The sequence below is a fragment of the Cydia pomonella genome, chromosome 25 (genome assembly GCF_033807575.1).
Source record: "Cydia pomonella isolate Wapato2018A chromosome 25, ilCydPomo1, whole genome shotgun sequence".
Lineage (NCBI taxonomy): Eukaryota > Metazoa > Arthropoda > Insecta > Lepidoptera > Tortricidae > Cydia > Cydia pomonella.
The window spans coordinates 2,151,395-2,273,290 of record NC_084727.1 but is presented as its reverse complement, the minus strand read 5'-3'; the positions used below and the strand labels follow the sequence as shown (position 1 = coordinate 2,273,290).

The 121,896-nt window shown below is 37.6% G+C and overlaps 6 protein-coding genes across 12 annotated transcripts; 4 read left to right on the top strand and 2 right to left on the bottom strand.

Annotated features, from left to right (window-relative positions):
- The first annotated feature begins 11,724 nt into the window (after positions 1–11,724).
- On the top strand, positions 11,725–32,652 carry LOC133531488 (zinc finger and SCAN domain-containing protein 2-like). Of its 3 annotated transcripts, none has more exons than XM_061869735.1 (5): positions 11,725–11,766; positions 12,438–12,548; positions 13,741–13,932; positions 20,256–21,971; positions 31,271–32,652. In XM_061869735.1, the coding sequence occupies exons 2-5, from the start codon at positions 12,467–12,469 to the stop codon at positions 32,269–32,271; spliced, it is 2,991 nt and encodes a 996-aa protein (XP_061725719.1). In that variant the 5' UTR covers positions 11,725–11,766; positions 12,438–12,466; the 3' UTR covers positions 32,272–32,652. The 3 variants fall into 3 exon arrangements, with proteins under 3 accessions (XP_061725719.1, XP_061725720.1, XP_061725722.1); XM_061869736.1 differs by lacking the exon at positions 11,725–11,766 and adding an exon at positions 12,106–12,328; XM_061869738.1 differs by lacking the exon at positions 11,725–11,766 and having other exon boundaries at positions 12,339–12,548; positions 31,274–32,652.
- Positions 32,653–33,291: 639 nt separating this feature from the next.
- LOC133531493 (endothelial zinc finger protein induced by tumor necrosis factor alpha-like) lies at positions 33,292–66,589 on the top strand. Of its 3 annotated transcripts, none has more exons than XM_061869747.1 (4): positions 33,295–34,792; positions 36,401–36,529; positions 38,978–39,283; positions 40,146–41,800. In XM_061869747.1, the coding sequence occupies exons 1-4, from the start codon at positions 34,696–34,698 to the stop codon at positions 41,498–41,500; spliced, it is 1,887 nt and encodes a 628-aa protein (XP_061725731.1). In that variant the 5' UTR covers positions 33,295–34,695; the 3' UTR covers positions 41,501–41,800. The 3 variants fall into 3 exon arrangements, with proteins under 3 accessions (XP_061725732.1, XP_061725731.1, XP_061725730.1); XM_061869746.1 differs by having other exon boundaries at positions 36,362–36,529; XM_061869748.1 differs by lacking the exons at positions 38,978–39,283; positions 40,146–41,800 and adding an exon at positions 66,451–66,589 and having other exon boundaries at positions 33,292–34,792; positions 36,362–36,529.
- On the top strand, positions 44,030–54,808 carry LOC133531491 (zinc finger protein 271-like). Of its 2 annotated transcripts, XM_061869744.1 has the most exons (3): positions 44,030–44,291; positions 50,151–50,294; positions 52,405–54,808. In XM_061869744.1, the coding sequence occupies exons 1-3, from the start codon at positions 44,213–44,215 to the stop codon at positions 54,246–54,248; spliced, it is 2,067 nt and encodes a 688-aa protein (XP_061725728.1). In that variant the 5' UTR covers positions 44,030–44,212; the 3' UTR covers positions 54,249–54,808. The 2 variants fall into 2 exon arrangements, with proteins under 2 accessions (XP_061725728.1, XP_061725729.1); XM_061869745.1 differs by lacking the exon at positions 50,151–50,294.
- Positions 61,389–72,313, bottom strand: LOC133531489 (zinc finger protein 271-like). 2 transcript variants are annotated; one of them, XM_061869739.1, is made up of 5 exons: positions 72,166–72,313; positions 71,699–72,063; positions 68,382–68,639; positions 67,177–67,866; positions 61,389–65,329 (listed from the first exon to the last, which is right to left on the bottom strand). In XM_061869739.1, exons 2-5 carry the CDS (start codon positions 71,778–71,780, stop codon positions 63,465–63,467), a joined length of 2,895 nt encoding a protein of 964 aa, XP_061725723.1. In that variant the 5' UTR covers positions 71,781–72,063; positions 72,166–72,313; the 3' UTR covers positions 61,389–63,464. The 2 variants fall into 2 exon arrangements, with proteins under 2 accessions (XP_061725723.1, XP_061725724.1); XM_061869740.1 differs by having other exon boundaries at positions 71,699–71,925.
- On the top strand, positions 72,314–88,320 carry LOC133531494 (zinc finger protein 888-like). The gene is made up of 5 exons (XM_061869749.1): positions 72,314–73,236; positions 76,146–76,278; positions 78,955–78,993; positions 80,341–80,460; positions 82,487–88,320. The coding sequence occupies exons 1-5, from the start codon at positions 73,117–73,119 to the stop codon at positions 83,326–83,328; spliced, it is 1,254 nt and encodes a 417-aa protein (XP_061725733.1). The 5' UTR covers positions 72,314–73,116; the 3' UTR covers positions 83,329–88,320.
- A 13,639-nt stretch (positions 88,321–101,959) lies between these two features.
- On the bottom strand, positions 101,960–110,130 carry LOC133531721 (zinc finger protein 160-like). The gene is made up of 5 exons (XM_061870100.1): positions 109,671–110,130; positions 109,414–109,519; positions 108,328–108,462; positions 103,877–104,026; positions 101,960–103,260 (listed from the first exon to the last, which is right to left on the bottom strand). The coding sequence occupies exons 1-5, from the start codon at positions 109,677–109,679 to the stop codon at positions 102,554–102,556; spliced, it is 1,107 nt and encodes a 368-aa protein (XP_061726084.1). The 5' UTR covers positions 109,680–110,130; the 3' UTR covers positions 101,960–102,553.
- Positions 110,131–121,896: the final 11,766 nt, after the last annotated feature.

Here is a 121,896-nt window from a genome sequence, read left to right as displayed (position 1 = left end):
CACCGACAGGAACACAACACTATGAGTAGGATCTAGTGTTATTTGGCTGCGGTTTTCTGTAAGGTGGAGACTGTGAAACTGTGAAAAGTCCAAACTTTTAAGCTTACGAAAAAACAAGATACGGCCGTTTATGTCGCAAAAAACACATATATCGACACTCAATAAAATCAAAATGTATAGGGTACTTCCCGTTGACCAAGAACTATGGCCAAGTAATATCGACTTACACTTCAACTTCAGAGAAAAAACTTAAAAGTAAAAATTTATATTAAAAAAAATAAGTTACATTTTAACGGAACCCTCGGTGGGAGAGTCCTACTCGCACTTGTCCAGTTTTTTTGCCTTGTCTCCACAACCCTAAGGTTGTCTGGAAGATATTGCACTTTAGCGATAATAAGAATAAGAATAAGAATAAGATTTTTTTTATTGCCACATATTACAAGTTCACTATAAAACAAAAAAGTAAAAATAAAACATTACATAATAAAGAAGGAGAAAAAGAATTTTAATAATTTATACATACGAATAACGCAAAAATATTGGGCAAAGGGTTCCAGTCTCAGCGTGTGCTGGGCCGAGATGCCCGGCGCTGGTTTTCAGACCGGTCCCAGACTAGGACGGTCGGTCGGAGGATAACATAATTACCAATTACAATTATATAGGTTAACATTCGTGCTCGTAGTTAGGTACACAATTAAAAACATAATAATAACAAATTAAATTACAAAAGAAACAAATCATAACGGCTTAGTTAATTATAGCGACAGTAAGATATTATTAAGGATAGTAGTAACAGTAAGTATATTGCAACAATGAGTACTTTACTTAACATTCATAAAAAATACATGACATTATTCAAAATGTGTGTGTGTGTGTGTGTGTGTGTTTGTGTGTATGCGCGTGTGTGTATATATATATATACATATATATATATATATGTGTAATACCGCCTATTGTCTACCATAGAAGACGGCGGTTTGGCCTAGTGGGTAGTGACCCTGCCTACGAAGCTGATAGTCCCGGGTTCAAATCCTGGTAAGGGCATTTAGTCGTGTGATGAGCATGGATATTTGTTCCTGAGCCATGGGTGTTTTCTATGTATTTAAGTATATTATATATATCGTTGTCTAAGTACCCTCAACACAAGCCTTATTGAGCTTACTGTGGGACTTCAATTTGTGTAATAAATAATATCCTATAACATTTATTTTTTATTTTATTTATTTTATTTTATAGTTTAAGTTACGTGCTTAATTTGTATGTCAAGTTTTTTTGGAATATCTCAAATTTTACATATCAGGCCTCCGGCGATATCAACTCCCCCCCCCCCCCCCCCCCCAGTTTACTGGCTGACCTCTGTATGTACCATGTCCGTCTCTTTTTTTACAATTATGACCTGGATGAGAGTCCTTTAAGCCAAGTCTTGCTTTTATTTAAGACATTTGAATAATAATATGGTCGAAAATGTTACTAGAGTTGTGCCGCTCTCAAGAATGTTCTCGGTTTACAATAAGAAATATTCTCAAGCGAGAAAATTCCCCATACAAAGCAGAGAACGTTCTCGAGAACGGCACAATTCTCGGTTACTGACAGAATTAGACAGCAACACAGCAATTTTCTGTTTCAGATCACCGGCTAACGTCAATATTTAAATTCTGGCGAATGAAGTGCACGAGAACGAATCGAAGATCTTATGTTGTCTAATTATGTCATTTTTAAATTGTATATTAATCAGTACCCCTAGTGTAAATTTAGTCGATAACGAAACGTGACGTACGCGTTTGCGTTAAATCTCATTTTGTATGGGTTTTTGAACAGCGCGCCAAGCGGGACGTTTTGGAAAGTCAAAAATCTCATACAAAATGACACTTAACGCAAACGCGTAGGTCACGTTTCTCTGTCGAAAATATATACACTAGGGGTACAGTACCCCTAGTGTAAATAAATTCGATTTCCAAACGTGACGTACGCGTTTGCGTTTAGTCTCATTTTGTATTGGATTTCGAAAGAGCGCGCCAAGCGGGACGTTTTGGAACCTCAAAATCCTATACAAAATGAGACTTAACGCAAACGCGTTCGTCACGTTATGATGTCGATCAAAGTTACACTACGTTAGATCTATTACTACTTACTTATTGGCTACTGAAGTTTTCCCGGGTGTATCTTAATACGTAGTACATTACGATACATAACAGTTTTGAATGATTCATAACGATATTCATAATGATATATAACCGTGATTACCTTTTATATTGTTTTCATAATATCGGGAGCTTTTAAAAAAAAGGTAATCACGGTTTATATCCCGGTCGCTTTAAGTGTACATTACGATATATGTGCCGAAAATAGGAAATTCGAAATGAGTGGCGATAAATTAAATAAAACTAACTAAATTAAATAATACTATTATGTAATGAAAACTAGTTAAACCTAAAAATAAAATCAAGTATAGAAAATAACAAAGGAAAAATAAAAATTACCTACAAAATAATAATAAACCCAATTACATAGAGAACACCCCGTCCAAAAGTCAAAAAAGTCAAAAAGTCAAAAGCATTTATTTGTCCAACATAGGTAAGTATACAATTGTACAGGTCCCATATACATCATCATCTTATCACTATGTTGTGCGGTAAGGCGTACAATTTTTCATTCATGGACAAAAATTCACTTAAGTATACTATAATATGCTTTGTCAACTAAAAATTTAAATAATTTACTTTTAAAACTAATCATGTCATCTGTATTTTTTAACTCGGAATTTTATTAACAATTTTTGGAGCCATACCAAATATACTTTTCCTAAATAACGCTGTTTTGGAAGGCAACGAATTTATTTTGTTTCTCAGACGTATACTCTTAAACTGTTGGAATAACTGTGAATTGCCTTTAACAAAAAGTACAATTTCATAAATATATAAACACGGTAAAATAAGTATTCGTAATTTTTTAAAGTATGGTTTACATGAGTCAAGTTGCTGTATATGCGACATGGAGCGACATGGTGGAGGCGGATCTGCGCGAGCTTCGAGTCGACAATTGGCGAGAGGTCGCACAGGACCGAGAAAAGTGGCGCTGTCTTGTGTCGGAGGCCAAGTCTCATTTTGGGTCGCTGAGCCAACGGAGTAAGTAAGTAAGTAAGTAGTAAGTTGCTGTATTCCACATAATGATCTAATACATCTTTTTTGTGCTTTAAATACCAGCTCTCTGTCAACTGAATTGGCCCAGAATATAATGCCATACCTTAGCGTCGATGTTACATAGGCTTGATATGCTGTTAAAACAACCGATTCATTAACAATCTTTCTTAAATTATATAAAACGTATGAAAATTGATGCAGTTTCTTACATATAGTGTCTATTTGATTTCTCCATGTCAACTTATGATCTACACTTATTCCTAAAAATTTTGTCACTTCTGCTTCCTCAATTTTTTGTCCTTTATATAAAATATTTAAATTGCATCCTTCAGTTCGTCTTTGTTTAAATGTCATGATTTTAGTTTTCTCTAGATTAATTTTCAAATTATTACTACATAACCAATTTATTACTATCAAACATATCAGTTGCTAGCACAAATAAAAGGGAGTATATATTTTATCCTATTTGAACAAAGATTTTCTTTTTTTTTAAGGTTTTTATTTTATTTACCAGTGTGTGTGAAAGTGTGAACTTTGCAACAAAGATTTCTTTAGTGCGGACAATTTAAATAAACATAAAATTTCTCACACAAAAACAAAGGCTTACTCATGCGATATATGCAAAAAGTCGTTCAGTTATATAGACTCTTTAAAAACACATAAACGTATTCACGATGGGGTTAAACCTTTTTGTTGTGTTACATGTGGAACGCGATTCACGCAACTATGTCACTTAAATGTCCATAAAAGAACCCATACTGGTATAAAACCGTTCTCCTGCGAAATATGTAAGAAACAGTTTACTACAAAACCTACTTTAAAGGAACATATGCGAGGCCACACTAAAGAGAAACCATACTCTTGCGACATTTGTAAGAAAACGTTCAGCTACAAGACTAGTTTCAAACATCATAAAATAACACATATGGAAGTCAAACCATACCGCTGCGAAATATGTCACGCACAGTTTTCACAGTTGTTTAACCTAAAGAAACATTTGCTGAACCACCACTGCCCTTTTCCACTGCCGCCGCCCCCGAAACCATACGCTTGCGACATATGCACTGTGATGTGCTGCATGAGCAGGAGTCACATATCCTCCTGGGCTGGGGAGGTTCACCGAGCTAGTCTCAGATTTGGGAGAAAGGGGACTTATAGGTAGTGAATACGAGTATAAACTCTCAGAATACGCTGTTATAGACGGGGCTTTATGCCGTTTATTGTAAACATTTAGCTTATTACTTATAACTAAATATGCCCGCCGGCCGGGACTATTCGATAACGGCTTGAGACGCGGATTATCTAGGTCACACGGCACGGGCCTAACAAAGGGCTAGGTTGACGGGTAGAGTGTATGGGAAGGTCAGGAAGTCACTGGCGGGCGGTGGCCGCTCCAAGCTGGTGACGTATGAGCAGGGATTGTGTTGGCCGGCGGTGTCCGCTCCGGGCCTACACACGGAAAGGTTAGGGAGTCACTGGCGGGCGGTGGCCGCTCCAGGCTGGGGGATTATGTCGGCCGGCGGTGTCCGCTCCGGGCCTACATACGGAAAGGTTAGGGAGGCACTGGCGGGCGGTTACCGCTCCAGGCTGGTGACGACGGGTAGGGATTATGTCGGCCGGCGGTGTCCGCTCCGGGCCTACATACGGAAAGGTTAAGGAGTCATTGGCGGGCGGTGACTGCTCCAAGCTGGTGACAGGTTACCATTGGCGGGCGGTGGCCGCTCCAGCCGGTGGGGGGAGGATAGCCTGGCCTAGGCGCACGAACTCACCCCGGCCGCGACTAAAGGAGAGGAATGTTGCCGAGAATCGGCGGGACGGAATCACTTGCCACTCTTTCTCTATATACTAATACTACTCTTTGAATGTGATGTTACATTACATTATCTGTTCTAAATGTATGGAAGATCAAGAAAATTGGTATTTTGACCCGGAAATATTGCGTTTATGTATATAGTTGTATGACAATTTATTTTTTAATAAAATTTAAGGAATCGAACGGTACCATTTTTTTAAGTAATTTTTTTTTTTTCAGAATCAGAAATTATTTATTTGCATCGATACAGTATGGGGATTTTACAATACAGTTTTACAGTTCATGTATCTAGCTTGCATGCAAGTGTGCAAATTTATAATCAGTAAAATTATATAAACAAAAAATTAAATTAATATAAAATGTCAAATCGAAATAATTGAATAAGTTAACATAATATAGGCATATGACAAGTAATACAATTATATTATGTTATCTTACTGTTGGGTTGGTTTTTGAGACTGGAGCTTTGTATTTTTCTATAATCTCAGTATGTCTTTTCAAATTTCAGTTATTTATAATCGCTGGCTCATTTTCTATTCATTTAGCTAAATTTTGTTATAATATTCAACATGTGTCAAGTACCCAATAGGGTTGTTTCCAATTTTTTGAAACGCTTGTATTACGTTCTATATTAACTAAAAGTTGCCCTAAAATTCAACTTTTATACTAAAAACGGCTTTAAATATGTTAAATTAACAAAATATATTTTGACAGATGCTTTCGCGCCCAAAACGCTCTTTGAAAATTGTGTGACGTCACAGTTTACGGTTTGACACATAACTACATACACACTTAGAAGATACGAACTGTCAACTGACATTTGTCATTTGTTGTTTATCGCCTAACTGTCAACAGTGTCAATCCGAGAGTTGTGACGTCATCACAATCTTCAATGACGTTTCGAGTTTGGTCACGTGACGTGTGCGAAAACATATTTTAAATTCAATATTTACAAAAATATGGTCATTACAGGTCCCCTAAAAGTAGTTTAACATGTTCTTATAATCCAAAAGAATTTATTGGGATACAATTCTGCCCTAAGATTTGTAGATGGAAACAACCCTATTATGAACACGTCACTGAGAATCAAAACTAAAACATCTTACACGCGACGCACGCATCAAAGTCCTCGCATGGGAAGAGGTGGGGCACGGCCACGAAAACCAATGTGTCAGTATAACCGGTCATTATTTCATGAAAATAGGATTATAGGTTATAGTAGGCTACCCCTACCCATAGTGTTGTTCCTGCCGGTGAGTAAGGTTGCCAGAGCTCAACGAGGGTGCGGAGTTAGGGTTTGCAACGCGCATGTAACTCCTCCGGAGTTGCAGGTGTCCAAAGGCTACGGAGACTGCATACCATCAGGCGGGCCGTATGATTGTTTGCCACGTCGTATAAAAAATTAATAAGCGAAGTCATCTTATCCGACTAAACAACCGTCACAACTGTCACAAATAATTTTATATGAAAACCAAATGCACAGTACACGTACATCATAGCGGTTAGTCAATATCAGCAGTCATATTTATTTATTTTTATTTTTTTATACTACGTCGGTGGCAAACAAGCATACGGCCCGCCTGATGGTAAGCAGTCTCCATAGCCTATGTACGCCTGCTACTCCAGAGGAGTTACATGCGCGTTGCCGACCCTAAACCCGCCCCCCCTCGTTGAGCTCTGGCAACTTTACTTACCGGCAGGAACACAACACTATGAGTAGGGTCTAGTGTTATGTGGCTGCGGTTTTCTGTAAGGTGGAGGTACTTCCCTAGTTGGGCTCTGCTCTAGATCTGGAATGACATCCACTGGCTGTGCCCTACCACACAAAGCGAGATGAAATTCACAATGCCCATACCTCTCTTTTGGACGTAGTTTAAGGACGTACGTAAAGGGTTTCAAAACGTAAACGTAAACGTAACCATAATAAACGGATTCTACTGTAGTTTGGCCCAGAACTGTCTCATTTCAAACATAAATAGACAGAATCGTACTGTATTTGTCTTACGATAGCACTAGCACCCGAAAGAAAGGGATGAGTATAATTTTCCTAGTTCTTACTGATTGACAAGTTTGCCAGACTACAGTACCCCTAGTGTAAATAAATTCGATTTTGAAGCGTGACGTACGCGTTTGCGTTTAGTCTCATTTTGTATTGGATTTAGAAAGAGCGCGCCAAGCGGGACGTTTTGGAAACTCAAAATCCTATACCGGTGACGACCGGTCTGGCCTCGTGGGTAGTGACCCTGCCTATGAAGCCGATGGTCCCGGGTTCAAATCCTGGTAAGGGCATTTATTCGTGTGATGAGCATGGATATTTGTTCCTGAGTCATGGGTGTTTTCTATGTATTTAAGTATTTATAAATATTTATATATTATATATATCGTTGTCTAAGTACCCTCAACACAAGCCTTATTGAGCTTACTGTGGGACTTAGTCAATTTGTGTAATAATGTCCTATAATATTTATTTATTTATTTATACAAAATGAGACTTAACGCAAACGCGTTCGTCACGTTATGATGTCGATAAAATTTACACTAGGGGTACTGTACCCCTAGGATTTTGAGTTTCCAAGACGTCCCGCTTGGCGCGCTCTTTCTAAATCCAATACAAAATGAGACTAAACGCAAACGCGTACGTCACGTTTCGAAATCGAATTTATTTACACTAGGGGTACAGGTATGTTACCGTATTGTACAGTATTGCTCCTCAAAAGTTCACTGTGGTGTGAATGCAACTTCACGTAAAGCAAAATGCAGAAAAAAAAATTATAAGAGCGGTATGCAACTAGGGCTGCCATCTCGAATTTCGCCAAACCCGGACAAAGATTTAAAAAAACTCGGACATTTGGCGTAAATCGCATTTTTTTCTCGATAATATTTTTTAAAAACTAGACCTTTAATTTTACATGTAGTTTTAATGTGCTTCCTTACATGAAAAGTGTCCCCCCGGACGGCCTCCAAACTAGGACAAATCCGGGAAAACCCGGACGGATGGCAGCCCTATATGCAACGCTAAAACGGATGACAGCTGTATGCCTTTATTTAGAGATCCTTTGCCATGTTTGTACATTAGGGTTGTAGGTATGTGTTTTTATCAAGTCCCATCCAGAATATTTCCTTAAACGGAGTGAAGTATTACAAAGACAGACGAGACCATATAAAATGTGCCTTTTGTACAAACCTCTTAGTGACAAAGATATGCACAAAAGAAATATAGTATTTTTAATATGAGTAAAATAATATATATTAAATTAATTAGATTAATGTAAATATTTGTACGCCTGCTTGCATGCTGAATACAAGGATTCTTTTTTATTATTTTAAGACCAAATTGTACTATATTCCTACAAATAAAGAATTATGAATTATAAAAGAGGTTGTATAATACACGTGCGAAAAGTAATTCGCAACGAGTGGCGATAAATTAAAACACGACCGAATGAGTTATTTTTTAATTTCCAACTTTTCGCACTTATATCTTAATGTACTATTATGTCTTTTTATTTCAGTTTAAATTATGGTTGAAAATCGTGTTCAAATCAATATATTGTATATCATACAGTTCCTACTTTTTTCATTTCTTTCATTTGTATTTTGTCGAGAGAACAAGAAAGAAGAAGAGAGAAGAGAAGAGACTGGCAGAGAATAAAAAAGTGTGGTGACCGAGAAGAGCATACAGAGAATAAACATTTAGGAATTGATGAAGATGACTTTAAATTGGGAAGATATAGTTGTGCCACTTGTGCCTTTTACGCGTTTTTTTTTTTCAAACTTAACTTTATTTTTTGTTATTATGTGTTAAATTGCTGACGCGGGATTGGAAATGCTTCTGCATACAAAAGTAGTCCTCTTTTTCTCCCTGGGGTTAGATATTAAAGAAAATAGGCAGTTTTTTTGTTTACTAAATTATTATTTTTCTATTCGTCAGCTGTAATGGTTGAATTAAGATTTCGTATACCAAACTATAGTTACGTACTTTTCATATATGGGCTCAACTCAGCTATAATATTCATTTCGATACGCTGTAGTCAACTATAAAAAAAATTGACTAATCATGTGCCGCCGCGCTCCCATAGAAAAGACTAAACAGTTGGTCGCGCGTTTATGTCTTTTGTACTACATTTTTGACTACTGAGATACTTACCAATTTTCATTCATTATTTAGGTTTAATAGTAAAAAAAAGTATTATTTTAGATGACTCGTAGATGTATAATAGTGATATAATCAAGCTTTTCAATCACGTACCTTGCCTACTTAGGCAACTCGGCATGCTTCGTTACCTAAACACGGTACTCGACTGGAAGAGCTCTTTATTATATCACGATTAAATAAAAATCTTTACACGACTCGAAAAATTTTAATAATAAATATTATTATTATTTATTTATCTTAAGTTAGGCATTTTATAATATGAAAATAAAATACAAAAACGATATTTGTTCTTAATGTACTTAATAAATATAAAAGTCTACCTGTCTTTCATTTTCCAACGAGAGAAGCAAACAAGTGGTGAAATTACATTAGTTTTATGAGTTTTTCAAATCTTTATTGATGGTTTTTAGGGTTCCGTACACAAAGGGTAAAATGGGACCCTATTACTAAAACTCCGCTGTTCGTCCGTCCGTCGGTCACTAGGCTATATCTCATGAACTGAAAGACAGTTGAAATTTTCACATATGATGTATTTCTGCTGCCGCTTTAACAACAAATACAAATAAAAACAAAATAAAATAAATATTTAAGGGGGCTCCCATACAACAAATGTGTTTTTTTTGCCGTTTTCATAGTGGCTCTCCAATAAAACTACAACAGTCCTCACCACTTCTAAGTTCTATGATGTCCTTGACCATATAACTTTAATAGCTATCAATAGAATTGAATATTATAACTGACATATAGGGCTGCGCATGCGGTAAGGGGTTAAATAGATAAAAATATAAGTAACATATAGACTACCTAGCTTGCATATTATAGGAGCTTCGTCTGCCAACAAACCACTCTGTGGTTTGGCAGAAGTATATTGTAAATATTTATAAGGCATGAAACGTGAATAAACGTTTATTTATTTATTTTTTATTTATATAATAAAATAAAGAAGCCCAGCCTGGATGTTAGTCAGACCAAGTCAAGTTGGCAGAGATTTTGATAGGCCAGACGGTGCAAGTGTTAAGTAAACGTCATAATTTTATAGAAGTTTGACGTTTAAAATAACACTGAGCCTGTGCTATTAAAATCGCTCCCAACTTTGGCTGGTCTGACTCTATTGTTGCTCTATTGCCTCTGCCGAGTTCAGAGCACTTGACAGAGGAGTGACATCTCTTATGGTAGAACTGTTGCAAAAGTGTCCAGCTGTCAGCTATAAATAATAGTTCCAAATCTCTCCAGAGTAGCGCTAGAGCAGCTAAGAACCTAGGCGCTATTGACGGAGTGAAGTGCGCTGTCTATGATTTGATTTTTTTGTTCAAGTATTCTAGGTATTGTAGCGCCACCTATTTATGGTTTTTTGATGACACTTTGGTACATGGAGATTTATTTCCTTTCCGTACTTGACACTAAGCAAGTGTCAAGTACGGCACTATGAATTAGAAGATCCGACACGATCTTAATATAACGCTATATAACGTTCAGTGTGCTGTCTCGCTTGTACAGTGGCCTTGCGTCCGTGTGACCGAAGACAAAGGCCTAAGATACACTTGTAAGGGCTCCTCTACACGATGGCCCAGCGTAGGCCAGTCCAAGGGACGCAGCTATGCGGTGAAATGAGATAGCAATATCACTTGCTCCCTCTAACGCATAAATGCGTCCCTAGGACTGGCCTACGCTGGGCCATCATGTAGAGGAGCCATAAGGTTTACTTACGTAAGTAGGAACAAAGCTATTAGTTAGGATGAGATAATGATATCCACTTCTCATTCTGTAATAAAGCTGTGTCTGTGTCCCTACTTACGTAAGTAAAACTTTGCAAGTGTATCTTAGGCCTAAGATTCTTTATTAGCATTAGTGTAGACGATATTGCACAGTTTTGTTCATTAGTGCAATTTAAACTATTGTAAATTATTCTGTTCGTGAAGAGATTTCGTCTACATTATATTATATTTTATTATATTTATTTATTTTCAAACACATTTCCGGCTCACAGCAGAGGCCAAACGCCAGGACATGCAAAAAAACATGTCAAAACATATATACAAAATCATATTATTTACAAATAAACAAGTAAATAGAAAAAAAAAACAATTCATAATAATTCAAGATAAAAATTACAACATTTTATAACATTACCATTTTTTATTTGGCATATCTCCCAACCGCCTCAGTTTAGGGACGTCTGATAGAGACATTTAAATATTTCTACATTAAGAAAATGTAATCAAAGGTCAAGTCTGTATCTTTAGGTATTTAAAAAAAGGTAAACAAAATCTACCCTCAAATGGCTCCTTAAGGCAGTTGAGGGTAGATGAAATCATTACATGATCAAATAATGTAGGTTTAAAGTCAGGTCGTTCAGTGACAGCTCCAGGCGGTTTTATATTTGGTTGGTTAACCAATAAATATTAAAACTACCCGAAAATTTACAAATTGTTTATTTACCTTTTTTTAAACACCTAAAGATACAGCGGAGTGTTAAGTAAACATAATAATTTCATAGAAGTTTAACGATTAAAATAACATTTGCTCAGCCTGTGCTATTGGATTGACTTGCTCTATATCGTTTATCCGTTAGGGCATTTAGTTACATAGTCTGTGGGAGGACAATCTGTCAGTGTCAAAATATAATGAATTGTTGGGAGCTTGAGGGTTTTCGCTTGGTGAGTTCATTAATAATTTAGAAAATTCCGTACCTACATTCATTTCATCTGCAAAACTATGTGCTTAGCGCGCTTCTGGGAACGCGTATAAAGCACATGTAAATACACTGATCCAAGCAACCCTCAATTTTTGCGACTCGTAACGTATGTGTTTTATCAAATGGCTGATTTTGTTTGTAAAAGGTGATAAATGAATTGAAAACAACAATAGAAATTAGCTTTTTAATTTTTGACATAATTTTCAAGGGTCTGTATACTTATACCTAGATGAAATTAACATTACGCCATTATACACACAACACAACAAACTAGTAATGTTACTTTTAACTATCACAAATTATATTATATTATATTATATAATAAGTAACAAAAAAGTTAAAAAAAAATCAGTTGTGCCATGAAAAACTGTCAAAAAGCCGCCATAATAAAGTTGCCCAATTATGACTTAAAAAGTTTCACTTGTCTGTGGCAACCTCACACCTGTCATGTCATTCCGTAGTATGGCGTGGCGTGGTTAAATTTATCCTTCATCCGTCACGTTCATATCTCTACTTATGTGAAGGTTATATTAACACTAATTAAATTTAATATTGCTATTTATTATAAAGTTTAATCGTGCATCAGTATTGTTTTGTTAGAGTGGACTTAAATTGTATTTTTTCTCGATATAGTGCCTTAGAAACGCGGGGCGGCCTTAGTCATGATGATGTCGCGAAGTGGTCGGATCAGCATGCTGCTGGAGGCAGCTCGGGTGATGGAGGAGGCGGAACGATTACTCCATGGTATGTTTTTCAAGATTAATTTTATCACAAGGTGGTACAAAAGTATGTACTGTCTTACATCACTGCGATTTTTTTCGTCGTGCATTTTGGTGCGTAGTAGAGTCGAAAAAATACATGACCTTTTTAAATTTGCTGTGATAGTGAGCTGGATGATGCCTAGATATGATTTAAGGTCAAGTTTATGATCCAATTGTATTAATGTTTGCATTATTTGGTCAAATGGGTGTGTCTCGCAATGTGACGATTGTTATTATTTCTGACAGTTTCTAGACGCTTCCATCACTAAAAATATATCTTTAGTATAAATTTATATGGTTATTGTTAATTTGGTAACAATAAATAAGCTTTAAGTGGTGTAAAAAAGTAAAAGGCCCAATTCGTTGTCAAAGCTTTTTGCACTATGTACATAAAAAAAGTCAGCATGCATTTTTATGAGATTTTAGCTCAGGTTTCCTAGGATAGCTAGGATAGCCTAGGAAGGCTGCTCTATATGACGGTAACAATTTGCAAGGAAACCAGATATTAAGTAGACAACACTTGCCATTACCAAATTTAGCTTCCGAGATTTGACCCACACTACAAAAATAATATGCACTGGCGACCTGTCCTGGCTTTGCACGGGATACACAAAACCTTCCTTCCTCAAACTGAAAACTGCATATTTTCATGCGTTCAGTAGTTTTTAGGGTTCTGTACCCAAAGGTTCAAACCCTAAAACCCTATTACTGAAACTTCACTGTCTGTCTGTCCGTCCGTCCGTCTATCACTAGGCTGCATCTCATGAACTGTGATAGCTAGACAGTTGAAATTTTCACAGATGATTTATTTTCGTTGCTGCTACAACAACAAATACTAAAAACAGAATAAAATAAATATTTAAGGGGGGCTCCCATACAACAAACATATTTTTTGCCAATTTTATAAATAATGGTACGGAACCGTTCGTGCGCGAGTCCGACTCGCACTTGCCCGGATTTGAGTATCGCAAACATATATACAAACAGACAGACGCAGCAGGGGACTTTGTTTTGTAAGGTGTTGTGATACATACATACTAACAGGGAATGTTAAAATAACGCTTTGATTTTGGTGCAAAATCAAAGCGAGATTGGGTAGTAATTGGAGTTAAACAAACTGTATTTTAACCATTTGGGATAACAAAATGGATTTTGATATATTATCCTTTTTACAGTTCATGTTAAAGAAGAGGCAGTTGAGATAGAAGATGACACATCAAAAGAGGGGGAGCCGTGGGACGACACAGCAGCCTTGACCGAGGTGGTGACAGCACAGTATGACCCAAATGGTGATGATGAGGTCAAGGATGACCTCGAGAGGGGCCCAGTGCGGCTAGTGCGGCCTGTTGTAGCATATGCTATTAGTGGTGGGTTCTTTTATATTTAGTTTACTTCATTTTCAGGGCAATTTCTCCACGATAAACGGAGGTAGCACAACTCTAACTGCCCCAGGTCTTCCACAAAGCCCAATAGGCGGGTCTACCCAGAGCGAGCATACGTGCGAGGCATTGTCCTCGTGCACAAAACTGCCAGTGTAGACGTACCTTGGCCAAGGTGGCGCGCGTATTTTCCTCACTCGAGCGCGATCTTGGCTGAGCCGCTCAGTGTTGGTTTTTCGGCATGCACAAAGGACCCTCAGACGTTTGGGTAGACACTTCATTCGGTTCTTGTCTGTTTTAATTATTTTATTTTTTGTCTTTTAATTATTTATATAAGAAGTCAAGCCTTGGCGACCCTCTACATCTCTAAGGATAATTTAATATCTTTTTTTATAATTTATCTCTGACACTTAGAGACTTATACATCTCTAAAGAATTTTAGTATTTTATGGTTTTATTTTTTTTATCATAGTTTTTTTTGTGTAATTTGACATTTAGAGACAGTATACATATCTAATAAAGTATTTATTATTTTATCGATTCCATATTTGTACTTTTTTTTTTATTGTTTGTAAAAATGGACATGTAAAAGTGCCCCTGTGGCCTATTTGCTAAATAAATGTTTGATATTTGATATTTGCCGCCCGCCAGTGTAGACGTGTTTGTTTATGGTACACATGCGTATTTTGTTAAAGATAAAGATAGTTTATTATTCAAGTAGGCATAGCATTAGGCGTAGCATTAACATGCATTAAATAAGAAAAACAAAATACAATTTAGATAACTATAGAAATCATACAATTACATACAGTAGCTACTTTTCCTTATAGAAAATTTATAAAAAAATATATACTGGGTGTCCCAAGACTATGGGACATCAAGGGAAAGTACCTTAAATATCGTAGATAGGATATTTTGCTGAAAGAAAACTTTATTTTATTTTTAAAAGTAAGTAATATTACATTGAAAGAATTCCTAAAAAAAAATGTAGGTTTCTTACCTGAGCTGTGTCACCTGTACAATGATTTTACATATACACATAGTACAATGATTTTAATTGCTACTTGTTTTTACAGTTTCTGGTTTGGACCATGCATGTTTGTCTGTCAAGTAGTCCTCGACTCTGTAATAAGTCTTCAACATCAATGACTTCTTTAAGTAATTCCTCTTCTTTCTTCTTTTCATCCTGTTACCCCCTGCTGGGGTGTAGGGCTCGAACCTTTTTCTTCCACTGACTCCGGTCCTGGGCAGCTTAGGTAACCTCCTCCCACCCCATCCCCAATACACCCAATTCTTGCTTCATGGAATGCCGCCAAGTAAATTTAGGGCGACCATGTTTCCGTTTTCCGGGCATCTTCCAGATCAGGGCCACTTTTGTATAGGTGGGTGTCAGGCTTCCTGAGAATATGCCGAATCTAATGCCATTTGCGCGTTATGTGTGATAATGTTATTCCAAATAATGGTACATTAACCAAGTGCAGTATTGAAGGGACCATAAAACTTTGAAAGGGTGCAGTTTTATATTGGTTGAGAAAAAAACATACGTATGGGGGGTGATTTGTCGATAAAATTCATCGTACAGTTACGTCTGAAAATATCGATTCGAACAATGTCCCAAAGATATGTAAACACGACCTTATTGCCCATATATTAAGGTTTATACATATTTTTGTCACTTAATCGTTCGTATCTATATTTTCAGACGTGACCGTACTATACGTGGTTAACGGCTCCACTATACGTGGACAAACACATTGTATACAAATATACGCAGTGAAGCTAAAATTGGATACTGCTTGCTCTTGCGCCGTAGGGTGGACAATCCACTTGTTCTGGGTAGGCTTAGTTTATATGTACCGATAACATCACAACCGCATCACAGACGTAAGGAGAGACGCGCGCAAAGCTATAGGGACCGTGCGCGTTGGAGGATCTGCCATCTTGTGGCCTGAATCGGAACCATAAACATGCACATGTACACGTCACGTGTTTTCTTGTGCATAGTAGGTTCTGCCATCTAGTGGGCTACATCGGAACAAAAAACATCACATTTACGCCTTGCGCCAAAAATCTGACGGCTCCTGTGCTGCCTCCTACAGTTCATGCACGCTCCCTATTTGCCATTACAGTGTTTCCGAACGAGATTATTTAGTTATAAGTGTTTTCGAACGAGTCCGTTCGTCTTGTTTTTGGTCTATGGTTCCCGTCGTCTGTTGTCAGCCATTAGCCGAATAAAACTGATCGCATATAAATTGACTTATTATTTATATAATAACACAGAGTAAACCTCGAACCCACCAATCCTGCAATGCAACTATCGCCAGAGCCATTACGCTGTTAAATGAGTTTCTGTAACGGATCTGGGATGTTGACGAATTTGCCGACAACATGACACTTAAACGCAAAAATTGTTTACTTTGCAAACCATCTAGTCAGCACATTAATAATTATAACGACATTTATTTTAATTGTAATTTAATGTTATTTACCTGTAACAGACGTAATTAAATTTAATTGTAATAGAATATTTACTTTTTTTTTTTTGGCTGTGAGGCCTGGACACTAACTCAAAAAGAGGAAAGTCAGCTCCTGATAGCGGAAATAAAAGTGCTCAGGAAGATCCTGGGACCTGTCCGAAGTGACGACGGCTCCTGGAGGATCCGGATAAATGCCGAGATCGAGGAGTTGGTGGCTGAGCCCAATATCATAGGCGTAACTAAATCCCACAGACTTCGCTGGCTCGGTCACCTACTCAGAATGGGGGAGGATCGCGTAGTCAAGGAAGCGTACTTGAGGCGACCAACCGGCCGTCGACCGATCGGGCGCCCCAGGTACCGCTGGTGTGATGTCGTGGAGGCGGACCTGCGTCGGCTGAATGTCAATTCATGGCAGGAAACCGCGCTGGATCGGGACAGGTGGCGTTCTCTCGTTTCGGAGGCCAAGATTCTTTTTGAATCACTGAGCCAAAGCAGTCGCAGCAGGCGCTAGGCCGGAAAACGCAAATATGGAATCAATTAAATATTAGATACTTTATGAGAGGTGTATAAAGTCTCTAATTGACGAATTATACAAAAAAAATGATAAAAAATATAAACAAATACTAAAAAAAATTAGTCTCTAAGTGTCAGTATCCAAAATATCCTTAGAGATATAAAGGGTCTCCAAGGATTGAATTCTTATACAAATAATTAAAAGAGATGAAATTCACAAACAGACAAGAACCGAATGAAGTGTCTCACGTTAATGCCACTCAAAAGTAAAGTTACATACTTATAACATAACATGTACCCCGAGTAAGCTTAAACAGACCGGTCTCCACAAATAGCACCCGTTCACAAGTATGACGCGTATCTCAGCCATCGCCTCCCTCAACCTTCATTCGAGAAAGTTTTCAAGCCATATTTGAGAAATCGAGGGAACTTCATACAATCGTATAAACTGAAATAGAATCCATACATCAAAGATAAAGTGTACAAGTCCACCGGTGGTGGTTTCTTTGGTGTATGGTATTTGTTTCAGTTTATAATTTATATATAGTAATGTAATTACATAGAAAAACAAATCAAAAAATATTTCATAAAATAATTTGATTTTTTTCCCTAGTTGGATACTTATCGCATTTTTTTAGTTTTTATCAACTTGCATTTAAATAGTGCTATTTGGTATAATGGAACTGCTCATGAAGACAAGAACGGACAATCTGCGACAAGAAAAAGTCTTAAGGATAATTATCACACCCAGAAAGGGTCAATTCAGGTTTGACAATAGTGCAAAGGCAAAAAAGTTCAAAATCAAGCAGATATGTCTGCAAATTAAATAAATAATAATGCAGACGTATCTGCATCCAAGGATCGGAAACCGGTATTTTTTGTATGGGAACGAAAACGGTATTTTTTCGTTCTTTGTTAATTAATTCCGTTCTAATTGGGCAATCGAATAATACGGAGTCGTTAGCTAAAAACACAACCGAGTCCTACATATATTTGGAGTATAAAATAAACCGAAATATATGTTTATTTCAAAGTTTTTCCAAAAAACCGGTTCCGATCCCTGTCTGCATCATTTTCTACTTTCATTTGCCGTTGCACTATTGTCAAACCTACATTGCCCCCGTCTGTCCTCGGTATGTTATTAAAAAAAATTATGAGATGCACTATGGTTGTAAATAATTAATAGCATTTTAAAACTGTGCGAAATCGGTTTTTGTCTATTAATGATTATTTTTGTTTGAAAATGAAAAAAAAATGAAAAATATTTATTTCGTAACTTATAAGTAACTTTTTACATCTGTGCCGATGCCTCTTTTTAAGTAATGAATATACTTGTATTAAGAAGCACCGCTCTCCCGTAGTGGTAGCTTACAATTTTGGTGTGTACATTACATATACAGGCCATAAAAATAATATTCTATTAAGTTATATAAAATTTAAATTAAATTAGTTAGGTACTCACTAAGTTGTTACAATTTTGCTGGTTCTAAAAGGCATAGCTTACAGAGAGTTATTGCTTCTTATAATTAACCTATAAGTAGATACTCGTATAAATATGCAGTAACGCGTGTGAGTGAGCGACTGTGTATGTGTGTGTGTGTGTGTGTGTGTGTGTTTGTGTGTTTATGTGTGTGTGTGTGTTTGTGTGTGCACGTATGTTACACGTGTAAGTGTTTGAAACCCGCATGGATTAGGTAGTTAAGTATTTAGCAACAAGTTTTCTATCTCAAAATAGCTTTTTGTTTTCAACCATTTAACAACCTTAATTTTACAGTCGTGGGTAGTGGTAGAGTAAATGTCAATATTTTGGTTTATCGCATTGTACAGATTAGCAGATTGTGCTGACTGCTGTCTCCTTGCAAATACTGTTTTGAAAATAGGGGGGTTAATTATTTTGGTTTGTTTTTTACGCCGAGAATCTATTATTGGTTTGTAAGGGGTTTTCTTATGAGTTTTTATAATTAGTTTTAAGATATAGAGTTTTCTGACAGACAACAAATCGCAAGATAAGTATAGATCAGTGGTAGGAAATCGGTACGGTTTAAAGTACATGACTTTAAGCAATGACCTTTGTGCTCTCTCTAGTTCTAAGAATTTTGTTTTTGTGGCACCACCCCATACAGTAATACAGTATGTTATAACTGATTGAACCAGAGAAACGTATATTTTATTTAGCATGTCCTTAGTAGTTACATGCCCTAAATTTTTAAAAGTCCAGATAAGTTTTCTTATTCTCGTCATAATACATTCTGTGTGAGAGTACCAAGTTAAACGTTGATCCAGCATTATACCTAAATATTTTGTGCGCTCTACTTTATCTATGGCGGTACAGGAGCACTCAGTTTGAGTGCTATTTTGACAAGTGTGGATCCTTATTGTGAAGTCGATGCCTGGCTGTGTGCGGTTGTATTTTGTAAAACAGATATAGTTGGTCTTACTTGTTTATATTTTAAATAAAAAATTGTCAAGGCAAACGCAAGAGCTGTGACATTTTCGACGTCCACATTCTCGATGTTTGCCTGTCCGGATTGTAATAAAGCAGTTGCAAGCGTAAATGGCGTTCAAGATTTTGTACAGGCTTGCAGACGTTTGCCAAGCCTCGGCAAGCGTGTAAATATAGCATTAGACAGGCTCAATTGTTTTCAAAATTGTGCTTGTAAATAAATAGCCGGGTCCACACTGAGCGAGCATACGCGCGAGGCAATTTCCTCACGCACACGTCTACACTGGCCGTATTGTGCGTGAGGAAATTGCCTCGCGAGTGCTCGCTCTGTGTGGACCCGGCTAATAAATAAAAAAAATGTTGCTCGAAGCGCTAACATATCATATTTATGTGTATATTATTACGTTTAAGTTTATTTATAGTTTACTGTTATACTCTGTGTAATCTCGTTTAAAATAAATGAATATCCATGTATTCCTATAGTTCTACATAAATACGGCTATTTCTGCATCTTTAGCTTTCTGATAATAAAACTTTATGTAATTGTTATTGTACAATATATTCATATAAAATCAAACTAAATATCATTGAGTGCAAATGGGCTTGTACAAAATAATTTGTTCGTTATATTACTGAGGAAATACGTATAAAGATCTTTGTCATAAACTCCAATAATGCGTAATAAGATTTGCCCTACAAAAAGTCTTATACTATGATTATATTTAGTTAATTATTTAAACTTTATCACACAAAAGTACAACGTAATGTCCACAAGGTATAGTTAAAGTCATTAGGCATTAAGTTCACCAGTTTACATCTTAGAGCAAAGAAGAAAGTATTGTATATATGACAGTAACTAAATTCACGTTTTGTTTCAGCTGCTATAGAAGAAGCGCGAGCCGTGGCAGCCGGACAACAACCACTTGAACAACAACCGGCCCCCATACAACAACCAGCCCTCGTACAATCCCCTGAACAACAACCTCCCACACAACCCCCTGAACAACAACCTCCCACACAACCCACTGAACAACAACCTCCCACACAACCTCCCACACAACCCCCTGAACAACACCCTCCCACACAACCCACTGAACAACAACCTCCCACACAACCCACCGAACAACGACAAGGTCCAGAGCAAACCAGTGAAGCACAACATCTTGAGCTTAGACCCTGCGCCATCAGGCCTGAACCCATTGCTGTCCCCGAAGCTCCTTTCAAACACCAAGAACAACAGGAAACCAACCACGAGGAGACTCCAACCACTCATAAACAAACCTACTTAGAAAAGGAAGTAGATAGTGTCCCTGAAGCCAATGTGATTGAATACAATGTTGAAGTTAGCACAGAAAACCAAACAGAAGATGAAAAACTGTCGGATTGTGAAGAGAAACTCATCTATGAAGATGATATTCATATTCAGGAAGATTTTCAAGAAAAAATCCCAGAAGTAAACAGCGAAGAAAAAGAAAACCCATATATTTGTGATATATGTAAGGAAAAGTTTGAGTCGAAAATGGATTTGATAGAACATGTTATGATACATATACACATGGAAGAAGATAAACATGATGTTGACGACGTGCCAAGCGCGGAAGATAAGGATGAAATCAATGATAATAGGACAAGTATAGAAATTGAAGAAGAAAAGATAGATATTGTAGAAAATATGACAAACACAGAGACAGAAGATAAAGACAATGTTGTTGAAGTCTTGCCAAGCATCGAGCATGATGTCGCTGTAATCATGCGAAGCATGGAACAAGAAGAGGACAAGAATGATGTTGATATCATGCCAACAGAACAAGAAGACAAAGATGATGTTGAAATCATACAAAGTACGGAGCATAATGTTGAAATCCTGCCAAGCATACACCATGATGTTGCTGTAATTATGCAAAGCATGGAACAAGAGGAAGACAAAAATGATGTTGAAATTGTACCAAGCATGGAGCATGATGTTGAAATCGTACTAAGTACGGAGCATAATGTTGAAATCCTACCAAGCATAGACCATGATGTCGCTGTAATAATGCAAAGCATGGAACAAGAGAACAAGGATGATGTTGAAGTAATACCAAGTACGGAGCATGAAGTTGAAATCCTGCCAAATACGGAGCATAATATTGAAATCTTGCCAAGCATAGACCACGATGTCGCTGTAATTACGCAAAGCATCGAACAAGAGGACAAGCATGATGTCGAAATGGTGCCGATCATGGATCATGATGTTGAAATCGTGCCAAGCACACAACAGGATGACAAAGATGATGTTATTGAAATCATGCCAAGTATAGAACAGGAAGACAAAGATGATGTTGAAATCGTGCCAAGCACACAACAATATGACAAAGATGATGTTATTGAAAGTATAGAACAGGAAGACAAGATTGAAATCGTGCCAAATTTGGAAGAAGATAAGCATGATGTTGAAATCGTACCAACAGACCAGGGGCATAAAGGCAAATCAGTAAGAAACATGCTAAGTGTGGAGCCGGAGGACAAGTCAGAAATTATAGATCTCGTTGATGATGATGGAGAGGATATGCCAAGCATGGAGATTGAAGTGGATAGGGCTGGTGAGGAGAAAGGTGAGTTTTTATATTTGTTTTTCTTAAGTTACTATATTTATAGGACAGAATTCAGCTAATAATTGTTACTGATGTACTTGTTATAAGAGGATAAGAAGATGTCAAGTGTAGAGTAAACTTTACAGTAAAGTTGCGCGTGCTCATTCACTGAAAAGATCGCTCCAAACTCATCATTTGATATTTACCACTAGCTTTTCGGTGAAGGAAAACATCGTGAGGAAACCTGCATACATCTGCGAAGAAATACAAAGGTGTATGTGAAGTCCCCAATCCGCATTGGGCTAGCGTGGGGACTATAGCCCCAGCCCTCTCGTACATGAGAGGAGGCCTGTGCCCAGCAGTGGGACGTATATAGGCTGAGTTATAAGATTTATTTTTGTTGACTCGTAGGAAAAATATTGTATGCAACGTTGTATAAGTTGTGAAAACGTTGGCAGGTAAGATAGATGCACCACTGCTCATGCACTGGAATGGACTGCATGTGGAAGCCACAGATGCTGAGAAGTGGTGCATCTAGATTGCCTAGATATATTTATTTTTTTATATTTATTTTTTTGTACTTGTAGATATGTTATTATTATTTTATATGTCACTAACCTTAATTAATTTTAAGATTTGTTGTAAATACTAACAATTATGGATCTATTGTGGATTCGAAATAAATAAATAATTGAATTGAATAAGTAGGTCAAAAAATGCTCGTGGCGTATTCCTTTACAATGTTCGCCTACGCCTTCGGCTCCGGCTCACATTGTAACTCACGCCACTCGCCTTTTTTGACCCTTCTTATACAACTGTTGCATAAAATACTATAGTACACCGAGAGGATCATAATAATGTAACGGAATTGTTTGTGCGGACGTTTTGTAAAGTAGTACAATTCAAAATTTGTTACCTCGCTTACTCCCGTGCACTTGCATAGGAGTGACGACTATGTGCTGTCTCGCTCATATTAGCCGAGAGCCGTTCGGTCGTCTACGCACGCGCTCAGCGTTATTTGGGTCGGATCACTCGGATCGCTTTGCTGTCCGTGTCACTCCTCACTCCCGTTCCGTCTCGTGTGTAGTGTACTAAGAGCAGAATCATTAGGGAATAGTTCGGTGTAGTACAGTGGAGGGTATTGCGTCTTTTTTACTTAAGTACGGGTACTTTTGGACCCGGGTACGTCCTTAAACTACGTCCAAAAGAGAGGTATGGGCATTGTGAATGTCATCTCGCTTTGTGTGGTAGGGCACAGCCAGTGGATGTCATTCCAGATCTAGAGCAGAGCCCAACTGGAGAAGTACCTCCACCTCACAGAAAACCACAACCAAATAACACTAAACCCTACTCATAGTGTTGTGTTCCTGCCGGTGAGTAAGGTTGCCAGAGCTCAACGAGGGGGGCGGGTTTAGGGTCGGCAACGCGCATGTAACTCCTCTGGAGTTGCAGGTGTACATAGGTTACGGAGACTGCTTACCATCATGCGGGCAGTATACTTGTGTGCCACCGACGTAGTATAAAAAAATAAAATAAAGTACATGTACTACACACAGAGGCGGCGTTAGGCGTTGGCGACGTGGGCCACCGCCTACGGCCTCGCGGCCCGAGGGGCCTCGCGCCTCAAATAAGTACCTAGTACCTGGGCGACCGAGCTTTGCTCGGTTATGTTATAACTATTTATAGACCAATAGTGGGACCGGATTTTTGCCCTATAAGTTTCGATAATTCTAAAGAGTGAAAAGTGATGTTTATCTGGTATGGGACATATTTTTAAGCATATTTGTAATATATGAAGAAAATTTAGAACGAGCGTTAGATATAAATAAGGTATTTATGTATTTTTATTGATGAATTTTGAATATTGAATTAAAGTACAAAATTTAAGCATCGTCTTTTATAATATGTATGAGGCTTTATGCTATCAAATTTTTAGAAAAAAAATCAACGTGCTACTTTGTCAAACTCAAATTAGCTTATTATTTTGTCAATATTGAATTAAAGTTTGAAAAATCCACAATATCATATCTAAATTCTTAAGTTAATAGGCAAGGCAAAAAATTAGAAGAATAGGATATGTGCTTTACAATTAATATGCGTTTTTTGTCCTGTAAGATCTAATATTGAATTAAAGTCCGTAGAGATAAGTCTATTACTATAAAATAATATATGCAGCCATTTTATGGAAAGTAAGAAATATCTGTGTGTAGCTTGCATTGTAATAGTAAAATCAACTTAAAAAGGCGCGAAATTCATAACCACGCCGCGCTGGTCCGTCAACATGTCGGCTCGGCGCGCGGGAGCCTATCGTAGCCGACCTAGTGAGCGATAGATACCTCGCCCCGCCCGCGCCCCCCGCTCAGCTTCGCAAGCGCTGTTTGTCTTTTCTTTCAAATCATTCATTTGTTTGTTTATCGTGCACATAAATTAGATGCGGACATTACATGAATTTAATTATAGAATAAAAGTTATTATGACTTCAAAATGAGTGAAAAATGTTTGATATGTGTACTGTACTGACTTAGTAACAGAGAAAAAACGAGGAATTGAGCAGCTAATAACTGCGAGCAAATAATCTTTCTTGGTGATGGGAAAGTTAAATATTTCTATGGGAAGGAGGAACTACGTTTCCATAAAAAGTGTAGATTATACATTGAGTCGAAGGCTATACCGGCGTACAAAAGAGTAATGGAGGTGGCATCAGAGGGCTTACCGCGAACCACGTTCGACGTGTTGCCTCCCTGTCATACTTACGTACGAATTTACAAGTGCGACAGAGAGGTAACACGTCGAACGTGGTTCGCGATAGGCCCTCAAATGTACAGCCAAGTGGCGATGATGAAAATTACATTTTTAAAACTTTTGTCTTTTGTTACCATTGTGTTAGCCGCCTGTACTTACTTTCAACATATATTAGTAGTTTATGTTACTGCTACATAATAAAAGGCATTAAAATACACGAGTGTGGGCTTAGGAAACGAACGAAGTGAGTTTCTTAAAAAGACCACACGAGTGTTTTAATGCCTAATTATCTTATACCTTTAAACGAGCAATTCTTGTATATATATATTTCCGGGATCTCGGAAACGGCTCTAACGATTTTGCTGAAATTTGGTATATGGGGGTTTTTGGGGGTAAACAATCGATGTAGATTAGTCTTATGTTTGGGAAAACGCGTGTTTTCGAGTTTTCATGCGTTTTTCTTTCGACGCAGAATATGATCGCTAATTTCGTGTTGTTTTAGACAAGTTTAATTTAGTAAAAGAATGTAGTTAAGATTATCACCTATACACCACCATATTACAATAAATAGTTAGTTATAACCGAGCAAAGCTCGGTCGCCCAGGTACTTCGCACTTAGTTATTGCAGGTAGTTCGCAATCACATTTTTAGCACAGGCATTATAAGAGAGGTATGGGCATTGTAAATGTCATCTGGCTCTGTGTGGTAGGGCACAGCACAGCGGATGTCATTCCAGATCTAGAGCAGAACCCAACTGGGGAAGTACCTCCACCTTACAGAAAATCGCAGCCAAATAACACTATACCCTACTCATAGTGTTGTGTTCCTGCCGGTGAGTAAGGTTGCCAGAGCTCAACGAGGGGTGGGAGGGTGTTAGGGTCGGCAACGCGCATGTAACTCCTCTGGAGTTGCAGGCGTACATAGGCTACGGATACTGCTTACCATCAGGCAGGCCGTATGCTTGTTTGCCACCGACGTAGTATAAAAAAAAAATAAAAAAAACACAATTAAAATATTTCATACGACATGTGCTAATTATTTGTCTCAGTGTAAACAAAAATATATCATAATTATGATATCAATTTTCAAATTCAAAATGGCGGACATGTTTTACTTATTTTAAGAAATTATGAGTAGTTTAAGACTTTAAAAAGAAATTGTTTCTTGCTTCTGTTTGTATATGTATCATGTAGTATTTGATGTTTTCATTATTTTTGAAAGTCCTCAGGGTGCCGATTACGAAAATGACATCCATTATGGAACCCAAGATGGCGGACATTCATTTTTCTTAAAAATCGGTATGGGTGTCATCTCCGAGGTTCTTCGAGGTTCCGATTACGAAAATGACGTCCATTTTGCAATCCAAGATGGCGAACATTATTTTTTCTTAAAAATCGATATGGGTGTCATCTCCGAGGTTCCTCGGGGATCCGATTACGAAAATGACGTTCATTTTGAAATCCAAGATGGCCGAAATTATTTTTTCTTAAGTCGATATGGGTGTCATATCCGAGGTTCCTCGGGATTCCGATTACGAAAATGACGTCTATTTTGAAATCCAAGATGGCGGACATTAATTTTTCTTAAAAATCGATATGGGTGTCATCTCCGAGGTTCCTCGGGGTTCCGATTACGAAAATGACGTTCATTTTGAAATCCAAGATGGCGGACATTAATTTTTCTTAAAAATCGATATGGGTGTCATCTCCGAGGTTCCTCGGGGATCCGATTATGAAAATGACGTTCATTTTGAAATCCAAGATGGCGGAAATTATTTTTTCTTAAAAGTCGATATGGGTGTCATATCCGAGGTTCCTCGGGATTCCGATTACGAAAATGACGTCTATTTTGAAGTCCAAGATGGCGGACATTAATTTTTCTTAAAAATCGATATGGGTGTCATCTCCGAGGTTCCTCGGGGTTCCAATTACAAAAATGACGTCAATTTTGGCGGTTCTTGTTGGTGCAGATTTCAAAAATAGAGACCATTTTAGAATTAAAGGTGGTTGATATCACGGCTACACACATCGACACCCATTTTAAAAAGTAGCGTCCGCCATATTTATTTTCAAAATAGATGCCATTTTTGAAATCCACACCCCTAAAAACCCAGAAAACAACACCCATGACGACTTTTTCAAAAAAGTGACGTCCGCCATCTTTATTTCCAAAATGGACGTCATTTGTAAAATTAGTACACATACATCATACAACATGAAAACTAAAAACATTTCCATCCTCTTTTGGGCAGTTGTGTAAGTCTGTGATAACCCTAGGTAGGTACGGAGACCTTGAGCGGTTTCGGCATTTACGCAAACATCAAAGGCGTCGGCCCACTGTTACTTTTTACACTGTGCTTTTAGTGTGTAAACGAAAACGTCACATGATATATCAAAAGAAAGGTTATTTTATCTTATACGTTTAAACGAGCAATCCTTGTATATATATATATATATATATATATTTCTGTGATCTCGGAAACGGCTCTAACGATTTCGCTGAAATTTGGTATATAGGGGTTTTTGGGGGTATACAATCTATCTAGATTAGTCTTATGTTTGGGAAAACGCGTGTTTTCGAGTTTTCATGCGTTTTTCTTTCGACGCAGAATATGGTCACTAATTTCGTGTTGCCGGCCACTGTCCGTCTGGTCCAGCGGGTTAAGACGCGGACTGCTAAACGAGTGTTACGGGTTCGAATCTCGCCCGGTGACTAACTTTTGTTTTTTTTTTATATGTTCAAGTTTATATATAATTTTTTAATTTTTATTGTTTTACACAAGTTTAATTTAGTAAAAAAAATGACCTATGTAATAAGAGAAATCGACAATAGATGGCGTTACTCTGTGACAAGTGCTGTAAGGTTAAAATCGATTGTAAATAATAATAATTGTCAGTTCACATTTTACTTTTTAAGTTTATGTAGATTATCACCACCATATTACAATAAATAGTTATAACCGAGCAAAGCTCGGTCGCCCAGGTACTATATTACTAACTGTAGTAGGTTGCCTTTTTAACAAGTTCAGCATAATCTTCATGTAACGCGATAACGAATTCTACGTGAATGAAACCGCGGGCAATACCTATTATAGTAACAACAAAATAACAATTTTCTATTGCTATTAATTTAAAACACGCTTTAGGAATTTTTTTGATGGACCGTAGACGCAGTCAAGGGCACCCCGCTCCCCACTACCGTTGTTCGCTGCCTCCTGCCACAGCGCCCGGCGCGCGCAAACTTGCCGCGCGTTTGAAACGTAACGTATTTATATAAGCAAGGAATGCATACATATCAGTAATGAGTGTCGCCGTGATTTTATATTTCTAAATTTTTGTTTAGTAACTGAGATCATTGTTGATGATCGATTATTATTAACTCTACAAACTTTAATTCAATATTAGCTATACTGCTTAACCTGAAATCAATATCTAGACAAGCACATTGTCTACATGTCTAACTTTTTACTAGAATACTAAGTTGATCGATAATATCGTAATTTTGCAATATCAGCAACTCTAATTCTATATTTACAAAATAACTCGTGTTTTTACGTTTACCAGAAAGCAGCTGTTCCAGATTTCTAAAAACTGAAAATTGTACATAAATTGAAGTGTTATTCGATATGCTAAAGTTTTCTGTAACTTTAATTCTATATTTACTTAGTTATTAGCAAAAATTAAAATATTTAAATATAACCGAAAGCTCAACCTTAAAATTTCTAACTTTTTACCAAAGTATTATTTAACATACTCCCAATGACATATCAAAAAAGAAAAAACTTTAATATTATCGAAACCCATTTTTGTTCAACCGCTGGTCTATTATTGTAATATGGTGGTGGTATAGGTGATAATCTTAACTACATTTTTTTACTAAATTAAACTTGTCTAAAACAATAAAAATTAAAATAATTAACCCGCTGGACCAGACGGACAGTGGCCTGCAACACGAAATTAGCGACCATATTCGGCGTCGAAAGAAAAACGCATGAAAAGTCGAAAACACGCGTTTTCCCAAACATAAGACTAATCTAGATCGATTGTTTACCCCCAAAAACCCCCATATACCAAATTTCAGCGAAATCGTTAGAGCAGTTTCCGAGATCACAGAAATATATATATACAAGAATTGCTCGTTTAAAGGTATAAGATATCTCAGACACACTGTAAAAATGTTTATTTCTTGCGGGCCTCGCTAAAAGTACCTTGCCCACATAAAATTTTGGTCTTGCCCCGCCACTAACTACACAAGCCTACATTACAGGTAATTAGGGCTTGCAATCCGAATATAAATATTAGACATATTTATTTGACCCATTCTGGTATTTGGATACTAACAGGCTTGCTTGGAATTCGAATCCTCGCATATTTTTTGTTACTCGAAAAACTTATCTGTGTGCTGCATGGTGTTACGGTTCACTCAAAATAGGCGCAAGTCGTCGACGTCGAGTTGCCGAAAATCGTCCGTATACAATACAAGTTGGGATTCATTTTCCGAGAAAGCAGGGATTTTACAAACCCTAAGACTCTGCAACTTCTCTTTAACGCATTTGTTAGGTCCAACTTAGAATACGCTACTACAGTCTGGAAGCCTCATTTCAATGTTCACATTAACACAATTGAAAAAATTCAGAACAAATTTATCAGAACAATGAAATATAAATTTAAATCTTTTTACCCTGACAATTTCTCTCTTCAAACCCGTAGAGAAATTCGAGATCAGATATTTTTGTTCAAAATCATACATGGCCTTATTGATTCTCCCAATCTTTTGTCTAAAATTTCAATTCGATGTCCTGATCGGCGAACTCGCTCCACAAGCCTAACTTTGGTCGTACTACATATGTAAGAAATAAGTTCTTAGCTAGAGCGTGTAGAACAACATTTATCATTACAACAGTTTTGTTTCTGCAATAAAGTGTACAGCTAATAATAATATTGATTAGTTACTATATTTCAGCATACTTGCCAATTTGTTAATATTGTTTTCAACAGTTAAGAGTTATTTGAGTTTTGCATGTTTTGATATTAATGTTAATTTCTGAGCAACATAATTGTTATTACTCATTAGTGGAAACTGTTTGGCTTGTGGATGTGTAATCTGATTTAGAGGTACTATGTGTGTTGTTTTTGCCTGTTTGTTTCCCAAAGGTTTAAATAAATAAATAAATACAATGATGTTACGGTTTTCGTTTGGGTAGTCCCAAATATAGAGGAAATAAAACGGAATATTTGTTTATTCTATTTTTATAGTGCTGCTAATGCTTTTCTACAAGCAACGTTAGCAGGTAATGTAGATAGATAATGTTAGCAGGTAATGTAGATAGATATACAGAATACTTGGCACACTTCAGTAAAGGATACAGCAGAGAAAAACAATTGTTTAAATATTGTCAATTACATACCACCTGAAAATTAAATAGCATAAGAAAGTGATAAGTACCCGTCGAGAAATAAAAACGAATTCTGCAGAGTGAGTTAAACGTTCCGATCCGAAACCACCGACCGAAACTCCAGTAGTATCTTCATAACAGACAGGTAAAAATCACTGAAGATATAAGGATAAATATTTTTTTTTTTTAGAAAACAAACAGCCTTTTACATATATGTCTTAAATAATTGAACTAAAAATAGGCCTAAAGCTTCGTACGTTACTAGGAAAACTATTACATAGAAATATAAATTACGCAATTATAAATTACCGGTTTAGTTGTAGTAACAAAACAATGAAAAATATGACTCGAACCAATTTATCAATTATTCCGTATTTGTTTGTTCGAGTTTTGGCTTTGGTGACAAATTTTCTCGAACAAACATTGGTATGATAGGCGAGTACCAAGCGCGGCTCGCTACGTATTTGCCCTGACCGGTACAACTACTTATTTCGGTTTTCGGCATAGAATGAGCTAGATGAAAAGTTTTTTATTTATCTATTATATATATATATATATATATATATATATAAATGCGTATGGACTGACTGATTCATCAACGCAGAGACAAATCTACAAAAGATAGAAAGTTGAAATTTGCATTTACAAGCTCTTAGTGGCGGAGAGGAAAATCTGGCGGTAGATTCTGGGACCTATCAGAGATGAGAATGGAACTTAGAGGCGTAGAAAGAATAGGGAGCTGGAGGAGCTGGTTGCGATGCCCAATATAATTGGCGAAATCAAAGCCACACGACTCCGCTGGCTCGGTCACCTAGAGAGGATGGGAGAGGATCTGCCGTGAGAAGAGCGTATGTGGGGCACCCGGGTGGAAAACGTCCGTCTGGGCGTCCCAGATACCGCTGGAGCGACGAAGTCCTAAAAGACCTGTTCGCCCTCGGAATACCCAACTGGCGTGAAGTGGCGCAGGATAGGGCAGAGTGGCGCTCTCTTGTGTCAGAGGCCAAGATCCTGTTTGGGTCACTGAGCCAGTGAAGAGAGAGAGAGAGAGAGAGAAATATTTAAAAAAAAATTTTTAGGCCTGTTTTTTTTTTCATACAGCACAACCGAGCTTTCAACTCACAATTTTTGATCACCACACACAAGGAAATTTAATGGTTTTTATAACTACCATGTTTTGTTTCAGTAGAACCAAGTCTCTCGCTGCGAACCTTCGTGCCGCGTGACTGCTTCGTGAGACTCGAGCGCTGTGACATCTCACCCTACATCACAACACGCCGAAAACCCGCCAAAACCCCCAGCGCAGCTCCCGAATCCAACCAGAAAGATGCCGACAAACACCAACATAATGCAGTCACGAACACATACGACTGCGATACATGCGGCAGATCATATAGGCAGAAACGTCATCTGAAACGACATGTTAAAATGCATTTGCGAACACAGTTCAAAAAGCCAAAGAAACGAAAAGATTTCAGACAACCGCCGTTCCTTTGTTTAGTATGCAACAAAGAATTCACGCGATTATGGTCATTACAGATGCATGAAAGAATTCACACAGGGTTGAAGCCATACTCCTGTGAATACTGTGATAAACAATTCTCAGTTTTAGGAAACTATGAAATACATAAACGTGTCCATACCGGTGTAAGACCATACTCTTGTAAGTTATGTAAAAAAACTTTCACGCAAGTCGGCCATTTGAGGACGCATCAACGAGGCCACACTGGAGAAAAGCCTTATTCCTGCGAAATATGCAAGAAGAGTTTTACGCGCTCTACTCAATTGAAAACACATATGCGGATACATACCGGTGAGAAGCCGTTCTCATGTGAGACATGCCACAGACAATTCAAGGAAATGGGCACTTTAAAGATGCATATGAGAATACACACTGGGGAGAAGCCATACTCTTGTGAAGTATGTAAAAAAGGTTTCTCGCAATCAAGCGCTTTAAACGTGCATAAACGCATACACACCGGTGAGAGGCCTTACGGTTGCGAAACGTGTCAGAAGCGGTTCGCAGATTTGAGTACTTTAAAGGCACATAGGCGTATACACACAGGGGAAAAACCGCACTCCTGTAAGATGTGCAATAAGGCATTTACGCAATTGGCTAATTTGAGGATGCATGAATGGCGAAACTCGTGTACAAAAAAAGATGAAGTTATTAAGCCTTTACCATGAAAAACTGAATTGTGTTCTCATTGTTGTTATTAATGCAGTATCTTTTACAGTATTTATTGTATGAACAAACTTATCTATGTTAACTTGACCGACTTATCAAAAAATTCTTACTTTTGTTGCACAAGTATTTTATGTTTTATTCTTCTTTTTAAAAATGAATGTTGAATGTTTAAAAAATGTAGCATTGCACCTTTGCTTCCCATTGTATTTTACTATGTTTTTCACACTTGTCAAATAATTCTTTCTTTTGTTGTACTAGTCTTTTATATTATATTATTTTTAAAAATGAATTTTGAACATTTAAAAAATCTATGAAGTGTTTACACAACGTTTTTTACTGCCAATAAAAGTGAACATGATAAAAATACAATACATGTAACAGATATTGTTTTATTAGTAAAGAATCCTTATCTTTCGAACAAAGTCTACACTCATTTTAAATTCAGAAAAGTAAGTATGTATATGTAAATATATTACTTAACGCAACCCACCCATAACACAAGCCTTCTTGACTTAACGTGTGACTTAGTCAATTTGTGTAAGGATGTCCTTATAAAATTTATTTATTGAAGGGATTTTATTATTTAAGATCTTAAATTTATATGTAATACGTGATTCTTATTCATATATGAATATGAGAATAACAAATAACTCTTACACAATAGAATATTGACGAAAATTTGACATAAAATCTCTTTAGCTTGTCCACTAGAGGTAGCCTCGGGTCGCGGCCTGTTCCGAGGCGGCGCAAGTGAAGATTTCAACTTTTCATTTATTTCATTTTCAATACAAACTTACAGTGTACCCCAAATTGCTTATATGAGAACAATTCCGTCATCACAGTAAAATAATTAAGAAATGACAGAAAACATAGTCAAAAGAATGTAAAATAGTCTAAAAAATCCATAAAAGTCAATAATTAATAATGATAATATATTTATATATAAAAAAACACACACTAAAGACAGCCTCGGGTCGAGCGATTGCCTCGCTCCAAGGCCGCACAAGTGGAGACGCTGCCTCAACCGCGAGCCTAAGGTTGAGTGAGGAAGCGTCTCCACTTGCGCGGCCTTGGAGCGAGGCAGTCGCTCGACCCGAGGCTGTCTTTAGTGGATACTCGAATTTTAGTTGGTAATTGAAGCTTAGTCACTGAATAAATAATATCACTACCGTATAGAAATGACACTTCCAAGAAAACCGAAGTTTGACAGCGATCCAGGAACAAATTATGCTGTCCCTTTCTTATGTATGGCACTATCTTATCTGTGGTTGTGCACGTAAAGGTACGTCAAGTTGTGCCAACTCTGATAATTGCTCGGAGCAATGCTGAGCTGAACGGAGCCGGGAAGCGCCGAAAGGCGAAGTGTCGCCCCACTGGTTTAGTAAGGGATGTCAATTTAATTAATCAGAAATATCTTTTTGTATGTCACTTTATTGCACATACATACATGTAATGTTCAAGATACTTAATAATAACCCCCGTTTGGCCTATTCTGATAGAATGGTAACTACGAAACCCTATACTGAGCATGGCCCGATATGCTCTTAGCCGATTTTGGAAAACAGCTTTAAGTTGCATAAGTCATACCTACATCCTTCGAGCAAACCGGCTTCCGACACGTCGGAAGTATAGTACTTGTAACTCTTCGGGTATTCTTAACATTTGGTGCATTCCGTCTGGACGGGCTTACCCTGGCCGCAGACGCATGGAATTTTCCGTCCCGAATGACTAGCGTAAACGAGACAGCACTATGAATTTGTAGAGCGACGTCCCGTTCACACTTGTGATTCCATACAGACATTGAATGAAAATTCCGTACGTCTTCGTCTTCCTACATTCAGCATTTCACACACCTTAGTTAATTCAGTAACGGATGACAGTGACGCAGCTCTGCGATCTCATTATATGTATGATGCGTCCCTGCCGTCACTTACTGAAGTTAAGTAAAGGACCAAATACATCCACACTTCCCTATATCGGGCCCGAACTCAGTCCCGATTTCCGGCCTGATAATCGTTTTCCGTTGCATGGAATAACAGCACATCGTTAACAATCGGGTCATAGCGAATATGGATGTAACACGGATGTAATTGGCTCTAAATTGGTCCATTAAAGTTGTGTTACCTCCACATGCTCCGTGTGCAAATATTAATTCGGCCAGTGTGGTGTAAATAATGTACTCTGTGGTAGTGTATTCATGTCAAGTGCCAAGTTGACAATCTGTTGTTTTCTCTTGGTCCTGTGGTTACTGTGGTTACAAGAGTATTTTTACTCATTGTCTTAATAATTCATTATTTAAGACATTATGTAAACAAATTCTACACTGAAGAGTGTTGTCATTCTACTATTTCAGCGTCTGTGTAGTTAACAAACCGGTCCAAATTGTCGCAAATGTCCGTATAAGGGTAGCAGTTGCCGACAGCATGTCTGTAGAGTCGGTGCGTGTGAAGCAGGAGCCCTTGTGGGACGGCGTTGGCTCGTGCGCTCCGCGGGACGTAACTAGTCCAAGAAATGACCAGGGTGAGTTTGTCTACGATAAGTCTGCCAACTTGGCAGTGACACTACTGTACCGGCCAATATCATATCTCCATGTTTTTACGGGAGAACTTTTTTATATATTTGTAAGTGATTTCCATCTCACTACTTTAGGTAGTCTAGTCTTATCCAACCTCGACATTGGCAGAATCATCAACACCTTGATGGAGCCATAACACGAAAAATTTATTGATAGGTAGTCTAGTAGTACTTTGTACGATAAGAAAAATTGGTGTCGTGTAATGGTCTCTTCATGAGGTTTTTTTAAATATATAATCAACTTATTTTAACTTAAACATATACTATATAGTGGTTTAATGGTAGGCAAAGTTTTACAAACTATTATTTATTTATTTAAACATTATTGCATAAATGTATTAAAAAAATCGGCTAAGTGCGAGTCGGACTCGCACAGGAAGGGCTAGTCAAGTACTGACCCCGCCCGACGTTGCTTAACTTTGGTGATTGGATGAGATTCTCGAGATTGGAAAGAAATATTTATTTTATTCTGTTTTTAGTAGTTGTTGTTATAGCGGCAATAGAAATACATAATCTGTAGAAATTTCAACTAGCTAACTATCACAGTTCATGAGATACAGCCTGGTGACATACGGACAGATGGATAGACAGCGGAGTCTTAGTAATAGGGTCCCGTTTGATCCTTTGGGTATGGAACCCTAAAAAGAGTACAAATGGCGGACTTATTAGCCTTAAGGCATTCACTACCAGTCAAGCATTGGGCTAAACAGAAGATGTTAGGTTGGTGCAAGGATTGTAAAGATTTCATATGACAATTCACACAAGTGGAGACTACTGCTTACACGAGTATAAATTTGAAGTATACCTATATATGTATATACAAATTCAATATATACACAGTGCCCGTGAGCATTGCGAGAGATTTTAAAAGTATATTCCTGATCATACATCGAGACTAAAATGTCCTATAAACTTTTTAGGAGTTTGTGGAATTTCAAAGTTGAAGCCACTTACAAAAAAACTTTTTTTTATTGATCCTTAGTGCGAAACGCCTTTTGATGGCAATGATGCCACTATGGGAACTAGTCCAAATATCTATGGAAGGTAGAGCAAGGAACGAAAATAGGTGACGCTACAATACCTAGAATACTTGAGAAAAAAATCTAATCATAGACAGCACACTTCACTCCATCAATAACGCCTATTCAAATATCCTTATTGATAGATGTCAAAAAGTGACAAGTAAGTAACACTTTGCAAAAAATTGGTTGTACAAAAAAAAATCAAATGTCTACTTCACTACTTTTTCAAGCTACAGTTTTACAAATAGCGTTTACATTTTATGTACAAATACATCCAAAAATGAAAAAAAAGACAAAAAAATGTTTTGTTTTTGTTTAATTGACCTAAACTCATAATAATGCGTGGTTAAAATCTCTCGGGTTCCTCGTGGGCACCTTGTATAAATAAATAAACATACATATTTATAATAATTTTATTAAATAACTAGGTGTGAGATATTATGCACACATTTAGTTGCGAATGTTGTGTTTGTGTGTTATTCTTACTTAACAGTCAACATTAAGAAGGAAACAGAGTATATCGATGATGCAGAGTCTACGGAGCAGGCGCAAGTGAAGGAGGAGCCCTGGTGCCTCTTGTACGCCGACCATGTGGTTAAAGAAGAGCTTGTGCTGGGGCCGGAATGCATGCAGCGACAGCACATTGATACAGCGGTTCAGAGTAAGTTGCTTTTAGTGCTAGTAGTGGTCTAAAAAAAAAAGCGCAGGTGGCCTAGCGGTAAGAGCGTGCGATTTGCAATCCGGAGGTCGCGGGTTCAAACCCTGGCTCGTACCAATGAGGTCTTTGGAACATATGTACGAAATATCATGAGGAAACCGGACTAATCCCAATAAGGCTTAGTTTACCCTCTGGGTTGGAAGGTCAGATGGCGATCGCTTTCGTAAAAACTAGTGCCTACGCCAAATCTTGGGATTAGTTGTCAAGCGGACCCCAGGCTCCCATGAGCCGTGGCAAAATGCCGGGACAACGCGAGGAAGAAGAGTAGTCTAGTTTCCTAAAAATAACTAAGATAGTCTCAACCGCATTGAAAGCCTGACCAGTAATATATGATCACGCGCCATATTGCGGAATTTCATTGGAACTAAATTTTTCATACTAAACTGAACATGAGAATAACAGCGCCCTCTTGACAATTATCATATATTTCTGGTTGGGCTTTAAATCACTCTCAATTTAATAAATATAAATATTTTACATGACATTATTATTCTCTTTATTTATCTTTCATCTTTAGTTAGTTAGTGCTTCTGGGCATTTTCCGCAAATCGACAACCATTGTGCCTATTTTGCGTGAAACGAGGTAGCGCTACTCTAACCACCCCAGCTCCTCCACGAAGCCGAGTAAAGTTTTCAGGTTGCTAATTGCCTTTCCTAGTGTGCACGAAGTCCCTAGGTATTTATTCCTGTATACTTCTACCTGTTTGCAGTCTAGGAGAATATGTTTTATTGTTTCTTCTTCTTCCATGCACGCTCTGCACATGGGGCTGTCTGTTTTACCCATATTGTGTAGGTGTTTGTTAAGTGTGTTATGTCCTGTAATTAATCCTACTATTTTACGTAGTTGGTGTCGAGGTGTTTTCAGTAGTATTTTGGTGAGTTTGTGGTTCAGTTCCGGTATCTTTCATCTTAGGTGAATAGGTATTTTAACCGTCTTCAAAAAAGGTGGAGGATCTCAATTCGACTGTTTTTTTTTTGTATGTATGTTACCCGATAACCCCGAGATGGTTCCGTTGGCACCAAGTCGTGGTCTGATGATGGGATCTTGGAGAAATCGAGGGAACTCTTCAAATGTTATAGGTACATGTATGGCGCTTTTGGTAATTTTTGAAGTCGGTTTTATTTTTTGTAATTACAATATGGATATAAAAGTAAAATATAGAAACACGAGGTTGTAGGAAAAGACTGGGTGTACAATGCCAATCACAGCCCGTAACGGACGGTTACAGTTAACGATTAAATTTGCAATGGTTAATTCTTATTAACGTTCGTCCAACATTGACTTCATGCTTGCCGCGGCCGCTGCTGAAAACCGCTGCGAGCGCTGACTTCTAACCGAAGGATGTGAATTAAAAAATAAATATTTTGGAGACAACCTTACACAAATCGACCAAGCCCCAAACTAAGCAAAGCTTGTACTATATGCTAGGTAAAACTATACGGTACATACTTATATAGATAACTACGTGGGTACTTAGTAGGGTTTGCAATCCGGATGTATGAAATAATCCGGATGGATCCGGATCTATGGATCTTCCCATACATTTCAGATCCATCGTGAAAACCCTAGTACGTAGATAACAATAAATGGCCTTACCATGATTCGAAACCGGGACTTTCTGCTTCGCAGGGAGGGTCACTACCAGTCTGCCAACTATGGACCCGTTAAATATAGTGAACAATGAATTCAGTCGATCGACCGAATATATAAATTAGGGTTTGAGATCCGGATATCCGAAATATCCGGATATCCGTGAAATTTTAAATCCGGATCTTACGTGTCACCGCAATGTAACGAAAATCGCGGGCAAATTCTTGATTCGTCTAAATTATAATAATAATAAAATATCTTTATTCATTAATATTTGCTTACGTTTTTGTTTACAACTACATAGTTAATTAACTTAGCAAGTCGACATAGCACAGCACAGTTACATGGCCAACTCAGTCAGGTCAAATTGGTCAGTTAACTGCACTGTTTAGTAAAGATTAAAATAAAATAATATATGTATAACGTTTCATGAATAAAGTAAGCTACATCTGTTCCCCGTACTAGTATTAAACTGTATCACGGTGGAAACAGGATTCGCCATCCTCTATTTTCAATATGTTAACAATCAATAAGCAACATCATGTTATCGGTTAAGTTAAATGTTACCCGTAAACGTGGGTCGCTTGACTAAAAACCGGATTCCGATACTAGTTGCGGTAAGTGTAAACATGTAGTACATGCAAAAGAAACACATTAATCTTAAATTACATAAAAGTATGTCTAAGCATGCATTTTAGGATCGTTTTGAATATATAATATAGGCTTAATGATTTGTTAGTAATTGGGCTTTAAGCCCTTTGTTGTCTGACAATAAATTTTGTGATTTGATTTAACTCCAGGCACACAATCTGACGCCTCAGCGCAGAGGCACCCCGGCCGGCCGCAGCGCCCGCTGAGAGACTGCTTCGTACGACTGGACCGCCTTCCACAACACACTCTCTTCCACCAGCGGACTACCGAACTCAAAACGCAAACAATTATTAATAAAAGAAAGTCACATAGGAATGTATGTTCTGATAATGACAAGAAACTTAAATGTGATGTTTGCAGTAAAACGTTTACTCTGAAGACTGATTTAATGAAACATCTCATGGTCCATATCCTGAGCCTGGAGGAAGGAAACCAGCAGGGGCATCTTAACAAGGGTGAGTTGTAATGTTTTTTTTTCACTTCTCAATCTTCTCATGATCGTAAAGTTGGTGTTTAAGTCGAACGTAAGCGGTTCTAAGTGTATATTTATGCTCTAGTGCATAAAGTGAAATCGTCTATTACGATCCTTATTGACTTATTAGATTAGCAAAAAAAGTGTCTCCAGATTTTCCATTCCCTTACCATTTTTCATAGACTTTAAAGATAAAGATATAATGCGCTTATGAACGTCAAATAAAGCTACGCCGGCTCTAACCCTGCATCTCCGACCCGAGAAGATTTATATCCCTTATAAAATGTAGGAGGGTATCCCAATATGGGACCGGCAAGAAACTTTTTATGACGGTTACGGAATGGAAAAAAACGAAAAAGATGTGAAAATTTTGGGACACTGTTTTTCTCTGGGGTCGAAAGAGCTAGTAAAAATCAGAAAAGAACTACACAGTGTATAACTTTAAATAAATAAGAATAAATAAATATTATAGGAACATTCTTACACAGATGACTAATTGTAAGTCCTCCGGGTGGGCCAAGAAGGCTTGTGTTGTGGGGACTCAGACAACGATATATATAATATACAAATACTTAAATACGTAAAAAACCTCCATGATTCAGGAACAAATGTCTGTGTTCATCACACAAATAAATGCCCTTACCGGGATTCGAACACAGGGACATCGGCTTCATAGGCAGCATCACTACTAAGCCAGACCGGTCGCCAAATAGATGTCAAAATCGTCGAAAACTTTGCTCAGACGCACTTCAGCTTCTTTAAAAAGTATCACAAGCATCCTTCAGACATGCGCAAACGTTATATTTTATTGGCTTATAAAAGTTTACACCAATTTTTATTTCTAGATGAATCAAACTTCGTGAGATTCAAGAGCAACGTCATCGTTATCAAAAATCTTGCATGTCCCGTTTCAAAACAGTGCGTAGCCAAGAACGTACCATCCAAAGCTAAACAGACTACTTTACAACCGAACATTGCCATCGACACCTTTCCACATACCTCTACGGCAAATTCCTATGTTTGCGATACATGTGGAAAAATATTTCTACAAAAACATTGTCTAATTAGCCATTTTAAAGTGCACTTACGCGGAAAACAACTGTTAAATTATGCACATAAAATGCCGTGTCAGAGGCCTAAGCAGTTGAGTACTTTAAAGCTTAAGGGCGCGAAACTAGAAACCTGCGAAACGTGTAAAAAAGGCTTTAGTAAACCGAATAAATTAAAACGTCATCAACGTATTCACACAGGTGAAAAACCATATTGTTGTCAAATATGTCAAAAAAAGTTTACGACTAATAATAATTTACATATACATATGCGGACGCATACTCTGGAACAGCCTTATTCTTGCGATGTATGTGAAAAGAAATTTTCCCAAGCTAGCGCTTTAAAGACGCATAAACGAGTACATACTGGTGAAAAACCATATTTTTGCAAATTATGTAACAAAGCCTTCACGCAATCGGGGCATTTGAAGACACATGAAAGAATTCACACAGGATTCAAACCGCACTCCTGCCCAATTTGTAAGAAACAGTTTTCCGAAAACAGCAAATTAGAGCTGCATAAACTAATACACACAGGAGCAAAACCGCGTTCATGCGAAATTTGCGGGAAAAAATTCCGGCAAATAGGTCATTTAACTAGACATAAACTCTCACATACGGGCGAGAGACCATATTTCTGTGAAATATGCGAAAAGAGATTTGGCGACAGTAGTCAATTGAGACAACATAAGCAAATACACAAGGGAATAAAACCTTACACATGTGAAATATGTAAAAAGCAGTTCAGTGGATCAGACAATTTAAAGAAGCATATAAGAATTCACACGGGCGTAAAGCCTTTTTCCTGTGAAGTATGTCAAAAACGCTGTTCGGAAAAGGGTTCTTTAAAGACACACATGCGAACCCACACTGGAGAGAAACCTTTCTTTTGCGAAATATGTCCAGAGCGGTTTACGTACTCTAGTAGTTTAAAGGCACATATGCGATATCATACGCGGGAAATGTTTTCTTGTGGAACCTGTTCAAAGCAATGTTCAAGATTGAACGATTTAAAAAAACATGAAAAAATACACACAGGAGAGAAACGATACTCGTGTGATTTATGTAAACGAAGATTTACTGAGAAACATTCTTTAGCGAGACATATCCGCACCCATGAGAATTCCCTCGGGAAGAAAAAACGATCATAAAGTACAATCAATTATTCTCTTCATAACACAGCTAAGAAAAATTAGTTGGTATGTCGAACATTTAACATCACATCATGTAAATTACAAAAGTAAAAATGTAGAAATTAAAAATTACTAAAACTAACTTTAAATTCTCTGTGAGTGTTATTTAAAACGTCAAACTCCTATGAAATTTTTAATTTTAAAATAACATTTGTATAGTCTGTGTTATTAAATTCGCTGCAGAGTTAGCTTGGTCTGAATCTATTCACAATAAATGCCCATTATCGATATTATTATAATTAAAGTATTATATTTCGACTTTATTCTTTTCACTTAGCTGATGAATGACATAATAATTTAATTTCAGGATTTTTTCATTGATTTGTTGTCATGTATGTTTTCAATGAAGCTTCTAATTGTTTTCAGTTTATTACTAAGCATAATAAAATTAATGATTTTGTTTTACTTTAAATTAATTAATTAATGTACATTTGAATACGATTTCTTTTTAAATGTTGTGGGCACAAAATATTAAGATGAAATAAATTTATTAATGTTATAACATACTTATTTATTTATTTCCCACACTCACAACTATTTTAACGGGTACTAAATCTCAGACAATCGTGTTACAGTCGTGTGCAACATAATAGCAGTACACTCTGCGACGAAGATCGTCTTATAGAAAAGTTTATTTTTTTCTGTATGACTTGGGTTTAGATGTAAAGCTTCGATTGGAAATAATAGGAAAGATTCCAAATTACAATTATAGTACACAATCGTATTTTTTTCGTAGGGTTTTACGTTTTTATAGGAATTTCCGCAAGTTAGTGAAAACAGCTGATTTTCATGATTTTTTTAAAAATTCCAATATCATTGAAGTAAATGTTACGGTTAATTTTGAAACAATATCAAGTAATGCAGAATAATTATATAAAAATACAATATTAATGATCTAAAGTTATAGTTTTCCCTTAATTGACATTTTCTTATGTACCGTAAAGCTACACAACTATAGTCCAATACTGTAACTATGGTCCACAAGTTCGAAAAGAAATTAAGTATCTATACCAATGTTCCTTGTGGTTTACTCCTAGTTTTACCTTCCATTTATAAACATACTTTGCCTTAGAACTACAAAAATATAGTAAAATACACACCTGAACGAGAAAAATTGAGTTTATTTGTGGACCATAGTTGGGAGCTTTGGACTATAGTTGGGTGGTTTTACGGTACTGCTATTATATTGCACACAACTGTATATTAGTAGTAGTAGCAGCATAAGTTCCCTCCCCCTCCCCCCTCACTCTCTATCTAGTCCGAATAGAATGATCCAAATATATAAGACCGCGGCCGACAAAATGCCCCACGTTATCGCTTGCCATAAGGACGAGATTTCCTTGTATCTTAATACGAATAACCTATCAAAGCGTCCTTATTACATATTTAGAACGTTTGGGCCAGGTAGGGAACAGTTCGGGACTGAAAAGTAATTTTTTTGCGGGGATAGTTTGTGTATTTTTCTTTTATTTCTGTTTTAATGTATAATAATCTAGTATTAACATTTTAGTTTTTAGTCGGCTTTAGTTGCCAACATGAAGTTGGGTGTGTTTCATATTTTAATGCTTGGTTTGTTTGGTGAGCTTAGTTATTTAAATTATAAGATTATTTTTAAGGGTTATAACTCTATACACGTAACTAAAGAATTCTGTCCCCCTCTTAAACCTTACATACTTTCAACGAAAACTTTGAATATATGAGTTGTATTCGCCCTCTTTGACACGGGCCAAATAGACGACGAAAATCGGGTAACGAAGCGCGAAATCAAGTTGCGGAGCTGAGGGCCTACCGCGAACAGAAAATTTGAGGAAGTATCTTTTTACTTATTATGTAGTAAATTGCAGTGTGTATATTTACCTACTCGAACCCCTTCAAACCTAGGCTATAACCGCGAAAATCTAAGTTTGCCAATTTCGGGCATCTTTCTCTGTCACTAATTACACCTTCATTGAGTAAAAGAGAAATGATTCCCACAATTTGCGAATTTCGGTTTTCGCGATAGACCCTCTGTTTTTTTAGATCGCCTATTACATCCACACTTTCCTATATCGGGCCCGAAATCAGTCCCCATGTTGGGCCTGGTATTCGTTTTCCGTTTCACGGAATATCAGCACATCGTTAACAATATTTGAAATGTAAAAAATACTTTGTCTCTATTTGCTAAAAATGTTCAATGTTTGATATTTTTGCATATGAACCATTTTTTTAACGATGTGCTGATATTTGGTGAAACGGAAAAATACTCTTTCTCGGGCCTGATAAAGTGTGGATTTAATTGGCATTTCATAGCTGCGTCCTTAACGGACGTACGACGGGTAACCATGCACACGATTGAACAGGCATCGGACCGGACTGTCACGTTCCGATGCGCCCGTCTGTAAAGACTTTTAATGTAGTTGTAAAAAAAGTTAGAACTATGTGTCTTTGGTAAATTGACGGCGACAACTGTCAAATCATATAGTTTCCTTTCCGATTGCTTTTATTTTGCTGACTCAGTGACGCTTGAGAGGTTATTATTCTGTATATGAACCGGTACTTCTTGTTAATTTATACTTTTAAACATTTCATTGGGTTACTTATAAGAGTTGTAAGTATGTAATTATACCGTTGTTCAACGTATCGTTTTCCGGCCATAAGAAAATACCCAGGCTAAACAATTGTAAATGTGTAATGGAGGGTAGGAATCGCGGCGTCATGCCGCTGGTGACGACGCGCGTGAAAAAGGAGCTAAATGAAGTTATGGATCAGGGTAAGTTATTTATTTAGAGCACTAAGCTGTGTTTTTTAATCCTGTACCAGTCACAGACTTTAATTTTTGATTCATTAGTAGTTCAAACTAATTTAGTTATCAATTCAAACGGTATAAAAAAAAAAAAATAAGCAGTGATCGGAACTATGGGAGTAAAACTTTAACAAAACTTGTTGAGCGGACATAAAATAGTGCATACAGCCCTAAAAATATTCATGTCCATAGGGATAGGAATAGTATAGTACTTACAACCATAAAAATATTTACATTCATAGGTATTCGAATATGTTTAAGGCTATAAGCACTCTTTTTATGTCCGCTTGATAAGTTTTGTTAAAGTTTTACTCCCATAGTTCCGATCTCTGGAAATAAGTATTATAGGACATTATTACACAAATTGACTAAGTCCCACGGTAAGCTCATTAAGTCATGTTTTGTGGGTATTTAGACAATGATATTTTTGTTTGATTCACTTTTGCTGTTGTAATTGCAGCACCGCTCACAATCTCTGCTTAGGTTGACTGGTAGCGAATGCCTCTTTTGTGCAATAAAGATTAAATAAATAAATATTACATAGAAAACTTAAATACATAGAAAACACCCATGACTCAGGAACAAATATCGGTAAACCCTGAATGGCTTAACAATTAAAGTCCATGACCATACAAGATTGCCTATCAAATATCAAAATTCCAACCAAAATCGAAATGATGTCAATTGCCATTGCCAACATATCCTTCATTTCATTTCAGTAACTTTATCAATTTAATTTTTTTTTTAATGATTAAGTTGCCTTTATTTTTCAATGAATTTGTTTATTATATTATGTACCTACATTAAGAAAGGGTTCTCTTGATACAGGTATGCATATACTTACAAGGAGGACTCAGATCCAACTGTTGTCAAATTGTATAATGTTTAACCTAATAAACTTTTTTGATTTTTTTTTCATTTTTCATTCCATTATTTCTGGTTACCACTTTATTTTAGATTTTGATCTTTAGATTTGGCATAGCACACTAAATTGATGACTCCTAGAGTCTGTCTAAAAAAGTAAATAAATAAATGTTTATTCACATATCACGCTTACAATTAATTACATTATTTTTCCGCCAAACCACGGAGTGCTTTGTTGGCAGACAAGACTCCTATTATACAACATGTGTCTACTCTCTGGACATTGACTGAGATCACGAGTAGAGTTCATTCTCAGGAATGTTAATAATTATAATTTAATTTAACTTGATGCAACGCATCATCTACTTGGCTCCGGCGCGCCCCGTAGATACGGGATCCTATAATTACCAGCTTAGGCTGAGAAAGAGAAATCTTGTAAAACATAATAATAAAATATTTTTTATTGTGCACCACATAATGAAAGGGGAATACAGAAAAAGAACACACATTACATTAGGTAACAACATGTTCTAATATGGTAAACTATTTGATTAGATAAACATAATAAAAAACAATTTTAAAAGTTATATTAATTCAAATCAATCATCAACAAATAGGAGCATAATGTATTAGTCATTCACGATGACGACTTTAATTACGGTGTATCTATATACAGGCTGTTCTGAAATATTAAATCGTAAATCATGAATTTCTCCATTAATAATGTGACATTTGGAATGAGACTTTAAAACGACACATCTTATTCATCTATGTTCTAGAGGGTAGAGACACATTCTATGTAAGCTAGGTAGTTTATGTGTAACATAAACTTATATTATTATCTAGTACTTAACCCTTTACTGCATGCGCAGCCCTATATGGCAGTTATAGTTTTCAACTCTATAGACAGCTATTAAAGTTCATTTTTAAACAGAGACTTTTTATTTATGGCATGACTGTCTTAGCTGTTTACCAACTTGGATAGATAAGTGCAGTGTTAATAGTGTACTGTTTATCTTGCAATCAACACTTAAGAAGCATAAGTTAATACCATACAATCCTACATATAAAAGTAAAAAAAAAATAGGAAACATAGCTATGACCTCACATACACGCACATACTTTGCAAGCTCGCAGTTCAATGCTAAATCTTCTTACCTCTACAATAAAATCAACAGGGAACTTGATATTTACTCAAAACCATACGAGTGCCGTAAAACCACCCAACTATAGTCCAATACTGCAACTATGGTCCACAAGTTCAAAAGGAAATTAAGTATCTATACCAATGTTCCTTGTGGTTTACTCCTAGTTTTACCTTCCATTTATAAACATACTTTGCCTTAGAACTACAACAATATAGTAAAATACACATCTGAACGAGAAAAATTGAGTTTATTTGTGGACCATAGTTGGGAGCTTTGGACTATAGTTGGGTGGTTTTACGGTGGCTAAAAACGTTATCCTATGAGGATACGGAGAATATGTTACGATCGCCATACTAGGAAGTCCCAAACCCACACAGACACACACAATACAGTTTGTGCTCCAGAAGCGGGCGGTACGGATAATAGCTCACGCCCCTCGGCCCACCGGCTTGGCAGCTATTTATATCAAAGTCAATATATTCTTTATTCAAATAGGCCTAGCAACAAGCACTTTTAAATCGTCAAATATCATCTTAATCTAAATATCAGAGCAATTTATTGATGCAGTTAGTATTGTTCTAAAAAAACATTGAATTATTATAGATATGGGCAAACTTAATAATAAGAATTTCCCAAAAGGATCGTCAAACACCAAAATTGTATAAAAATACTAGTCTAGAAACTTTCTAAAATAAAATCTAAACGTCAAAAAATACGGTACCTATATATACATTGAATTGGCTACTTGACAGTTTTTTGTAAATAATGTCAATCGATCTTGATTTTCCTGAGGATCAAATGTCTATATAGGACTCGTGGCATTTAAGCAACACAAAGGTCAGAAATGAGAGTTAAAGTCTGACGCTCGCACTCGACGATCGAAACGCCTCCAACAAACTGATAATAATGTGATGTGACGTCACATGATATTAGTCTGTCCTAAATGTATGGAAGACCAAGAAAATTGCTATTTTGACCGTGAAATATTGCGTTTATGTATATAGTTGTCATACAATTTATTTTTCAATAACATTTAAGGAATCGAATGGTATCATTTTCTTTTTTAAATTTGAAAGTTATTTTTTTTTGTTTTTAAGCCTTCAAAGCCTTGTATTTATTTATAATCATAATATGTCTTTTTAAATTACACTTTTTTATAATGAATGGCCCATTTTCTATCCATTTAGCTCAATTTTGTTATAATATTCAACATGTGTCAGTCAAGTACCCAATTATCAATTTCATAATTATTAACATAACAATAAATAATTCATTATTTACAATTACACTTAACGCTATCTATAATCACAATTCATATTTAATGTCGCAAAATTCATAAGGACTAACATCAGTCACTTTCCATTAAGGCCCGACAGCCTGCGATGTTTGAGAAACAGACAAAGGGGGAAAAGAGCTAAAACTAATTGCAGACTAACCAAGTCTACCAAAACCAGCTATGTAAGTGTAAGGCCTGAGTGCACGCTCTCGGAGCGGAGCGTTCAGCGGGGCGGGCGAGCGTGAGGCTGCCTCAGTGCACGCTCACCGCTCGTGTGAATCGGTCGCGTTCACTATGACATCGACGTCAGACGACATTCTTGATTTCTTTTTAGAAGAGACTTTATGGCTCAAAATGTGTTGCTTTTCTACAAAAGAAGGTTCTAGTGTCGTAGTGAAGCAAAGAAGACGGTTTGGAGAATTTCCCACTTTATACGAAACCTTAAGATGCAATGGATTAAAAGTGAAAATAAATACTTTAATTTACCTTCCAATTCATTTATATAGTCTATTTTTGTATAAAGTGTGAGATGATAGCCAAGATGCTGGTTTATATTGTATTTCAATAATTATTTGTTTGCACGACATGACGGCACGCTTTTATCGCCGCTGCAAATCACAAACAAGTTTGAACCTGTCTGTGACGCCCCGCTCGACGCCGCATTGCCCGCAAACTTGCCCGCTCGGCATTCGCTTTGAGCAGCGTCGACTCAGGACACCAGTATGAGTTTCTTTTGTTTAACAGTACCTGGGCGACCGAGCTTTGCTCGGTTATAACTATTTATTGTAATATGGTGGTGTATAGGTGATAATCTACATAAACTTTAAAATGTGAACTGACAATTATTATTATTTACAATCGATTTTAACCTTACAGCACTTGTCACAGAGTAACGCCATCTATTGTCAATTTCTCTTATTACATAGATCATTTTTTTACTAAAGTAAACTTGTCTAAATCAATAAAAATTATATATAAACTTGAACATATAAAAAAAAAACAAAAGTTAGTCACCGGGCGAGATTCGAACCCGTAACACTCGTTTAGCAGTCCGCGTCTTAACCCGCTGGACCAGACGTACAGTGGCCGGCATTACGAAATTAGCGACCATATTCTGCGTCGAAAGAAAAACGCATGAAAACTCGAAAACCACGCGTTTTCCCAAACATAAGACTAATCTAGATAGATTGTATACCCCCAAAAAACCCCCATATACCAAATTTCAGCGAAATCGTTAGAGCCGTTAGAAAATAATAACTCTTTTTATTGGAAATTAAAGAAATGAACACCACACCACATCCGAGAATTCTGTGACATTTATTTGAATTTTATTTTCCTTTAATTTTTATATCTGTTATTATTATTCTTGTTAATAATCTGACATTGTATGATTAATATGTATCTTTAATGATTAGTTGTATTATATAACGTGTAATGTATCATGCATTTACGAAATGAATGAATATGAATACACATTGTAATATTTCTAAGCATGCTCTATGTAATACATAAGCTGCTTATAAATGTGTTTATTTTATTTTGTTTAAAATCGTAAAAAGCTTAACACAAGCATGTTTATAAACCTCATAAACCTGCCTCCCAACACAGGCATTTATTTGCTTACCGGGTGGCTGGCTCCATGTCCTGCATCATGTACATACATGTGTGTATTTATAAAATAAATTATTTTGAATTTTTTGATTTTGATTTATTAGCTTGGTATAGTGACCCGGCCTATGAAGCTGATGGTCCTGGGTTCGAATCCCGAATCCCGGTAAGGGCATTTATTTGTGTGATAAACACAGATATTTGTTCTTGAGTCATGGATGTTTTCTATGTATTTAATCTTATGTATTATATATATCATTGCCTGAGTACCCACAACACAAGCGTTCTTGAGCTTACCGTGGTACTTAGTAAATTTGTGTAAGAATATCCCTATAATAGTAGCGCGAGTTGTAAGCTAAATGAGTTGTCGAAGGAACTTGATATTGACATATTCAATTGTAAAGTTCCTAATGTGAGGCATAGTCTGGTTAAGCGGTGTTTATGTTTCTTTTTTTTTGTTTCTTTATTAATTTTTCATTACGCGATTAAATGAATTTTATTCATCAACTTAGTGCATTAGCGCCTTGATATGAACTTTAAAATATGCTTTATCAGCATTGACATCTGATATATTTTACTGTATGTTCTTTTTTCTTTCGAACTTCGAGACCTCAATTATTCTGGACGCTAATGAACTAAGTGTTTCCGAACCTAGGGTCTATTTTAATGGCTTCTATTTCTTCTTGTATTTTCATTTTCAATTGTGTTTTTGTTTTTTTTCTCACTTTGTACGCATGTGTGTGTGCGTCAGTGTTAGCATTTTTTTATATACTTTGTAATTACTTGTGAGTTCCTGTAATTGGCTCTCTGTATTAATCTCGTTGTCCTATTGTAAATGTAAAGCTGTTGGTTCTCCTGAACATAAATAAATAATATTTAGATTTATTTATTTATTTTTCATTTGTCATATAAAGATCCTGTTTTTAACAGTTGTAAAAGAGGAAGCAGATTATAGAGAAGAGGAGTGCGTAAAGAAAGCTTCATGCTCGGACAGTGATGATGTCAGCGAGTTAGCGGCACTGGCAGGCCGGTACACCGAGCATGTGGTCAAAGGCGAGCTCTTGCTGGAGCCAGGTACTGTGCAGGAGCCTGATGTCACACTTTTGTTTCATAGTGTTGTGTTCCTGCCGGTGAGTAAGGTTTGCCAGAGCTCAACGAGGGGGGTGGGGTTAGGGTCGGCAACGCGCATGTAACTCCTCTGGAGTTGCAGGTGTACATAGGCTATGGAGACTGCTTACCATCAGGCAGGTCGTATGCTTGTTTGCCATCGACGTAGAATAAAAAAAAAGTAAGTTGCTTTATTTTATGTGTAGGAGTTAATTATTGTCTTTTATATTCGGTTTTATATAGGCATTTGAATTATATCATTGTTAAAATAAAACCATATAGCGTGCATGAACTATAGGAGGCAGCACATGAGCCGTCAGATTTTTGGCGCGAGGCGTAAATGCGATGTTTTTTGTTCCGATGTAGCCCACAAGATGGCAGAACCTACTATGCACAAGAAAACACGTGACGTGTACATGTGCATGTTTATGGTTCCGATTCAGGTCACAAGATGGCAGACCCTCCAACGCGCACGGTCCCTATACAATATATGTACAGTCAATGTATTACATATCGATACGGCGTAAAATATATACACCACCTTATTGCCTATATATTAAGGTTGTGTGTACATATTTGTCACTTTGTCCGTATCGATATTTAATACCTTGACTACAATAAAAGCAATACAAAATAATATAGGAAACATTACATAGTGTGGAGCCACAACGCCCATATCCCTTACAAGAATAAAAAAAAAAAAAAACAAACAAAGAATAGGCATCGCCATTCAGCGAGGGAACGTAGCCAGCCTTATGGGCACCCTTCCGCAGAGAACACACCTGGGGGACTTTTCATAGGAGGGGCTTTATTATTATTATTATTTTTCCCAACCATCATTGCCATCATTTTGTTAGGTTGTAAGTTTAGGTTCTAAGTCACGTTTGGTATCATTTTCAAGGAAATCAAAGGTAGACGCAGATTTCATCTAAAGCGGTTATTGATTCCCCATACAAACCTACCCTTTTCTTTTCACCTTTAACACATTCACTGCCGGGAACCCACCTGGTGGGCGCTCGTGAACTTTGTTCAGATGCCGGACAACACGCTGGGCGGGTTGTTTTGTACGCAGCTATAGACCACCAGTTTCAGGGGTAGTGCGCCGTTTTTTGTCTGGCAGTGAATGTGTTAAGGGATTTTTTTGGGATAAAAACTGTCCCATGTTCTTTCCTGGAACTCAAACTATCGTTATATCAAATTATGACTGAATTTGTTTAGCGATTTTAGCGTGAAGAGGAATATCCATATGTTTTTTTTATTTTTTTTATTTATTAATAAAACTTAAATCTATCATTACAGGTTTAGCCTAATGCGATGTTATATATTTTTACTTTGGAATGATATCAATATGATAGAATTAATGAACTCGGCATCCCCGATGTCTATGAAAACGATACCAAACTTGGCCTAGTAGCTTAAACGAAGATATCAAGCCCCCCCTCCTAAATTAACACCAAAAATCTTGGTGGCTCTACTTCTTAAATGCTTGGTTCCTAAGGACCAATCTTGCCAAAGGAAATCTTATGAGCTGCACCTTCGCCTAGCGTAGTGGTTGGTAACTAATAAAATTGGAATTAATTAGGTTTTTCTGGTGTATCAGTAAATTGCTCTTACGATATCTTATAGTTACATTTGACGGGCGGTCTGGCCTTGTGGGTGGGGCCTATAAAACCGATGGTCAGGGGTTCGTTTCCCGGTAAGGGCATTTATTTGTGTGATGGACACAGATAATTTTTCCTGAGTGATGGGTGTTTTCCATGTATCAGTGGCGGATCGTTCAAAGAACTCGATTCCCACCGGCTTGTCTAATTTCAGCCAGTTAAGTACTTTCACGATCGGTTTATGGAGAAAAGGAAAGCAAAATTAGCTTCGGGTTTCCTACGAATATTTGTGACGCACCGCCACTGCTATGTATATAAGTATGTATTTATCTATATACGTATGTATATCGTCGCCTAGTACCCATAGTAGAAATTTTGCTTAGTTTGGGGCTAGGTCATCTGTGTAAGATTTTGCCCAAAATATTTCTTTATATTTGTCTAAAATCTGACTTCTATTAAAGGTATTATATTTTCAGCCACGTCAGCTATTGAGAGCGACAGCGAACGACAGGAACCGGCTAAAAACAGCGTCCGCAACGGAGATCAATTCGCGCTCAAGAACTGCTGGATTCGGCTTGAGCGCTATGACGTCGTGCGTTTCAGAACTCGCTCTAAAACACCCGATACTATTAAAGTACTTAGCAAAGAAAGTACTATAGGCGTTCAGAAAACAAACAGAAACAATCTAATGGTAACAAAATACGTTTGTGACGTTTGCGGTAAAATTTACCAACAAAAAGGCCATCTAATACATCATTTGAAGTTTCACCAGCGGAAGAAGAACATGTCAGGAAAATCCTACTCCTGTCAAATATGCAAAAAACAGTTTGCGTATTCCAGTTCCCTTGTCAACCACCATAGAATACACAGCGGTGAAAAACCGTACTCGTGTAAAATATGTATGAAAAGATTCACACAATTAGGTCACTTAGAGACACATAAACGAAGCCATTCAGAAGCGAGACCGTACTTTTGCGAATTATGTGGAAAGCTATTTAAGCATGCGACCACACTTAAAGCTCATAGAAGAATCCATACTGGCGAGAAGCCATACTCGTGTGAAGTTTGTAAAAAGAAATTCGTTAAATTAGGTGGCTTGACAATACATGAGCGGATTCACAGCGGGGAGAAGCCTTACGAGTGTGAAATGTGCTTTAAACGATTTACCGGTTCCGGTGATTTAAAAAAACATAAACTTATCCATGGTGTTAAACTAAACTCATGTGATATATGCAAAAAGAAGTTTACGTTACCGACTCAATTGAATAAACATAAACGAATACACACTGGAGAAAAACCATTCTCGTGTGAAACCTGCAAAAAGAGATTTACAGAATCGGGTGCTCTTAAGATACATATACGAACCCATACGAGGGAAAAGCCATTCTCGTGCGAAATATGCAAAAAGTCGTTTTCGGGACCGAGTGGTCTAAAAAGCCATAAACGAACTCACTCGGGAGAAAAAGCCTATTCTTGCGAAGAATGTAAAAAAACCTTTGCTACTACTACTTCTTTAAGAAATCATAAACTCATCCACACTGGGATAAGGCCATATTCTTGCGAAGAATGTAAAAAAACCTTTGCTACTCCAAGTTCTTTAAGAACTCATAAACAAATTCACACTGGCGTAAAGCCATATTCTTGCGAAATATGTAAAAAGGAATTCAGGCAATCGGGTAATTTAAAGATACATAGACTAATCCATACGAATGACAAACCTTACTTTTGTGAAATATGTCCTAAACGTTTCAACTATTCTAGTAGTCTAGAGGCACATAAAATATTTCACTCTGGAGAAAAACCATTCTCGTGCCATATATGCGCAACGCGATTTAAACGTTCGGGGGATTGTAAGAAACACCAACTGGTCCATACTGGTGAGAAGCCGTTTACCTGCGGTGTTTGTGAAAAGCGGTTTTCACATGTTTCAAGTCTAAATAAACATAAACGAACCCACACTGGAGAAAAACCTTATTCTTGTGAAATATGTAAAAAAAGGTTTACAGTAAAGCCGACTTTAATAAAGCATAGGCGGACCCACACTGGAGAAAGGCCATACAGCTGCGAAGTGTGTAAGAAAACGTTCATTTATTTGGAGAATTTAAACGAACATGAACGAATACACACAGGAGAAAGACCGTACTTTTGTGAAACATGTCCGAAGCTATTTAAACGTTGTGGTGATTTAATTAAACACAAACGAATCCACGCTGTTACAAAGTCGTATTCTTGTGAAATATGTAACAAAGAGTTCAGACAGTCACATTATTTAAAAGTACATGGTCAAAAGTACCATAAAGAGTTCTCCGGAGTGTCATAAATATTGTTTTTGGATTTGAATATGCCGAGGACATGAGAGGCTTGATTATTGTGTTACAGTTTTTTTGTATTGTGTTCTAATGAAAGAGTATTACCTTTTTGGGGTCACCCATTAATTACGTCACACGAATTTCGAGGTATTTTGACCCTTCCCCCCACCTTGTCACACTTGGTCACCTTTAGCAAACCCCTCCTCCATTGGTGTGACGTCACATTTTTGCAATTTAGTTTTCAACGAAATGGGCAAATCGAGTTAGGTATATTTTATCAAAATATTTTTGCAAAAATAATATATAGTAATTTTATAACAGAAAACCGATTGGGAAAGAAAAATAACCGAATAAAAACGATTACAGGTCCAAAAAATCGTTGTTTAAATGTCCATCAAATAAATTAAAAAAAAAATCGGTTACCGATGAAGTTAAAGTGACGTCACAAAGTTCGTGACTCCCTCCCCCTTGTCACAACATGTCACATTTTCTTGACCCCCTCCCAGCCCCCTAAACGTGTGACGTAATTAATGGATGACCCCTTTTTACGTTCATATTTTTGTTTGGACTTAAGAGTCCTTATTCCTACAGACGAGCGTATTTTGTAAAATGCTTCCTTTTTCATTCAAGATTACGACGTAACTATTAGTATTTATTCAAAAACTGGTAACGTACTTAAATAATCGGTTCCTAAACTAGCGGCTCCAACAGTTCAAATTTTCATTTTCTCTTTTAAACCTCTTTTTTAATGAGTTTTTTTGGGAGTCTTTTCCAAATTTTGCAGTGAGATGTGGCGTTTCGGTTCTCAATTTTGCTGTAAACAAGAATCATTTGGTACATGAATGACTACAATTTGATTCAACATATCTCGTACGAGGGGCTGGAATGATTAACAATCGAAGATTCATTTGAAAAAACTGATAAAATACCTTCCGAGTTTTCTTCATTTTTTTGGCGAAAACAGGGTTTTATTATATTTTTTTTCCGCAAATTGTACGCATATTTTGCTTTAAAAATAATATTATAGCAAACTGTAACTTTATGTTAACCTATAAAAAAAAAATCATAACTATGGGACCTACATTGCCGTAAATTTATATTTTTTTAAAACACGTATAAATCACGCAGCAGCGACGCCCCGCTCTCAGTCCGCGCGGAGCGCGCTTAGAGGACGGACCTGTGCTCGATTGTCAGGCATTCGTTGCGATCGTAATCAGCTACGGAGTTCCGAGAAGTGCTATATACTGCGATTAGAAAATCTTAATAAAAGTTCATTTTTTACACTATGCTTAACAGACTCTCGCTTATTGATGGATTTTCAGTGGTCCTTTTTTTTATACTACGTCGGTGGCAAACAAGCTTACGGCCCGCCTGATGGTAAGCAGTATCCGTAGCCTATGTACGCCTGCAACTCCAGAGGAGTTACATGCGCGTTGCCGACTCTAACCCCCTCCCGCCCCTCGTTGAGCTCTGGCAACCTTACTCACCGGCAGGAACACAACACTATGAGTAGGGTCTAGTGTTATTTGGCTGCGATTTTCTGAAAAACGCATTTTTACTTGAAATTACGTTAGGGTTTGCATTTGCATTATTATTTTTGACCCGGATGAAGTCCAAGTTCTCATGATGGAGTCAGGAGTTGGTCACCAGAACTCCTAATCTACTCATTATAATCCCATCGTGTTTGGGCTCAAAAGATTTGCCCTGACGAACACCATCGATCTAGATGAGGTCTAGGGTCTCATGATGGAGTCAGGAGTTGGTCACCAGGACTCTTAATCTACTTATCATAACGCCATCGTGTTTGGGCTCAATAGATTTGCCCTGACGAGCACCATCAATCTAGATGAGGTCCAGGGTCTCATGATGGAGTCAGGAGTTGGTCACCAGAACTCCTAAACTACTCATCATAACCTCATCGTGTTTGGGCTCAATAGATTTGCCCTGACGAGCATCATCAATCTAGATAAAGTCCAGGGTCTCATGATGGAGTCAGGAGTTGGTCACTAGAACTCCTAATCTACTCATTATAATTCCAACGTGTTTGGGCTCATGAGATTTGCCATGACGAGCACCATCGACCTAGATGAGGCCCAGGGTCTCATGATGGAGTCAGGAGTAGGTCACTAGAACTCCTAATCTACTCATTATAATTCCATCGTGTTTGGGCTCAAAAAGATTTGCCCTGACGAGTACCATCGATCTAGATGAAGTCCAGGGTCTCATGATGGAGTCAGGAGTTGGTCACTAGAACTCCTAATCTACTCATTATAATTCCATCGTGTTTTGGCTCAAAGATTTGCCCTGACGAGCACCATAGATCTAGATGAGGCCCAGGGTCTCATGATGGAGTCAGGAGTTGGTCACCAGAACTCCTAATCTACTCATCATAACTCCATCGTGTTTGGGCTCAATAGATTTGCCCTGACGAACACCATCGACCTAGATGAGGTCCAGGGTCTCATGATGGAGTCAGGAGTTGGTCACCAGAACTCCTAATCTACTGATCATAACTCCATCGTGTTTGGCCTCAATAGATTTGCCCTGATGAACACCATCGATCTAGATGAGGTCCAGGGTCTCATGATGGAGTCAGGAGTTGGTCACCTGAACTCCTAAACTACTCATCATAACCTCATCGTGTTTGGGCTCAATAGATTTGCCCTGACGAGCATCATCAATCTAGATAAAGTCCAGGGTCTCATGATGGAGTCAGGAGTTGGTCACTAGAACTCCTAATCTACTCATTATAATTCCAACGTGTTTGGGCTCATGAGATTTGCCATGACGAGCACCATCGACCTAGATGAGGTCCAGGGTCTCATGATGGAGTCAGGAGTTGGTCACCAGAACTCCTAATCTACTCATCATAACTCCATCGTGTTTGGGCTCAATAGAGTTGCCCTGACGAGCACCATCAATCTAGATCAGGTCCAGGGTCTCATGATGGACTCAGGAGTTGGTCACCAGAACTCCTAGTCTATTCATCATGACTCCATCGTGTTTGGGCTCAAAAGATTTGCCCTGATGAGTACCATCGATCTAGATTAATTCGAGGGTCTCATGATGGACTCAGGAGTTGGTCACCAGAACTCCTAATCTATTCATCATAATGGTAATTTGATGGTGCTTGTCGGGGTAAATCTATTGAGCCCAAACACGATGGAGTTATGATAAATAGATTACGAGTTCTGGTGACCAACTCCTGACTCCATCATGAGACCCTGGACTTCATCTAGATCGATGGTACTCGTCAGGGCAAATCTTTTGAGCCCAAACACGATGGAATTATAATGAGTAGATTAGGAGTTGTAGTGACCAACTCCTGACTCCATCATGAGACCCTGAACATCATCTAGATTGATGGTGCTCGTGAGGGCAAATCTATTGAGCCCAAACAAGATGGAGTTATGATGAGTAGATTAGGAATTATGGTGACCAACTCCTGACTCCATCATGAGACCCTGGACTTCATCTAGATCGATTGTACTCGTCAGGGCAAATCTTTTGAGCCCAAACACGATGGAATTATAATGAGTAGATTAGGAGTTCTAGTGACCTACTCCTGACTCCATCATGAGACCCTGGACTTCATCTAAATTGATGGTGCTCATCAGGGTAAATCTATTGAGCCCAAACTCGATGGAGTTATGATGAGTAGATTAGGAGTTCTGGGGAGTTCTGGTGACCAGCTCCTGACTCCGTCATGAGACCCTGGACCTCATCTAGATCGATGGTGTTCGTCAGGGCAAATCTTTTGAGCCCAAGCACGATGGAATTATAATGAGTAGATTAGGAGTTCTGATGACCAACTCCTGACTCCATCATAAGAACCTGGATGGACTTCATTCGGGTCATAAATAATAATACAAACCCTAAAGTGATTTCAAATAACACTGAAACTCTATAGCACTAATGTGCGCAAACGATTGGCATCTTGACTAGGCAGCATGGGTGCGTAGCCACCATGCCAATCGATACGACAACGAAACACTATCTGTCTCTCTCTCGTACTAATATGCACAAACGATTGGCATCTTGGCTGGGCAGCATGGGTGCGTAGCCAACATGCCAAACGTTTACGATACGACAAGGAAACACTATCTGTCTCTCTATCGCACTAATATGCGCAATCGATTGGCTTCTTGGCTAGGTATCATGGGTGCGTAGCCAACATGCCAATCGTTTACGATACGACAACGAAACACTACTGTCTCTCTATCGCACTAATATACGCAAACGATTGGTATTTTGGCTAGGCAACAAGCAAGTGTGTGGCCAACATGCCAATCGTTTACGATACGACAACGAAACACTATCTGTCTCTCTATCGCACTAATATACTTTATTTATACCTGCAGTCATTTACTAACTTCTTCATTTTCCATTGGTGTGAAAGAGACAGAATAAAGAGCAAGGGTTATAGTACACTCTGTAGTCTGTACACTTAGTAGTAGTGTACATAAAAAAAACTACTGTGCATATAAAATAAAATAAAGAGTGCCCTTATGATATCATATAACACTAAAATTAATGTTGCTTGAAATTATATTGAAAACTATCAAGATTATTCTAGTCTGCATTGAAACGCGCATCGCGTTGCCGGCGCTCGCGTACCGAGCGCCAACGCCATCTATCGAGCGTTATTTCGTGAAATCGGAGAACGCTCCAAGGATTAAGGGCTCTTAATATTGTAATGTTGTGTTGTGGAATCACGGAGTCTTTAGTTATATTTGTGTCATCAAATTGTTTATGCTTATTATTGATTAGATGATTTGACATGGCGTTTGACACATTTTGTTAAAACATAGTTTGTAAGTTGTATCGGCAAATAAATATAATTAACAGTTTCGGCTATTTCATTAAACGATCCTAAATACCTCATTTTAGCTTACGAACACAATATATCATATAGTCTGCTTTTCTCAAAGAATGCATAACGGGTGTAGCTGTACAGTATTGGCAAATTTTTGAAGGTTTGTTGACTGGGTGGATCCACTTTTTTTTTTATTCTGGTCCTTCAGCCAGATGACAAAATTAGCGTAGTTTATGTAGAAGAAATATTATAGTTAGACCAAGATAACTCTGCAGCGATTTTGATAGCAAAGACCGCAACTGTTATATTTTATAGCAATTATACTTACGTGATTATCAGGGATGATGGCAAGAGGCCTGATGGGGTGCCTTAGTTCCTTGGAGCTTGGGACGGATGTTAGTGTGGGTTGCTTCCTGCGTAGACACTGACACCGTCCCACCAACACCGGACTAATGTAAAAGCGGGCGCAGTGGCGGAAAGCGCCGGAATTTTGAAACGTAATAAATGACGAATGAATGAATGAGAGAATGGACGAAGATCGGAACGTAAAAAGAGCGTACCTGGGTCGCCTAGCAGGAGGACGTCCTATCGGACGCCCTAGGTATCGCTGGAGCGACATGGTGGAGGCGGATTGGCGAGAGGTCGCACATGACCGAGAAAAGTGGCGCTGTCTTGTGTCGGAGGCCAAGTCTCATTTTGGGTCGCTGAGCCAACGGAGTAAGTAAGTTAGTAATAAATATAAGTGCCTCGGTAGAGAGTAGCATTTTGTACCATTTGGTGTTGAAACTCTAGGTCCATGGGGTCCCAGCGCGCACAAGTTTTTTGGAGAAATCGTTACACGTCTGGTTGACGTAACTGGTGACCGAAGAGCTGGCGGCTTCCTCGCACAACGTATCAGTATTGCGATACAACGAGGAAATGCCACCAGCATCCTTGGTACAATGCCTCAAGGGCCTATTTTAGATATAAGCTAGTTATAGTAAACCTCTATCTATATATATCCAATATGTATATTATTATTGTAAATAAAGTAGATTGTTTTAAAACCTACCTCATAATTTGTTTAAAGAAAAGCGGTTAAACTCACGTAAATTACCTATTCGTCGCTATTGGCGACATGTTTCTAACCCCTCGGGGTTCCTTCCTCAGGCTTGAGTGCTCACGACGGCCTGCGACGGCACCTTCGATGCTACTAAAAAGCCGTTACTAAAAAAATATGATCTGTCAGATTTAAGTTCCAGGCGAATGTTGCTCGAGGCAATGGTATACGGTCTGTAATAACCACTGATTGCGTTGCGTTAATAAGCTGAGTTTTATAAAGTGCCCAACTGGCATGTTTGAAATTTTGATCGTAGCCCGCCTCGGCCCGTACATCTGTCACCGCCGCGAGCCGCCATTTCCTCCGTTAACGATGTAGACAGCGGGAGACGCGCCCGCACCGGCTGTTCGCGACCGGCCGCTGCCGCGCCCACGCCGGTGAGCGCGCTCTTCTTTCGTAGGCTCATGCACTTACAACACACATTTTAACCAGATGGATGTTTTTGGCTGCAGTACTGGTGTATATAAAAAAACTTATAATAGATATACTTAGAGATTAACTAAATAATGTAACATCTACTGATATGAAGTGAAAGATAGCACCTATTCAATCTTCTTCCTCGCGTTGTCCTGGCATTTTGCCACGGCTCATGGGAGCCTAGGGTCCGCGGAGGCCCTAATAAGCAATTGTATGAACAGCGCTAACTGTCGCGGGCGCGTGCGACGGATTTGGCCTGGGAGCAGGACCCGTGAGCGTGCGCATGCGGCGGGCGTCCGCGTCAGCTAGCGGAGGCCCTAAGTGGTGAACGGTGTTGGTCACACATACCGTAAACAGAGATATATTTAATTTTAAGCTTTTCTAGTAGTGACTGTTTGTTCACCTAAATAAATAAAAAAGTATAGTGGAGTGGATTTAAAGCTAATTTATTTTTGCACCAATGCAACAAGGACTTTTTTTGCAAAAAAATAAAAATTATGAAGGTTTGCACCAAGTTAGCAGTGATAAGGACAATTTACAAGCAAAGTAGAAAATATAGACACGGTCTAAATAAAAAATATGTACACTTTAACGAATGAGCAATAAAGTCGTATTTATATATTTTCGGCACTTTGTATGTATGTATATACTTTATTATACATAGAAATAAAAACACAGTTACAGAGTAAATTAAATACAACAAAGGCGAACGTATCTCTGTATGGGATCTCTTCCAGTTAACCTTTGAGGAAATGAGTAGAACAGAAGTAACGATGAATTAATGACACACAAACAAAAGTGTACAATCACTGAAAATAATTCAATTCAATTCTTTATTACAGATAACAAATGATCCATATTACAATAAAATTATTAAAATAACGTAAATTAAAAAAAAAATATTAAAATTAAATTTAAATCGTATACAAATAAAAAGGTACATTTTAGCGTTACATATAATCACAAAATAAATATTAATAAGGGTTAAAATTATGCCTATTAATTAATTACATGCAGATTATTCCAGTTTCTAGCTATGGGAGAGTCTAAACTGCTAGCGATCTCGTCCAGAATGCTGTTGTTACTCCCCCGCACGCGGCGCATGATGGAGGCGACCGGCTTTCGAATGATGGCATGGTAGCCGTGTACTCGCGCTTCCGCAAACGTGCCTGATGCGCTGCAGTACCTGGCAGTCCCAACAGCATCCTGAGCGTGTTATTGTATTGATTGTATTGCACCCTCAAGGCACTGATTGCCCGCTGTGTATAGTTCACCCACAGGCAGCACGAATAAAAAGACTGGCAAAATGCCTTAAATAAAGTATTTTTTACTTTATTACTGCATCGCGCACACTTAATGAAACGCGTGTTTTGAATACACATTGATAGAAAAATAACCATAAAATAATGCATACATATATAAATATAACATAAATAAATATTCAATATAATATAAATAGATATAAATTCGAAAAGTAAAGGAAATAAAAACTTTGTCAGTGTCGATATGTATAATAATAATAATGTTATCGGTCGATCGTCCAATTCGGCAGATCATTAAATTCCTAGGCATCGTAATACGATAAGTGCTATAAAGAAAATAATACGGCAGATAGTTAAGCATAGAGTCAATATACTTTACGCAGTACAGTTGACGACCGGTCTGGCCTAGTGGGTAGTGACCCTGCCTATGAAGCCGATGGTCCCGGGTTCAAATCCTGGTAAGGGCATTTATTCGTGTGATGAACATGGATATTTGTTCCTGAGTCATGGGTGTTTTCTTTGTATTTAAGTATTTATAAATATTTATATATTATATATATCGTTGTCTAAGTACCCTCAACACAAGCCTTATTGAGCTTACTGTGGGACTTAGTGAATTTGTGTAATAATGTCCTATAATTAAAAAAAAAAGTACATGATATGAAAACTTCGGACGGACAGAGAAGAAAAAAAACACTTGTATTTTTAACTTTTTTATTTGAGTGATAATTACATTAATAGGAAAAAATAGAGTGTAGGTCGCGTTGGACTTATAGAAAATTTTTTTAACTCAAAATATAGCCTGTCAAGGCGACTCTACTGATTTTTCTTTCATAAAACAAGTGTAAATAGGTTGGGAAGGGCAAGAGGAATCTACCGATATGTCATTTTTAAATATCCGGCCAGTATCCTAAGCTACAGGATGTACTGAATCATCAGTACTTAAACCCATAACCCTACTTTCTGTAGAAGTCGCAGTCAACTAAAATGTTGATATTGGGGTAGATTATGTACAAATGTATACACAACTCATATCCCTGCGAATTTCCTATTAGAATAATGTTCTCTGGAAGTGTATAAGCGCTAAATCTAGATTCAGCAAGTATTTTCTATAACAAGATGTATCTTTTCGCAAAGATATCTTGGACTTTTTTGTGTAGAATTTAATAAATTTTAATTTATTACACCATATTTTCCTAGATAACGTAGATTTTTGAGTAAAACGCGAATTTCTCCAGGATGGTACACATTTTCCAAGATGGCTGCGATTCCTCGAGGTCCCCAAATGTCAAATGGTATGGACATGAATAAGGGGCCTTTTATTTAAATACATACCAAATTTCTGGACTGTTCAAGAGATTTCGAGGTTTGTTCTATTCCGATTGTGCTAATAAACAAAAATACTAAAGTATTCCAATACGTAAGTTTATTTCTTCAATATGCTTAATTCATAGTTATGGAGCACATTTCGCTTTGATTTTTTGATTATATATATTTTGGTATATGTACATATTTAATAACAATATCATGTCATCTAGTTAAGATAAATACAATTTCCCGACAAAAACTAAGTATTTAGGACTTTTTCATTGTGTTTTATTTCATGTATTTTTAATGAATGTAAACGACTAAACTAGGGCTTCTCACTTGTGTGAATTAGTTTATGTTGTTCCAAACTATCTGAACGGATGAACTGTTTTTTACATATTTTACAGGAATAAGGCTTCGTTTCTAAATGGATTAGTCGGTGTCTCTTAAGATTTTGTGATAGCATAAACGTATATTTACATATTTCACAAGAGTATTGTTTATCTTCTGCGTGAAAACGCCGTTTATGTTTCTCTAAATCATGCATCTCTTTAAAATTTTTGTGACACATTTCGCAGGAGAAGGGTTTTAGGTGGACAGATCGCTTATGTGTACGTAAATTACTCGATTGCGCGAATTTCGTATTACAAATGTCACAGGAATAAGGTTTCTCACCGGTGTGCATTCGTTTATGAATCTCTAAATGACACGATCTCCTAAACCGCTTTCGGCATATTTCGCAGGAGTACAGCCTCACTTCTAAGTGAATTTTTTCGTGACTTTTTAAACAGCTCGATGTTTTAAATTTCTTATTGCATACTTGGCAGACATGGTACAGCTCAACTTCAGAGTGAACTATTTTATGATTCCTTAAATTACCAGAGCTCTTAAATTTTTTTTGACATATGTTGCAAGAGTATGCTTTTAGTGTCGAATGAACATGTATCCTGTGTGTTTGTAAATGACCCATTTGCGTGAACTCTTTTTTACAAATTTCGCATGAATAAGGCTTTTCCCCTGTGTGTATGCGCATATGTATGCTTAAAGTTACTGCTCGCGCGAACTTACTTTGACATATATCGCATGAGTAGAGTTTCTCTCCTGAGTGACTTTTTTTATGCGACTTTAAAGCACGTAAAAGTTTGAACGTCCTTTTACAAATCTCGCATGAATAAGGCCTTTCATCGTTGTGAATTCGTTGATGTAATCTTAAAGTACTGGATTGTCTGAAGTCTTTTAGACAAATATCGCAAGAATACGGCTTAGCTCCCTCATGGATAAGTAAATGTTTTTTCAAAGCATCCGCTCGCTTAAACATCTTATCGCATATTTCACAGGGAAAAAGCACCCCTAAATGCGTAAGAATATGGTTTCTTAAAGCAGTCGATCCAGTATAGTTCTTATTACATATGTTGCACGAATATGGTTTTTCACCACCGTGTACTAGCTTATGATATTTCAAATTACTTGAATTTATAAAAGTCTTGTGACATATATCGCACGAATACGGTCTTTCACCTGTGTGCGTTCGTTTATGACCAATCAAACCACCCGATTGCTTAAACCGCATATTACAGATTTCGCATTTATATGGCTTTTGGCCAGTATGAGTTCGCATGTGTGTTACCAAGTGTACTTTTCGTATAAATTTCTTCCCACATAGATCGCAGATATATGGTCTCTCTTTTTCAACGTGAATTTGTTTGATTTTTGATGTCATTACATACATGTTTAGTGAATGTAGTTGAATATGGCGTATCAAGTAATGTTTCAGATGAAATGTTTTACCACAAATGTCACAAATATATGTATTTACCTCTTCGTCGTTATGAACTATGCTAGTATTGATTTCTTTCCTCAAAGTTGCTTTACCATGATTTGCTGGTGATTGGTCGTGTGAAATAGGACAAACTTTATTTTTGACCATTTCCTCAGCACTTATAGGCATGTAGTTATGGATCATAATATGCTTCATCAAATCAGATTTTAGCACTTTATTTTTAATGTGTATTGCTTCGTCAGATTCATCAGTAGAATCTCTGTCCGTGTGGTCTCCCTGGTCGTTGGTTGCCTGGCGGAGTTGGATGCGTTCGAGTTTCACCCAGCAGTCCCGCAAGGGTAGCTGTGGTGCGTTGCGGAGCGGCTCGAGCGTTGGTTTAGAGCATTCGTCATCGGAAACCATTGGCAAGTCTGTTGAAAGAACATGCGTAATATAGTTTTACCGTCAATCGATCTTAATGACCTTGAGAAAGACTAATATTAAATATCAAACATTTATTTAGCAAATAGGCCACAGGGGCACTGTTACATGTCCATTTTTAGAAACAATAAAAATTACAAAACTTAATAGATGAAATAATATATACTTTATTAGATATGTATAATTGTATACTGTCTCTAAATGTCAAATTACACAAATAAAAAAACTAATGTATAAAAATAAAATCAATAAATACTAAAATTCTTTAGAGATGTATAAGTCTCTAGTTAGTTAGTGCTTCTGGGCATTTTCCGCAAATCGACATCCATTGTGCCTATTTTGCGTGAATCGAGGTAGCGCTACTCTAACCACCCCAGCTCCTCCACGAATCCTAGCAATGTTTTCAGGTTGCTAACTGCCTCCTTTAGTGTGCACGGAGTCCCTAGGTATTTATTCCTGTATACTTCTACCTGTTTGCAGTCTAGGACAATGTTTTTTGTTGTTTCCTCTTCTTCCACGCACGCTCTGCACATGGGGCTGTCTGTTTTACCCATATTGTGTAGGTGTTTGTTTAGTGTAATTAATCCTACTATTTTACGTAGTTGGTGTCTAAGTGTTTTCAATAGTATTTTGGTGAGCTTGTGGTTCAATTCCGGCAATGTATAAGTCTCTAAGTATCAGAGATAAAATATAAAAAAAATCATTAAATTATCCTTAGAGATGTCGAGGGTCCCAATACTTGAATTCTTGTATAAATAATTAAAAGACAATAAATTAAATCAGACGGTATTACAGGGTCGGTCTATACTATATACACCATGGGCCAAGTTTCACTTGAGTCATGTTGGACTGACACTATCGGATGTAGGATCCGACACTATCGGAAGCATTTTAGGATTCTACATCCGATATTAGATCTGTTAGTTTGTGAAGTTAACAGCGCCATCTATCCGACCCTTTTAATACTTTATTGAACCCTAGATGGTTTATCGATGATCGATATTATAGGCATCCCATAAGGGTATGCACTTCCATAGGCAGTCCATAGATGGCGTTGTAATCAAAGAGAATTAATTTAAATGTTAATATATATTTTTCTGTTTTATTGCAGATCGTACCAACGTACAGATATCAATCACAATGGAGGAAATCAACGATGATCAACTCTGTTCAGCGTGGGACTAGAACCCACGTCTTTGGATTGCCGGTCGGTGGAAGATGTGAGTTCAGTCTCATTGTGATTATAAATAAATAAATAATAAATATTATAGGACATTATTACACAAATTGACTAAGTCCCACAGTAAAGGAATTCAAAAGGCTACCCATAAGCTCCATCATCCGACACATGGAAATGGTCAAAAAGGCTCTTGAGTAGCTAATGGGTCTTTCCTTAGGGGGCAACTACACAAAAGATCCCTATGGGTCGAAGTGTATCCGCAAGGGCCCCCGGTAATTAGAAGATAAGATACTTAGACAACGATATATATAATATATAAATATTTATAAATACTTAAATACATAGAAAACACCCATGACTCAGGAACAAATATCCATGCTCATCACACGAATAAATGCCCTTACCAGGATTTGAACCCGGGACCATCAGCTTCGTAGGCAGGGTCACTACCCACTAGGCCAAACCGGTCGTCCAATTGACATCTGTATATACAATTTATAATAATTAATTTAGGCTAGCGAATTTCTGATGTACTCATCTCACTTTTCCAATATATTCCATAAGAAGCAGACGCAGATTGTCTCAGACTCCCTTAAAATCAACAATGTGAAAACGCTCGTATTTAACGCGAGAGAGCTATAAAGAATATCAACTTACTTTTTTCTTCGATTTCACAGCTCCCCGCTTCCTGCTCCGTTCTAGGCATTTGTATATGTACCATCATATGTTTCGCAAAATCCGACTTCAGCGCAAACCGCTCGCCGCAGATATTACACAATTCTATGTAGTCTCTGTTGTAGACATTTTGAGTATCACAATCGCTAGTTGTGTTCAAAGGCTCTAAAGTCCTTCTGATGTTCGCTGGTTTGGTTGATATGCGTTTAAGCTTCACAAAACAGTCCCTTAGTGTAGTTTTACAGATATATTTCTTACAGTTATCTGTATTATCTTCTTTGACATATTCGCTGTCAATAGTGCTGTCCTCAGTATAGGTATTTTGCTCGGAGCTAGGATTGATTTTACTGTTTGTCTTTTTCTTATAGCTTAGTTTGTGTGTAATGTAGACATCATCCTTACTGTCAGACTCGCTATAACTGCCAGATGTGATATTGTCTCTATGGGTAATTTGCTCGTAGATTTTGTTCTTACTGTTAGTCTTTTGGCCCGTGTGCGTGACACGGTTATCTTTACTCTCAGAATGGCTGTCAGTTGTGCTCTTGCTGTCTTTTTGTTCGCAACTTTGACTGTCTACACGCTGAAGCTGCACGGAGCAATCCCTCAGAGTTGGCTGTTGCTGCGTGTGCTCAGGATCTTGTACGCAGCCATCGGCGTCAGCTAGCGCCCAGCCTGATAACAATAAGCCAAGACTTTTATGAGCGTCGAACTTTTATAACAACGCGAACGTTCTTATAAAAGTTCGACGAAAGCTTTATTGTAGGTAACCCAAAAAAACCGGTTCGAAAACCGACAAAACGGCCGGTTGGCCTGGTGGTGTGCCACGTAAACATAGACACCGACATAAGAAACCGGTTTTTATTGTGCTAAACCGGTTAATTTGACAATAACTGTTCTCATAAATACCGGTTAAAAAATAACGGTTTTTCGAGCGAAACCGAAATTAAAATGTTTTGCGCCAAGTACATGATAACGGTTTGGAAATTTAACCGGTTTCCGAGCCTTGCAATAAGCTAATTTCAATATCAAATATGTATTTGAACATTTAAAAAAGCGTCAGGTACCTAACGCAATTTCTTTAATTTATTATAGGTTTCTTGTCAAAAATGTCATCTTTGATACAAGGTTTTATCCAAACTTTCATTTTTGATACAAGCTTTTATCGCTGACTGTACTGTGCAACTCACTGCAAACCACGAGGGCAACGTCTGGCTGGTGCGTGCACTCCGGCCCCAGCACGAGCTCGTCCTTCACCTCGTGGTCGGCGTACAGACAGGCGCGGGCCGCGCTGTCGGAACACCCGGGCTCTTCTTTGATGGATTCCACCTGCTCCACCTCGCGGTCTTCGTACAGGCCGGCGCGCGTCACACTGTCGGAACACCCCGGCTCTTCTTTAATGCATGCTGCATCCTCGTGTTGAAACTCAGGCTCCGACTTCACTTGTACTGCACAAAAGAATTATCATGCACATATCTACAGTAAATATAAAATTGTAATAACCACAGTTAAGTTGCTCAGTTTTATCACAGAGTTCCCATGGCCACCTCCTGTCTCCATCATCAGATTAGCTCGATGGTACCATACTATTTCATTATCACCCGAATTACAAAAGTATGCAAAATTTCATCTCAATCAGGAGTATCCAAGATTTGACCCACACAAACATACATACTAACACGGCAAGTTAAATAGAAGCTTGTAATAGGTTTTTGGCCTTAAATGTACTTTTTGGTGCAAGCTTTTCTCGCGGACTGTAGTTTTCTTCCTCGATGCTGCAGCGCCTCTGGGGTGTTTGCCGATGCCGGTGTAGAAGACTTTTATGCCATATTAAGGAAGAAGACGGCATCTGTTGTGATGCGGATGAGGGGGAGCGCAAATAGCATCTTGAGAATGATAACAGAGCCACCTCTCTGCTATTCGGATATTCTTCACCAATATACTAACCTTCAATGTCATACGACCTAAGAAATAAGTATTCTTATGTAACCAGTTAATATTAGGTAGTTTAATAATGTAGTTTTATTAGTGTTTTGTAACTAACAATCTATGGATCTGCGGAATGTACAATAAAGTGTTTACATACATACATAATATATTATGTAAAGAAAATGACTATTCTAAAGAGCTTGTGGCTAGGCCTACTTGAAATAAAGTAGATATCTGATTCTTATATGAAGAACATTATTTTCGTTTTATTTAGATTTATCGTTAAATTATTTGTACTAATTTGTTTAATTTAATGCTGTTTGTAAAACTGTCACTCAAAAAGAAATTTAACTTTTTTTTAAGGAAGAGAATCTCCATATTATGGAGTGTGGAATTAAGAGGAGTGGCATCTCTTATGGTAGAACTGTTGCAAAAGTGTCCAGCTGTCGGCTATAAATAATAGTTCCAAATCTCTCCAGAGTAGCACTAGAGTAGCTAAGAACCTAGGCGCTATTGACGGAGTGAAGTGCTCTGTCTATGATTTGATTTTCTTGTTCAAGTATTCTAGGTATTGTAGCGCCACCTATTTAAGGTTTATTGATGACACTTTTTGGTACATCGAGATTTATTTCCTTACCTCCACCTTCCGTACTCCATGCTACTCTGGAGAGATTTGGAACTATTATTTATAGCTGACAGCTGGACACTTTTGCAACAGTTCTACCTATGGAGATTCTATTCCTTGCCTCTAGCTTTTGCAAAGTGTTACTTGTCCCTTTTTGACATCTATCAATAAGGATATTTGGACTTGGTCCCATAGTGACAACAACGCGATCAATAAGGGGTTTTGCACTAAGTAAAAATAAAATTAAATGGTTCTAACTCTGAAACTGGGCGAAATGTAAAAAAAAATATGATCAGGAATAATACTGTCGAAATCTCTCGGGTTCCTTAATGTGAGCACATTGTATATTATTTCCTTAATAGCGGTATTGCAAACTATCACAGTTTTACGAATTTTTATATGTGGCACTACTAATCGTCACCCCCGGGTGTCACCCACTTAGGGGTGCTTATCTGAATCCCTAAAGTTTTTTCTCCTATCTTTGCATTCCCTAATATTGTTTGTCATAATGATCAGTTGTCCTAACACTCGTATACCTTAATTTTGGTTTCCCTTTTATCGAATGGCCCATTTTTTTGGTCCTATTATGTTTTTCCCTAATGGCACTTTCCATATTGAGTATTTATCCTAATGTTATGTATTCTTGTTTGATCTAATTATTGTTAGGCCTACAAATTATATATCCTAACCATCATGTTACCTAATTTTACTTAGCCTATCGTTGCTTGAGCTAATACTTGTATGCCCTATTTTGATTTCCCTATTATCGAATGGCCGATTTTTTTGTCCTAATATGTTTTTCCCTAATGGCACTTTCCATAATGGGTATTTTTCCTAATGTTATTGAGCATAATTCTTATCTGGTCTAATTATTTTTATTTTACTTTTTAGTTGTGAATTGTAATGCTAGTTAAGAAAATCAATTAATAATTAGTTTTTAAGATTAAATATCAAGATTGTATGGGCTCTGTCTGTCTTTTTATTATTTATTATTTTTAGGGCTAGGTCGTACGTCCTAACCATCATGTTACCTAATTTTACATAGCCTATGGTTGCTTGGCCTTACACCCGTATGCCCTAATTTTGGTTGCCCTACCATCGAAAATCCTATTATTTGCCATAATAGCACTTGCAATATTGATTACTTATTCTAATGTTATTAAGCATATTTTATTGCGAGGGTCGCAGTTCTAACCTAACCTAACCCACTTTTATGGTAGCAGTTCGTTTTTGCAATGGTCGCAGTTCTAACCTAACCTAACCCACTTTTGTGGCAGCTGTTCATTTATGCGAGGGTCACAGTTCTAACCTAACCCACTTTTGTGGGAACAGTTCGTTTTGGTGAGGATCGCAGTTCTTACCCAACCTAACCTATTTTTTTTTATACCACGTCGGTGCTTGTTTGCCACCGTCGTGGTATAAAAAAAAAACACCCATGACTTAAGAACAAATATCCATGCTCATCACATGAATACATGCCCTTACCAGGATTTGAACCTGGGACCATCAGCTTCGTAGGCAGGGTCACTACCCACTAGGCCAAACCAGTTGTCAGATATTATTATTGTTATATTGGTATTAATTCTCTTTCTTGTGGTATGTTCAGAGTACCTAGAAACATAGACATTCTTCTTCTTCCTCACGTTTTCCCGGCATTTTGCCACAGCTCATGGGAGCCTGGGGTCCGCTTGACAACTAATACCAAGATTTGGCATAGGCACTAGTCTTTACGAAAGTGACTGCCATCTGACCTACCAACCCAGAGGGTAAACTAGGCCTTGTTGGGATTAGTCCGGTTTGCTCACAATGTTTTCCTTCACTGAAAGGCGACTGTTAAATATCAAATGATATTTCATACATAAGTTCCGAAAAACTCATTGGTACAAGCCGGGGTTTTGAACCCGCGACCTCCTAGAAACAGACATTACCTTGTGTTAAACAACAGATTCTCACCTTGGTCCGCGAGGCCTATCGACTCTTTCCTGGGGCCACTCTCGCACTCGGGCTCCTTCTTTACGTGCGCCGCCACAAACATCTTAACCCTTTGACTGCCAAACACGTGAACTGCCGCTCAGCTGCAGCCCAATATCATCCTTCGTGCATTGTGACAAGGTTCACGATGCGCCGCGCACGGTACACGTAGCGTTCAATGGGTTGACACACTTCGAATCTTCACTTCACTAGTAGTTTCGTAAGTAACAGATCAAAAATTGACGTTGAGATTGTTGAATGTCCGGGAGACTTCACGGGAAGGATCAGTAAATACAAAGCAGTCAATCACTCGTAACTATTTAATTTACTAGTCTTATTTATTAAAACTGAAATGAGATTTATTGAATTACTGTTCATCATTTGAAGCAAATAGGACTAGTTTTTTAGAAAATGGGCAGTAAATACAAAAAAGACAAGAAAATACACACCATGAACAGCATAATTAATCAATCAATTTTTCGTGTTATGGCTCCATCAAGGTGTTGATGATTCTGCCAATAATTAACATAATCTAAAAATAATAACCTACAAAGTAAAAGTACAAAAAACACATTGACAGTTGACGGCAACAGGTGGTATTAACTAAGGGCCAATTACATCCACACTCGCTATAGTGTCAATTATTACATCCACACTTTATCAGGCCTGACAGACCCGATATCAGGAGGCCTACCGCGAAAATCGAAGTTCGTCAATTGCGGGCATTTTTCGCTGTCACTCTAATTACGTCGTAGTGAGAGTAAAAGAGAAAGATCCCCGCAATTTGCGAATTTCGATTTTCCCGGAACGTAAAAATATCAAACCTTGAAGATTCTTGTAGTATTTTGTACATTTTAAATATTGTTGATGATGTGCTGATATTCCGTGAAACGAAAAACGATTATCAGGCCCGAAATCGGAAGTGTGGATAATGTTTCGACGCGACACTTTTTAAACTCTCGTGCGTATGAGAGCGAAGCGCCACACTACAGTATGTCGTGTATAACCGCCTTAAATGCTACCCAGTGCGGCAAACGTGGCAAATCATTGAAATCAAGCTTCTGTCAGATCAGGGGGCCTACCGCAAAAACCCGAAATTCGCAAATTGCAGAGATCTTTTTCTTTTACTCTCACTAACACGTAATTAGAGTGACAGAGAAAAATTCCCGCAATTAACGAATTTCGATTTTCGCGGTTATAGCCCAGTAGCCTGTCACACCTGTCAAATGGCTTTTTTGCGTTCATTCATGCGTTGTACACAGAAGACTATACGTAATGATGCTAATGATTACATTTTCTGAAAAAATCAACACGACTAATAAAATAAATCGATATTAGAATATTCATAATTACCTTCTCTAGTCTCTACTATTTTCTCCTATTTGTAATAAAGCATCGTGATGCATCAGTGCCTTTGTTGTCTAAAGGGGGGTCCGGACAAGGATCTGACGAGGCCTTACACATATCTCGGCAAAACGGAGATATATTCTGACATGCTTAAAGACTGCTTCGATTTACAGGTAAATTTATAGTTTTACACTCTAAATCTAAGACGGAAGTCATCAGCTACATATCAAATTATTCAATTAAAGAAATGACTTGTTACGGTGTTCTTCTGTTTCTACTACCAAGCCTGCTTTGAAACTTTGTGTTATGATTCTCGTGGGTTAGTGTTATAGATATTATTACGAGCTTTTATTTAACTTACCCTGTTAGTGTCAAATCTTGGAATCTAAATTTGACCCACTTTGCTATTTCCGATTGAGCTAAATTTTGCATACATATCTAAATCAGATGGCATTGCAATATTATGATGACATGGAGCTGATCTGATGATGGTGACAGGTGTTTGGGGCTGTTAAATTTGGCTCTTATTTTATGTTTCATTGAAATTTATTAATGTAGTACAGGGTGGGCAAATAAGAAGTATACATTTTGATTTTAAATTTTAACTGTTTTCAATTTCAATTTTAAGTTCAAAAATTATTAAGTATTGTTTTAAAAATATATTCTTCAGGGTTGGCAAATTCATGCGAAACATAATGTCTGACATATGTCCACCTCTAACAGCAGGCAAATGTAAGCCCTTATCATCCCAATGTTCAGCATCTATTCGCACATTTTTGGCATTATCTTAGTACATTTGTGTCGAATAGTCGGTTTTAACTGTTTAAATTTCATCAGCTCGTTAGCATAGACACGTAATTTTAGATACGGAATAAGTCAAGAGCTGCAAAATTTGGGGAATTTGGGTGCCAATCAATGTCACTTTTTTTCAAAATTAATCGAGCAAACAACGTGTTTTAAACAACAGAAACATTTGAGATAAAATTGCTTGCTGCTAGTGGTAGACATTTGGCAGAAATTATCTTCCGTATACAATTGCCAACCCTGAATAATATATTTATGAAAAAAATATTTAATAAAATTTCCACTTAATGTAATTAAAATTTAAAAACAAAGTGTATCATTCTTATTTGTCCACCCTGTATTTATAAAATTAGTGCTTTGGGGCCTTAGACAATATGATCATGCTACATGTAGGGCATAAAGTATACAACAAGCTCCCAGCGGAGATGAAGAATACAGGTAGTACATACCCAAATAATTAGAATTAAGAAAATGGTGTTTAGAATAGAATAGAATATAATTTTATTCATAAACACACAAATCTGAAATAGTGAGAATAAAGCATCACAAAATGGCTGCTTGTCAGCATGTTGCTAGCAATTTTGGATTACTCTTTCTACAACATTAAAGATGTTTTGGACCTACCTAACAATTTATATAAGGAATTCAATATGTTTTATAACAACTGAATAATGCCCAAATATCTATAATAATATTTTAATAATTATTATTTATTATAATTGTTTAGGCATTATTATAAATAAATAAAAACTATGACGATGATTGTCAAAATTACAGCAATTTGTATATATATATATATATCTTGTGTAAAAAAGTAACATGAAAAACCAAAAATTTATTTCCATTTATGAAAATGGCGAGACGCAATAAAGCCTGTTTCAAATTAAATGTGACAAAATACATATCCTTTGTAAAATCATCAAAAATAAATTGGTAAAAATATTTAAATATAAAAAGTTCACTCAATGTTCTGAGGAACAACGATTATCTTACCTTATTTATATTTTTAAAGATTACAACTCATATGTAACGTTTACAAAATAAGTTACTACCTCTAGAACTGAAATAACCTCTATTTTCACCTCTATAAATGGAATCCTCTGTAAATGAGACAGAAATTTATTAATACCTGGCTTACTGAGTTTACTTTTTAGTTTAGTTTAGTTAACGGGTAAGTGGAATACCTCTTTAAGTGAGACAAAGTAGCAGGTCCCTTGAAGCCTCAGTTATCCAGGTTTCACTGTATAGTTACATACCATAAAAAATTCAGAGTAAGATTTTTAAGTTTCAGGATTATCTGGGTGAACAGAATCCTAGCTTAGCTGGTAGTGATCCTGCTTACAGAGTATTAGAATCCGGGTAAGGGCATTCATTTGTGGGCTAATCATAAATGTTTGTTCCTGAATAAGCTCAATAAGGCTTGTGTTATGACAACAATATATGTACAACGTGTCTCTACCCTCTGGACATAGATGAATAGGACGTGTTGATTAGGGTATTTCTAACCTATGTACAAAGTCTGATTCTAAACGATACAGTATTAACGGAGATATTAATGATTTACGATTTAATGCTTCGGAACAGCCTGTATGTAGATACACGGTAATTAAAGAGTATGTCATGTCACTAGTGGCACTGTGAACGACTGATACAGTATGCTCCTATTTCTTTGAATTAATTTCAACAACGAATTAATAAATTTTCTCAAAGAGGGGGAGGAATGCTAGGGTCGGTAACGCGCATGTGACTCCTCTGGAGTTGCAGGCTACGGAGACTGCTTACCATCAGGCGGGCCGTATGCTTGTTTGCCACCGACGTAGTATAAAAAAATAAATTTAACTTTAAATTTTTTTTATGTTTATCTAATCAAATAATTTACTATATTCGAACATTCCTGAGAAGGAACTCTATTAGGGATCTATGTTTATCTAATCAAATAATTTACTATATTCGAACATTCCTGAGAAGGAACTCTATTAGGGATCTCGGTCAATGTCCAGAGAGTAGAGACATGTATATAATATACAAATACCTAGTCATAGTCATTTATTTATAGACACATGGCGTTTGAATTTTACATTATATCACAATTACAGTTTTATAAATAACAATTAAAATCTAAATACATACATAGAAAACATCCATGACTCAGGAACAAATAAATGCCCTTACCGGGATTCGAACCCAGGACCATCGGCTTCATAGGCAGGGTCATTATCCAGGCCAGACCAGTTGTCGAAGATTGTCCGATAATATTTATTTAATTCAAACCATACAGTTGACACTGGGCACCAACGGCGAGCGTGGGATCTGTGAGGTGTGCGTGGGCCGCCTGCGAGATGCAAGTGACTTCAAGCTGCAAGTGCAGCGGAGCCAGGCGGAGCTGCGGACACAGGGAGCACATGTTAAAGGTAAGGCACAACCAACTGGTCTGGTGTTGTGGATGTCCATGGTTGATGGTAACCGCTTACCACTGTAATTGCACACTATTGTCCTAGTTTTTCTCGTCGCCACTAATGTACCTCACGGTTTAGGGGTCCACGCACATGTACTGGTCCAGGTTCGCATTGACAAACTGCTTTTTCATAACTTTTCATTTCATTTCGTTTATTTATAAACACAACATATTTACACGTGAAACAGTTCAATTAATCGCTTCTCATTATACATGTAACACTTTATCTTAAGATAATTAATTACATTAGTAGAAATACACTTAGGTTAAGTTATTTTTAAAATAAGCCCACCAAAAAATAGGAGGTTGTCAATAATAAATAACTATCCACCTAAGCACATTTAGTTTTATTAATGATTAGAGTTACATTATACATTTATATATATTCTTATTAATTATTTATTTTTGGTATTTGATGTGTTAGGGTCAACGGGTTGGTCATTTGCATAAACTCTGAGAAAGTGTAACACGCCAGGTCCATTAACATTGTCTTCAGTTTTTTAGAGAATATTGCGTTGCTTTTTGCCTCTTTTATGTTTAGGGGGACATGGTTATATATGCTCGTTCCGACAACGCTGAGCGCTGCGCGGGCCTTCGCCAGCAGTCGGTGCGGGGCTATTAGCAACGGTTGCCTACGCGAGGTCTACCTCACTTTGTACACAAATGTCAAACCCTACCCTCATTGTCCATAAGTCTGTATCTTTAGGTATTTAAAAGAATTAGGTAAGAAAATTGAGTCAATTAATTTAACTCGATGTGTCAAAACTTACAAAAGTTTTACTACGATATATTACTTAACGTAACAACGAAGCTGCTGTATATTTTAATTTGTACTATTTGTTGTTACTTCGCTCTAGTAAATAACCTAAAACGAGATCGAATATTTAGCCATTTGAGGGTAGATGAAATATTGTTAAAGCCAGAAGGATGAAGGAACGGATCCAGGCAATTTTCTATTCGGTTGGTTAACTGATAAATGATTCAAGTTCCCGAAAATGTAAAAACACGTTGTTTACATTTATTTAACTACCTAAAGATACAGACTTATAAATAAATAAATATTATAGGACATTTTTACACAAATTGACTAAGTCCCACAGTAAGCTCAATAAGGCTTGTGTTGAGGGTACTTTAGACAATGATATATATATTAGATAAATATGTATAAATACTTAAATACATAGAAAACATCCATGACTCAGGAACAAATATCCATGCTCATCACACGAATAAATGCCCTTACCAGGATTTGAACCCGGGACCATCAGCTTCGCAGGCAGGGTCACTACCCACTAGGCCAAACCGGTCGTCGAAAACACTTATAGTTATATACATAACTATAAGTGCTATATAATTTTTTTGGCAAAAACCTTAATATAGAATGGCTTCTGTCCATTGGGACATTTTAGCCAGTATCAAGGTAGGAAGAGCGAAATTATATGATTTGACGACCGGTTTGGCCTAGTGGGTAGTGACCCTGCCTACGAAGCTGATGGTCCCGGGTTCAAATCCTGGTAAGGGCATTTATTCGTGTGATGAGCATGGATATTTGTTCCTGAGTCATGGATGATTTCTATGTATTTAAGTATTTGTACATATTTATATATTATATATATCGTTGTCTAAGTACCCTCAACACAAGCCTTATTGAGCTTACCGTGGGACTTAGTCAATTTGTGTAATAATGTTGTATAATATTTATAATTTATTATTTATATGACGATTTCGCGAATATCAAAACTGTGCTATAAGAGCAAGACATTGTATGGTGATAAACTCTTAGAGTCAGACCAAAATAAGTTGGCAGCGATTTTAATAGACTAGACCGTTCAAATGTCAAATAAACGTCATAATAATAATATACTATTAATATTACACTTCAAAACAGCAAAAAACAAAAAGGATTATTCACGAGACGCCATCACCGATATGGAGCTCGACCGGAAGTTTCTTAATTTTTTTTCTTCTTTTTTTATAATACAGGACTAACAAGCAGACTTATCGACTGATGGTAAACAATTACCGTCGCCCATCACCCGAGAGGTTGTAAGTGCGTTGCCGGCATTTAAAATGAAAGTACGCTCTCTTGAAGGTTTGAAGGTGACAGTTCATTCCACAGAAATGTATAAAGTTATGGGCTCCCACTCAACTATAAAATTCATTTCGATACGCTGTAGTTAACTATAAAAAAATTGACCAATCACGTGCCGCCGCACTCCTATAGAAAAGACTTAACGGGCGCGGGGCGGGAGTCGCGCGTTTATGTCTACATTTTTGTCTACTGAGATACTTACCAATTTCCATTATTTAGGTTTAATAGTAAAAAGAGTATTATTTTAGATGACTCGTAGAAAAAGTATTGTATACAATAGTGATATAATCAAGCTTTTTCATCTCGTAACTTACTTAGGCAACTCAGCAAGGTTCGTTGCCTAAACACGGCACTCGTTTGAAAAGCTCTCTATATTATATCACATGTATAAAATACTACTATTGCCATAGAATTATAGTGACACCAAAAGATATTCGAGTTAAGTTTGATGCATATATGGTGATTTTTACATTATAGTGGGTTTACAGGTTTATTCTGATGAAACGTATGTTTTAAAAGTATATTATTTATTTGTTCTAGAAGAAAAAGATGCAGATGGAACCTTCCAGAATGTGATGTGTAAGTATTTCATTTTTTGTTTGTTTTTTTTTCCTTACAATACATTTACAAATTAGCATAGCTGTCTGTATGAAACATAAAGCACAAGTCGGAACTCGTCACCCCGAATTACCAGCCCGCCGCTCCATCTACTATGCTACCGATGATAGTGATTATTTCCTTAGGGCGGGGCTTAGATAGCTTTAAAGAAGTTTAATATTCTGACGTGGATAGGTTAAGACGCATATTGTATTGTATTGCATTTATTTCAAGCAACATGGCTCATCAAAGCTTTGAAACATAAAAAAATAAAATTAAAATATTACTAAAATATTAACTAACTTGCAGAAACGTGTCAAAAATAAAAGAATAAAAATAAATAAAATATGATTACTATATAATTTTAAATGAAATATGACGGGCAGGAGTTAATTTGTAATATTAAAACAATGCTAATTTTAATTATTTTGTAATGTGCGTTCCGACTGAACGTCTAGCGACCTTCAACAAGGAGTTTTGGCCGAAGGGTGTCAAGTTCCGACGGTTCCGCGGCCGGCTCCTGACACTGCGGGGTTGAAAATTCAAAATTCAAAAATTTATTCTGCAAGTAGGCCTCAAGGGCACTTTTACGAGTACAAGTCAATACAACATTTATAGTAACATCATATAGTGACATGAAAAATACATAACAACATTTATAAATACATCAGCCAATACCTGGGTAAACATTACATTATAATAATCTTAAAATAAATAATTACTACAATACAATAGAGATGTATAGTCTCTATGATTAAACACACATTAAATCTGGAGATTTATATATATATACAAGGTCATTTAAATTTATATTTAAAAAAATAACGCATACAATTATTTACTACAAATAAAACTTAAAATCTAAAAAATAAATAAAACTAATCTTAAAATAAATAATTAAAAACTATCCCCCTGCGGCATGGTGCCGTAGATGCTGGCAGCATTTCCTCGTTGTATCGCAATACTTATTCTCTGTGCGAAGAAGCTGCCAGCTCTACGATCACCGGTAGCATCTGCTATTTTTTTCTAAATCCTTGAATAGTGTAGACGCATTCGGACCCCACGGGCCAAGGATCTCGCTCGACGCCAAAAGGTACGAAATCGTATATATTCGGGGCCGAGACCTCTATATTTAATCTTTTTTAATTTTTCGGCCGCCTTTGCCACCGCGCCGGCTTTTGCAGTTGTGCCGTGGAGATGAGACGGGGCTAGGGTGTCTACATATATTTATATTAAGTACATCTAAAATGACACTGACTTAAATAAAAAATACTCCTTTCAATCGTAAAAAACTTGATCTATTAGCCACTTATTATTATTTATTGACAGGTGAAGTGGAGATCAACGTTAAAGTGGAGGCCGATGACAACCAGCTGTACGCCGACCACGAGATGAGTGATGACCTCGCGCTGGGGCCTGAGGTGGTACAGGACAAGGCTCAAGTCCAAGGTGAGATTATACTTTATTTATCTACTTAGTGCCTCAGAGTGGGAGAGACAGACGTCGCGAACTTCCAAGGCTCCGTTTTTTTGAATCGATAAAAATAATCGACCCGGGTATGTCCTTAAACTACGACAAAAAGAGTGGTATGGGCAGATCTATACTCTGTATCTATAGGTATTTAAATAAAAGTAAACAAAATCTACCCTCAAATCAAATAAAGTAGGTTTAAAGTCAGGTCACTGAACGGACAGATCCAGGCGGTTTTGTATTTGGTTGGTTAACCAATAAATATTAAAACTACCCGAAAATGTACAAATTGTTTGTTTACCTTTTTTTAAATACCTTTGCGCCGCCTTTGCAATTCATACAATAAACTGTTCACGGCCGCAGATATCTTCAAAAGCAGAGTAAGTTTCCAGAAACAAATCCTTGAACTTCTAGCTGAGACAACTTAATTTCTTTGTGTAATCTGTTTCATTGCCATCTAGTCGCTAGAGTGCGTTAAGTTTAGCTTAGTTTACTGTAACATTACCTTATATATATTTAACTCCACTCCACAAAACATTCAATTATTACAGCTTAACAAGTTTAAAATAGTATTTTATGCAACAGTTGTATAAGAAGGGTCAAAAAAGGCGAGTGGCGTGAGTTACAATGTGAGCCGGAGCCGAAGGCGTAGGCGAACATTGTAAAGGAATACGCCACGAGAATTTTTTGACCTACTTATACAACGTTGCATACAATATTTTTCCTACGAGTCAACAAAAATAAATCTTAATTTAGGTAAACAAATTACAGCAAAAGTATATAGCCAAGACGCGCGAGCATACCTTGTTCCGCGCGCGGCCCGCCCCGGGCCGCGGCCGGCCGGTCCGCGACACCTCGTAACTCATGAGGCCCTGGTACTTGCTACTTGCTAAATTAATTTTTTGGACAGTTTTTTCTCAATTTTGGCCACCGTAGCCTACGGAGACTAACAAGCAACGCTAAGCGGTCTTCGTAGTCTATGGGTGTTGCTATATTACGGGTGTCACATGCGTGTTTCTGACTTATGAAGTAATTATTTTTACTATGCAACCAAATGAATATTTTGTAAGTTGGCATCAATGCACTTAATTTAAAACTGTATTCGTTTTGGTTTTGTTAGGTTGGTAGCCATTAATCGCAGTAACATTATAGCTTATAAAAGCACAAGAGCTGTTATGAGGAATAGACAATATAGACTTTTCTAGAAATCTTTTATGTATGTTCTTATATTCGTGTTAATGAATGCATAAATGACAGATAACAGTAGAGGAGTAGGAAAATGCGTTAAAACTATTGTTAGTTCAAAAGAGTTTATTATTATTAAAGGTTTATTTTCTACTTAACAAGTTTTCCAATGTGTTTCTAATTTACAACTATTTCTTCCATTTCTTTGTTATGTGGCCCCTCTGAGGGTAAGAGCCTCCTCCATTCCTTTCCTCCTTCCTCTGTCCTTTGCCGTATGCATCCAACATGTACCTGCTATGGTTATTATGCCATCGGCCCATCTTTTCTTTTGTCTTCCCCATTTTGTTTTGCCCGGTTGGGCCCCCCGGCCATTTTGTTATTTGGTAAGTCCATCTCCTGTCTTCGTATCATGATAAGTGCCCGGCCCAGTTCCACTTCTGTTTCAAACTAAAATCAAGCGTATCTGTCAATTTAGTTTTCATGCGGTTGTCTGCGTTTTTCGTTTATTGTATTTTTCTCAGTTTCAATATACTTCGTTCCATCGCATGTTGACAAGATAATAGTACATTACGATACAAGTGCGAAAAATAGGAAATTCGAAACGAGTGGCGATAAATTAAAACACGACCGAAGGGAGTGTTTTAAATCGACACGAGTTGCGAATTACCTATTCGCACATGTATCGTACAACGTTTTACAGTACATATGGCCCTTTAAATGTTCGACACAGTAACGTAATATGCTACTTCTCGCACTAGTGCTATAAAGTAGCCCCATGTGTACTGTAAAAGAGATTTAAATTACATTCTGTCTGTTCCAGCATCAAACCAGTCACCAGTGGGACTGCAGCCGCCAGAGCCCGAGTTCATAACAGTCCAAGACACACCTTACGAGCACCTGCCACCACTCGCCGCGCGCCGCGCGCAAGCGACACGCGAGAACACGACCGCCACACGCGAGAACACGACCGCCACACGCGAGAACACGACCGCCACACGCGAGAACACGACCGCCACACGCGAGCGACATATAAGCGACGTCACTCCTTACGAGTGCGGTACTTGTGGCGCAAAATTCCAGCAATTGGTTTTACTGAGCCAACATGTATCAGCGACACACACTAAATCACCCAAGCGAAAAAGATCTAGGGTTGCAACGATTAAAAAACCAAGAATAAACAAAAATAAAGATAGAGCCGCACCAAAGCCAAAAAAGGAAATGGACAATATGGAAATGTATACCTGCGATTCCTGTGGAAAGATATTCGCCAGCAGAAACGGCTTAAACGCACACATGCGTACCCATTCCGAGAAGAAAGTGTTTACCTGCGAAATATGTAACAAAGAGTTTAGATTTTTGAACAATTTTCAAACGCATCAAAAAATGCACATCAAGAAAAAAATGTTCTCCTGCGACATCTGTAACAAAGAGTTTAAGTTTTTGTGCCATTTTCAAGCGCATAAACGAAGGCATTTGGGGGAGAAACCATTCCCTTGCGATGTATGCGAGAAGCCGTTTAATAAGTTGACCCATATGATTAAACATAAATTGAGTCATAAAGGTGAAAAGCGGTATTCTTGCGAAATATGCAAAATGATGTTTATTAGTGCACACCATCTAAAAGGACATAAACGTGTCCGTTATTATACGTACACATCTTAAACTGTAACCTGGTGACCTTTACCCAGGGTACACTTTCTGACTTTTTTTTACCGTGATTACCGAAAACTATCCAATTTTCGGTAATTTCGGTATCTATTTTTGTGAGACTATGTCACACCCTTCGTTACGTCAAGCCAGCATTTTATTTATTTAAACTTTATTGCACATAATAAGAAAATAATGTCCAAATGGCGGACTTAATGCCAATAGCATTCTCTACAAGTCAACTAACGGGCTAAATATGTAAAAAATGGTGCAAGGAGAAAAGTAAGAATTTACTTATGAAATTAAAATTATCGCAAACATCTGAAAAGCTGATAAACAAATAAAAATACTGGAATATATAATTAATTTACTAAAATAAGGATGCTAATCACAAAAAATTACGTACGATAACCCGCCTGGTACTATATCTATCGCAAGTGCGTAATTATCATACCCCTCAACAGAGGGCCTACCGCGAACCACGTTCGACGTTTTGCCTCTCTGTCGCACTTGTAAATTCGTACGTAAGTAACTTGAACGTACATTTCGATGAGGTTCCGTGGAGGCAGGCAACGCTTCCCATTCGTTATGGGGGTGTAGGAGTCCGTGCCATGCAGGATGTCGGGGTTATCGCTTTTCTTGCCTCGGCTCACGCGTCGTCGGTACTTGTCGCTAAATAGTACATTACGATACAAGTGCGAAAAATAGGAAATTCGAAACGAGTGGCGATAAATTAAAACACGACCGAAACGAGTTGCGAATTACCTATTCGCACATGTATCGTACAACGTTTTATAGTACATATGGCCCTTTAAATGTTCGACACAGTATCGTAATATGCTACTTCTCGCACTAGTGCTATAAAGTAGCCCCATATGTACTGTAAATGTTATGTTTAGATGGTGGCAGTATCTACGTTCCGTTTGGTCGTGAGGCGCTGGTTGAGTGGTCTTTTCGCTCTCCAGAAGGTTTACAACCGGAGAATCTTGCATCACAAAGGCTTTGGGACGACATTCTCTGTCTTCTTCTTCTTCCTCGCGTTGTCCCGGCATTTTGCCACGGCTCATGGGAGCCTGGGGTCCGCTTGACAACTAATCCCAAGATTTGGCGTAGGCACTAGTTTTTACGAAAGCGACTGCCATCTGCCCTTCCAACCCAGAGGGTAAACTAGGCCTTGTTGGGATTAGTGGGACGACAATCTCTGTAAAAATATACATACGAGTTTGTTGGACGGCGCTCTTGGGGCAGATGCGGCACGATTGAAGGCTGTTGCGGAGCCCGAGTCAGGGGCTTGGCTACACCGTTGCCATCGCCCCACTTAGGAACGTTGCTAGACAATGGCAGCGTTGCCTTACGGCTTGGGAGTAAGGTATGTGAGCCCCACAGATGTCCTTGTGGAGCAATGGTCGAATTTAATGGGCACCACGGTCTCAGTTGTGTGCGGTGTGGGACGAATACCTAGGCACCAAGCTATTAACGAGCTGATTCGACGCGCCTTGGTCTCGGCAAGCGTACCCTGTATTTTGGAACCCCCTGGTTTAAGCCGTACAGATGGCAAGAGGCCGGACGGTCTAACACTGGTCCCGTGGGCAAAAGGCCGGAGCCTGCTGTGGGATGCCACATGTGTGTGTACTTTTGCTCCCACTCATGTCAGCCACACAAGTAAGAAGGCAGGTGCAGCGGCTGAGGCTGCTGCTAAGTTCAAACACGGGAAATACGCCAACCTCGGACCAGTGTATGACTTTATTCCAGTCGCTGTCGAGACGGCTGGGCCATGGTGCGCCGAGGCCAAGAAGCTGGTTAGAGAGATTGGACGCCGGTTGAGGGACAGAGGCTGCGACCCCCGGGCTGGATCTTATCTGGTCCAACAAATATCCTTAGCCATTCAGCGTGGCAACGCAGCTGGCATATTTGGAACGTTTGGGCCAGGTAGGGAACAGTTCGGGGCTTAAATGTTAATTTTTGACGGGGCTAATAGTTTGTGGGGTATTTTTATTTTATTTCTGTATTCATTTTATTTTAATCTACTGTTTCTGTACAATATTATGTTGTCATATTTATTATGTGTGAATATTTGTCATTTGTAAATATTGTGCGCTTTTTCCGCGCGCGCGCGCATGTGTGTCTGTGTGTATGTAGCTACGTATATTTATGATTGTATAAAGTGTAAAGCAATTTTTCCGCGTTTTTTTAATACTGTTGACGGGGCGATCAGCTACAGATATATTTTTATTTAGTTTTTTAGGATACAAACGATCATATATAAATGTGTTTAAACTAATAGATATACAATTGGACCTAGTTCCATTAAATATAAAATAAAGATATTCATAACAAGTCGTAACTGGGCTTGTTCCGAACTGCCCGTAAATAGGAAAATACGTAAAGGTAACTATTAGATACACAACTAAGAAAGTACAGATGTAATAGTCCCTTCAATTCAGTCTTAGATAATAGTACATTACTAGAGAGGCCGGGCAGGGATCGGAACCGGTTATTTGGAAAAACTTTGAAATAAACATATATTTCGGTTTATTTTATACTCCAAATATAGGACTCGTTTGTGTTTTTAGATAACGACTTCGTATTATTAGATTGCCCAATTAGAAATGAAATAATTAACAAAGAACGAAAAAATACCGTTTTCGTTCCCATAGAAAAAATGCGCATGTAACGCCTCTGGAGTTGCAGGTGTACATAGGCTACGGAGACTGCTTACCATCCGGCAGGCCGTATGCTTGTTTGCCACCGACGTAGTATAAAAATACCGGTTTCCGATCCCTGAGGCCGGGAAGTAAAGAGTTGCCGGCCGAGTAATAGACGAGAGGATCGATTATGAGGCAGACAACCCCTTTTCACGCCGAGGTATGTATAGTGTTTCTCAAACATGCAATGAAATAAAATACTTTACTATTAAGATTAAGTTAGGTTAAGCTATAATAAATAAATATTATTATTATAGGACATTATTACACAAATTGACAAGTCCCACAGTAAGCTCAATAAGGCTTGTGTTGAGGGTACTTAGACAACGATATATATAATATATAAATATTTATAAATACTTAAATACATAGAAAACACCCATGACTCAGGAAAAAATATCCATGCTCATCACACGAATATATGCCCTTACCAGGATTTGAACCCGGGACCATCAGCTTCGTAGGCAGGGTCACTACCCACTAGGCCAAACCAGTCGTAGCTATAATAGGGAATATTATGCAAAACTGTGTAGGGGCCGCCACTAGCACAAACAATAAACGAAGCACCTTGATGCATCAAGGCCAGTCCAGACGGGAACAATTTTCGCCCAATCTAATTGAATTGCCTGATCAAATCAGGTGGTGCGGACGCGAAAATGTAACGGGCGCACCAATCTCAATTGATTCCATTTTTAGATTTTGACCGTTCAAATGGAGATGCGGACTCAAGTATGCTAATTTTCGATGCTAGTTGCCGCGTTTAGGGGCATTTTTTTATTTTGAACACTCGAATCTCACCATAAATCTAAAATCTTATCTTATACCTTTAAACGAGCAGCAGTTCTTGTATATATATAAACGAATTTTTATTGCATACATTTTAAATGTTAATTGACATCTGCATTGGCAGCATGGTTCCATTTTTATCACTTGTCACTATGCCCGTCACTGTCGCGCTTACATACTTGTTAGAACGTGACAGGCATGGTGACAAATGATAAAGAACCGACCATCTTAGCCCTACAGCGGCGGCATCATGGTTCTATTTTTATCACTTGTCACTATGCCCGTCACTTTCGCACTTACATACTTGTTAGAACGGGACAGGTATGGTGACAAATGATAAAGAGCCGACCATCTTAGACCCTCAGAAGATGTTATATAATTATTTCATTCTATTTATTATTATTTTGTAATTTTAATATTTTCATGCTATTGACACCACATTAAATTACTTTTTATTAGTTAATGGTTAATTATATTTAATCTATTTTAAATAAATATAGTATGTATTTTTTTTATAGAATAACAATGTCTTAACATCTAAAGTTTGACTTATAATAAAAAAAAGACATTTATTTCAAGCTACAAGGCTCGATAATCAATTTTAACATAATACAAATAAATAAAAACTAACTTGAAACTAACAAAAAATGTCCCCTAAATCTGTTCCCTGCGGAAGGGTGCCCATAATGCTGGCTACATTCCCCCGCTGAATGGCAATGCCGATTCTTTGGCCAAGGAATGAGCCAGCCCTAGGGTAGGGAGTGGTGTCGAGGAGCATCTTTTTCATTTCCTTAAATAAACTATGGGCATCCTGACACCAAGGTCCCAAAGTCTCAACTGCAAACGCCGCAAATATGTGGTTGCTTGATAGACCCGCATATTTGCGGCGCTTTAGAACTTCAAATTCAATCTTGTAAATCTAATTTATTTTAAATGACTGTGATCTAATCAAGTTATCACTGACAACTATTTTCACACGCCTACATAGACTGAATATATCATGGGACACAAAGCTTGTAATTTAAGATCTTATGTTACCATATGTTCATTGTGAATAAACGATTTCATTCATTCATTCATATATATTTTGGGGAACTCTGAAACTGCTCTAACGATTTCGATGAACTTTGTTATATGGGGGTTTTCAGGTGCGAAAAATCTAGGTCTAATCCCTGGGAAAACGCGCATTTTTGGGTTTTTATACGTTTTCCGAACAAAACACGGTATTCCAGATATTTAGTGTTAAAATTGTGTACGCGTGGACGCTAGATGAGATTGGCGCCGATTTTTTTCCTGATCAACCCGTCTGGAATGGCCTTCAATGTCATTTATTCGTAACTAATAATCTGTGAGTAAGTACTTGTCAAAATCTCTATGGTTTAAAGTTTGTGCTAGTGCTGCACTCTGGCGGCAGAACATTGCAGTATTACTTTCCCTATCAGGTATTAATGTAATATAGAAACAATCCATTTTACGTATGTATATATTTACACTTATTAAAATATATTGTATTTGTGTTCCGTCTTTTACTCACCTATATACATAGCCATAATAAAAGATGCCGCCATACCTTTCGCTTGTGCTCGAGTAGGTGGCGCCACTTTTTGATATTTAACACATATCAGTGAAAATAAGGATCAAAGTCAAATGGGGTTCTAAAAGTTTGAATGAATCGAAAGATGGCAGTTTTACTGTGGCTACAAAGTTAACTTTGACAATCCGCCTCTATTTCAAATTCTCTTTGATCATAATAGATATAGGTATTATACACCTATAATATTTTAAGAAGGGAGGCGCGATATTACACAAAAATTGCACATTCTAACTGAACCAGGGATCGGAACCGGTTTTTTGGAAAAACTTTGAAATAAACATATATTTCGGTTTATTTTATACTCCAAATATAGGACTCGGTTGTGTTTTTAGATAACGACTTCGTATTATTAGATTGCCCAATTAGAAATGAAATAATTAACAGAGAACGAAAAAATACCGTTTTCGTTCCCATAGAAAAAATACCGGTTTCCGATCCCTGAACTGAACCCATGACGCGTCTACAAAACTAACTTACATCGCACGCTATTTCTGATACATTGCGTCATTTGATCTTTCGATTTAATTTGTTGCACCTCAATAGTCGGCAATCTATTGGAAATCGCATGCAGTGACATATCTGTGGAGCCCAATAGGCGTTAGGCGCAATATGCTCGCGTCATAGACATACAATGCTCGCGTGAAGTCTTAGCTAACTTCTAACTTTATGGATTTCTTTTTTGATATAGGATAGGAGGAGAACTAGCATAAAGCCCGACCAGAAATATATGGTCATTGTCAAGAGGGCGCTGTTATTCTCATGTTCAGGTTACAGTTTTTTTTTTTTTTATACTACGTCGGTGGCAAACAAGCATACGGCCTGCCTGATGGTAAGCAGTATCCGTAGCCTATGTATGCCTGCAACTCCAGAGGAGTTACATGCGCGTTGCCGACCCTAACCCCCTCCCACCCTCGTTGAGCTCTGGCAACCTTACTCACCGGCAGGAACACAACACTATGAGTAGGGTCTAGTGTTATTTGGCTGCGATTTTCTGTAAGGTGGAGGTACTTCCCCAGTTGGGCTCTGGGGGGGGGGGGGGACATTTTTTCACTTTGGAAGTGTCTCTCGCGCAAACTTTTCAGTTTAGAAAAAAATGATATTAGAAACCTCAATATCATTTTTAAAGACCTATCCATAGATACCCCACATAAGGTCAGATCAAGTATAATAAACGTTAAAAGGTCCATACCTCAAGGCAGTGTGTTAGGGTGCATACTGTTTTTAATTTATATAAACGATCTATCAAAAATTATAGATTCACCAAGCGTTTTTGATGATATATCCGTTGTGTTTCCGTGCTCAAGCGTTAGTAACTGTAAATTTTACCTTAATAGTACCCTTTCTAAATTAGAATCTTGGCTAACTGACCATAATCTCCAAATAAACTACTACAAAAAAAAACTAATGCAGTTCAGGGCGGCTACCAGGAAAATCGAAATTCGTCAATTGGGGGTATTTTTCTCTGTCACTCTAAATACGTCTTAGTGAGAGTAAAAGAGAAAGATCTCCGCAATTTGCGAATTTCGGTTTTCGCGGTAGGCCCCCAGGCCTTATCAAAAACAACCCTTAACAATAGATATTTCATTTAAAAATAATAAGTTAGAATCTGTAAATACGTTTTCATTGCTAGGATTAAATATAGACTCACATATAAATTGGAAGGACCACATACAACAATTAATTGGTAGATTATCCCGATTTACGTATGCACTGCATGAATTAAAAAATACTACGGATATAACAACTGCTTTAACAGCCTACCATGCTTATGCCCACACCTTGTTCCGCTATGACATATTGCTTTGGGGAAATAGCACGATTGTAAACAGTCTGTTCACTGTACAAAAAAAGTGTATCAGAATAATAGTAAATATAAAACAAATGCAAAGCTATCGAACCTATTTCAAGGAGCTAGGCATCTTAACACTAACGTGCTTATATATACTGGAAATATGTAAATTTGTAAAAGCCCATAGCCATCTTTTCTTACAAGCCAAAGAACGACACACAAAACCGCTAAACCTCGGACAGAATAACAACCTCGCGTTACCCACATCCAACCTAACATTATATCATTCAGGACCTCACATGATGTGCACTAAAATAGTACATTACGATACAAGTGCGAAAAATAGGAAATTCGAAACGAGTGGCGATAAATTAAAACACGACCGAAGGGAGTGTTTTAAATCGACACGAGTTGCGAATTACCTATTCGCACATGTATCGTACAACGTTTTACAGTACATATGGCCCTTTAAATGTTCGACACAGTAACGTAATATGCTACTTCTCGCACTAGTGCTATAAAGTAGCCCCATATGTACTGTAATATATGTATAACAAAATTCCACAAGCAATAAAATCAATAGCAAAACCTAAATCATTTGGAACCGCCTTAAATAATTATTTATTAGATAAAAGTTATTATTCTTTGCAGGAGTTTTTTGAAGATACCTTCCCGACAAAATAGAATGCTAGCGTTTTTTTTTATTAAGGTTTATTTTTACCTACATAGCTGTGCAATGTAATTAATAAGATTACTTTTAAGTATAAGAATAAATTGCTGTGCCCTTACAGGGTCTGTATTCATTGTAATATATGGGCAATAAAGATGTTATGAGTTATGAAATACCGCGAATGTCGGTTAATTCCACAGTTTAGGCGTGCGAGGTAATAGAATAGGAAAGCATGATAAATGAAGCCGCAAGGGTTGACTTCTCGTATACATTTTGAATTTTACGCATTTGACTACATTATTGCTTTGCCAGCCTACACTCATTAACATTAACGCGTGCGTCTTATAGCCACAACGGACTTCCGCACCGGACAGTTGACCTTGATGCGGTCAAAATATCTCTTTCTGATAGCTAAGTTCAGTAAGTTCTTAACGCACGTATGGCGTCCACCTTACACACTATCGATACGTGCGCCGCATTGCAGCAAGGTGGCGGCCCGTGCGGTAATCTGTGACACTTTTCATTTTGCTTCAATCAGGCGAATTACATGAAGACCCATACGGAAGCTCGAGTGGTTAGGACAAAGGGTAAAGTATAATGATTAGGATTGCAGGCTTTATTATTATTATTTATGGCAATTGTCGTTAGAAATTTCTGCCAAACATTTTTGTAAAACTTCGGATTTTGCGGTTGGTTCACGGACCGTACCACTAAAACGGTCCATCTCCTCCTTCCCTATGCAAGCAGTAGTGGTTATATAGTCTGTCAAGCCATTACCGTCAGTAAAAATTTGCGGCTAATTTAAAAAATATAGGCGCGAAGGGTTATCGTCAGTTATCGTCCCATAGAAAATTTGGCCTTTTTCTACTGACAAAGTTGTTTGACAGACTATATTTTGGGTAATATTTATAGGGAGCGTGCATGAACTGTATGCAGCACAGGAGCCGTCAGATTTTTGGCGCGAGGCGTAAATGTGATGTTTTTTGTTCCGATGTAGCCCACAAGATGGCAGAACCCACTATGCACAAGAAAACACATGACGTGTACATGTGCATGTTAATGGTTCCGATTCAGGCCACAACATGGCAGACCCTCCAACGCGCACGGTCCCTATTATCTTTGGTGCAACCACGATATATACACAAACGTTATATTGTATGTCTATGACACAAACGTTACCTAATCTGTGCAGGTTACGCCTCCTGTCACTGTCATTTTATTTGACATTTCCATGGCTTCCTAACTTCATGGTGCCTGCGCCTGTGCTGTTGCTGTATGTTTTCTAACGCCGCTTATGACTATTTCATTATTTATATCTGTAATTTAGTGAGTGGTTGAGAATGCCTTTTGTACTTTGGTACCATAAAACTACCCGACCAGAATCCGTACTGCACCAATGGTCCACAATCAATCCGTTAGTAGCAATATCAATTTTCTTTTTGGTGTTGTCTGAGTTTTTCTTCCATTAATGAATATATTTAACCATGCCTGCGACATTTGAATAATAGTCACATTAGTACGAAGATATTTGTGTTAATTTTACAGTACCGTTTTTCTTTTTTTCAATAAATAAAGTTAAAATAAAGAACGACGCTATGATGGAAGGCAGCAAGATGACGGAGACGGTACGCGTGAAAGAAGAACCCGTGTCAGAGGACGAGGCGCCGTGCGAATTACAGATGGACAGACCCAGTGAGTTGTTCTAAGCCTATTCTGCATTGATAACATTAGACTCCAGAAGATCACAGAATCAGAGATTCTAAAATCCTTTTCTTTCTAGAATCCTTTTATGTGAATGTTGACTGCGTCTTTAAGGAAACTTTCTTCATTTCATTTGCTAAAATAGTTAATGGATAAATTGGGCGACAATATTTTTGTTTTCAATATTTACATAGGTTCGGAGTGTATGATTAAAAATGTTATTTATTGAAGGGTTTCCTAAAATTTGCACTATGAACAACCATTTTTCCTTCCAGTATATGTACGGTTCTTGCCAGTACATTTTCAGTGGCGGGTCAAATTTTGCTTCTCAAATTTGACCCACACAAACATACTAACAGGGCAAGTTAAATAAAAGCTTGCAAAATATGAAATGTTACTCTTCTGCAAGACAGCAGACAGATTACTGACAAACAAAAGAACTGATTGGATCTCCAAGTATTTCTTTTATTAAAATTTGTATGCATCTCTTAACTTTTGAGGTTCAAAATAATTACCCCGCTTAAATGCACACTTGATATGTTTGCTACGGCAATTAGATAACATTGCCATCAACCATACTTGCATCAGGTTGAATAGATCCGATGCCAGAGAGGTGTTAATAAAAGAAGTGCTATTCATACTAATATTATAATTATAAATGTATTTTGTCAGGGGTACCTAAAGTAAATTATTTAACTATCAATAAGCTTGGTTATAACTATTAATTGTAATATGGTGGTGTATAGGTGATAATCTTAACTACATTTTTTTACTAAATTAAACTTGTCTAAAACAACAAAAATTAAAAAATTATATATAAACTTGAACATATAAAAAAAAAAGTCAGTCGCCGGGCGAGATTCTAACCCGTATCACTCGTTTAGCAGTCCGCGTCTTAACCCGCTGGACCAGACGGACAGTGGCCAGCTGACGGAAATTAGCGACCATATTCTGCGTAGAAAGAAAAACGCATGAAAACTCGAAAACACGCGTTTTCCCAAACATAAGACTAATCTAGATAGATTGTATACCCCCAAAAACCCCCATATACCAAATTTCAGCGAAATTGTTAGAGCCGTTTCCGAGATCACAGAAATATATATACAAGAATTGCTCGTTTAAAGGTATAAGATTATATACTTAATCAAATAAATTATTATCTTATCTTATCTATCTTTACACAAAATACAGTAACGTCAATAAGGCTTGTGTTGTGATACTAGAGGACAATAATATTGTTTATAATAGAATAGATGGATATTAAACACTTGTAGGGTATCTTCATATTAATTCTTGCCCTGAGCAAAATAACCTATTTTTCTCTTACTCTACATGAACTTATATGTTATATAATCAATCATTCATTTTTATCTTATAAGGCCCCTACGAGCGTGTACACTTGCCTTAGGGCCTGTTTACATATTGATTAGTGTTTAGTTTAGTTCATACATTTGCTACTAAACGTAAGTGCTATGATCGATATTTGAAATGACATTGATATGTCACAGTTGTCAATTGTTTGGTTGAATTATATGTAATGCCCGTGTTACAACAACGCTATATGCAACATTTAATTCCTTTTTATAAAAATAAAAATAATTAAAAAACAAAATATTTTTTTGAGAATTAACTATGTCATTTAGTTTTCTTAAACGTACTTACCGATACCCCGGAGTTGACGGAATTCAATAAAAACACGGTGTATATTGGTCCCAACACAAGGTTTACTGAGCCTACAAGGACTACATTGAGGATTGATCTGTGTGAAATTGTCTTTTAATATTTATTTATTTAATTGTTCACAGTTAAGGTAGAAATACAGCTTGAACCACTAGATGTGAAGATCGAGCCTGCATGCTCTGAAAGAACATTCAGTGAGCAATGGTCTGGACCGACCGAGCGTGAGATAAAAGATGAATCCTTGTTGGGACCGGAAGAGGTGCGATCACATCATGTGGAGACTGTGCCATGCTCTGACAGAGCGAGCAGTGAGCGAGTGTCTCCGCTGTATACCAACCATGAAATAAAAGATGAGCTTGTGCTGGGACCCGAAGAGGTGCAACTGAAAATAAATGAACATGCTGGTGAGTTTCCTTATTCTCTGCTCCTGTCTTTTCTAATTACCAATACGTACCAATGAGTTTTTCGGAACTTATGTACGAAATATCATTTGATATTTACCAGTCGCTTTTCGGTGAAGGAAAACATCGTGAGGAAACCGGACTAATCCCAACCAGGCCTAGTTTACCCTCTGGGTTGGAAGGTCAGATGGCAGTCGCTTTCGTAAAAACTAGTGCCTACGCCAAATCTTGGGATTAGTTGTCAAGCGGACCCCAGGCTCCCATGAGCCGTGGCAATATGCCGGGACAACGCGAGGAAGAAGAAGAAGACTGTCTTTTCTAATTCTCAGTTTTAATTCCTAATAGAGATGCAAAAAATTCTTCAAAGAGTTAAAAAGTTCATAAGTGATTTGAATCTAAAGATATAGTTCATTTAAATCACTTGTGGATGAAGGAGGATTTTTTTTAGCTCTGCCAGCAGAGTATGTATTATTTAACAAAATTATTTACTAGCTTAAATGTAAAATAGGCCCTTGAGGCATTGTATCAAAGATGCTGGCGGCATTTCCTCGTTGTATGGCAATGCTGATATGTTGTGCAAAAAATGGTTTTTGTACGAATTGTTCTGAACATTACGGCCCAAAGAATCTGGAATTTCCTGGATTCAACATGCATCAGTAATGAACTTTAAAGGGCTGTCAGAAGCTTTAAGATTACTGCCTGGTCGACGTAAAGACCCACAACTTCTGATATTTTAATTTGTTGATTATAGCGAACATTAGTGCTTATCTTAAAGAAACCATGGTTATGAATTTATTTAGAATCAATAAATTTATTATAACTAATCTAATTATGAGTGAAGTGTCAATTGATATCATCGGCTACTCTGTTAACTTAACTGGCAAGTTATAAACTTTATTGCAAAGACTTAAGGTCCGATGTTCAGCTAAGAGTGTTGCTGTTACTCCAACACTGGTAAGGTAATATATGTGTCTCCCCACATCTAGCGATGCCGAATCGGCAAAAGCCGATTGAAATAAACTGTCAACACAATAAGGCATAAAAAATAAAAAACCAAAAAATATTACTTTGCTTATCCGCAAAAAGATAACATGCTAGTCAATCAGTGCTAACCCTTTATACTTACTTGCGTATTTTTACATGCAATTAACCCATTTAGGGCGAGCGACTGCTTATGGGTCATGCTCAAACAGTTCCGCAGGGCCAGTGACTCGCATTGCAAACTTGATGTTTGACGATCTTTTTGTGAAATTCTTATTATTAAGTTTACCATATCTATAATAGTTCAATGTTTTTTTTAGAACAATAATAACTGCATCAATAAATTGCTCTGATATTTAGATTAAGATGATATTTGTAAAATTTGACGATTTAAAAGTGCTTGTTGCTAGGCCTATTTGAATAAAGAATATTTTGACTTTGACTTTGACATGTGAGTCATGAATTAATTCTGATCAAATTCTGATTTAAACACAAACGAAACGTAATTTGACGTAATAACGCACGTAACGTAATAAAGTCAAACGACTCAATCTAAGTCGAAGTCGTTTCAATCGTCGGACTTCGGACCGTCAAATTCTCCTGAGGATGCCTCGTAGAGGCGAAACACGTGTCGAGTTTTGTATTTTCGGTGGTGGGTTGTTATATTTATTTTTGCGCTGGGAGGGTGGGAACATTAATTGCATGTAAACATACTTAAGTATAACGGGTTCGCACTGATTGACTAACACGTTATCTTTTTGCGTATAAGCAAAGTAATATTTTTTGTTTTCATTAATATGGATTTCCGCAAAGTAACGCCTGATTCTATTAACTAACGCAATAAGGGCTTAAAAGGCGTCGTTAAGCTCGGATCGGCTCGGCCGACGCGTCATAGTCTTTTTCGCTCTTATTACATGTAGCTTTTTGTATCGGCTATTGCCGATTGCGCGTCGGTAGGTGTCACACGAACCTATCACGTCAAAAGTGATCGCACTTTCATTTCAAACAAGTTTAATTTGTCATGAACATTCAAGTAACATTTATATATGTCCGATACTCGTGTTCGTTGCTAGAAATTGTAATTAAAAGAAGTTTAGTATGTAACTTTTACACGCTCTATTTTATTTGTTTAATTATTTTTTGTAGAAAACTAGCAGATACTCGTATACTCGGGGATAGGTATACTAGAATATTGTGTTAATGTTCATGCCCAATTGCATGTAATATACGTAATCATGTCTTTTAAAATCGAAAAAACAATAAATACGGTCGGTGGCTATTGAGACAGCGGGGCCTTGGGGTTCAGAGGCTTTTTTTTTTTAATACCACGACTGTGGCAAACAAGCATACGGCCCGCCTGATGGTAAGCAGTCACCGTAGCCTATGGACGTCTGCAACACCAGAGGCATTACATGCGCGTTGCCGACCCTTTAAAAACCTGTACACTCCTTTTTTGAAGAACCCCATACTGTAGCCCCTCGGGAAAACCTCGGCAGGAAGCTCATTCCACAGCCGAAGCGTTCGCGGGAGGAAATTCCTCTTAAACCGCACAGCTCCTTTTTTAGGGAATTAGGGCGTCGCTTGCGAGAGCGGGGCTGCGATCCTCGCTCTGGGTCGTATCTGGTTCAGCAGGTCTCCATTGCGGTTCAGCGAGGAAACGCAGCGGGAATAATGGGGACCTTTGAGCCAGGTACAATCCAGGGGGGGGATTATTTTAGATTTAGTTATATGGTTTGTATATTAAATGTTATTTTATTAGGATTTAATTTTAATGTGTCATGTTGTATTTATTTAGAAATGTAACTTTTTGTATTTAAATAAACAAGGGGTTTTAAAATTAAAGTGTAACTTCGATTATACAGTGTGTCCCTAGCCATTGGACAAAGCCGAAATGTACATATGCATAGGGTATTTAGAACCAGTGTACAAAGTATCGTAACAAGCGGTGTAGCGGTTTCGAAGAAATTAACAAATTACCATTTTTTACTTTGGAGCAGCCTGTATGTGTTAGTAGCTCCTAAGGTAATATCCTCAAATAATAGTATGGAAACATCTTCGACCTTTTTGAATATCTTTTTTTTGTTGGTGCAATAAAGAATATTTACTTACTTACTTACTAATAAGCTTCTGACTTTTGAAAAATGTCATCATTATCCAATATTTCGAACAAATTGTCAAAAACACTGCCAAAGATTAACATAGTGTGTTTCTTTTTGTTGTCGATTATTACAAATAACTTCTGTTCGAAAATTTTATTTTTATATCTTTTGTTCTAATTAAAAAAATATTAACGTCAGGGCATTCCTGAGAAGTAACCCTACGTGGGATTTCAGTATTTGTCCAATGGCTAAGGTCACCCTGTATGTAATCGGCTTTAGATGGCTGGTTGCAGTGCTGGTCGAACAGTTTACGGTTCAATTTGTAATGGTTAATAGGGTTGTTTCCAATTTTTCGAAACGCTTGTATTACGTTCTATATTAACTAAAAGTTGCCCTAAAATTCAACTTTTATACTAAAAACGGCTTTTAATATGTTAAATTAACAAAATATATTTTGACAGATGCTTTCGCACCCAAAACGCTCTTTGAAAATTGTGTGACGTCACAGTTTACGGTTTGACACATAACTACATACACACGTAGAAGATACGAACTGTCAACTGACATTGTCATTTGTTGTTTATCGCCTAACTGTCAACAGTGTCAATCCGAGAGTTGTGACGTCATCAGAATCTTCAATGACGTTTCGAGTTTGGTCACGTGACGGGTGCCAAAAGATATTTTAAATTCAATATTTACAAAAATATGGTCATTACAGGTCCCCTAAAAGTAGTTTAACATGTTCTTATAATCCAAAAGAATTTATTGGGATACAATTCTGCCCTAAGATTTGTAGATGGAAACAACCCTATTGTCAATTGCATTAACGTTTCGGCCAACACTGGCTGTGCTTGTGGTCTTAAATGTAAACTTTGCTTGTAATTTCAGAATCGAAGTCAACAACTGTGAAAAACGAGCATAAGGAAGAGGAAAAACACAAGGAACTCGAGCCAATTGCGGAACCTAGTTCTTCTGATATTCCTAAGCCATACACATGCAAAATATGCAAAAAGCAATTCATGGAAAAATATTATTTAAAAAAACATAGAATAGTACATACAAATGAAAAGAGCTTTTCATGTGATGTATGTAACAAACAATTTTCTCGTTCGTATACTTTAAATACTCATAAACAAATCCACAGTGGCGACAAGCCGTACTCGTGCGACATATGCAAAAAAACATTCAAACTAAAGTATTATCTAAACAAACATAAAATAATTCATACTGGTAAAAAGAAATTTAAATGCGACGTATGTAGCAAGGTGTTTTCGCGGTCGATTAATTTAACTACTCATATGCGAACCCATAAAGGTGAAATGACATACACATGCGATATATGCAATAAGCAGTTCATGAAAAAAGATAAATTAGAAAATCATATAAAAAACGCCTGCAAAAACCCGAGTGAAAAACGCTTCTCATGCGAAATATGTAACAAGCAGTTTACACGTTCGACGACCTTAACTATTCATAAAAGAATCCACAATGGCGAAAAGCCATACACATGCGATGTTTGTAAGAAGCAATTTGTGCATTTCAGTGCTTACCTATGTCATAAACGTTTACATACTGGTGAGAAGCCTTTCCCATGCGAAGTATGTGAAAAACGGTTCAGATATTTGGGCGATTTAGTTAAACACCGACGAATACATTCAAATGAAAAGCCTTTTTCGTGCGAAGTATGCAAGAAAGAGTTTAAACGTTCGTCTACTTTGACCAATCATAAGCGTATTCATACAGGCGAAAAGCCGTACGAATGTGAGATCTGTCAAAAGCGGTTTGTACAGTTGGGACAGTTGAGCGCTCATAAACGTGTTCATAGTGACGTGAAACCACACTCATGCGAAGTATGTAAAAGACAGTTTGGACAGTTGATCCAACTGAAAAGACATAGACTAACGTACAACCACGTGGAGGAAAAGTAACTGTGGTTTTTTTTGCTTTATTGTACAAAAGTAAGAGAATGCTCTTTAACGATAACGCCGCCTGTTTTTTACCTGTCTTTATGTGTGTCTGTCCTTTGTATATTTATTTTGATGTTGTGCAATAAAGAGGTATTGTATATTGTAAGGGAATAGTGGTATTTCACTCAGTTGTTCGGGCGCGTTCTGCGTACGGCTGCCTCTTGCAGTCATTAAGGCACAGTCTAATTGTGAAAGTGGGGTTGTAGACGAGATTCATAGTATCACAAATCGTTATTATGAACAATAATATGACAACTAATTTTATGTGAGCCAATATGGACCCCCCACACTATAGGGTTGAAGCGAAAAAAAAATTCACCCCCACTTTACGTGTAGGGGAGGTACCCTAAAAAAATTAAATTTTTAAATTTTATTGTACGACTTTGTCGGCTTTATTGAATTATATATCCATGCCAAATTTCAGCTTTCTAGCACTAACGACCACGGAGCAAAGCCTCGGACACACAGACAAACAGACAGACGGACATGGCGAAACTATAAGGGTTCCTAGTTGACTACGGAACCCTAAAAATGAGAAAGTAGCTGCATCAAGAATGCCGTAGCCTGCGCTGTTGGGTCTTGAGGGTAGACCTGTGTGGTGTATGGTGCAGACGTTGAACTTACAGAGGTCGCGAATGAGTATTCCGTCCAGCTCCCTCGTCTCTGGCCTGGTTGAGTGCTATCATTTTAAGGTTTAGGTCTGCGATGGTGATCTTTTTTTTTTTTTGACTAGTCCCACGGTAAGCTCAATAAGGCTTGTGTTGCGGGTACTTAGACAAAGATATATATATATTATATACATATTTATAAATACTTAAATACATAGAAAACATCCATGACTCGGGAACAAATATCCATGCTCATCACACGAATAAATGCCCTTACCAGGATTTGAACCCGGGACCATCGGCTTCATAGGCAGGGTCACTACCCACTAGGCCAGACCGGAAGTCAGTTGTTTGGAGCTTCAGTTATATCTTCCAGTTTATCATTGAGCGTTGCAGTATCGATGTGCTCTGATCTGTGGGGTTTGTATATTCCCTTGATTTTTAAAGATTCTCCGCTCAAATGATCGTACAGTCAGCGTCAAATACTTCGTAGCAGTCAAAATAGCCAAATAGTTCGGTACACCATATATTTAGTCTTCTATTATAAAAAATAAAAAACATGTATTTGCAAGTTTGTTGTCAAATACATTTCAAAGAACAGTGTATTCAGCCAGATAACGGGCATGCAAATCTTATATTCATAAATAAAATTAATCTAATTTATACTACATTATACTATATTTAATAAATATGCGACACATGGTCAAAAAATTCTATATATAATTTAAAACATGTAGGTACTTTGGTAAATGTATATTCATGCATGTGAGGGTAAGCATAAAATAAATGAAGTTGAGTCTGCATCTGAAACTGGTGTTTGATTGTCGCTTCCCAAGTACTTTAACCTTTTCAACGCTTTTCCACACGTGTCAAGAAATGCTATGGACGCCAAAAAGTTAACTGGTGAAGAGCGAATATGAAGCTTAACTGACAGTAGGAAAGTCGCTTTGTCAACGTCCGCCATAGCCTTTTTAATGGTCATTGGCGTCGCGGGCACGACAGACGACCGTTTTAACATTACATAATTTACAAACATAAAAATCTAATGATTTTATCTGGAGACAAAAAAACCTGCAGTAAAAAGTAGAATGACCCATTAACCCTTTTCTAGGCCGCACCAATCTACAAGGTTTTCCCAAAAAATCTAAACATATTCCAATTAATTCAGCTTTAATGATTCATTTGGAGACAAGTCACATTTCCCGAGAGTGCACTCTAATTTTTACCTTAAATCGGAATGCTAAAGTTGAAATTCTATTGGCGCGTTATGGTCGATAAATTGTACTACGCCTGGAAAATGGTTAATATTGCAATGTATTTAAAATTAGGGTTGGCAATACTATCTACCATGGGGAACTCTTAAGTTCACCGTTGGTGCCCAACTTCGCCCAAGTAAAATAAAGAGTTGTACTAAGTATCCATTTAATTTACAATTAATAGAGCTGCATAAAATCCGTTGTAAAATTGTTGTTTAAAGATAAGATAAAGATAGATTTTTATTCAAGTAGGCTCTAACCCTACACCTCTGACCCGAGAAGATTTAAATCCCCCTTTCAATTAGAGGAGGGTATCCCAATATGGACCGGCAAAAAACTCGACGGGACACATCTTTTCAAAACATTACATCTTATAATTAACATGCGTTAAATAAATAAAAAAATACAATTTAGATTACTATAGTTTAATCACTAAACCCATAATAGGATTTGGACTTATGATTTTCTTATGCAGTTCTAGCTTAATTCGACCTTCTATAGGGTAAGTATTCATGACCAATTTAGTTAGGACTCTAAATGGCTCGCCAATCACGGAGCGTGACCGTACCTGTTAATATCGAATTTAAGGTACATCATTTTTTCCAACAGTTATTTCCAAAGAACTGCAACATACAATAACGAGGTTTGCTCCTAAATCCAGCTAAGAACTCGTATATCGGGTACGTTTTCTCCTATTTAACCTTAATTGGGCAATTGGCATATTTCGCAACTGTATGGGTTCTCGCCAATGGATCTTCTTTCATTTTCTTTTAATTTATATGATTTTAAATTCTTTCTCACACAATAATTACAAGAAAATATCTTGAACTCGTGCTAATACAAACCACAATGACTTAAACGATTTCCCAAATGTAACACTCCTTACGTCTTTTTCTATTTTTCAATAAGTTTTTGAATTTATTTAGGCAATGTCTCCCTGTGATGCATTTTGGTAAGTTGGTTTGAAATTTCTTAAATGTATGTATGTATTTTTACCGCATATTTAGCAGGAGTAGGGTTTTTCACCAGTATGAATCCTTCTATGAATAGTTAGAGATTCTATATCGAAAAATAGTTTTCCACATTCGTCACAGGGGATCTTTATGCGTATAGTATGAATCCGCCTGTGAACAGTAAACTTACTGTAATATCTGAAGCGCATATCGCATACATTGCACCTATACAGTTTTTCTTCAGTGTGCCGTCGTTCATGTCTAATTAAATTGCTATGAAACGCGAATTGTTTTGTACACATAGTGCACTTATATGGCTTCTCACCCGTGTGAATTCTTGCATGATTCGTCAGTTGATACTTAAAACTAAACATTTTACCACATATTTCGCAAGGGAACTCATGAGGTATGTGATCCAATTCGTGCTCATATAAAAGTTTTTTAGTCGCGAACTGTTTTCCGCAGCTTTCGCAGGAGTATGCTTTCGTCTCAGTTTCAATACTTTCAATCATTTCCAAGTTGTACTTGTGTAGTTGCATATGTGAGGTTAAGTAGAATATTTGATTAAATGTTTTGCCACAAGTCTCGCATTTGAATATTTCGTCGATGTCCTGGGGGGTACCCGCTACAGCTGTTCGTCGGTCAGCAGTCTCTCCTGCGTGACTCTGCGGTGATGGGTGCTGGTCAAAGATGGACTTGTGTGGAATTTCGCACTCCTGCAGTGGATCTTGTTTAGCGGATACTGTTCGGTTTGTCGCTGAAACCAAGAGCATTTTAACATTGTTAAAATATATAAAAGTTACCTAAAAGAAGAATTTTGTCAAGTTGTCGGACCGGCTGATAGGCGTATCAGGCGATCGTAGGGCGCTTTCTTTGCCCAGAGGCTAAGTCTAGGGGTAACGCCGCTAGCGTTCTAGCGACCCTGCCGGAAGGGTGATTTGGGGTAAGTCTTTTAGGTTTTGTTTTGTGTAACATAAGTTTAAATTGTATTTGGATTGTATTGTAATGTATTGTAAATAACCTAAACAAGCCCAAGCCCAGAGTGTTCACCTAGAGTGTCCAAAGCTTCAATAAAAATCAGATTTAAAAAAAAAAGGTATTTCGAGACTTGGATGATATGAATAAAAATCATTATGACATTCGGCCATTTTGAGAAGGAAACAATTTGGTATTTAGGCATTTTGGGACTGAGTTGTTATGAAATTTAGGAGATATAAATACAATGGCATTATGATATTTAGGTGCAATGAAACCAAAGCTTAAATACTTATTTTACAGGATTCGTAGTCTGATTATTGGTATATATACACACCGCGTTTTTATAGGGGGGTATTCATATCCGTTTTTTTTATTGTATAAATAAAGCAACTCACCCTCATTCTGGGTCATTATAGACTGCCCTTGCTTCGGCACAAGCTCTGCCTTGTCCTGTTCGGCATAGAGCCCGGGCCCACAGGATCTTGTGTACCGCAAGAGCTCCTCCTTACAGTGCTCGTCTTTCACCCAGTCTGTTTCTAATTCAACTGCAAATATACATTATGGTTATTTGCTAAGAACCCTGGTATTAATTATAGACTGTATCTTTAGGTATTTAAAAGAATGTAAACAAACCCCACCTGACACCCATGCAAAGGGAATACCTGTTATACTTGCGCGAAGAACTTAACAAACGCATTGAAAATGGAGAGACTGACATCACAATAAAATATGTCAGAGGACAACCAACCATTGTGAAGAATCTGCCATTAAAAAACTAAGTTCTCCTGCTCGCCTTAAACCTACACCATTAACAACTTCAACAACCAAATCTAACAAGGAAATACCACTAACTGTTCATACCTTAACTTTATTATATACCAATATCCAGTCTGTTTCCTCCAAACTGGACCTATTCATTGCCAGAGTAAACTCACTTAAACCGACTTTGATCATAATCACTGAAACATGGCTGAAACCTAACATTCCTGACGCAATGATAAAAATACCAGGTTATGATATCTATAGACATGATAGGATCGAAAAACGTAGTGGTGGAGTGGCTATATACGCCAAAAATAACGTTAACTTTGTTAGTACCAAAATTAATATGACATATAACACCAAACACCCTGCGTCTGAATGTGTGTGGTTAGACATACAACTTGGAAAAATAAAGTTTCTCCTATGTGGAGTCTACAGGGGGCATGACTCAACGCTAGAGCAAGATGCTAGCCTTTTTAATCAGCTAAGTAACGCTTCAGAGTCTAATACCATAGTCATAATGGGTGACTTCAATTTTGGAGGTGTCAAATGGCCACTGGAGGATACTGATTATCTAACACCGAGGGAGAATAATTTTGTACAATGGTATAGAAACAGTAACCTTGAACAACTCGTTAATAAACACACCAGGTACCGACAAGGCAACCAACCATCCTTTCTAGACCTAATTCTTACAAATGACGATGCCTTGATAGCCGACATAGACCACCAAGCTCCCATTGGCAAAAGTGACCACACTTGCTTACTGGCAACCATACAAATACAAATTCAAGCAGAAAACCACAACAAAACTAAGACACCCAGATACAATTTTAAAAAGGCTGACTATGAGAAAATCAATGAAAAATTACGTACCACCTTACGAGACCTGAAAAATGAGCATTGTGTTGAAACTCAATTTCAATTATTCCGTAGCTATGTTGAAGATGCTGTTCACCTATTTGTTCCCCAACTGAGACCGATGATATCCTGTTCCATGAATAAACCCTGGCTTTCAAAGGATATCCGTAACCTCATAAAGCAAAAGCAAGCCCTATGGAAGAGATATTCACTAACCGGATTAGATACAGCATACAGTGACTACAAGAAAATCAACAACAAACTAACCAACGTATGTAGATCTTCTCGCATTACCTACGAGACAAACTTAGTACAGGCTGGTCCAAAGAAATTCTACTCTTATGTACGGCGACAAGTGACATCTAAGGTTAGCGTACCAACGGCACTTCGTAACAATAAAGGGGAAACTGTGACACAAAACACAGAAATCGCAGAAGTGTTTGCAAATCAATTCGCAGGTGTCTTCCAAAAGGAACCACAAGGCGAACTACCTATCTTAGAACCACATCTTAGAATAGACGATCACATCACTGACATAGACTTTACAGCAGATAAAGTAAGACAATCGATCAAAGAGATGAGAGCGGATTCCTCGTCAGGACCAGACAACATCCCTGTTATATTATTAAAGAACTGTGATGTGGCGGACTCACTAGCTAACATGATGCAACAATCTTACGATTCTGGAATCTTACCAAAACAATGGAAAACTGCAATTGTAACACCAATATTCAAAAAAGGTAATAAACTGGAACCAGCTAACTATAGACCAATCAGCCTAACGAGTGTAGTGTGTAAATTAATGGAAAAGATCGTAGTTAAACACATAAGGAACTTCCTCAACCAGCATAAAGTGATAAGTGACCAGCAGCACGGCTTTTGTCCACGCCGATCTTCAGTCTCAAACCTGCTCTCGTGTCTCTCGTCCTGGACCAAGAGCTACAACGACGGAGAACCTGTAGATATCATTTACCTAGACTACGAGAAAGCATTTGACAAAGTCCCTACAACAAGACTGTTACAAAAATTAGAATTCGTGGGTATACGAGGAAAGCTTCTCAGCTGGGTTGAGGCGTTCCTTCGAGAAAGAACCTTCCGTGTAAGAGTTGGTGATACGCTGTCAAAGCAGCGAGAAATTCACAGCGGTGTGCCTCAAGGATCTGTCCTCGGACCTGTGCTGTATATAATATACACATTTGACCTGCCTCATAATCTCCATTGTAACGTCAGTATCTTTGCCGACGACACGAAGATATTTTCTAACCCTCTACACGACTTCGACCAACTCCAAAAAGATCTAGACGAGATAGCAAAATGGTCAAAGGAATGGCTTATAAGTCTGAATACTGAAAAATGTACAGTGCTACAAGTTGGTAACCGCAATCCACATCTTAGCTACGCCCTAGAAGGAACCAAACTTACACCAGTTAAAGTGCAAACGGACTTGGGAGTCAAAATTACTGAAAACCTCAAATGGGAAGAACATCTCACAACCATTACCAAAAGAGCTAAATCCTTGATCTACCTCGCTAGAAAAGCTTTTAGAATCCTAACGCCAGAACTCATGCTTAAGATATATAAGACATATGTTAGACCCATCCTAGAGTATGCTTTTCAAGTCTGGAGTCCTTATTTCGTCAAAGATGTTGAGATGCTTGAGAAAGTGCAACGTAGTTTCACAAAAATACCGAAACAACTAAAAAACATGTCTTATGAAGAAAGACTTAAAGTGCTGAAGCTCACAACATTAAAAGATCGCCGAGAGCGCGGAGACCTGATTGAAACGTTTAAGATTCTGACAGGACACTACGATATAGAGCAGTTTCAAGACCTGTACAAGCGCAATAGTAACACCCGTCTGCGAGGCCACCAATATAAGTTAATATCTGAACTGTCTAAAAACAACCCCCGCAGACATTTTCTCAGCAACAGAGTGGTCAAAGCATGGAACAAACTACCAGAAGATGTGGTCTCAGCACTGAATGTCAATCAGTTTAAGAACAGACTAGACAAATACTTAACCAGCGCAAAGAATACATATTAAGCGAAGATCACTCAGATACAGGCAACTATCAGTTGTTTCAACTGCCTGCCTGATTAATAAATAATAAAATAAAAAAAAAATAAAAAACCACAATTAGGTATTTTATTGGGTAAGAAAATTCTTCAAGTCAATTAATTTAACTCGATGTGCCTAACTTACAGAAGTTTTACTACGATATATTACTTACTCCAACGTAACAACGAAGCTGCTGTAATCGTGCTGTATTGTTAATGGGAATATATCGGGATGGTTATATAATGATGATGATATGATTGATCAATTGTAATTTAGTTTTGTAATATTTGCTATTACTTCGCCCTAATTCTAAGACCTATAACGAGATCGAATATTTAGATGAAAACATTACACCAACCAGTTACGTAAGCACTTCTCTTACTCGCTCAAAGTTAATAAATGATCCACATGTTACTTGTATACTTGGGTACATAATACATAATATATATTTATTTGTATATATGTATGTATGTCGTGTATATATGTAGGTATATTTTGCTATTATTTTTATATATGTAAGTGTATAAATAGCATATTGTTGTATTGTTTAGAATAACTTGATTTGTGTTTCATATTCCCTCTCGTTGTGTACAATCCTGCACTAATGCATGTTTCTGTTTGACCCAATGGTTGACTGGTAGAGAATGCCTTAAGGCACTAAGTCCGCCATTTGTACAATTTTATATCGTATATCGTGCAATAAAGTTTAAATAAATAAATAAGTTACACCATTAAATGAAATAGGTAAAAGCCTGATGAGGGACAGATCGAAGCAGTTTTCTATTTGGTTAGTTAACTGATAAATGTTTTAAGTACCCAAAAATCTAAAAACACATTGTTTACATTTATTTGACTACCTAAAGATACAGCCTTAGAGTAGATTATACAAGAAAGGCATAAAGTAACCTACATATGTAGGATAATAAATGGGCATTTATGGCCGAGTTACATAGTCTTATTTCAATTCGATTGTGAGCAAAGTATATAGGAATATCAAATATTTAAGGTTATTTTACTATGTCTATTCATCTTCGGGTCAGTTCAGAGCTGCGGCGGCGCGCCGGCTGCCTGCTGCAGCAGTGGCAGTTTGTATGTCAGGTTTCGGACTTTAATTCTAAGTTTATAAGGGTTGTAATAGATGATTTTCTACATAAAGCCACTCACCTTTTTCCACCAAAGACTGGCCGTGGTCCGGCACAAGTCCAGCCTTGTCCTGGCCATAGTGCTCTGGGCCTTTACATTCTGTGTCGGGGCATAAGGGGTCCTCGAATACTGGCTCGTCCTTAAGCCTCTCTATTCCTAGTTTGGTGGCAAATAAACATTAAATTAATTTAAATTAAAATTTCTTTATTAAAGACAACACATGGTCCATAAATATGTAAGATATAGCTTATCATTTATGTTAGTAACAGTACTCTATGGTACCCTAAAGGCTGTACTAGAAAGCAAGCACATATAATTACAAGATGGAAAGATGACATTCGTCTGACTCTGGGGCCATACTGGATGAGGGTTGCTGCAGACAGAGCCCAATGGAGACAGTTGGAGGAGGCCTATGCCTTACGGCACACCAAACTGGGGGATATACAATTTAAAAAAGCTCAATTGAAATGTATATAGTTCAGAATAAATAGCTTTATTATTATTATGTTAGTAACAACCATAACATAATAAAATATTTGACAATTTATAAACAATAGTGACTTTGCCCGATAACCCATTGCCCGCAACAGAGGATAATCTAGCATCCCGCACACTTTGCCAAGCAGTGAGGCCGTTTTCTTGCGCCAAACGGCATCAAATTTGTCATTATGTAATTTTTAATATTTTTTGCATTTGTAACATTTATTTAAAGTCCACTATAAACTTTAATAATATACTTACTAGTATGTTATTGGATGCCTATTAATAATATTTCATCATCATCATCCCGTCCTAGCCGGTTTCTGCCGCGGCGACTGATTTTGCACTGGCTAGTGACAGTAATGATCATGAGCTCTCAGGTGGCAGACGTTGCCTATTTTCGCAATAACTGTACGGCCACACTTACCGCGAGTCAGCACCCCGCGACAAAATTGTAGCTTATGACCGCAGGTGGTCGGGCCTTTAACTCGTCTAGCTTCGCGTCGAGTTCCACTCGCCTCTGCCTTTCAAAGGCTTGCACTTTTGTACACACTGGATGATGTATAATGATATTTAAAATGGGGTTCGGGACGTGTCCATATGTAAATAGTAAAGAATAATACTTACTGTGTTCAGGCAACAGCACAATACTCTCGTCCGCATTTTGCTCCCAGTTAAGCTCCTCTTTCACTCTCACAAACTCCGCAACTCCCTCCATCATAGCGGCACCAGACTGCGATATTTTAAAAAACAATCCCTCAACTTGAACCCTGCTATTATATCCCAGATACCGAAATCATGGAGCTCAGCCAATTTTAAAGACAATGAATTATTTATAGTAGTAAGTAGATAAAATCAATTGAAAAATACGGATTTATACGAACCAGAGACATGTCAGTCGCTTATACGAACATGGAACCAATGAATCTTATCATATTACGGTCATAGACACGTGGAATGATATATATTTGACAAGTGACATTCATTTCTGATCTGACCACAGAATAAGTAATAGTGTGCGTGATGTCATATGATAACCTAGTATTTATGGAAGGTAGAGGCAAGGAACAAAATCTCCACATACCAAAAAGTGTCCGACAAATAGTGAAATAGGTGGCGCTACAATACCTAGAATACTTGAGAAAAAAATATAATTATAGACAGCGCACTTCACTCCGTCAATAACGCCTAGGTTCTTAGCTATCCTAGCGCTACTCTGGAGAGATTTGGAACTATTATTTATAGTTGACAGCTGGACACTTTTGCAAAAATTCTGCCTAAGGAGTTTCTGGTCCTTGCCTCTACCTTCCATAATAGTGTTGTGACGTGACATTGACATTTCACGAGTTTTATATGTATCATGTAACTACCATGGCAACGGATCAACATGTTTACACTGTTATTCTCCCATTTATATTTTAATAAAATAATCATAATATATAATAACGTTTGCCAATATTATAAGTTTGTCGCAATAGACAAGTGGAATCGCAACACCGTCTCTGCGGAGACCACAGCGCGGGCCTGCGGCGCCTGCTTGGATACCTCTACGTTTGACATTTTATGTCACCAGTGAAAATTTTTTGTTTACTAACAAATTTCTATCAAAATATTTATAAAATTTAATCCAATTGTTCAAAAAGTGTACGGTGAAACAGTGTATCTACTTATAGTTATATTTTCGACCTACGCTCCTAACTACCTTCTTCCGAATCTGCTCTTTTCCGAAAGTTCTGTACAAAAAGAGTTCACAAGATATTACTTAAAGAAGTCCTGCCGCCTACAACGGAGGGCCTGAGCCCTCCGATGCCCCTGCTCGGCCTGCCCGCTGAGCTGGAATTTGTGGAAGGACAACTACTATCCTTTAATATTTTTTATTCTTTATACTTTTAAGCTTTTAGTTATATAAGTTAGTACTTACTGTTAGTTTTATAGTTACTTTATTTGCAGATTATTTTATCCTTAGACCAGTCCTTTGTTGATGCCCCTTTCTAACCTTTCTTGCCCTACTTTACCCGCTGCATCGCCAGTAAACCATGTTCGCTGCCCTGAGTGCTCAGAACCGCGATTTTTTAAAGGCCCTAGAGGCCTCAACATTCACATCTCAAAAAAACACCGTCAGAGCCAACCTACACCTACGTCATCTCAACCCATTGCCGTAACGACCCCCAATTCCCAGGTATCTAATCCGAATATACCATTTTGGAAAATCCTGAGCGACTTAAAAAATACACGCCCGGTTCTGAAACGCATACCACGTGGTGCGCGCGTGTCCGTCGCTAGATTTCTCAGTGATACTATCAAATCTATATTTACAACCAACTCCATTCGCAGCTGGGAGAATTTACTTACTTTTTCGTTCAGAGTACTCCACATAAAACCAGATCAGAGCGCAAAGTCACTCACAAAAATAATTAAAGATAACTGCTGCTGTGATGTTTCGCCTTACCCCGCCACGGATGGTTTTAGACACTTAAGCGACAATGTGTTTAAAAAAGTCGAATCTAAAATTTCCGATGGTGACGTCAAAGGTGCTGCCCGCCTATTGTTTTCTGACGATGCAGTGGCCCCGGCTAATTCGGAAACCCTTACAGCCCTTCATGCTAAACATCCACCCTCGGATATGAACCACCGCCTTCCTGACGCCCCACAACCTCACGATCCCACTCTAGTCGCTTCCATCGAGGATGTTTTTGGTGCCATAATGTCATTCCCAAATGGCTCTGCAGGAGGCCTTGACGGCATGTCACCACAGCACCTTAAAGACCTTCTGTACTGCGGCTGCGGTGACACCAAAGAAATTCTCTTGAGGGACTTGACTGCCCTTGTAAACTACATGTTGGCTGGTCAAGTCCCTCATGAGATTACTGGCACGCTGTACGGGGCCAATCTTTGTGCCTTAACTAAAAAAGACGGTGGTATTCGGCCAATTGCAGTTGGCACCACCTTGCGCCGTCTTGCTGCAAAAATTGCCTGTCGTTCCATCCTTACAGAAGTTAGTTCGGAACTACAGCCTGTGCAGCTCGGTTTTGGTTCCAAAAGCGGCTGCGAAGCCGCTGTCCATGCCGTGCGAACGTACATCGAGCACCAAGCAGGAGAGGTTCTTCTGAAGGTGGATGTCTCCAATGCTTTTAATTCAGTAGACAGGGGTGCCTTGTTGACTCAAATAAAAGAAAAAATTCCGGCTACCTTTAACTTTCTTTGGCAGTGTTACAGTTCTCCTTCAAAATTATTATACCAATCTAACCTTTTGGCATCTTCCGTAGGTTGTCAACAAGGCGACCCCCTCGGTCCAGCAATTTTCAGCCTCGCTATTCAACCCATAATCAAGAATCTAAATTCAAAATTAAATATTTGGTATCTAGACGATGGGACCCTTGGCGGTGAAGCGATTTCAGTTCTAAATGACTTAGAAAAATTAAGAACTGAATTCATAGCTATCGGCCTATCCCTCAACTTCTCGAAATGCGAACTCTTTGTAACAGAGTCCTGCCCAAACAAAGAACGCACATTGGAACAATTTAACCAACTTGCCCCCGGAATCAAAATTATTACAAAAGAAACGCTTCATCTTCTTGGCTGTCCCATCTTAGACCAATCTTTTGGAAATTTTATAAATACAAAAATTCAAAATTTCAAGGCATCTTCACATCGTTTGACTAAAATTAACATACATTCGGCTTATTGTATAATGAAACATTGTCTTTTTGTTCCAAAATTTACATACATACTTCGCGGATCACACTTTTGGAAACACCCCACTTTGATTTCAAATTTGGACAATTTAATTTTAGAAACTCTCACCACCGTCTTCAACATATCTTTTGGGGAAAGAACTTGGACCCAGGCTAGCCTGCCCGTTAGGTTGGGTGGCCTGGGCATCCGCAAAATTTCCAGCGTGGCGCTACCAGCTTTCTTGGCTTCGGTACACGGTGCTCAAAACCTTATCGGGAAAATTTTAGCCCCTTCTCTTGGGGTCCTGGAGGCTGCGCACTGTTCCGAGGCCAAGAACGTATGGTCACTAACATGCCCCAACACAGACCCACCTGTCAACCCATGCTCGCAAAGGCAGTGGGACGAGCCTCTCTGTCGTCTAACAAGGAACAGCCTCCTAGAGACGGCACTAAGTCCAACAGATCGAGCTCGTCTCATTGCGACAGCGGAGTGGGAGTCGGGTCTGTGGTTGCAGGCACTTCCATCACCAACAATAGGAACTTTGCTGGACAACTCAACTTTCCGGTTGGCCACTTGCCTTAGAATAGGAGCATCAACAAACATGCCTCACCGATGCCAATGCGGCGTCATGGTAGACAACCTAGGCCACCACGGCCTCTCTTGCAGCCGAAGTGCTGGGAGGATACCTCGGCACGCCAGCATCAATGACGTCATTCGTAGGGCCTTTGCTAGTGCCAAGGTGCCGGCGGTCCTCGAGCCCAACGGCCTGGTCAGGGATGATGGTAAGAGGCCTGATGGAATGACGTTGGTGCCTTGGAGTATGGGACGGCCCCTTGTCTGGGATGCTACATGCGTAGATACCCTGGCACCGTCCCATATTCCAGGCACCAAAGCTGACGCTGGTGCGGCCGCATCCTCAGCCGAAAGCCTCAAGCGTCGCAAGTATGTCAACCTCGGCAGTAGTTACATATTTGCGGCGTTTGGGGTTGAAACCCTAGGGCCGTGGGGGCCTAGCGCGCGCCGCCTCTATAAGGAGTTAGCAAAACGCCTTATAGAGGCTTCGGGTGATCAGAGGGCTGGCCTGTACTTCGCCCAGCGGATAAGCATCGCTATCCAGAGGGGCAATGCAGCCAGCCTTCTGGGCACCCTGCCAAGCGGTCTCGATCTGGGACAAATTTTTTATTTATAAGTTTTTAATTTAAGTTTTTAATTGTTTTTCCACCTATTTGTGTTTATTTTTAATATACTGTATCATGTTGAAAAATTATTAACATTATATTTAATATTTAACATTCTGTATTTAATCGTATATGCTACTTGTATTATGGAAGGTGATTTCTTTGGTAAGATTTCTAATATTTGTTTTACCAATGTACCAATGCTGATAACCTTACTTTTGTGGTACAGTCAGCATCAAAAGTAGCGGATCAAACAACGCTTCAAAAGTATCTTATTTCGTAACAGCTTAACAAAAAGTGGTAGTTCTATATGTAGAACAATTGAGACTGTAAAAGATAAAAAAAAAAGAAAAAGAAGATTTATAAAATAATTCATATTTAGGCTAGTTAGTAAGATTTGCATGCTGTGTATGGACGGCTAAGAGGATGGACTTTCTTGAATATATAATGTACCAACTATTGTAACTCCTTTTTTCGCAAATAAATTATTATGAATTATGATATGCTAATTTTAGAGATTTTATACATTTACATTTCTACATCTTTTAGTGAACATTGACATAAATGTAATACATACTAGACTTGTGTCCGCCATTTTCGGCGTTTGACGTCTGTCACTAAGCTTAAGAATAATAGCTAGTCAGAAGCGAAATTGTTATGACAACTTTTCATTTAAGCTTAGAATAAATTTAAAAGTGGAAAAATACTGTATTGTCTCTTTCTGGGTCGTCCGTTCAAGTCTTCAGGTCAATCCAGAGGCCGTGAGTTTTTGGGAAAAAAATATTTTTTGGTACAAGCTTTTATGACTGACTGTACTTTTCTTTCCACAGGCAACTTATACTAATCAAGACAATTCCAAAAACCCCAAACACAATTATGTTGCGCTGTTTTATCACAGAGTTCCTTTGGCCACATCTTGTCTCCATCATCAGTATAGCTCGTTGGTACCATAATGTTGCATTGTCACCCGACTTACATATGTATACAAATTTGCAGGTTCATCGGAAACCGGGAAGTGGGTCAAATTTTACTTGCAAGATTTGGCCCATACAGACACATAGTTACGTTGCAAGTCAAAAAAAGCTTGTTCAAAGGCTATGAGTCGCTGTCATAGATCAGTTACACTGCGACTTTCTACAAATGATGTGTGTTCTTTCCTGTTTTATGTTTCTTTTTGTACCTTAAGTGTTTTACTACTACTACATACTTTAGAATACGAACTTTAGAGATATATATATACATCAATCCTGCTGAGACCCTGCATATATTTATTTGTACATTTACTACATATCCCCTATTATTACATCCGCTACTACCTGGAATAAATACTATCATTATATACTGAGTGTGGTTTCAGTTTCAAAACTGACGTCAGTGAAACAGGAGCCATGTGAGATTATCCCCTGCGGCCAACCGGGGTGAGTTTGTTATTTTTTTTTTTTATTTTTTTTTTCCTTTATTGCAAACCATGGTACATATGATGTTACAAAAGATTAGAGTATCACATGTTATTGTTATTACCAAACCCAGCAACTGAGCTGGGCAAAACCGTGGCAAGTTTTAATGTCAGGGTTGGCGATTATTATTATTTATTTATCAAAAAAAGTAGGTGCAAGATACATTTACATTAAATTTCGCCAAACATAACGTTTATCGGCGAATGTTGCACTCACGTACAGTTTTTTTTTATACTACGTCGGTGGCAAACAAGCATACGGCCCGCCTGATGGTAAACAGTCTCCGTAGCCTATGTACGCCTGCAACTCCAGAGGAGTTACATGCGCGTTGCCGACCCTAACACTCCGCACCCTCGAGCTCTGGCAACCTTACTCATCGGCAGGAACACAACACTATGAGTAGTCTAGTGTTATTTGTCTGTTTTCTGTAAGGTGGAGGTAATTTATATATATATAATTTATATAGTAGTGTTACTACTTCAAATATAAACAAATTAAAATATTTTCTGAAAATAATTAAATTTGTTCTAATACTTCTAATAGTATTGATTGGCAGCGCCATCTCTCTCGTTAGCTCGATATCACCTGATTTGATCCAGTTCGAAGGTATGAACCATACTGTTCTACCTTAGAGATGGCTAGGGGGCGCCATAAGCCTTCAGTAAAGAAATGCATATACTTGAAAAATTCGATCAGTGCTGCCGTGCTGCTGGCCGAGTGGCTCAGGCACCTGCCGCGATAGCAGAGGACGCTGGTTCGATTCCAGCCCGGGGCACTGGAGGCCTTGGTCACTTTTTCTTAGTATATGACATTTATTTCAGTTTATAACACTTTAGTTACCTGTACCTTATTTAAAATCACCTTGCATACTCTATAGTACTTCATTTAACCTAATCATGTGCAAACTAAAAATGTAAACAACTAACTTCTGAATTGATACAGAATATCTTTCATATGTACTTACTAATTATTAAAGATTTAACTAATCTATCAAATAAATCTGCCTACGAAGCCGATGGTCCCGGGTTCAAATCCTGGTAAGGGCATTTATTCGTGTGATGAGCATGGATATTTGTTCCTGAGTCATGGGTGTTTTCTATGTATTTAAGTATTTATATATTATATATATCGTTGTCTAAGTACCCTCAACACAAGCCTTATTGAGCTTACTGTGGGACTTAGTCAATTTGTGTAATAATGTCCTATAATATTTATTTATTATTATTTATTTATTATTTAATCTGTATGCTTGCTTACTGCTTATATATTATATGTATAGTTAATTGTTGTCCTATAAGTGAAATTTTGTAATTTCTTCAGACAATAAATACTCTTTAAACCGAATAATTTAAAACCGTTATTGCAGTGTACCGATGGAGCTGAAAGACTGCTGTATTAAGCTTGAACGTATTGAGGTAGAGAAATTCACCGGCAACAAGATTTCAAACCGGGACAGCCCCGGAGTTGATGATGAAACTGATGACTCGGGTGAGTGATGCTCGTAAACATAACGAAATAAATAGCATTACTGATAAACGTCTAATCATTAGAAAGAGACAAAACTAACATAGGTTCGTTATAATGTATATAATAAGTATTGTCTTTGTATTGTAAATAGATAAGGTATAATAATGTTATAATATAATTGTAATGTTTTGCACTAAAACAACTGTTAAGATAACACCAAGTTTATTATAATATCCTTAAAATTCTCAAGCCAACATGAGCGCTCTTACACGTGTCAATCCAATCACCCCTAACCTTATAGTTACCCAGTTCATTCCCCATGCACCACGTCTGTACACAACAAACGCCGCTCGCTGTCACTGTCACTCGCATATACATTGGGTCATTTTATACAGTCTGTAGTTGCGTTCTGTTACAGCATACCTGTACATTACATCATCCCCCTTTTAATTTTTTTTTTCTTTAACTACAATCTAACAAAACAGTCTAACTTAAGACATCCTTAAGTTACAATAATAAAAACACTATGCTTCGCGCTACACATTCTTAACAAACACAGTAACACCGAATTATTGAGGTCGAACATGAAATGAAGTTCTAGTATATCTACAACCATTACTATCTTCTATATTATAAGATCTAAAATTATTATTGCTAACAATTTTACCCAACAACCATTTCTTAGCATTTGGATCTATTTTAAACCATACATTTTGGCCTACTTGAAAATGAGGCTTCTCTTTAGTATTTTTATTATAATGAATAATATTTCTATTCTTAACCTTATCGAATTCCAATTTAGTATTATGATTTAACTTTGGTTTCAAATATTTGTAAGTACAAGGTAGTTTCGTTTTTAAATTCCTATTCATCATTAATTGGGAAGGTGTAAAATGTGTGCTAGAGACAGGAGATGATCTATATTTCAACAAAGCAATTCTATAATCTGTCTTATCTTCATTACATTTTGCTAACATTTTTTTAGCTATTTTGTAATGTTTTGCACTAAAACAACTGTTAAGATAACACCAAGTTTATTATAATATCCTTAAAATTCTCAAGCCAACATGAGCGCTCTTACACGTGTCAATCCAATCACCCCTAACCTTATAGTTACCCAGTTCATTCCCCATGCACCACGTCTGTACACAACAAACGCCGCTCGCTGTCACTGTCACTCGCATATACATTGGGTCATTTTATACAGTCTGTAGTTGCGTTCTGTTACAGCATACCTGTACATTACAATAATAGTTTTGTCTGAGGTAAATATGTGATTAAAAGTTTGCATGCCTAAATTAAGGTACAAACATTATTGTAATTGAATAACTTTGTAAGCGACCATAAACTATAGGGAGCGTGCATGAACTGTAGGAGGCAGCACAGGAGCCGTCAGATTTTAGGCGCGAGGCGTAAATGTGATGTTGTTTGTTCCGATGTAGCCCACAGGAAGGCAGAACCTACTATGCACAAGAAAACACGTGACGTGTACATGTGCACGTTTATGGTTCCGATTCAGGCCACAAGATGGCAGACCCTCCAACGCGCACGGTCCCTATAATATTTGGCAAAATAAATGATTTACTTTACTATACTTTAAGAGGTTGCTCAGTATTATGAACGAGGCTCTGTGACCTGTACTGTAGGCCACGCGATAAGATTGATTAATACATGTAAAATAAAATATGCCTCCATGGATAATATTCATTATTTGTTGTCTGTCTGTCGGATTGTAATCAAATCTTGCAAGTTAAATTTGATCCACTTCCCGGTTTCCGATTGAGCTGAAATTTTGCTTGCATATGTACGAGTAAGTCGGGTGACAATGCAATATTATGGTACCATCGAGCTGATCTGATGATGGACACAGGAGGTGGCCATAGTAACTCTGTGATAAAACAACGCAACCTAATAGTGTTTGGGGTTTTTAGAATAAGCTCGATGAGTATTAGTCACCTGTCTAAAAAAATACAGTCAGCGATAAAAGCTTGTAACAAAAATGATTTTTTTGCCAAAAACTATGTTTTCTGTGCTCGCACATTTATCTTTCTCTTTTCTAATTTAGGACATAAAACTCTGGTAGTAAACCGACCGGACTTTTGACGACCGGTTTGGCCTAGTGGGTAGTGACCCTGCCTACGAAGCTGATGGTCCCGGGTTCAAATCCTGGTAAGGGCATGTATTCGTGTGATGAGGATGGATATTTGTTCCTGAGTCATGGGTGTTTTCTATGTATTTAAGTATTTATAAATATTTATATATTATATATATCGTTGTCTAAGTACCCTCAACACAAGCCTTATTGAGCTTACTGTGGGACTTAGTCAATTTGTGTAACAATGTCCTATAATATTTATTCATTTATTTATAAAAAAAAACCTTCGTTAGACTTGTTTTATTTATCAGTTAGACGTATTGTAATACTTTGTTTCAGTTGCATCGTGTTGCAGCGACAGCGAGTCCGGACTGTCAGACACCACAAGCGAGAGCCATAAGAGTACTCAGACACCTAGAAAGGAGTACCCATGCCTTATCTGCAAAAAAGTGTTCACTAATCGATATTGTTTAAAAAGCCATGAATTCATGCACACTGGTGAAAAACCTTACTCGTGCGTCATTTGTAAAAAAACATTTTCGCATTCGAGTAATTTAAAGACACATGAATACACCCACACAGGGGAAAAGCGTCACTCCTGTCAAGTATGTCACAAAAAGTTTGCATCCTCGAATTCCTTGAAGATTCATAAAGTAGTTCATACGAATGTGAAGGCGTACAGTTGCGAATTGTGTCAGAAACAGTTTAAGTATATGAATACTTTGAGGATACATAAACGTAAACACTTGGGGATTAAACCTTACGCTTGCAAGTTTTGTGAAAAGAGATTTACACAATCACAGCATTTAAAAGCACACGAACAAACACATTCGGAAATAAAACCTTACTCGTGTGTTATTTGTAAACGACAGTTTCTGAGATTAAATGGTTTAAAGACACATGAACTAATTCACACGGGAGAGAAGCCTTACAATTGCGAAGTATGCCAGAAAAACTTCACAAGCAAGCTAAATTTAAAAAGACATACACAGGTACACATGGACAATAAGAAGACTTACTCGTGCCTTATATGTAATAAAAAGTTTTCAAAAAACAATTTAAAAAGACACGAGCGAATTCACACTGGAGAGAACCCTTATCCTTGTGAAATATGTGCAAAAGAGTTCAAGACATCGACTTCCTTAATTCTTCATAGACGAACCCACACAGGAGTCAAGCCTTACTCGTGTGATTTGTGTGATTATAAGTGTATACAATCAAGCAGTTTGAAAGTTCATAAGCGTGTACACTTAGGGATTAAACCTTACTCGTGTGTATAGTGTGTAAAGAAAGTTCTCATACTTGAATAATTTAAAGCGACATAAATCCTTCACACTGGAGAGAAGCCTTATTCCCGCTAAATATGTCAGAAAAACTGTTCTACTTATCGTCGGTTCAGAGTGTAAACCTGCCAAATCCATTTTTGAAAACAGAGATATTTGTACCTATTTTTATAGACATTAAAGTTAAAAATAAATAAATTTCAAAAATGCATTTAGCAGGTTTACACTCTTAACCGACGTTATGTGAAGAGGGATATAGAAGCTTACACGAATAAACCTTACACCTGCGAAATATGTCATAATATTTTTTTTACACCAAGGACCTTCAAAAGGCAATGGGGCACTAAAAATTGATCTAATTTGTTCGTTGTATTTCAAAAACCTTTCGCTGTGGGCATTTATTCTATTAAAAAGTGGGATCATAGGGCGAAAAATCGGCAATTTTTCAAAAGGTTTATAACATTGTATTCACGAAGGTGAGCAAGGGGAAACGGTCTTTCTCGATTTACGCAGCGGGCATACAGCGACTTGCGAGTCCAATATAGATTTAGATTTTTTTATTACACAACATACGATTGCATTACAATTTTTTTTTTTTTATATCCGAGGCTCACTTTAATATTATATATGACCTCTCTTTATTCAGTCACTTTCACATTCATGTCAATTTATATGAATCTATATTGTGATTGTCAAAAATAAATTCTAATAATGACAAAAAATAACATCATAATCCAGATAGCAAAAATTAATAAATGGAAATGTTCACCTGAAAAGGATCGTCAAGTCAGAATTTATTGAAAAACAATAATAAAATAAAAAAGAAATAGAATCAAGAAACAAAAACAATGTCAAATATGCAAAAATAAATTATACAGTTATGTCAAAAAATTCACTAATTGAATATAATGGGTTCTCCAGCAAAAAGTTTCTCAATCGACGCTTGAAAATCGTATCGGATGTTTCCGTCCTTATTTCTGCAGGTAATCGCTCATAATAGGTCGGACCGATGACACGCGGGTTCTTTGCTGCAAGTGCCATGCGACGTGGAACTGTTCGTAATCGACCAGTAGATCTATACCAACGCGTTTAGGGTTCTGTCAGGGTTGCCGCGGCACTGCAGTGCGTCGGGCACGTTTGCGGAGGCGCGGGCCGACGAGTTTGCTGCCACAATGCGCAAGCGGTGCGCCTCTCTGCCCCGAGTCCGCTGCAGGAGGCCTACCGCGAAAACCGAAATTCGCCAATTGCGGGGATTTTTCTCTTTTACTCTCTCTAAGACATTAGAGTGACAGTGAAAAATGCCCGCAATTTACGAACTTCGATTTTCGCGGTAGGCCCCCAGCACCAACCGGATTCTGAGCGCGTTCGCGGACCGCTGGGTTTCTGCGTTGATGCGTCGATTAGTCTCGATACTCCACGCAGGTAGTTTATAAGTTTTTATTTGTAAATAAATGTATTTATGATTCAGATTTACTTATTTATTATTATTTGTTACTCATTATGATTTTAAAATACTAACTGTAGCTTATAAATATCTTGATTATTTTGTTACTAACAGGGCCCGTACTTTTCATGCCGTTGACGCAAAAATGACGTAATTTAACATACAGGGAGTTGTTTTACAATACTACAAATTTAGATAACTTATGAGATGAGGCATATTTTATTGACGGGTATCAAAATAAATACTTTTTACGAGAATAAAAGCTTGTTACGCTATTAATAATCCAAAATATGTATTATTTAATAAATTAATAATCTATTATTTATTTGAGTGACAATAAGATGAAAGTCAGTTAGACGTTTCTGTACTGATTGTCAAGTATATGTATAACTTACGTAAAGAGGTTGATAAATGATTAATTATTACGAAAATATTAATTGGAATCAGCGTATGTAGCGTGACGTCATTTTTCTGTCAACGACATGAAAATTACGGGCTCTGGACTTACTAA

Excerpts from the sequence above, each read along its gene's own strand:
- LOC133531488 (XM_061869735.1), top strand. The coding sequence starts at position 12,467 with ATGATGATGTCGCGAAGTGGTCGGATCAGCATGCTGCTGGAGGCAGCT. Across the intron at positions 12,549-13,740 it reads GGCGGAACGATTACTCCATG|TTCATGTTAAAGAAGAGGCA; the intron begins GTATGTTTTTCA and ends TCCTTTTTACAG. Across the intron at positions 21,972-31,270 it reads TAGGGCTGGTGAGGAGAAAG|TAGAACCAAGTCTCTCGCTG; the intron begins GTGAGTTTTTAT and ends GTTTTGTTTCAG.
- LOC133531493 (XM_061869746.1), top strand. The coding sequence starts at position 34,696 with ATGTCTGTAGAGTCGGTGCGTGTGAAGCAGGAGCCCTTGTGGGACGGC. Across the intron at positions 34,793-36,361 it reads TAGTCCAAGAAATGACCAGG|TCAACATTAAGAAGGAAACA; the intron begins GTGAGTTTGTCT and ends CTTACTTAACAG. Across the intron at positions 36,530-38,977 it reads CATTGATACAGCGGTTCAGA|GCACACAATCTGACGCCTCA; the intron begins GTAAGTTGCTTT and ends ATTTAACTCCAG.
- LOC133531721 (XM_061870100.1), bottom strand. Across the intron at positions 108,463-109,413 it reads TGTGCTGTTGCCTGAACACA|GAATAGAGAGGCTTAAGGAC; the intron begins GTAAGTATTATT and ends CCACCAAACTAG. Across the intron at positions 103,261-103,876 it reads TATAATGACCCAGAATGAGG|CGACAAACCGAACAGTATCC; the intron begins GTGAGTTGCTTT and ends TCTTGGTTTCAG.
- LOC133531491 (XM_061869744.1), top strand. The coding sequence starts at position 44,213 with ATGGAGGGTAGGAATCGCGGCGTCATGCCGCTGGTGACGACGCGCGTG. Across the intron at positions 44,292-50,150 it reads AAATGAAGTTATGGATCAGG|TTGTAAAAGAGGAAGCAGAT; the intron begins GTAAGTTATTTA and ends TGTTTTTAACAG. Across the intron at positions 50,295-52,404 it reads CGAGCTCTTGCTGGAGCCAG|CCACGTCAGCTATTGAGAGC; the intron begins GTACTGTGCAGG and ends TTATATTTTCAG.
- LOC133531489 (XM_061869739.1), bottom strand. The coding sequence starts at position 71,780 with ATGTTTGTGGCGGCGCACGTAAAGAAGGAGCCCGAGTGCGAGAGTGGC. Across the intron at positions 68,640-71,698 it reads GATAGGCCTCGCGGACCAAG|TACAAGTGAAGTCGGAGCCT; the intron begins GTGAGAATCTGT and ends TCTTTTGTGCAG. Across the intron at positions 65,330-67,176 it reads CTGTGAAATCGAAGAAAAAA|ACTTGCCAATGGTTTCCGAT; the intron begins GTAAGTTGATAT and ends TTCTTTCAACAG.
- LOC133531494 (XM_061869749.1), top strand. The coding sequence starts at position 73,117 with ATGCATCAGTGCCTTTGTTGTCTAAAGGGGGGTCCGGACAAGGATCTG. Across the intron at positions 73,237-76,145 it reads AAGACTGCTTCGATTTACAG|TTGACACTGGGCACCAACGG; the intron begins GTAAATTTATAG and ends CAAACCATACAG. Across the intron at positions 78,994-80,340 it reads AACCTTCCAGAATGTGATGT|GTGAAGTGGAGATCAACGTT; the intron begins GTAAGTATTTCA and ends ATTTATTGACAG.